This window comes from Pseudopodoces humilis, chromosome 5 (assembly GCF_049639895.1).
Source record: "Pseudopodoces humilis isolate 2021_Gansu_Grassland_sample_001 chromosome 5, ASM4963989v1, whole genome shotgun sequence".
In the NCBI taxonomy this organism is placed as follows: domain Eukaryota; kingdom Metazoa; phylum Chordata; class Aves; order Passeriformes; family Paridae; genus Pseudopodoces; species Pseudopodoces humilis.
Window position 1 is genome coordinate 8,096,493 of NC_142204.1, and position 121,896 is coordinate 8,218,388.

General features: G+C 40.1%; 2 protein-coding genes and 2 long non-coding RNA genes across 15 annotated transcripts; 2 read left to right on the forward strand and 2 right to left on the reverse strand.

Moving 5' to 3' along the window:
* Positions 1-46,926: 46,926 nt before the first annotated feature.
* Positions 46,927-76,919, reverse strand: LOC148184259 (uncharacterized). 3 transcript variants are annotated; one of them, XR_015772482.1, is made up of 3 exons: positions 76,854-76,919; positions 54,911-55,032; positions 46,927-48,409 (listed from the first exon to the last, which is right to left on the reverse strand). It is a non-coding gene; the product is annotated as an uncharacterized LOC148184259 (long non-coding RNA). The 3 variants fall into 3 exon arrangements; XR_015772480.1 differs by lacking the exon at positions 76,854-76,919 and having other exon boundaries at positions 54,911-57,569; XR_015772481.1 differs by lacking the exons at positions 46,927-48,409; positions 76,854-76,919 and adding an exon at positions 53,294-53,857 and having other exon boundaries at positions 54,911-57,569.
* LOC148184260 (uncharacterized) lies at positions 48,397-52,865 on the forward strand. 2 transcript variants are annotated; one of them, XR_015772478.1, is made up of 3 exons: positions 48,397-49,214; positions 49,416-50,251; positions 50,486-52,865. It is a non-coding gene; the product is annotated as an uncharacterized LOC148184260 (long non-coding RNA). The 2 variants fall into 2 exon arrangements; XR_015772479.1 differs by having other exon boundaries at positions 49,416-49,511.
* Positions 76,920-109,920, forward strand: PPARA (peroxisome proliferator activated receptor alpha). 9 transcript variants are annotated; one of them, XM_088054958.1, is made up of 11 exons: positions 76,920-77,041; positions 79,341-79,463; positions 82,230-82,578; positions 84,455-84,567; positions 90,745-90,876; positions 93,235-93,479; positions 95,331-95,491; positions 96,463-96,601; positions 99,036-99,238; positions 102,035-102,482; positions 102,659-109,920. In XM_088054958.1, the coding sequence occupies exons 6-11, from the start codon at positions 93,272-93,274 to the stop codon at positions 102,904-102,906; spliced, it is 1,407 nt and encodes a 468-aa protein (XP_087911084.1). In that variant the 5' UTR covers positions 76,920-77,041; positions 79,341-79,463; positions 82,230-82,578; positions 84,455-84,567; positions 90,745-90,876; positions 93,235-93,271; the 3' UTR covers positions 102,907-109,920. The 9 variants fall into 9 exon arrangements, with proteins under 9 accessions (XP_087911084.1, XP_087911087.1, XP_087911085.1 ...); XM_088054961.1 differs by lacking the exon at positions 90,745-90,876; XM_088054959.1 differs by lacking the exon at positions 84,455-84,567.
* A 2,996-nt stretch (positions 109,921-112,916) lies between these two features.
* CDPF1 (cysteine rich DPF motif domain containing 1) lies at positions 112,917-121,573 on the reverse strand. Its single transcript, XM_088055065.1, is given in 5 exon segments — positions 112,917-113,066; positions 118,955-119,010; positions 119,013-119,065; positions 119,606-119,613; positions 121,472-121,573. Coding segments are annotated over 5 exon segments (369 nt in total).
* Between the last annotated feature and the right edge of the window lie 323 nt (positions 121,574-121,896).

Here is a 121,896-nt window from a genome sequence, read left to right on the forward strand (position 1 = left end):
AATGTGTTCAGGTTGGAATGCCCAGGGACGTCCCCTGGGGGCTTGGGATGTGTTACACTGTCTGATACAACACTGTGGATCACAAACAGTTCTCTGGTGGAAGGCCCTGAAAAAAGTCTGGGAGCATTTCAGGGATCTTTGATGGTTTATGGCACCCTCTAAGACATGACCCTGCCTCTCACATCAGTGCAGTTGAGCCAGCTGTGCCTCCCTGTCAGAAGGGATGAAAACTCTGAGGCCTCCATGTGAATATCTTCCTCAGAGTCAGTAAGGTGGAGTTTTACACATGAGCTGCTTGTGTAAGGGAGGACATTGCCATGATCAAAAGCACTATTCCGCCTCACTGCATCTGCTTCTTATCAACCTCTTTCCTTATCTGTCTCAAAACCAGCTTGTTGCTAAACAAAGGTAGGTTTCTCTTGGTCACCTTCTGGTGGTGAGTGCTCACCCACTCTGCAGGCCACAGGTTTCCCCACCACACACCCAAAGCTCTCTTCTTCTCTGGCTGGGGGGCTCAGCAAAGCACCTGCTGCTTTGGCAAATGGCCCAGAAGTCATTAACCCTTAACATTTCAGTCTCTCACATGAGAGAACGTCTCTGAAGCAGTTCCTAGAAAATGTCATTAGCAAGATTAAATACTACTTCTCCCTTAAAGATTAAATCACAGTAAAGAACCCTGTGGAGAGTTTTGCTCTTCATAGCCAGACCATGAGTGTTATCACAGTCCAGGCAAGGTTTCTCCTCATCTCCCTGTGCATGGGACAAGCCTGCTTAGCCACACAGACATCCTGGGGTATGATTCTTCCATTCGCCTGTGCAGTCTCTGTGCAGTGCATTGAGGAGTAACCAGGGCTGTGCCTGTTCAGTGTCTGCAGTCACAGGAGTTCAATGAAAGCTGCATCATGAATTATACCGAGAACCTTTTGCTCTCTTTGATTTGGAGGATAGAATCAGGTGAATTTTGAATGTTTTTAATATATTTTAAGCTATGTCAGAACATACTTTTTCTGGTGTTTTGGTGAGTACTTGCCCTAGCTTGCCCCAGTACTATTTTATTAATACCACTTTATGTTATTAGAAATTCAGGAATATAAGCAGGGTTATATTTTGTTGCCATGGTGTTACAGAATCATAGAATCCTTTAGGTTGGAAAGACCTCTCATATCAAGTCCAACCAAACTCTGCCAAGGTAACCACTAAAACATGTCCCCATCTGCACACCTCTTTTAAATGGTGATTAAAGGGATGGTGATCCCACCACTACCCCAGGCAGCGTGTTCCAATGCTTGACAGTCCTTTCTATGAAGAAATTTTTCGGTTATCCAACCTAAACCTCCTCTGGCACAACTTGACACTGTTTCTTCTTGACCTGTCACTTGTTACTTGAGTGAAGAGACCAACCCCTACCTGGCTACTAGCAAGCCACATAAAAACTTCTTTAATCCTTAAAGAATAATGAGCTTCACTTTGGGCAAGGTGAAAGAACGTGAATAATGCAGCAGCTGCTGCAGATTAACAGTAAGTTTAAAAGCTGTTACTTGCTTACCAAAATGGAGGCCCGTCTCTTCTTGGAATCAGTACATTGTGAAGTTTTAGAAGCAGTAGAGCACAATTCTGATTCCATTATGAGTGTGCTTTCCTTCTGAATTAAAAGATATTTTGCCAGTGTCAGTTTTCAGGTTGGATACTTATGATACAAGACCTGAGGATGACAGAATTATTGTAATGTCTCCTGCTTAATAAGAGCAGTCATGGTTTCTTGAAGGTAAAACTACCTTCTCAGCAACTTTCTAGGAGAGGAAGATGGTGTGTTCTTACTTTTGTTACCAGGATGCTTGCAGTGATTCCAGATATAGCAAGCATTAGGGCATCCAAAATGGGATTTTACAGCTAAATGATGTAATCTCTAATGCTCTGAAAAACTCTGGTATGACCTTTGAACATCCTGAGGTGCAATTTGGGATTGTTCCCAGATAAAAAAGCGTAGTGTAACAGGTGGATGATTTTTTCCCACCAGTTAATCTCTTGCATTCAATGCAAAAGGATTTTTGCATCACCTAATTTGTTGGACATTATGGCAGCTGAGAACACAGTCCATGTTGAAAACCCCAAGGTGTAAGTTACTGTAAGTCAACTGTTGCAGAGCCCACCAGGATACTGTGTTCTCTATCTCTGACATTGCCATGCAGTGACAGAGATTTGTTATTCCAATATCAGCTCATATGGATTTTGTTTTGATTTTGATAAAAATAGTGATCATATTATTAATGTATAAAATCAAGGCCATGGTGCTAAGTGAGATGGGTACTTCAGGTTGCTGCATTGCATTCTGACAAGGTTCACTGACAAGCTGAAGATTTTTGCTTTTAATAACATTGCTGTCAGTATGAAGGTGCATGAGCCATGCTGTTCATAAATACAAGTGTGGCATTCTTTCAGAAGTTTTTTAAATGGTCACAGTGAAAATCTTGCGAATCATAAAAAGAAAACTTTCCAGTTTTTTAAAGCAATGATCATGTTTTCAACAGCATGCTATTAAAAGCAGGCTCCAGACTTACTCTTGGACATCAGCTGAACAGTGTTACCAGTTAGAAGATTTCATAGATGAGACCTTATTTTAAAATTGCCTTCACTTAAGTCCATCTTGTGTGGAATCATTTGGTACTGGCTTGTGATGAATGGGGTTTTGTCTTTAACAGCTCACTGGGAATTTCAAATACATCAGTACTGAAGTTTGACAAGTGCTTGTGTTCCTTGAGGTATGGAGAGTAAAAGTAATTCTGAACTAAATTCTGTTCTTTATTTCAGTTTCACTGATACCATGCAAATCAGAATTTGTTAACCATTGGCTGTTCCAGATAAGATGTCAAAGCTAACAAGGGAGACTTGATGTAGTATGACTCAAAACCAGAAGTATTTTGTTAAGTCCCATAACGTGCATTAAGAAGTTGAGAAAGTGATCATTTGTAGTAACAGATATTTTTTGTGCTCTTTGTACCTAAAGTGTACTTTCAAGAAACATTGATAAAAAGCACAATTGTTCACATTTTGAAAGTGTTACTTCCTTCAGAGGCCTGGAAAATTAAACCTCCATACAAGGAAGGCTTAGAACATCCTGCCACAGCCTAAACTTGTGGAAAATTCGACAGTGCCTCAGGATAACACAGTGCTCTTCCTTTCTGTGCAACTTCCTCCTTCTTTCAGAGTTACTAATTCACCTGTTTCAGTTAGAATATCTTTCTTGGTAATCCTGTATTACCTCTGCACATCAAGAGGAATATTCTCATGTTCAAACAACATAGAAGAATATTATCTGCTTGAGGAGTTTTGCACTACTTTCCAAAATATGTATTGATTGCAGCAGAATTTAAATAAAACAAGTCCCAAAACAAAATGTAACTCTTATGTATTCACTATGTAAATATAATTTACAGGGTTTTAATCTCTTTCTTGAACCCATGAAAGCTTGGTTTTTAAAGCGGTAACCATATTGCCATAATACTCTTGGTTCTTAAATGTACTGATGCTATCATTCTGCAAACATGGTTCTTTTATACCTAAAGGACTCTTTAGTGGTGATAATACAGCTAAAAATATTGCTTGACTTTATTAAAGCCTACTGACATGTTTACTTGGGTTTGAGAAATCACACATTTTCCCTTCCCACCAGTAGCAGTCAGCTCTGATGTGTATTTTTGCTTTCTTACATTAACAAACGTGTGTTACAGAGAATCTGTGCAGGTGATTAAAAAAAAAGCTTTGCTCTTTGATGTCACTGGAAAATAAATACAGGTGTGTATTAATGTGTTAATATAGAGCCTCACCTACTTAGGTGAGGCTCTATATTAACATATAAATATCATCTAAAGGTAAATTGCAAATGCATCTAAAAGGCAATTTCTGAAGAGAAAATTATCTTATATTGTCATGGGCTTCTGTCCTGCATTTTTATTAATGTACCAGATTTGAGAAACAACTGAAACAGAGGCTGTATCCTTACTGTGATACCTGGGTGTGAGACAGAGCACACCCTTTTGAAGGAGTAACTTGTAAAAATTTTATTTTTCCACTCATAGAACACTTGTATATACCTCCCCATCCCCATTTTTCTCCACAGAGTTTATCATCTTCTATTCAAGAACTGCTGTTCTGAATCCCAGCTTGGCTCAAGTAATTAGTAGATACTAATGACATTCCCTTATCATTGTGTCTTGCTGCTGACATCTGCACAAGGAACAGATGATGTCCAGTATTGTACCACTGTCAAGGCATGGAAGAGTCTTCCTTCACTTTCTGGCCTCCCTGATGTTGTTCCAGTGAAACTGTTCCAATTCTAGTTGACATTCCATGTCCTCTGGACTGGTATGCACATGCTGTTCCCTGCCTGTATGTGTTTGATCTGTTTAACTAGAGCCATAGAAGACATATTCTGCACCTCAAAATAATACTTCTTGGCACTACATCTAGAGGAACAGGCATGCACCATAATCTGGGATATGACAAGTACAGCAGAGTCCAGCTAAAAGGAGGGATTCTCAAAGTCTTGGTGTATTTCTCAGGGTGCTTGCATGAGAAAAAAACATCTGCCAAGTGGCTCCAAATGCATTTGTCTTCTGCAAATGTAGAGCCTGTGACAGAATTGGAAACATCTGTAACCACTGCCTCGAAGAGGTACAGTGCAGATCCATTTCTGTAGGGATGCTATCCCAGCAAAGTCAGTTGGACGACTCCTGATCTTGCGTCATAGTATTTTATTACCATAATTTTCTTCTGACAACCACACACGAGCATTTACATTAGAAATGCATTAAAAAAAGTCATAGCTACTTAAATAAATAACATTAGTATTTTGCAGATGAGCAGTTAAGTTATGAAAGAAGCCTCTTTTCATATATCTGCTGGCTTTGATCCTTCTCTGCATTATTTAAGGTTCCAGAGTTAATTCCTGATGTCAGATACAGAGTGTAGCTCTGTTGTAGTAAAATGTTGTGTGACCTCCTGGACCTGGGACAGGACAGGCTGCAGTTTGATAACAGTAGGTCCTGCTCTTCTCTAGGGTGGAATTCCTTGCTTGTCTTTGCAGCCTCTCTCTGTCCACTCGCTCCTGTCCTTTCCTACACCATCCCTTTGGCACTTGTTTCCTCTGGTTCCTGCCACAAAAGTCTGTGGTCACAGCAAAATATGTGCCATCTGCAATGTCTAATTTCTGTCTTGACTGGCTTTTCCAAGGCTCTCAAAACATTTTCTGCCTTCCCTCCACCTCCTCATCTGTATATCCAGGTCTGAAAACTGCCTGCTCAAAACACTTGACTGGATAGAGGTGCTACCATGTGTCACTACAGACAGGGGAGTGGTCAGCAAGTGCTCCGAGACTCTAAAAGCCAAGTGGAAATCTGCAAGCAGGAATATCCCTTTGTATTACAGTTCATCAGAAAGGGATTCCAGGAGTTAAAGAAGAATTCCTGTGAATTCAGAATTACATTCATTTTTTTTAAAAAACATGAGTTAGTGTTTACTGTAAAGTTCTTTTTTGACTACAGACTGATTAAGGAAGAAAACAAAATATTTGAGTTCTCTCTGTAAGGCAGCTACTTTCTCTGTGCCTTTTTCTTTCCTCTGTTTAATTCCCAGTACCTCAGAGTCCCTCACAGTTTCCTCCTTTAGCAGGGACTGTGACCTTAGAAATAGCTGTCTCCAAAGTAAACACAGAAAAAAACAGTTCAATTGTTTCAAATATGTGATAAGTAACCAAAACCATGTCCATGCTAAAGCTGAAATTCACAGTCAGATGTGAAGTAGAGATGCACCGGGGCTTTTGCTTCTCTGAGCCTTCGTGTGTTCATGCTGCACACTGGCATCTGTCTACAAAGACAGTGGTAAATCTTGCAGTGCCATTTGTAAGGAATTTGTCACTACCTTTAACACTCTTGCAGAATGTTTAGAGGGGACACTTTCTGTTTGGAGGGCCAAGTGTGGCACCCAGCACCTATGGAAGTGGTGATTCCAGGCTGCTTCTGTGGTGTTCTGATGGGTAGGACAGCACAGCTGCTTAGGCCAGCTGGAAGAATTTGTGATTTATTGAACAGGGAGCTTGTTTTGTCACTTTTGCTTCTAGTTGTAGGCCTCCATTCTCTGGACCAGCTGCAGGAGGAGGGAGGCAGGACTCATCTGCACTGGGGCTGTAGTGCAGTCACATCCATAAGGCTCTCTCTGCCACCTCTGCCTCTGCTGCCCTCACATCTGCCCACAGCTGGACCAGAGCTTGCAGTTCCTACAGAAGTGTTTTCCAGGAACAGAACTTACCATCAGACAGTTATTGGGGTGGTGAATGAAGTCCCAACCTGTTCCAGTAACAAGCCTGGTGTCCATGTGTTAAAGCAGCTGTGAACAGCTGTGCTCTACATTTCACTGAGGATCCCCTGGTATTCTGTAACCAGTAAGGACAGAAGGAGACGGGAGAAAGAATATTCAAGTCTGCAAATTAAATCCCTTATGACAAGAAAATATTGCAAAGGAGTATTTTCAGAGTCTGGCCAATGCCCTTGCATGGAACAGTTGGTCAGGTCTTACAAACACCATTCCCTGGGCAGAATTGTCTCCTGATCTCACTTAGGAGGGTTTAAAACTGGTACAGAGGCAAGAGCAGCAGTCCATTGAGTCTCCCACAAACAGGCACCAACTCATACTTGTGCAGACTGTCACAAAACACAGGTATTTCCTTTGCTTTTCATCTTGCAGGGGGGAGCTTTCTATCTCTAAATATACCAGCTATATCAGTGTGGTGTAGCAAATATATAGTCACTTTAATATTTTCCTCTGAATATAGATTAAAAGCCTTCATTTATTTAGAAAAAAATAAATATTACAGTGTTTTGAAGCATCAGGACTCAGAAACTTTTGATTAGCACTGACAGCTTGGTCCTTTGGTGTAGTGGAAAGAGGAACACTTGAAAAAGGAATAGGGGGAAACAGCAAAAGAACGTGTTTTGTACTTTCCCATCTAAGATGCAACAGGGTTTGGAAAGGTTTTCTTAATCTGTTATGTTAGCCTGATCCACGGGGAACTCATTTTGAAATTAAATATACCAAAGCATTTGATTTACACGGTGGGGAGAAAACCTTAAAAAATATCTTGTGTTTGATCTATTTGTCACTATGAAAATATTGACAAAAAGCAAAAGAATGGCCTTCATTTAGCTTGTTATTGTTGGCTTGTTTTAATGCTTTCTTATTAAGGGCAAACTCCCATTAAGATGTGAGATTAACTCTTTCACTGTTGCAAAGGAATAAGCGATGGAAATTTTGAACATCAAACTGTAATCTATTCTAAAGTAGGTAGTTCCTACTCAAAAATACATAGTGTGCCTGAGAGGGATGCTTTTAAAAGTAAAAAAAAAACATGTATGGAATAAGTTGTGCAGAATTTATGCTGCAAAATATCTTCAAAAAGCAGTGGTTGTGTAAAATTAGAAATACTGTGTTAATTACACAGTTTTTAAAAGATTTAAGAAAATAAATATTAGAAAATTTGTGGGGGTGGGGAAAAAAGAGCTAACTTTTGAAATGTTAACTACAGACCCAGCGCAAGAGTTCCTGGGACCTCAGCTTCGTCCTCTCACAGAAAGCTCTCCATCTGTGGAACATGCTTTCCCTGGGAGTCAGCAAGCTCTCTGGGAGCTTGTTTTGAAGGGTAAGTGCTCCGAGTGCTGAAATGGGCAAAGCAATGAAGGAAGTAGAGCTGGTGCAGCACAGCAGCTCCTGATCCAGCCAGGCTGTGCCACTGGGAGCCCAGGACTGGGTTTGGGGACAGTCACTGGCACACAAGTAAGAACTAGGTCGAGGTTTGTGCCGGAACTGCAGCCTAGAATGTACCCAGAGAGGGGCCCAGGGCGCTGCCTGGATGTGGCAGCACAAGAGATCAGGTCTAGGTCAGCTTCCTGCACTGCCACTCGTCCTACCTGTGCTCATTAGTTCGAAGGACTCTTAGGTAGCTAGAAAGTCATTAATGCTGGCAGGAGAATGATTACCTAGCTCTGGGTTAGTAATGCAATGCCTCATGTTGCAGAACAGCCAGACCTGGAGCTTAAGCTCTCTGTTGTCACTTAAGAGAGACAGATGTTACTACTGCTAGCCCAGAATTCCTAAAAACAAAATGCTAATTTAAACTACTTACTCCGTTAAATTCCCGTTGAATTAGCATTAGTAATGAAAGTAGTTGCATTGTTATCGCTGTATTATCTGAGGAGGCTTTTGGCCAGAATGTCATATGAACAGGAATGTCTGTTGGGATATTTAATTTCGTCTCCAGTGACAATGTGCGATTGTTCTCTTTCGTACATTTTCTGTTAACTCTTAGTGGTCTGAGTGATGTTTTGGTATAGGCAGAAGTCCCTCCAGGTCAGGACAAAGTGCACAGTAGTGAAGTCCCTGTCTGAAGAATGGCAGTGTGCAGGGAAAATAGAGTTAGCATTCCACTGCAGTGAAAGAAGGTGTTCACATTTTCCTTCCCACAATTTCCCATCAGGCTCTGGTTATATCTGCAGCCAATACATCTCCATGTCTCTGTAACTAAGAGAGAACTTCAGTGTTGTTACTCAACTGATCCTGCAGAGACATCCCTCCTTAGAGTCTGTTTGCTCAGATGTGCAGAGGGTCCCTCGTGAGCCTCTCTCACAGCACATTTCACGTGCTCTCAGGTGTTTTGGTGCAGAGCTCTCAGCACTTAATGCTGTATCCTTGCAATACTTACATTATGCATCATTATGCTTTTATTGGAGCCCAATCAGGAGACACAGGTTTGGATTGGTTTGCCATGGGGACACAGAATGAAGTTGGAAGTGTAGGAGGTATTGGTAATAAAGCTTATAAAAGGCAGCAAGCTTGTGCTTGGAGTTGTGTACCAGAAATACCACCTTTCCCACAAAATTCCTTTTTGGTATGCAGGATTCTGGGGGTTTTTGCCTTTGGCTTCTTTTGTGTTGCGTTACTTTGTGTCTTTGGAGTTGTGTGGTGGATTTCTTTGTCTCTGGAACCAGAAGTATTTAAAATATAGGAAGACATTGCTTTATTAAAGTAATTCTTTCAGTTGTCACTGCAATTGGTCTTACATAAATGATGAATAAAAGAATGTATGTAAAGAGATACATTAGGTCATAATGGTAAATCCAGTATTTCTTAAACTAACAAGGAAGCATTCTGGGGTTTGTTGTTGTAGTTCATTTTATCCAGGCAATTTTTTACTTTAGTATTCTCCAGGTTTGCAATCTAAAACAGCAGACCTTGTCTGTTCACAGCTGTATTAATCCCAGTTTCTCTTGTCTGTGTAACTATTAAGTTCTTCCGTTAAGATATCTATTAGTCAAAAACAGACAGAGAGCTATATAATAAAAACAACACAGATATCATACTTCGTAATTCTTCCCAAAATATTTTTCTGCTCCTCCTTTCCCAGACTTCCCTCAGTCAGATAGGCAGAAATGGCAGCATAGTGGGAATGCTACTGTGTCCCCAGGGTGATCTGCCTGACCAATTTAAACAAACAGCTACTTTTCTTACAGCTTTGCTCAGTTAAAGGGTAATTGCAGACTTCAGGAGGCAGGGGATATTATTCTATAATCAGCATATGTGATTTCCAGAATTTTCAAGTGGCTAAGGAGTAATTCACCAAAGAAGTGGAGCCCCAGAGAACAAAAGTGTGCTGACAAAATTTAGGGGTTTTTTTCCTCTTTCTTTAGGGATTTAACAGTAGAATCAAAATTCTTGACTGCTCAAAAGGTTTTCTACGGTTAAGAAAAAAGCATGTAAAAAAAATGTGCCATAAGTAACATGCTTTGTCTTTTTATTCACATTCCCTGATTTTCAGTATGATTTCTAAACCTTTTTCCCAATATTTGTGGGTTGGTTTTTAATCCTTATTCTCATCTGTCTGTAATCACCTCGCTTTACTTTTCTTTTTTTCTAATTACAGTCCTTTTCTTTTGTTTCCTTCATGCCACCTCTCTTAGGTAAGTCAGAAATGTAACAAATGTGCCTCTGCCACCGCTCCCTCCTGTCTTTATTTAAACTGAAGTGGAACTAGAGGGTGTGTAGACTTCTGCATTTCCAATGTCAGCAGGTGAAACTTCGTATATTCTTCCCAGGAGCTCATGCAAACATTTTTTTCTTAATCTTTGTCTTGCTGTGTTTAAGTTTGCAGCTGCTGGATTCCGCTTTGAGTTTCAAGTTCAAAGGCATCCAGACAGTCTGAAATATCATAGAAACCACTGAACTTCACCTGGATTTGCAAGGAAATTTTGTCAGGCCACAAGTTTCCCACACTTTCAGTGTAAAGCCTTGTGTTAATTCAGAGTTCTTTCTCCCAGCTCAGAGTTACCTTAACTCTGAAGGATCACAACCTATAGGGAACTTCTTCCTAAACTTTGACCTGCTTTCAAGTTTGTAACAAAATTCAGGATTCTTTCCACAATTTTGGGGGTTTGTAACAAAAGTGAAGGACAGCTGTAACCCAGGTTGATTTTAAATCCAAATCCTGGGTTTAGAGGTGGGTTACTGGGAAACTTGCTGTATGTCAACTATGGACTAAATTCTTCCCTTTTCTGAGAACATTCTACCCTGCTGTCCCTGGGGGCTCTCAGAGTATTTTTCTTTAACATGGTCAGGCTTTCTGCCATTTCTTCCAAGAGATAAAGTTTCAAAATATGCTTCTTCTGACTGCTTTTCCAGGTAGCTGGTTGACTCTGTTGCCTGCACTCTGGGAAGGGTCACCTATCCTTGGCTTTTGAGGGCCAGCCCTTCCTATTCAGTGCCCTCTTCCTGGTCCTTTGAATTTCAAATAGCAGCATCACACTGCAGCACAAGTGGAATAGAAGGAACAGAAATGCTTTGGTCTAAACTATTCTAGCCTTAATGTACCTGTGTAATCCTGTGTATTAAGCGTGCCTTTGTATAGGAATGTATCTCTCTTACCTGTTTTGTTGGTTTCATTTCTACAGTACAAGTCCCTCAAAATCAGAGCTGCATGAAAATTAATAATGATGATTTTTTTTTTTTTTTTTTTTTTTTGGATTATATAATTCTAGGGTATTGGGTTTTTTTACATCTGTCTGCCATTCCAAATACACCAGTAGCTCAGCTGCTTTGTTTATTCTGTGTCATTAAAAAAAGTAAGCAAAATCCTCTCAGCCATTTTTTATTTGTACCATAGTTGTTCTGTGTTAGAAAGCTGTAGGGTTTGGTTGTGGGTTTTTTTAGGTGCTTTATGTTTTCTTCTTCTCTCAGGAAAACAATGTGAAATATTGAAATCTCTAAACCAGTAATTTGGCAGTGACTATATCTTTAATGAGTAGAAAGCATGTGCTTTGCAGTTTTTCCTGAAGATTTGCATATATGTTTCTTAGGATCTATCAGGTGCTAATACTTTTACAAGGAGACTGGTGGACACACAGTTGAAGAAAAAATGTGCTTATTAATTCTTGGTGCTTTTTTGTTTTTATCAGCTCTGGTGTTATTTTGTTCAGCTTTAGCTGTCCCTGGCTTATTACACATAAGACAGTGAAATTTGAATCAAAAGTCACTTGCAAAGATGGAGGTGTAGGCTCCATTCTTCAAGTGTTCATTTGCTGGTTATTTTGGAAGTGCTTTCAGAGCTATGCAGAAGACTGTGAAGTTCCTGGGGCTGTACTGGGAAACACTGGTGTCTGGGCTTCCAAGGGAAGAATGTGGTTAAGATTACAGAGACTGAGTCAGTGTCAATGGGTGGTCCTGAGTCCATGTGGCTCCCAGAGAAGAGTCTCGGCTCAGATGTGTGGTGAGCTGTGCTCGCCGCAGTGAAATGGCTGGGAAAGGGCTGCCCTGGACTGTATTTTTGCCTGCTCAGTGGCCAAATGCTGTCAGGTGGCTCCTCAGCGCTGTCTGGCTTCAACTTTGCTATAAAATAAGATAAAGGGTTTGCTTTAAAGCTGGGCCATCATAGAGCTGCGTGCTCCTTTTGTCCCCTTGGGTCACTGCCCTTCCCTCAGTGCGTTCCCGTTGTCCTGTTCAATGAGACAGTTACAAAATGTCTGCCTCACTCCCACCGCCATTTTGTAGCCTGATTGTTGGATAATTAAGACTGTGAGAAGTAGAAAATAAACAGCATGGCATGGGGGATATTTCAAAAGGAGCACCAAATCTGCATGTTTTGTTTAGGCGTTTAATTGTTGCCGAATGACTGCGTTTAAACAAGTGACTTTACAGTGTCTGGAAGAAAACAGATTCCCAAATTTGAGGAGCTGACCTTGGGTAGATGCCATCAACTGTTCTTTTCTATTGGCACGAACGTGCTGCTGGCAGGGTCTCCCTGTAGCTGCAGTCGCTCACCCAGCTCTGAGTCAGAACCTGCTTGCACTGTACTGGGCCACCAAATTACGGCATTATTGTGGTTTAGCCCCAGGTGGCAGCTCAGCCCTGCTCCCTCCCCTGCCATGGGTCTGGGCAGAGAATCGGAAGGGTAAAAGTGAGAAAACTCATGGGATGAGGTAAATACTAAAAGGTAAAGCAAAAGTGTGTGCCTAAGCAAAGCAAAACGAGGGATTCATTCCCCACTTCCCTTGGACAGGCAGGTGCTCAGCCATCCCCGGAAAGCCGGACTCCATCTAAGTCTCTCAGGGAAAACAAACACCACCACTCCAAATGTCTCCCCCTTCCTTCTCCCCGCAACTTCGTATGCTGGAGTGACACTGTAAGGTCTGAGATGTCCCTGTGGCCAGTTGGGATCAGCTGTTCTGCATGTGTATCCTCCCAGCACCTTGTGACCCCCAGGCCCTCACTGGTGGGGTGGGAGAGGAGCAGAAAAGGCCTTGGCTCTGTGCATTCCCTGCTCAGCAGTAACTAAAACATCCCTGTGTTATCAACACTATGCCAGCACAAATCCAAAACACAGCCACTACCAGCTACTGGGAAGAAATTTAACACTACCACAGCCAAATCCAGCACAGTCATTTATTCCAAATATTATTTGCAGCCCCTTCAATAACAAAGATTTGATTAAAAAAGTACAGGATATTTAAAAATAAGAACCTTCAAAATAGCTGTAATTAAGCTTCTCTCATAGAGCAACACATAACATTGTTCAGGTTAAAAAAGGCATCGGGATAGCTTACAAATATGCTGAAAGAAAACTAAAAATGCATTACAGAAATTGAAGGGGCACTGTGGAGTTGTTCCTGTAGTCCTAATATTGGCCATGTGAGGAGAAAAGTGAGTGGCATTTGCTCTGTTGCTCTATGAAATACTCTCTATTCCACGTTTGTGTGTAACGTGGGCAAGGGGATTGGGGAAGGGCACTTTACATTCACAGGAGGGTGCAAATTCAAAGCTGTTTTAAATTCTGCCATATCTTAATGATAATAGTTAATCCCAGTATCAGAACAGTACTTCTATTTTTAAAATGCAATCAATCAATCATTTTAATACATTGCACCCTTAGTGCCAAACACCTCAGAAAACTATGTGTTCGGCTGTAAAAATAAAGCATCTGAAACCCCTTCTGTAGAGTCATTCTTCCTTTCTTTCTTAGCCATCTAAATACAGTAAAAGCTCAGTACTGCAAGAAATATCTGGAATTACATAACAAGGAGTAAATCCTCCAAATAAGACTGATTAGCAGGCAGTGATCGCTGTCATGAGCTGAGCAAGGAGAGACAGAGAAACTGCCCCGCCTGATGAAAGTTCTCTCTAAAAATACAGCATGTGCTGTTTTGTTCTTGGTGTTTGGTTTTGGGATTTCAGGTGGGTGTTGTGTACTGCCTTTTAAGAGGATTACAATATAAATTGCTCCTTTCTGTTTATTTCTCAGGAAGGTGTCCCATGTCGACCATGCTTTTTCAGAAAGCTGTTCTTGTAGAGGTGATTGAGGTTGTAGGTAATTCAAGTTCAGTTTCTGCCTCTGCTGCAGTGATTCACACAAAAACACAAGAGAGTCTTGTACATCTGTTTCTCATCTGCAAAATCAGGATTAATGCTTCCTTATCATTAGTGCTTATAAATGACTTTGAAGTTCCTCCAGTGTGCTGCAAATATACCTGTTACTGTTGATGGTGATAAAAAATACATATGGTGAAATACATAATTCAGACATGTTAACCGCATATTAAATGAGAGGATTTTTAACACAACTTGAATATAAAAGTGTCAGCACCATATTCTAGCAAATAACCAGCTACAGTGAGAGCATACCTTTACTTCCACGTGGGTTTTCTCATAAGTGAGTTTTTTCATAAGTGAGTTTTCTCATAAGTGAGTGGGTCGCTTTTTTTCTTAGACTGACCCTCAATCTTTAATTGATCAAAGGCTTTGCTTTTTTATATAGGATCAGCCAGAAACTGTTTTCAGTCATGAAGCTGGTCAGACCACTATATTGGACCAAGAAGTTATGAATTAATTTCAACCATTCTTCAACCATTGCCCCAAGATAAATAAAGGGGGAAGTTTTGAAAGAGATTTTTGGTTTCAGTTGAACAGTAGCCTCAATAAATAGGTATTTGTATAACAAAAAATAATTCAATGAAAGCAAATTCAGTTGAGGTAAAATTTGGAGCCAAAAGCACAGATGATCTGGACACAGATCATAGGTTACAGAGTTAATACATCTGGATTTCTTTTCAATTCTCTGAAGGTGTAACTAGGAGTTAATAAGGTTTACTTTCTTCTTCCAGAAGAGCTTTTTTCATATGATGCCTGAAATCTGGCTTCCTTAGGGGATTAATAAGTTTTTTTCCAATAATTCAAAATAATTGCCTTGAAAGTACAATAGTCCTTCCTAACCTTTTGCATTCACAGCAGTGATACAGTAATTTGTTATTTGCAGATGTGAGTGCATCCTTCCTAGGGACAGTTGTCCCAGCAAGCGGGATATTTGAGCCAAGACTTCTTTAAATCATTTTCCCTGATATCTTAGACAGTATCTGAAGGGATGTTTTTTGAAGTAGCAGTAAAGCGGGATTGTATTTTGTCTTTTTGTTTGTCTGGTCCACTAGGTCTCCTCCCATTACGTGTTTCATTTTGATGTTACATGATACACATGCTTTTGTAAATTAGGATGATACACATGCTTTTGTAAACCATTGCACATTTTTATGTCAGATATGTTTATAAGTATATATGGGTTTAGTTCACTATACTTATATGGCACAAATGAAAGATCCTCTTAAAGTGTTTGTTAGTGCATGTTGAATTTATCCTGCTCTTCCACGCATTTCTTGCTTGAGTGATCGCAGACAGAGTGCCACAGCAGAGAATTATCAAATATCTGATTCTATTCTGACCCTTTCCGAAAAGGAGATGTTGGATATAGGAAGGGCATGGCACAGAAAAAACTTAAGTTATATTTCAATATTTGAAGCAGCATTTGTACAAAATATATCATAGATATGTAGATAGATACAGATAAAACACAATTGGTTTAAGCTCCAAAACACATTAAGAACCTCCATGAAAAATCTCATATTTTTTCATGAAGTTCTTGAGATTAATTTTTCTAATTGAATTTTTTTATTATTTTGAAGTAAGGCCTTTCTCCTCTGCACATAAATGGCAAGTTTTTGCAAGTAGTTCACAAGCACTTCATTTGCGTAGTGTTTGGATACCCCTAGGGCAGTAGGAATACATGCTAGTGCCAGATGCATGACAGCTTTCATTCCTTTACCATAGTTAACAGCAAAGGTTCAGAAGCTGTCATACCAGCTTTTTAAACAAAATTGTTAAACTTGCAGTGCCCATGTTTCCAGAAATAAAAAGACTTGCTAACATTCAACAACAGCTGTGTTAGGTTTCTTGTGGTGCTGACTTTTCACGTGGCTATTTTGTGTCTGGTTATTGCTTCTTAAAATTATTTTACCAGAGTCATTCATTTAAAAAATCTCAGGGAGAAAACCTCAAACAAATGATAGTATTTTAAGATAGATACTTATTATTGTTTCCCTTTGATATTAGACACCTGTTTCCATGTAGAAAGAAGAGTATTTTTGCTTCTAATTTATTAGGCACAGTTGTGATAACATGAATAGATGTACTTAATATTTAGTCTGGTATCCTGCTACAGCTGTAGACCTTTAAAAATTATGTTGCACACCATACTTGTCTTCATATCTAGATTGATCATTCTGGGGGGACAGTCCTTCCTGAGAGCATGTGTTATTAGACAAGATAGAAATGAGTTATTTGTGTATTCACACCTGCCTTATTAAAGCAGCCCAATGTATTATGTTCCCATCTTACTCTAGATGTTGCAAAATACTTAAGTGTGCTTACTTCACTGGTTACCATGCAGTGTGGATAGCTGAAGTCATGACATCCTTTCAATTCTAGTGCTTGGTAGTAGGTTATGCTTGTGTTAGAAAGATCGTAGTTTTTCTTACATGAATTACCAAGTACGTGAATGCTGTAATTGTTATTCAGAGCCTAGATGATTCATTATTGATAGAAAGTGGTTTTCCTTTGTTAAAGGAATGGGCTGTTCATTTGGAATGCTCAGTGTTACAGTTGTCTTTCCAATGACAATGATTTGGGGTTTGGTTTCCTTTTCAGTAATGTGGTTTCAGAAAAAGTGGTTTCCTTCAGTAATGAAGGATCATTCTATCAAAAAAATATTGCTGATCCATAATAGGGCACTTTCCATATCCAATATCTAGATTAGAAAGTGTTCTGGGATTATCATACCCCTGTATGTTCTTGGAGGAAAAATTACTGCTCTGTAGATTTGGTATGATCCAGGATATCATCCACATTTTATTTAAGAGTGTATGGCTTTTTTTGTATGCTTCTGTAAAGGTGCTTTCTATGCACTGTTGATGCTACAAGACATAGAAATTAGAAGAATTGTATATTAGCACTTCCACAGCACAATAAAAGATTGGGGAAAATGTGTGTTTGCCAGCAAAACTGGTATCTAAAATTTATGCATGTATAATATATGGAAATACAAGAAAAATATTTAAAATACAAGGGAATAATTAAATGTAGGGGGGGAAGTTAAGCTTTTAGATTTCTTAAGTGTAATATCTTTAAATACTTGATTTGCTGTACAAATTTGGGTGGTGAGGGGTGTTTATTTGAGGTTGTTTTGGGTTTGAGGGGGGTTTTGTTTGTTTCAGGTTTTGGAGTTTTTTGTGGGGGTTGATTTTGGGTTTGGTTTGGTTTGGTGTGGTTTGGTTTGGTTTTGGTTTGGTTTGGGTGGGTGGGTGGGGGGGGGGTTTTTTCTTCTTGTACTTGCTTGCATATGTATTTTAAAGGCTCTCACTTTCTGGCCACAATAGAGCAGACAGAATTACTTGATGCTGAGAACCTTGTTAATTTTATGGCCCGTTTTCACATGGAGATCAGCTTTTATTTCCCCTCTCAGTCTTTATTCTTGATTCAGTTGTTAGTAAGGTTTACTGAGCAAAAACACTGGGTGTATTATGGGAAGAAATCTAATCAATGCAGCACCAAGGGACAGTCCTTCAGAGTCCTCCCTATGGCTGTGAGCCAGACTAGAGGTTACTATGAGGTTACTCTGTCTGACTTTAACCAAAATACCCATCTACTTCTGAAAAGGCTGTCAGCCGCCCTGAACATGTGTAACAGAAGCCTCATTAATATGATCTCCCTATATATATATATACACCTGTTGTACCAGCCCCCAGAACAGAGCCTGTGTTTCGTATTTTAAACACTTTGCATGTCTGTCTGCATTCCCTGCTGTCTGCAGTTGCTGTGCTGTGGTACTGCAGGCCAGCTCGCAGGCGGTACCTTCGGGGAATGCAGGAGGCTAAAGAAAGTGGTGGCAGATGTCAGTGGACCTTGCCAAATGCTATTTTTCAACTTAGATTGTCTGAAAGATTCACTGGCTAATCCAGACTTTGTGATACAGAAGTATCCTCATTAGTCATGGCTTTAAGTGTGCATTTTTTAACACCTGCTCCTTTTTCAGGTATTGATGCAGAGAATTGCATTGACATGTGTAGGAAATCTCTATTTGTTTTACAAGACTCTGCTTCCTAGCAAGCCCCAGCCCTCCTGTAGGCAGTGTTTGACTCTTCTTAGAGTTGAATTGTTAGAAAGTTACAGCATCTTTAGGGCTTTTACCTGTTTTGGCTCTGAGTTCTAATAAATCATTCAGCAGCAAAATGACTCTAAGATAAACTTTTCCCCTTTGATGAAATATTTGTTCAGCACATTCTACAACATAGTTTATGTCAAGAGTTATATGTCTTCCTTGTTAAAGACAAAAAAAAGAAGGATCAAAACCATTATCAGACACCACTGCTGATTCAGCAGAGGCACAGAAACTTCACATATCCAGTAAGCTGTATATTTTCTGGCCACCTCGCTTGGTTTTCCTGAAAAACACATTGGGAATTGCATGCCAATACTTCTTCTAGCCCATGCCATATTTTGTGTAAAAGACCAGTAAGCTCTTAAGGAAAGTATACTGTTCCCCCAAGCAGGTCCTGAGGAGCCTCAGGTGCTTTTACCTGCTCTTACCTGGTTTCCAGGTAACACCATCCCTGTAATTGTGTGGCTCCTGTTACACTATGAATGGATTGATACATCTGCAAGCAGGCACATCTGCTGTTGCATTCACAATTTTCATAATTGCTCTCACAACACCTTCTTGATAATGTCTGAATTTTGTTTTTGTTTGTAAAAGTTTACCATGGAAATTTCTGGTAAGGTATGAATCCTCGTACCAGGTATTGATAGCTAAGAGGAGGCTGCAGTTCTAGTGGCAATGAGCTGCAGTGAATCAGAGACTCTGAAGGAACTCCTTTAGCTCTACTTCAGTTTCGACACTTCTCTGTCTGCAGTGATGTTCTTCCTGCCCATATCATGTTGCATTTGATTGTGAATTTTAGCCTGAGAAGCATGTAGCAATTTCAGTATGCATGAATATTAAAACTTCGAGAGAAACAGTCTCCTCAGTTAAAAATCCTAAGAATGTAAGAATTCTGGACCAGAGAAGGGTCTGTCTGGCCTACTGTGTTGTTTCCAGCAGCAATTAGTAATCTGTGCTTATGGAAAACATACAAGTGCTAAGTATATGGAATAAATAGGCAGAAGTGGTTGATGAACTCAGTCACTGCAAATGGAAAATCCCCCTGGACTGTAGGTGCAACAGGTCAGAGAATTCTTAAGCAAAAGCCTGGATTTGTATGGCTGGATACACAATTACATATTGGGCATAGGGACCAGCACAGCACGAATACCAGAGAAGTCTGGGACTAAGTCCACAGATTCCAGCTATTTGCAAATAATCTATTTGTAAGGGAACTCATCTTCAGTGATAGTAAGCACACGAGTGTTCAAATGCAATTAATGACTCATTTACTCTTAATAACTTTAGTAACCTACTTCTTTCAATAATGGATTTGATTTACCTGACTTGTTTTCATTATTTCAGCATAAACCCCATTTCTTTAGTCTTTGTAGGTGTTGGACTTGATGATCCTTATGGGTCCCTTCAACTCAACATATTATGTGATTCCGTGTTTTGAGGACTTGGACTGTAGAAGTTATTTTCTGTTGTTAGTTGAAGTGGCATCACATCACAAAAATTTGCATTTTGCACAAAAGTGTTTTAGTAAACTTGCAGTCAGGCTGTAGAGCTTATGGGGACAGGAAATAACTGTAGTTATTACACTTAGGATGTCATTGGCAAATATGAAGTATTCCAGAAAAGGTTAATAGCCAACACTTTCCTAAAATGGGATCAGTGGTGTCATAGGGTTCCAGTCAGTCATGTTGTTGGGAAGGGGAGGTTAATCAATCAGAAGGATAATTTCTCCTTTCTTCCCACAAATGAAACATCTTGCATTGCTCTGCAGTGAACTGGGGCTTTTCCATTTTAGCAGACACCAAGTGTCAGTTCTACAACATTTGGTGTTCAATATGTCATGATGTGTAAGAATACAGTTTCAACAATCATAAGTTAGAACAGTAATCCTGTTGTATTGCAACCTGCCATGGTAAAGGGTAGCTTATGCTGTTTGCCTTCAAAAGTACAAACCCAGGTTAAGCTAAACCAAGTGCACTGATTTCCAGTGTCTGCCATTAATGGCTGAGATTATCATTAGCACCTTTTTTGGTGCACTGCATTATTGAGGAACCACTAGCTCTGGTGATTCTGGGCCAAAACTAGATGTAGATTTAAGCTTAACTGTCTCAGTGTGTAGATATCAAATACAAAGGAAATTCCACATTCCTTACTAGACCAGCACTGTCATTAGTTCTCTGACTCAAACTGGGTCACTTGGCTGCCTCAAAGACCACAGTTAACATGCTCCTGCTATTCACCTCCTTCTGCTTTTACTGACAGTGTTAAAATATAGTTCTTGCTAAAGAAGATCCTGTTTGTTGTTTGGGAACAATATCCCTGATATTCAATAATGTCCCCACTCAGACCCATACATAAACATATCTTTGAGTTCCACATTTCACTGAGCCCTTGAAGGCCCTGGAGTACAAGCATTGTGCATTTCAGGATGCAAGTTTAATATGATGTATCTTGTTGTGCATTCTCATGTTTCAGTAGCAATATATCTGGCAACTGTTGCCTTCTATAGCCAGTCTAAGAGAGAGGGCTTTCTTATTAACTCTCTGGAGAATAAATTTAGTAAGACCCAGTCATGAAAACACTGACATGACTAAATGAAGTCCTTAATGTCTAAACATCTGCAGGATTGTGGCCTACTGTCATAATGGAAAAGTCTGAAAACCATATCTATAAAATCTCTATGTGGCACTGTATCAACACATACTCTTTATACAGCCTTAAGGCTGTCAACTTTGAAGAGTTTCTTTATCTGTACCATTTCTATCCCATATTGTGTCTGGACTTTTTTTTTTGCTTGTAGGTTCCCATTGGCCAGATGTCTGACTGAGGCTAAAGATGATTTTCATGTACATTTTTGTACAGTATCTATATTCTGTTTCAAGGAAAAATATACACATGTATTTTTCTTTTTTATTAATAAACTGAGTGACAATTTAAAATAAATTCTTTCAGCTGTTCAGAATGGTACACAGATGTACTGGCACATTTCAGAGTGAGTTAAATAGAGAGCAAAGCATTACATCACCTACAGAGCTGAGGAAGAGGAGGTGGTCTCTGACCACTAAAGCAAAATAAAGCAGTGGCTTTGAGAAAGATAAACCGGACTGTTACTTCTTGCAGATTGTGTGGTGAACTCTGATGTCTTACTGCCTTTCAAGCCAAGGCCAGGGATCATCTCACAGTGGGTAACCCAATCCTAATTTTTAGGATGCTTAAGTCTTTATAGGACTTTGCTCTCAGACTTGGCAGTGAGGAGAATATTCACTTGCATTTAGATCTAATTTAGATGCATGTGTAGGTAATTGTTATTCCTAAGCTGCTGCTATGGAGAGAGAAAGGACAGGCTCCTAAGGGGTTGGTTCAGGGTATATATGTTAGAGATGTACTGCAGATTTCTCTCTGAAGGACCCTGACTGTATCTAGACACTCTGTACCATCCTGTAACCTTAAATGAGATAGTAAAGTGAGCTGTATGCTCTCCCTGTCTTTACCTTTCTGTTCTGAAAACAAAGGTAGTATATTTCCTCCTGTGAGGTTGAGGGGGTAACATTCAAAAGGAGTTGTGAAGCTCATGGATATTATGTTGGTCAAAGACTGAGAAATTCCAAAATGGGAGGTGTCCTTTGTTGGAGAAAAGCAGTATTCCAAGATTGACTTGGAATGGACTGTCACATATATACAGATTTTGAGTATGTTGTAATGAAAAGTAACCTTTCTTCATGAAGCAGAAGCAGAATTAGCTGGAAAAAAGTTGAAGCAGTAGGAAGTGAATAGATTTAGCTTGTGATGAGAGAGAGAACAATCACAGCATCACTTCTTTGGAATGACCCAGAGTAATTTATGTGAAGTGTGCAAGGGATGAGGCCCAGGTAATTGCACTGTGAGTTCAGACAGCACCCAAAGGGAAAGTTCCAGAGGTGGGACAGGGATGGAACCCACAACTTTGGAGTTATCAGCACTATGCCCTTGAGCCCATTTCAGTGTCAGTCTCACTTGTGAGAGGGTTAACATTCACTGAATACTTGTTCCATTACAGGTGGCCTTCCTGCACAGTTTAAGTGGATGTAATTGCTGAGAGGGCTAATGTTTACTGAATATTTGTTCCACTAAATTTGGTGTTTCTGCACAGCTTATGTGGATATAGTTGTTGACAGGGTCATCATTTTTGTTATATTTGTGCTATTAAAGTTGTTTATTGTGGTCTTTGAATGTTATCTCACCTTAATCCACACTGAGGGGATCTGTGAATCTCAGCTCCTCTCTCCTTCTCATAGTGGGGACATGACAGTGTTTTTTTTATGTTCCATGTAGTTCTATCACCATCACAATGCAAAAAGCCAGGAACTGTTATTGCACCATACTGTATGTATTTTTGTATGAGATGGTGGTTTCTGTATTTGACTATAATTACAAAGCATATGTAAAGATATTACTGACACAAATGCATTATCAAAAATGTTAGTGTCCCTGGCTACTGAGACTGAATTGCTGTATACTACATTTTAGGAGTGATTAATACCTGATGTTCATGATTGGTCAAATAATCTGACCACAATTAATCTTTCTACTAGTGATTGGTATAGTAATTTTAAAAGTCTGAAAACAAGGATGGTATTACGGGGTAAAGGTTGAAATAATTTAACTGGTAACTTTTCTTTAAGCTCACTTGGCTGTGAAATTAAAGGAGACTTTTTTTACTCAAAGCTTTCAAGGTTTGCAGCTATTGACTGGTCTCAGGAATCTTGTCCTAGTGCTTCCCTGAGGGTAAAGTCATCGCTCTGCAAAGTGCCATTCATGCCCTACTTACCCTCAATTAAGGCTTCCAAAATAAGTTTGCAGTGGGACACTGGCCTTCTTTTGAAGCACATTCCTCAGAATGTGTTTCAGAAAAGACTTTGGAAGGCTGTATTTAATACCTGTATTTCTGTTCCTCACTTTTTCCATCATAAGGATAATACTTTTTTTTCTTTCTTTCTCCTTCTTTAGAAACAGAAAGAATGACTTACTAGGGAACCGAGTTAAAAACGAAAGAAGTGAAGATTGGTCATCTCTGCAGAGGAAATTACAAGGTATGCATAGTAATCACACTGGAGATTAATTTCTTGCTGGTGCTTAGGTCTTCATGGTACATTACTTGTGGCAATAAAGTTTAAAAATAGTCCTCAGAAATCTTGAAGAAGATGTTTGGGAAAGAACTTTTTTCTTCTGTGTGATTGCTGCAGTAAGCAAAGCAAATATTTGTATGGTTATAAATATCTTGGAGATGCACCTTTTAACTCATTACTATGCTGAATTGTAGCTGTATTTCTGTAGGTAAATGGCAATCACACTCAATTAATTGTTTTTTTGGCTGAGGCCAGTAAAAACAACCCTTCTCTCAACACTAAACTGAAATCCCTTCAGATACTATCAGTGGTCATTCTTGAGACTTAAGGTGCTTGTTTCATGGACTCATTTAAATCAGTGTATGCTTGGTTCAGCAGTGTCACCATTTTCTCTTCCTCATTTATTACCATCACAAGGAGATGCACTTAATACCTGTTTTGCACTGCATTTGAAGAATCTGCCCTTATACATTTGTCACCCTGAAAATTTGTAACTTAAGGGATGGAAAATCAATGCTATTAAAAACTCTCACCTCTCAAATATTTTTAGTAAAGTGAATGCTTAATATTTACCCAGTGACTGTTCAGAGACCAGCACAAGGCTATATGCCACTTAAGTCCTGAGGTTAAATTTTACTTCAGTGATGCATAAAGTTTGTATTGACCATCTGCCTAGCATTGACTTGAACCCATTAATGAATAAGCCTCACAGTATCACTGTGAGATAGGGAATTATGATCTCCATTTAACAAGTGATAAAACTGAGCACCAAGGGGCTTATGTAACCAAGTCCTACAGGAAGCATATAATAGAACCAGTAAGGAAGCCCAGCTCACCTGACTGCTATCCTTCCTATTTGGACACCCCTGCACCTGGTATCCTTTTCACCATGTTCTGTTATCAACAGCTATACACCCTTTATGCACAGTTTCAACCATCACATTATCTAGCAAAGAAACTTAAAACACAGCTGATGTGACCTGTGAATCCTTCTTGTCCATAAAGAACAACATGAGACACAAGGCACAAAGGCAGTGCCAGATGGCCTTCGTAACTGGAGCAAGTCAGCACAACGTGACAACAGGGAGAGCTGTTGTTGCAACCTCCCTTTCTATTTTTTTGCATAATATTGAGAGGAAGACTATGCAGATCTTTCTGTAGTACAGAGAGGAGCTGCTGGTAGAGGGCAATCAGTGCTTTGCCTTTTGTAATCTTTCTCAACATCTCTTCGATTTCTTTAGTAAATGTCAGGTCACATGCTTGCATTCTAAAGCTGAAGTATAAATCATCTTCTCAAGTGACAGAAACTGTCATTTTTCCTTGCAAAGTATTTTTCTATGTCTTATGTAACTGTTACAGTTGTTGACATTCTTCTTAAAAGCCCTGTTGGTTTGACACTCAGGATTCAGTATAAAGCTATAGACTTGGATAGAGAATTCTGCCTTTGCTTGTATCTCTTTCCTTTCCCATGAGCTGAAGAAAGAAATATTACGCAACTCTGAGTCATGCTGTAGAAAGGTGTTGTATTTTTAATATCATTAGAATTTTAAAAGACGGAGAAAGATAAACATTAGCATAGGTGAAACCAAGACTTAATATGCTTCAATTATAGAAAGTGGCTATTAAATTTTGATGGGATGCTATGACTGATACTTCAAATAAAATGTTGATGTGGCAAAGTGGGGAGTGTCAATGATGAGTTGAATACTAGAGAAAGGCTGCTGATTTTTATGGAAAATATATATATATATAAAAATACATGATCCTCAACCAAAGACATTCCTGTGGAGATACCCATAGGAAAAATTCAGAGTATAGACTTCTTATGTCTGTCTTGGCTTGTTTCTACAAGAATGCAGCCCTATATAACTGTGTCTTGACATAGGTATAGGCTGGAAGTACTTGCCCACATGAGATGTTTTACTGTTCCCAGCTTAAGGATGATACTGATCCCTGCCCAGCTTAAGGGTGATACTCTAACATTATTAATCTGTTTTCTTCTGCTCTTTCATGCCTGCAGAAAAAACTATTGATGCGTCTTCCTGACAGGTCTTTCTCAGAAGAAACAGCTGCATAATGTGGAATCAGTTGTGTGAAATTCTGTTGGCAAGGCCTTTGACTTTCAACTTCTGCTGGATCCAGCTGAGTGATCAAAGAGAGCACTTTTGCAGGTATTTCTTGTCTTCACCTGTACTAATCTCACCTTAATGAGATGCAAATTATTCCAGAATAATAATTTCAAGAAACACTTGTGTTCCTTCTGAGGAAATGCTATGAGGGTGATCTGGAATGCCAGGAGTTTGGTGTTGAGTGGGCCCATTAATCCTACTGCATCCAAGTCCAGTGTTTTAGTTAAATTTTAAGCAAGCTAGAGACCTTTATGGTAAATGCAGGGTATTTTAAGACACATTTAAGACTACACTAGATACACTACACTGAAGATACACTAGATGTCTGTTTTGACATAGTTTTCATCTCTCAAAACCAGCATCTCAGTTGTTTGGTTAAGTATCCTGTAGATGTCAAAGAACATTGCTGAATCTAGAAAGCAAGGTCTGGTCTTGATCTAAGCGTCTCTGCCTTATAATGAGGTACTGTCTAATAGCCTTCATAGCAAACAGTTAATACAGACACGTGCTAAAAGGGGCACTTGTCCCTGTTAAGAGGAGTGAAAAGTGCCCTCCTCATTCCCATAACTAAAGGCCAGATTCCTCACTGAGTTTCAAGCAACCTGCCCTGGCATCTGTGGCATCTTGTGATCATGACTTTGGGGGTTACAGAATCACAGTTCCCTTCTTGTCAAAGCCAGAAGTAGGAGGTGGTCCCTGTGTCAGTCCAGGTACCCTAAATGATCTTAGCACTGAAGAGTCTCAAAGCTGGTTCATGGACATTACAAATTTGTTCTCCTCAGCACACAGAGGAAGAACACAATATTTTACAGGTGTGGAAGTGAAGCACAGCTGTGAATATTTTAAGATGTATAACCTCAACAGATAGGGGTAGATCTTTAAAAGCCTTCAGTGTGGGTCAGCTTGTAACATTTTCAGTGAGACTGACAGCTGAGTTTCCCCTTGAAAAGTCTGATTTTAGCATCTAAAGAAGCCAGAAGAACTGATCTTACTTTTCTGAGAACTTAATCCAAGTATTTGCTCAAGATTATGAAATAAATAATGTGGTCCAGTTGGTAAATTAATCCAGCTCACTCAAATTTTTGCATACCCAAAGGATCTTCCTCTCTCCTGCCTTGCTCACTCTCCTGTTCTAAAGATTTTTTTGCTGAGTACTTGGAAAGCAATGCAGCTCTTCTGTGCTAATTAAATCTTTCTTTCTCTTACTGCCAGCTGTAACAGAGGGAAAATCCCAGTAGGACTGTCAGAGAGTCCTGTTGTGCTCATTAGACCATACCGGGTCTGGAACCCTAAACTCTCCAAAGCCTTACTGGATAATCTCTTTTTAAGACCTCTGTTGGTACCAGTTATCTCAAATAGCAAACAATTGTCAAGTCTCAGGAATCTGCAACAGTAGGTCTCCCCAGTCATTAGATAAAACAACTTCAAGAGAAGGCTCTGGGGAGACCTTAGAGCCCCTTCCAGTGCCAAAGGGCCTCCAAGAGAGCTGGAGAGTGACTTTGGATAAGGGCCTGGAGTGACAGGACAATGAGGAATGGCTTCCCACTGCCAGAGAGTGGGTTTGGATTGAACATTAGGAAGAAATCCTTTCCTGTGAGGCTGGTGAGGCCCTGGCACAGGCTGCCCAGAGAAGCTGTGGCTGCCTCATCTCTGGAAGTGTCCAAGGCCAAATTGGACAGAGCTTGAAGTGACTCGGGCTAATGGAAGGTGTCCCTGCCCATGGCAGCAGCTGGAACTGGATGATCTTTGAGGTCCCTTCCAACCTTAATCATTCTGTGATTCCATGATTCAATACCCCAGGAGATCTGCAGAGAAAAGGAGGATGACTGAAATTTATGGCTGGAGCAAGAAGTCAGAGGGACTATTTCCCATTGTTTGTTTTAAGAACTTTTTAAAGGAAAAATATTTTTCACTGACAGGTTTTTTTAATGACTGAATACACTGAGAGCTCGGTACTTGCAAGGCCTAGAGGAACACATTTTGATTTTCTGCTGGAAGACTGCAATCTTTGGCTGTCTCAATATTAAGAACTTTGGAGCGTGGGCTTCCTGTTGATGTTTCTAAATTGAACTTTAATCAATCTTGAAAAAGGACTTGAATAACCTTAATTATGACCCCCAGCTAGATCTTTGATAGCAGAGTGAGCCTAGCAGTACTTATTTTCTCATGCTCAGCATTTCTTCTGATATTTTTTGCCACTTGTTAGGAATGTGTATTTTAAGAAAATCTCAGTTTGGGAAGTTTAATACCTTTTCCCACCAATTTTTCTGTGTTTAAGTGGAAGATTTTTACATCATTCACATATATTTTTCCTCATTTTGAAGTAAATGATTTTTTTTAGGAACTCCTGGATTCCAAAATCTAAAAATGGAAATTTCATTCCCTCTCCAAGTATGACACAGCATTTGTCAGATGTACCAGATGGGGAAGATGAGCCAAGAAAGCAGCATAGATAGTCAAATGATTTTATTTTTTCATGTTGATGTTTTTCTGTGAGGAGGCAAATGAGCTTTTTGACTCAATATAGTGTTTTAAGTCCTGGCTTGTCTGTTCAGAAGAACTTAGAGTTGGTTTTAATTAAACAGACTGGAAAGATTAGAGAATTCAGAGCCTTTCTAAGAGAATAACAGATACCTGAAAGGGGCTGCCTTCATTTTTGGCTAAGAAATCTGATAGGGAGCGCTAAAAAACACCCCATAGCTGAAAACAGGATTTTCTTTTAGTGCTCTTTGTGCATTGTGGTTTTATTTGCTGCAGAAAAGGTTCTGTATAGTGCTGATTCTCCAAAGCAGATGGCAAACAATGATTAACCAGTTCCTTCCAACTGCTCACTCTTCAGCAGACACCAAGTTGAACCAGTTATTCATATTGAATTAAGCTTAAAAAAATCATGTAGTTATGTGCATTAATGTTCTCATCTAAATGGAAACTTTCCCAGAATAGTGACTTGGGGCTGGATGGATATCTTCAAGCATATTTCTAGTGGCAGAGGGTATGAAAAAGTAAGTGATAGTAGAATATGATTATAGTTCTTAATGTAATTTAAAATTATTCCGTTGTAAGTGAAATAGTGATGCACAAGGGCAGGACCTCTGATCCTTGTGCAATTGCAGGCCTGTCCTACACAGCAGTAAGTGTCTTGTGTGGCTGCTGAGTCTTACTATCCTATCTAAAGCTTCTTTTAAGATTTGAGTGAAAGCACTGCTCTAAGAGTCGTATCAAGGATTTTAGATTTATGGCATTAAGAGCTAATAGGAAGCACATTCACATTCCAAAGCTGTTCTACTCATGGCACTTCAAGGGCAAGTAAGGCCTAGGATAGATGAAATTCAAAAAAACCAAAAACTATAAAACCTTTTAATATTGATAATTTGAGAAATTATCAAATACTGTGTAAATACCGTCATCAGCAAGATCATAATGTAACAGGCTGGGGGCAGCTGTGTAGGAAGCAGCTCTGCAGAGAAGGACCTGGGGGTCCTGATGCATAGGTTAACAAGCCATGTGCCAACTGCAGCTGTGACTGCATGAGCAAAACACGGCTCAGAGCAGTGATCCTCCCTCTTCACAGCACTGGAGAGACTGCCTTAGAATCACAGAATGGTTTGGTTGGGAGGCACATTAAAGCTCATCTCATTCCAACCCCCTGCCATGGGCAGGCATGCCTTCCACTATCCCAGGTTGCTCCCAGCCCCATCCAGTCTGGGCTTGGGCACTTCCAGGGGTGGGGCAGCCACAGATTATCTGGGCAACCTGTGCCAGGGCGTCACCACCCTCACAGGGAACGATTTCTTCCCAATATCCCATCTAACCCTGTCCTCTGTCAGTTTGAAGCCATTCCCCCCTGTCCTATCACTTCAGGCTGTTATAAGTTGTCTTTCCCTGTCTTTCCTGTGGGCTCCCTTCAAGTACTGGGACAATTAGGTCACCCCAAATCTTCTCTTCTCCAGGCTGAACAATCCCAATTTTCTCTGCCTTTCTCCATAGCAGAGCTGCTCCATCCCTCTGATCTGTGATGTGTCCAGTTTGGGAGCAAGAGAGACACCCAGCAGTGTGAGACCTCCCGTACTCTGCCCCAGGCAGCACCACCAGGCTCCTCAGAGCTGGGCCACATGGTGAGCACAGAGAAGCTGGGAGAGCTGGCTCTGTCCAGGCAGGGAAGGGCACCACAGAGGGGAGACCTGCAGTGCTGCCAGCAGCTGCCTGATCACAGGGTAGAGCTGATCACAGCTGGAGCCCAGCTCTTCTCGGAGCTGCACAGCAATAGAACAAGGGCTGACAGCCACAAGTTGGAACAAAGGAAATTCCAGTCAGATACAAGGAAAGTCTTTTAACCAAAGAATGGTCAAAGGCTGGAACAGGAGGTTGTGGATTCTCCATTCTTAGAGGTATCCAAGATGCAATTGGGTGTGTGCCTCAGCAACCTGATTAATTAGACCTGCTTTGAACAGGAAATTGGTCTGGATGCTGTCAGGGTCCCCTTCCAACATGGATTATTCTGTCATTCTTTGATTCTTTCACAACAAGGAATAAAAAAAATATTGCACTTGGATCACTGAAAGACCAAAAAGGAACAACTTAAGTTCCTTAAGTGTGATTAATAATACTGTACATCTGCTCATTCACCTTCTGGCGTTACAGAGTCAGGGGTTTATGTAATGAATCATATGTAACCTCAGCATTTTTCTGTATGGCTCTGCCTAAAGGGAAATCACAGTTTTACTACATGATAACAAAATTCTTATTGAATTCAAGAGACTGAATTCAGGAGACTGAATTCTGCCAGCTTAAATGCCATCACTAGAGAGTTCTTTAAAGTCAGATAATGGTTTTAATGTGGGGAGAACTTCAGAGTTCTGAGTTTTTCTGAAAGTGTATTTCACATCAGACTTCTTTAGCATACATACATTAAGTTATGCTAGTTTTGGAAATAAATGAACAAAAAAAATATATTTCTTTCAGCTTTGTACCTGTGTTCCTGGAAGCAAAAAGTATTTAACTGAGTTGCTGAAAAAAAAGAGGGAAAACTGTATGAAAGAAAAGCTTCCCTATGATCACCAAGTAAGAAAATATTTCAAAGCTTTGGAAAATGTTGGCCAGCTCTGACATTTAGACAGCTCATCTTACAGAGAAAGACTATGTAAAAAAATCTGAACTTTGTCATATGAGATTGCTTACACCCTGAAAAAGCCTGGGTTTTACAGCCAGGATAAAACATATAAACTGCAGTATAAACATACAGTGCCCTGGCTGGGGATATGTTCCTTTACTGCATTTCTCACAAGGGGGAAGGGGTTTTGACATTGCTTAGGCTGGCTTTATGCAATGGCACTTGGCAGCAGAGCATGTGGAGCCCTGGTACTGTTATGTTTAGATGATAAAAAATGTCCAGGATATGTTTAGATATGTTTCCTCTTCTTATCTAACCAGCCTTCTACTTCATAATGTATATGCTAGTGATAACAGCATTTTTAATTGTCTGGATTATGTGTGAGTAGAGATAATGATAAATTGATGCTGGGGTCCACTTGGCCCATAAAAATTTTATGCAACTCTGAGGAAAAGTTACTGTTATTAAAGAACTATTTTGGAAACCAAGGTGCCTATTTCAACAGCCCAGCCTTAATTCTTTCATGGAGTCAGTGTTTTGGATGAGTGCAGGTGTACACATAATTATGAATTTTAAATGCTTTACGAATATTTAAGAACAAAAAAACTGCCTATGCAGTAGAGGTTAATTTCTGGAAAATAATGGCTCCAGAACCATGTGGTAATTTTCTACCCTGCCCTTCCAGAAGAACAGTCTGGATCTAAGGAGTGTCTGTCACATGTTATTGCCAATTCCAGTGTTTGGCATTTGTGGTAATTTTATACTAATATTAATAAAATATTTATGTTTTTCTTCCTCATATGTTTTAGCCTTCAGAACTTGTTTTCTTGGCATTTTTTTCCCTGTAGTCATGAGGGATTTTTACATATTTGTAGAGAATCTGATACAATGTATTTGTCCAGTAGCTGGAGCATTAAAAGAAACATGCATTTATGTTTCTTGCATTAAAAAGCAAGAAACATAAATCTTGCAGTTCTGAGGACTGGTAATACTGCTTTTAGGATTTGGGAAGACTTTTTTTTAATGAAACATTAAAATGCTTGTATGTGAATCCATTACATGACATGCACCATGGTTAGCAACAGCTTTTGTGTGTCATGGCTCAGGTTCCCATACACTCCTGACAGTTTATGCATATTCATGAGATCCATGACATTTTCCTGCATCTGCTCTTATCACAGATTTTGTTTCAAAGCAGCACTTCATTGATGTAGTACACTGACATATTTTACATATAATTGCTTTTCCTCTGGTTGCATGATTATTTTGTGACACCTAGTGGATAAATTGATAGTGGTGCTGAGTTAAATTGCCTCTGTTTTTTTTATTCTTCTGATAAAAGTTCTGGCCTGGAGACTCAATTCACATCACAAACACATAGACTCTCTTGCTTTCTAACTTTCTTCTCTTTTTTTTTTCTTCCCTCTAACTTTGCTCATGGAATGACTTGCTCATAGGCAGGTGAACAAATACCCAGCACCAGTCTTGAGGAAATTCCAGGAGTCCCAAAATAATACAAGTTAGTAAATGTTTGAAAATGTTATAATGATTATTTAGTCAGGCTCCCTACCTGTGCAGTCTGGGATCTTCACAGGTAACTTTTTCTACTGTATTAGCTTTTTTGAGGTGTTCTAGCATGCAGTTCCATTAGGAACAAAATGTGCACTATATAAGGTTGTAAAAGGTTGCAAAGTAGTACTTATTACCCTATGAAGACTCTTAGAAATATCTGTTCCTTCATTTCAGAGAATGAAGTCTGATAAATAATTAAAACTTCCTATACACACAAAAATATTTTCAGAATATTTACATCAAGAGTCTAGAAATGCCTTAAATGCATGACCTACTTTCACAACCAAGATAACTTGTGAAATATATCTTAATTTACATGTCATGGATTCTGTGCCTAAAACTTACTTCTGCAACAGGAAAATATTGAAATACTGTCCAGAGTGTTTGCTACAAATGCTGTGAGATAGAAAAACAGGTGCTTTTATATGGCTCTTATCTTTTGTGTTGATAAGGGAAGGGAATCAATTATTTCACTTGCACCAAATCTGCTTGCTGTATTTCTCAGGTGATACTAGTAATGGGCATGTTTCTGACTGTAGAGAAGGTATAATCTGCTCCTCGCGTGACAGATGTTAAATTCTGAAGTCTGTCATCCCTGAGCAGGCACAAAACAATAACTTACATGATAGCCAAGATAGAATTTGTAGATTTTAAATAGGAGCTAAAAGGAACTGTAAGGCAGATGAATTTGGAGCTAAGAGGTTATGTATTTTTCATATGTGGAGAACTGGAATGGAGTTGTGCACATGACATGAAGGAATTGATTCTAAAGATCATCTACAAGATTTTAAGTTTCAGCTTCTTACTCTTCAGAGAAAATGTGTTGCATATTTTGTCTCCCAAGAGGTTTCACAATCAGAAAATGTAATACTGAACTGTGTTTTTAATGCTGACTGACAAGGCACTCTTTCCCTGTGCTTTTCCTGGTTGCTCCTTGTAACAGTTCTCTTGTGACTTCCTTTTATGTAAAATTAGGGCCTTTAGCAGCAGCATCATGAATAATGGACACAGAGAGTCAAACACACCATGGAGCTCTGGCAAAGATCTGCTCGCTCTTTACCACCACTTCAGCCCACTCAGGAATGTTTAACCAGTGAAAGCTTTAGGCTCAAGTACAAAAACTCACACTAGTGTCCATCTATGGAGAGCCCCAGTCACCTGAGAAAAGAGAAGGTTGTGTGGAGCTGAGCACAGGCAGTGCTGTGTGTCTGAGCCCCAAGCCTCAAGCCTGGAATTCATGAGGAATTCTCTTTTGCCAGCGAGTGCCGTGTTTTGCCGCTCACCCCAACGCTCCAAAAGCCTTCGCCCCCTCAGCACACAGGCACAGGTGGGCAGAATAGCCCTGGTGTGAAAATGGCAATTTTCAGTGGTTCCCCTTTGCTTTCTAAAGACTTATGTAAAGCTGGACTGGGTGAGTGTGTGTATAAATCCTCTTGGTAGCGTCATTGGAATGCTCCGGATGGAAAACAACTGGTCAGAGCAGAGGCAAAGTCATTGTGACAAAGCACAAGTGTGTGCTTCTGAAATTGTAACACAGCTTGAGACAGCATCCCATCCCAGGGTGATAATAAAGCTGTTGCAGTGCACAGGGATCTGTACTGGTAACCAAAGAAAAACAGTCACTAAAAGGAGACAGGGAACTTGATAACTGAGAGTGTCACTAGTGGCAAGGTCCTGGAGGTCCCCTTACAGAGACAGAAAAATGGCTAACAGGGTCAGGGACAGCACTTGCTCTTGCAATCTATAGCTTCACACACTCCCCAAGCCCAAAAGTAACCAGAAACAAACTACAGCTTGGGTTTGCAATGCCTGTACAAATTATTTCTCTGTGTTAATGCATGTGGACTTCAAGGCCTCTGCTGGCTTTCTGTCAGGTTGAACCAAGCCCACTGGCTCAACCCCCAAATGCAGTCCAGACTCCAGAACATTGTTCTGCAATAGAAATTCATTTTAGGCTTTTAACAATATTTTAAAATAAACATACTACACAGAACAGTGGTTTCATGCCAGCTTTCCATACAATGTTATCCACAGTTTCAAATGCTGCAGGCTCTAAAGTGGTCATCACAAATGGAACAGTTTGTAAAGAATGTATCTTGCTTGTCTGCCATCATATAAAGCTCCTTCTTCATGAGCACCCAAGTAATTTTATCTTGTTTGTGGTGATGGCAGATGTAAGGATGCATTGATGTAAATACAGATTTTTTGGCTAAATCCAGGTGACACTAGCTTATTTGGAGCTTTGACCTACTCCTGGCTCCCAGACCACTAATTCATTCACTCCTACTTGTCAGCTGCTTGATCTCACTAAGGGCTAAAATTTAAAATGAAAGCCTTATAGGAGAAAGGCCAGATGCCATTTTCTGCCAACTATAATTATTAGCATGGTTGCATTCTGCAGAATGAATTTTGGTTTCTTGTTGAGGCTTACCCTGACAGAGATTCCTTCTTGGTGCTTAATTGCATTAGGATTTGCACATATTTTAAAGAAAAACAATTTTCAAGGACCTGCATCCATTTCAGAGTGAAAATTCAATTTTCCCGAAAAGGTATTAGTGGATTGAGATTGGGAATGGTATTTTTTAAAGAAGATGTGACTCTATTCAATTTTTCTTAGCTTCTATAAGGAACTGGAAAAAATAGCACTTTCTCAGTGGTGTCACAGGTTAGGTGTGACACTGTATGAATTGCACATACTAAAAAGCCAAATCCACTTTACTTAAATTCAGATAGCTTATTAAAGATTCTCTGTGTAGGAAAGGTGTTTTCCATCCAAAAAGAATTAAAAATAACACTCAAATAATTGCTTGTGAAATGTCTGAGTATTTAGCTGGAGAGACTGGAAAACTGTGATACTGACTGTTCTCTGTATCACTAACTGTGCCTGGTTTTTATTTTCACAGGGCTTTAGCGGGAGTGGGAAAGGTGCAGTTTTGGAGAGCTGGACATCACGTATCAAGTCAAAGATGAGGGTGATCAGTTTAAGTGTCCAGTTTTGTGCTCAGAGATGTTAAGGCAAATCCAGGTGATGTCAGCCGAGTTAGGTGAGCTCAGCTCTTTCAAATATAAGGTACATTGCTCAACATCCTAAAATTAGTGAATATTTGTGGGGGTTGTCATTAACATTTAATTTTTGTGTGATCTGCATGAATGCAGTCCTCCCAGGAGCATGGAGATAACTGAGGAATGTTTAGGAAATACTGTAAGAGAGGTGTTCTATGCCCCTTTTTAGTCTTGCTGTCTTCATCTGCCAAGAGAAAATAAACCTGACACATTGTCTTTGCTCTTTTCCTAATAAAAACCAATCCCTAATTTGTCACAGTTTCATCCCCTCTTGCTGGGTTCATTTCCCAGATAATCCAGCCCTTGCACTTTTCTTTTTACACATGGTAAGATAGCAACAGTACCTGTAACATTTGTTTTTCATAAAGTATACCTCACTTACCTGATGGATTTGCCATTTCCACACAGGTTTCACCTCCCCTGGTCTCTGGATTTGCCCTGATTTCTGGGCATAAGGATCTGGTGGTCCTCATCTCTGCCATGGAGAGCTCAGGGATACAGTGGGGGCAAGCGCAGCAGCTCAGCTGGGAAGCCAGGAGATGGAAAGATTATGTCAGGAAAACAGGAGCTTGATCTTTAAAGTCCTACAAAACTAATAGCTTGTAATACACAGAACAGTTCTGTGATGTCTTTCACAGCTTATTTTTTTAAAAATATGTCTCTTTAAATGTTTATTTGCTTAAGATCACAAATGCAACAGATACAGAGCTGCCAGTGTTTAGCCCTGGTTTTATTTCTGTATTTGTGGAGGCTTTGAAATATCAAGTGTTTCTTCATTCTCATTCATCATTCTGGAATACCAGCTTTTGTGGCTTTTTAGCATTCAGAGTAGTGTATAAGAAAAATACCAAGATAAATAGATAATAGAAAAATAACTATTTTGTCAGTGCAGGTACAGCAGTTTTCCTAAGCAGAAGACATGATCCCACCTCCAAGAAAAATTAGGTGTATTTTTCATGGAGAACAATCTTTTTCCTAATGCAGTCCATTTTGAAGCATGTTTAACATTCCAGGCATTTCACAGGACAGAAGGTGTATGAAATGCTAACATAACACCTGTAGAACATGTCTGTGATGATGCAGAAGACCTTTGGTGCACACCCAGCCCCAGCTCCATGGATCTGCTGCTTGTCAGACCTCCCTACGCCCAGTCAAGGAGTTAGAGCAGCTGACATTAAGCACATTCCATTTTCTGATAACCATTGTAAAATTCTCTGAAAGGTTGTTTCTGTGGAGGAATTTCCCTGACTTTAGCATGGTTCCACACAAGAGTGAGGAAGTTCCTGTGTAGGTCTGGCTGGTAGTCACGCAGTATGGTAGTCAGGTATGGTAGATGACCTATTTAAGCTGATGTATTTAAATATTTTTACATTCTGTTGCCTTTTTTTTTCCCCCATACATGAAATGTTCAGACTTCAGAAACATACAGAAAATACTGCAGAGCTCAGAGACATTTAGCCAGAGAGTTCTGACTCATTTCACAGCTGCTCCTTTTCTCCAAATACTTGCAAACAGTTTGATGACAATGGTTTCACTGAATACGTATTTATTATAAAGAGCCATGTTGCACTGCCTATGATGTTCTATGTAATAAAGGATGAACAAAATTTATATAACTGATTTTAACAGAAATTAAAAATAGTCATTGTCCCCTAAATTCTTTTTGATGTTGAACTTCTGTGTCTCATAATTTGTGCTATATTGGAAAATCAGGGCTTCCTTTAAAGCCACTGAGGCCAAGTGAGGGTGTAGTGTTGATCTCAGTAGTGTGTGAATTGCTCCCCTTCTTAAAAGAAGTCTCCCTAATGAATCTGAGGAAAATGCTTCTCTGCAAAACTGTGCCTATGGTTTGTACAAAGCAGGACAGCACACCTGACTGCTCCAGTTCCGAGAAATGCCACGGATGAGCAAAGTTCATCCCTCTTTTGTGCTTTATCACAACGGATGGAGCCATAAATTTTGCTCCCCTACTTACAGCCTGGCCTGCTTAATGCCCAGGTGTAGATGTGGACAAGCTGCTGGACACAGCAAATGCTCTGAAGCTGAAACAGATACTTGTGCTGAAGAAGAGCCCTCCTGAACCTTAGAAAATCCTGTGCACCTCTTTTGAATGGAGGAGGCTGTGGAGGTCTGGTCCTGTGAGTTTTTGCCATTGTACCTGCCTGAAGTTCTGGCAGAATCTGTCATGTATTATTAAATTACAGGAAAGTTTCACAAATGGGGAAAGAGTTGCTGTTTGCCAATTTAGGAGCAACTGTATTTAAGTAGAGTGAGATTGCTGCACATGCTATATTTCACAGGTGTCACAACATCTGTTTGTAGAGTGTTTTTTTCTTCTTGAAGTTTGCATGCTATATGAAGGCAGTGTGTCATTTTCATTATATTTAGTTAAAAATATATTTTAAAATACTCTGTGTGGAGTTTATCATACATAAATCCAAGGAAACTGAATCCTTCCCTCCTGTGAGAAATCTCTACCTGAAGTCTCTAGGAGGGTTAGCTGCCACGATACTGCTTTGCCACAGTCCTGCCCCAGTAGAAGGGTGTGGCAGTTCTCCTGCCTAATCCAAGCCCTGCTGAATTTGATCAGGAGGCTTCCCTTGGCTGCAGTGTCCACCGTGGCATATCCTCAGCTATATCCTCCACAATGCCCTTCCTAAAAATGTCGGTGACATTTCTAATCATGAATAAATAGTCTTTAGGAGCAGAGTGGGGCAGTGCATCACTTGGGAAGCCAGAAGGCAATCATTGCATGCAGAGATTGCTGGTCTGGCCTGCATCCAGACCCCAGACCTTGCTGGGGAATGTCCCTGCCTTGGAGAGCCTTCAAGTACTCTTCTTCCCTGCTAATCACAGTGTACTCCAAGAGCACACATCTGGGGCATTTCCTTCTTCCTGGGAGCCAGGGAGACTTAACTTTTGTAAATCCTCACAAGTTTTTATGGGGAAGGTACCTTGAAATCACAAAATGCTTGTTCTGTGCTGTCCCAGTCTGTTCATTAGTAAGACTTTCAGTTGTATAACAACTCTGCTTTAAAACTGTCTGCTTTCCTGTAACATCACATAAATAGTAGACTTGGCCCCCTGTCTTTTGAAAAGTGACTGCTGAGGTACTTACTAACATCAGTTCCAAGACATTTTTCAGTGAAAGTTGGAATATGGAAATGTCATATTTTTCCTAGTATTAAACAGTTGTTAAACTAAAAACATAACTCTTTCCAGATAGCTATTTCTTGTGTCTGTCGTCTTCATAGAAGGAAAATGAACATGCATTTTTCTTTCATTAAGTATTTTAAAGTTCATCCTTGTTTGGTGATCTAGTCAATTAAAAGTTTATGGGCAGCTTGTGAGAGCAGAAGACTAATTAATTTTAGGTGTTGGATAAAGCACATTCCTTTCCATTTTTGTCTGCTAATGAGTATTACTAATACCCATAATAAGAGATCTTACAGAAAATACTGTTACACAGAGTTTATGGTACTTTACAAATAATTATCTCAATATCACTACGAATTAACAAAGTACTACTTTTGTGGGAAAATATACATTAAGGCAACATTATATCAGCACAGCCCCTAGAGAAAAGAATCTCTAATATCATTATCAGAGAAAATAAGAGCATCCTTTAGAAATGGTCAATTGAAGTTCACCATTTTTTCAACAGGGATGAACATTTTCCAGTATCCCACCTAGCATTAGCCCCAAAAGTGTAAGTCCAGATATATTAAAGACAGGCAGTGTCTATCCCTAGAGCATACTCCAGAATGTTGCTTTTCTTTTGATCTATATTTCTATCTCTTATAGTCACTGAGATCAACTTAAGTTCTTCATTCAAAATTCCTTGTCATTGGAGTTGGATGGGTCTGTGGGGTAGTTCGGGCTTTTCACTACTGTGAATGCATCCTTTTATAGTCAGACTGGTTCTTTGAACTGGACCATCCAGCATAGAGTTGCTATTCTGAAAGGTTACGTTGTTTTTATCCTTCCACTATAAAGTAGATTCTTACAAAAAGTCACACTTTGAAGTCACACAATACTGAGCTTTCCTTCAATTATATTATGTAAAGCTATTCTATTGATATAAGCACAGGGATTATTTTACAGAGAAAATACTTTCTGAGAGGTGATTGTGCAACACATCCAACCTTGCTGAAACTGCACAGAAGTTTAGCTCCACTTCACATTCTTGGCTCTTAGGAAAAGGTACTGATTGCACGTGTAAAGAACTTGTTTATTTTAAAATATTTTATCTAAAAAACAGAGGTACAGGGTAGGGGTTTTTTTCAGAGGAATATTGGGAGAGTAATTGACCATGCCAAAAAGCTGGTACTCAGAAAATTCTGAGATTTAAAATCCTTAAGTACATAGAGAAGACTATCAGGCTTTCTGCTGGAGAGCTTTCCAAAAGGGTTCTTTGTAGAGGTTGAGTGGCTTCTGGCAGCAGTTTTGGGGGGCTTTTACATTGATGAAATGTTGATGTCTCTCAAGGTATTCCTTCATTATGGTATTGAAAGAATATCACCTTTTTTGGCCTGCAAGGGCTTTGAGGTTCCAAGAGATGAAATACAGGACTAGACAGTGTTTTCCTTCTTTGCAGTGATCTCAGCATGGCCGGAGTTGCACCTGTGCTGTTTTGTCCAGCAAATAGCACCCTGTGCAGCTAACAGCAACCAATGATCTCTTTCTACATGGTCTCAGCCCACTACAGTGAAATGATCTTTGACATTGATGGCATAACATTGTCCTTTATAGATTAACACGTTGATATCCAATTTGGTCAGATATCTGCATTCTCCTTCCTTGTCTGCTTCATTTAAATGTGTTTGTTCCTTGAAGGTGAAGTACCTGATACCTCTCTGCCTGTCTCTGCAATGCTGCTAACATTCAAGTCAATCTAATAAAAAATAATTCTCTCTTCACTGGTTTAGTTTAGTTTACTTTTCTCTTTCCTGCCTCTTTTGAGTAGGTGTCCCCATGGACCATGGTGTAATGGTGGTAGTAATAGGTGAATGGGAAAGTTATTGCTGTGTGTGGTTCTCCTGGAGAAAGAAGCTGCTCTCTGTTTTTGCATGTGTTATCACCCACCTTATAACTGTTTCAGTGTGCAGTGAAATGCAATTTAGGTATGTGTGGTCTGTCTTGCTCCTCTCTTTTCAGATCCCCACATTAGTGATGCTGAAAGCCAGGGCAGATGGCTTCCATCCCCCTGCAGAGTGACCAACTGCCCTCTGGGCGAGATTTGCTGAGTGAAACAACTCTCCTTGATACGTGTGGGGCTGATGGATGCAGCATTTATTGTGTTCTTTAACTAGCAAAAGGTTAGTTTGCTGATTAAGGTAGGGTGTTCGTTTTAAAAGTTTACTTATTTATTAAAGCAGTGCTTATATTAGAATACAGACTGATATCTCAGTTATTCCCACTTCTTTAGATCTACTCTGAATGGGAAGTGTTGTTGTCTATCAAACCAGGTGGCAGGGAATAACAGCCCCCTCGAACTCAGAGGCTGATGCTGTAGTGGCAGTTCTGCTAATCCCCCTAACCAATGTCTGTGTGATACAGTGGGGTACATTAATTTGGTCTTCAATTCAGAGCTGGGTTACTGCTCAGTTAGGAGTATTGCTGAGTAAGCCATAATTCCTCACAGTCTTGACAAATTCATTGCTCAGTCTTTGGGGTTTACCTATGCAAAACTTGGGAAATTCACTTAGAGAACCTCAGTTCTTCCCCATTAGGATGGAGGAATATCTGGAAGCATGTTAAACAAGCCCTCTAAGCATCCATTCTAAGTCATAGTGATGCCTTTCCCAAAGTGACAAACTGGTTTGATATGGTACAGTCATGTAGGAGATGGAAGTACACAAGTACAGTTATTAAAAATGAATGCTGTATCCTGTTTCCCTTGTGTATCTTGTCACTGACATGACTTCACAAGTTGCAAAGCTATTAAACATTTCAAACAAGGAACTGGAGCTCATTAAGCAGAATGTTGACTGGTATATAGCAAACTGTTTCAAATTCGAGACTGTTAACATTTGTCTCCAGAGTTTTTTGTCTTCTAGATTGTCACCAAGCAATTCAGCTGTCTGGGAATACAGCCTGTGCTTTCTGTGATCAGAGTGTGACTGTCCTTTGGGGTGAGGTAGTAGGTTGTATAGTTTTAGGGCTATGCCCTGCCTGTCAGATAACTATACAATCTACTGTCTTTCCTGAAGTGGCTGTGATGTCAGCGCTGGATGTCTCCAAAAGACTACACAAATATTTTTCAACTGTATCTGGGCTCTGTCTACGTGTTTGGTTCTTGTACACAAATGTCCTTAGAGTGTTTAGATTCCTGTATTTCTCATTCAGGCTCCAAAGCCATTTCCTTCTGGCATTTTTGGAGAGCAGGTGGGGTGTGAGTGCCAGGACACAGAGGTACAACCCAGTCCGCAGTGGATTTGCTCACACATAGCTGTCTGGGACTGCCATGGGAGTGGCCACTTGGAAAGAGCTGATCCATTTCTCCCTTGTTTTCTGCCATTTGTATTCATATTGAACATAAAAATGGTACTTTTGATTCAGCAGCTGTTTAAATCCACTTGGTGTAGGCTGTTTGAGAAACTACGAAGGGATGAGCTGGACAAAACCCTAAGAGGATATCTTTCAGTCAGTCTTGTCCTGCCCTGGAACTGGTAAATTCTTGAACCCTAAGTAAGAGGTCTCTTCAGTCAGTTTTGGACACTGATTTAACTATTTTTTATTAAATATTGCTAGTTTGGGAGGGACAGTCTTTGCCACTGCAGTTGTCCTGTCTCTGGAATCCCTCCACAACTTCCGTCTGACTCCCAGGTAGAGCTGTGGGGAAGGGCTGAGAGGTCACACATGGCCTTTCTAAGGCTAAGAAATGTGTGGGCTGAGAGTGATAAGGTAATTTACTTACAAATAGTGAAACATTTCCTTCAGAAGATGCACGTGATGCTATAACAGGATGAGGTAGTAGGTTGTGTGGTTTCAGGGTAGTGATTTTGCCCCAATCAGGAGATAACTATACAACCTACTGCCTTCCCTGATAGGCAGCATAACAACATCAGTGTCTTAATTCACAGAGAAACAAGATCTAAAATACAGTCCTGAGATATACTTCTGAGACTAGCAAAGTAAGTCTAGGTACCTATTGTTCCTATGCTGTCCCTAATAGCTCTAAATTTAGATTTTCAGTATAGAGTTTTGATAACTGCCTGCAAAATAATTACCCTTTTTTAAGTCTTCATCATGAAAAATTGAATTAAAGAAGTTTTATTTATTTCAAAGTTTGCCTGCTCTCAATCTGTTTCATTTCTGGTTCATCTGAGTGGGATGAAGTTACTGGGGGAAATGATTTCCAAAATGTTGCGAACTTGCATTCAGGAAGTTTGTATTTCCTTGACATCTAAGTTTGAGTGCAACAAATTTTACTCACAATGCCCTGGTTTAGTTCAGCCTTATCTCTCCCTCAGGAACCTTGAAGTGTTTTACAAATAGTACTAGGTTACGTCATACAACATTCTTCAGCAGGTAAGGTTTACATTGCAAAGGAAAAGCTGTAATAATGAAAATCAAGAACGAGAATTTAAAAATCAAAACCAGACATCTATTTAGTCCCTCAGTTTCTCATAACAAGCTAATTTAATGACATTTAGTGCCCCTGAAAGAATTCTCTGCTATCTAAAAAGCACAAATTGCATCTGAAAAACTATGGACAAAAAATGTTTGGTCATTAAAGTTATTTTGAGAATATGAACTTTAGAGTCTTACACGAAAAATCTGTGGAAGAGAGGGAATATAACAACAAGGTGCTGAGTTTGGTTGTAGAAACAGAAATCATTCTCCCATGTGCAAAACACACCCTGAAATAGGAGTCCTGTAAACCTTAAGGTTACCTTGAGTCCAGAGGTATCAGACTGGTTTTGTATAGCCATTAGTATATATTTTGATTATACAGCAGCCTGTTACCATAAACTGGAGTCAAAATTGAAGGTAGTTGTAATCCTGTGTTTCTGTCTGCCATGCTACAAAGGCAAGCCCACCTTCCCTGAGAACGTTTGCCCTCATCTCTTTAGCTGGGAGAGCTGTGACATGCATGGTGACAGCAAATGGAGTAACTCTTGTATTCAGCAGCAAAAGCGGGTATTTTATTGCCTCTCTGGTCCAAAAATACCACACATTATCTGGAGTCAGGTGGTATTTGAGGTCATTCAACACCTCGAAACAAGGCCTTTTGTTCATACCTTTACCAAAGGTTTGGAAGGGTTTTTGACTTGGGTTCATAGAGATAAACACTGTTGGTGCAGGAGGAAAAGTTAGTACATGTCTGAAACACCCACAGAAGAACAGGCAACACTGTGACTGGTTTTAATCTCCATTCCTCTGTCTGTGTATCTCTTGATGCAGCACTGCGGGTCCTGAGCTCTTTCTTGCAGCCTCAGGACTGCAGTGTGAGCATGAGACAAGCTGGGGCAGTGATTGCATTGCATGTAGCCTAAAGCATCCTGCTGCTCTCCAGGGTGCAGAACAGGCTGGACAGCACAGTCTTGCATTCCATAAATACAGAGAGAATGTTCTCTCTGGGACAATGGGGTTAACAAAGAGAGAACACTGTCCACATTCTACAGCAGCCTGTTAGATCTCAACTCTGAAGTAGTTTTCAAATCTTCTGGCTCTGCCTGGGTCAGCATTTTGCTCTTGGTAATGAGCTGTGAGTTTTCAGATTCTAGTTGTTCTGGCAATCCCATTAAAATAAAGAGCCAAAAATATCCACAGTGTTCTCCTCTCTAGGATCAACTGTAAATGCAAAACCATGTGCCTGTACTTGGCAGTGTGTGAGCCTGCAGATAATCAGGCTTGTCCTTAGCAGTGGCTGTCATTACAGCTAATGACACTCCACCAGAAACTTGAAGGCACAGCACGGGGGCACCGAGTATTTCCCAGAACTGCATACTGAAAATGTTTGTATCCAAATGTAAGCAGCAGCTTGGCCTGCTAGAACCACAAGGGAAGAACAGCTGAGGTTTTTTAAAACTCCAGTCAGCACTGCCACTTCTTGAGGTGTTATGCTGTTTGTTGCACACATCTGGTGTGAGGAAAGAGCTTAATCATGAGTACACATCACATGAGAAATGTTTATCATGGCATGCATTTTATGTAGCATGTGTCCGCTTAATCTCTCTTCAATTTAGTGTGCAAGTATTAATTGATGAGCATTGATGAGCAGAAGCTTAATACATCTTGCTGGAACAAAGCCTGTGCATTTGCTTATAACAGGCCAGGTAAAAATTGGGTGTGGAATTTTCTGTGAGGCCAGGATTTCAGTCATTCGCTTCCCTTCCGTGCCCTGGAGAAAGTGTGTGGTGTTTTGAGAGAAGGGACAGAGAAGACATTAAGCAGCTCTCTGACATTGAAGCCACCATTGAACTTTGGATCTCCACTGTGTGGATGTGTGAAGTGTTCTGCCTCTTCTACCTTTTCAAGGCTCTTACAGTTTTGTTGGGTTTTTAAACATGAGCAAACCTCCTTATTCTCCGAAACCAGTTACCCAATGTAAAAATTTTTACTTCATTTGGCAAAACACTAAAGCAAAGGTAGACATTTACAGACAACCCCAATAACTACCCTAATGACATCTGCTGCCAGCCCCACCTGTGAACATCCAGCCTTGCCCATGTGTGAGTGCCCTGGAGTGCAGCTGCTGGGGGAGTCCTCCTCCATGGCTGCAGGAGAGGCAAAACCATAGAACACAGGAGTGGTTCCTGGGCACTCTGATGAAAGGGTGAATTGCAAAGGGGTATTTATACTGGGGGAGGATCCAAAAGCCCAGTAAGACTGTAACTGGTGTGCCAGTCCATGTTGGTACTGGTGTGACATGGCACACCCTGTCTTCCTAAACAGAAGGGGCAGTTGTGGGTGCAGGGAGAGAGCTGGTGCTTGTTGGGAGATTCAGAAAGCCTGCCCTTGGGCTCAGAAAGGTTTCCACATGGGACCTGGTACCAGCATTGTGCTCTTACTGAGAGGTAAACAGTAGATTCACAGAATCACAGAATATCCTGAGTTGGGAGGGACCCACAAGGATCATTGAGTCCAACTCCTGGCCCTGCACAGACACCCCAGCAATCCCACCCTGTGCATCCCTGAGAGCACTGTCCAAACACTCCTAGAGCTCTGGCAGCCTCATGGCCATGTCCATTCCTGGGAGCCTGTTCAGTGCCCAACACCCTCTGGGGGAAGAACCTTTCCCTGATGTCCAGTCTGACCCTCCCCTGACACAGCTCCAGCCTGTCCCTGGTCCCAGAGAAGCAGAGATTGGAGTTGCCCTTCAGGAGGAAGCTGCAGACTGCAATGAGGTCCCCCCAGTCCCATTTTCTCCATCTGAACTGACCAAGTCACTGACAAAGTGACTCAGCCACTCTTCATATGGCCTCTCCAGATCCTTCACCATTCTCATGTCCCTACTTTAAGATCTTTAGGGCTTTCATATTGTGGTGGCCAAAACTGCCCAGCCCTAAGAACAGCACGCTAATCTTGAATGACAGGAATACTAACAAAACATTTTAAAGCTATATTGGCATTTCTCTGATCCATGTGACTCATGGATGGATGGTTATCCATGAAGGAATACAGGTATTAGCTTCCATTACAAAAACTGGGAGATGAGAGCCTGGGAAGATGTCTGTTAGGATCTGGGATTCAGTAATGTGCATGCTCAGATTTTGCCAAAAAATCAGCACCAGCACTGCTTAACAAAGCAAGACAAAGGTATCAAAAAACCTAGGCCAAAATATCCACTTGGTTTTCAAAGAAATCTGTGTTCCTAAGTCACATGGACACTTACAATTGTTCTACAATAAAAAGTAATGAGCACCAGTCACACTAAGAATTTGATGGTATAAAGACTTGTTTGGATGTGGGACACTGTTCATGCCTAGTCTCCAACACAAATCGAAACCCAACAAGGAACCAGGTTAAAAGACAGTTGTAGATGAGTTCCCTGATGTGTCTTATGTTCACCTTCCAGAGGTTCTTGTTCTGGGTCTTCCTTGTCCAGCTTGCTTATACAAATGTAAACAATAATATTTCCATCCTCAAGGAGCCCAAGTGAGATTTTATAAAGCAAAGTGTGCTAAGAAGGTTTCTCAGTCAGTGGAAAGGGAGCAGCTGTTTACACATAAATATCTAGTGTTAATTAACATTTGGAAGAGAGTGAGAAACGATGCACTTTGAAATAACACAAATAAAAACTACCACTCTTAGATGGTTCTTAAAGTAAACATCTAAACTGACAATTAAATTGTTCCTGATACGGTAAATAGGCATTTCCCTATTGTGAAAAAAGATAGTTTTACCCTTCCTTTACACAGTAAGACAAGTCCTTTGAATATCTCGCTTTTGGTGACAAAAACGACTCACTTGTGATGAAATTATTAAAACACACTTCACAGCGCTCTGGGATCTGGGAGGTTTCAGTCCAGTCTCGGACTTTACAGTCCTTCCTGAGCAGATTATTCCCATGTGGAAGCATACATTCTTCTCTCTAGCTTCAGGCTGGATTTGGTACTGTGTTTCTCACATCTGGTAAAAAACTACCCTGCAAGCTTGACAAATGATAATGTAGCAGTGACTATTTGAAAATCAGATGGGGAATCCCGTAGGTCCTAGTTTTATTTAGGCTTGGCTTGCTGGCTCATTCCAGTGACCTCTGCTGAGATTTGGCATAGGATACTCATGGTTGCAACATACTTCTTTCCTCCTTTTTATTCAACCAATTTCTCCGAAGTTTCAACATGGCCACAACTTTGGTTGTATTTTCTTTTTCTCTCCTCTTTTTTGCTTTTTACCATGGGTAGAATAAAATGATTGATGGCCCAGAATTCAATGATTTATCTTTTATTCCTGCATCTTAGGAAAACTTAAGAATCTGAGTTTGGAAGTTCAAATGGACAAATATGTTTTCATTTCATTCCCCTTTGCAATTCATCTTTTCCAAAATTTACTATGTTTTAACTGTAGCACAAAGTCACCTTATAAAAATTTACATCCATCATGTTATACTAGCTGGCAGAAAAAAGAAAAATCTATTCACAATTTTTTTTCAAAACTTGAGCAGAATTATTATTAGGAAAGTCTTCCTCAGAAAACTTCCACACTTGAAAGTTTTTTCCCACTAGAGCAAAGAAAAAGATGTTACTGTCTAGAATATGATAGCATATCCCTAGCTCCAGCTCCTCCCAAATTTCCAGTGGAGGAGCTACATCTCCGTTGGTTTGGGTGAGTGTGTGGGTACACACCCCAAACCAGCCATCACTCACATACAGCTGTGAAAGGCCCACGATATTGGTGGAGCCTTCCCTGACCCAGAGCCACATCGGCAGCTGGGACACAGGAGTGGCTTGGCCACAGGTGAGCCCAGCCAGATGTGGTGTTTGGTTTCCCCAGGTGATGCCAGGTGGAGGCAAACCTGGACACGCATGACATGAGCAAGGGCCAGGCCTTGCTCCCACCTGCAGTGCATGGCACACCCCACAGAGCATTCCCACCAAGGATAGTAGGTGTGCTTCTCCTCAAAGTGTATTTAAAGTAGTTTGATCACTGTTCAAGTCTGGAGACATCAGAACCCTTTATTTTTGAGGCAGGTGTGCTCACCTCAGCTGGAGGGCAGATGAGCTCCAGTGGCAGGGGCCAGGCTGTGGCTGCCTTCCCAGCCTTCCCTCCACTTCTCCCGTCTAAGGCCTCTCCAAACTGATTTACGGCTCCCTCCGAGTGCCTGGGATGGATTTAGAGCGCCTTGTATTACACGGTGCCTTCGCTGTTATTCTTGCTGCACAGCACAGATTTATGATGTCTTTTAAACCAGGCAGCACATAAAGAAATATGATCTTAACAAAATATAGAAGGGACCAAAGGAGGTCAAAGTGTGGGAGCTGAACACTACATGGTGATCCAGGATTTCCTTTTATTTACTGCTCACACCTTTTCAGTCTCAAATGGATTTGGGCTGTCTCAGGCAGCCCTACCCCATGTAATCCTCTGGGGCCAGAGACTTTGCCATCAGCGGATGTCTTTCATTACAATTTAGCACATGTAGGAAATCCCAAAATGCCACTGGTGAATTACATGAATTTTAGACACAGGGTGCCAGGAAGACACACAGCATCAGGGTAGGCAGGAACCCCACATTCATCCAGGCAGGCTTTCTGTCTATTGACATCTCCTGCTGTGGCAGCAGCTGAGGGTTTTCCAGGTCAGTGGTGTCCTGCAGAGCTCCTCTGTTTTCAGTGCTGGAGGAGAATCATTTGTGAGAGTCCTTCATGGAGGCATGGAGCAAAAGCTGTGCTCAGTTCCATGGCTAGGACTGTGGGACAAGGAAAGTAATACTGTAAGCCATTCTACTTTATAGCTTTATTTACAGATACTCATCAATTATTCCTAAACTGTGGCACATAAGAAAAATAGAGGCCTTGCACTTAGCCTGCAGATGGATAATGTGAGATCTGCAGCAGGTGCAAGGTGTCTTGAGCACAAGGGCAGAGCTGCAGGGAGTCACCTGCAGGACCATGGTCTGCCTTAAACACTGCCTCAAACTGCAAAGTGAAGCAGCTGGCAAGGGGGAGGGAAGCTGTAATTACAGCCAACAACTGACTCCTCAGCCAATGATTACAACTGAGAGCCTGCTCTTGAGCCAGAAGCAAAGAACGTAAGTCTTTTCCCTCTTGGGTGAGGGCTGTAATCCCCTACAGCTATAGTATCATTCTCTACATTAATAAAATAAGGTCCGGTGTGCTCCCTTTCATTAAGATTTATTATCATTATTTCTCCATCTGAGGGAAGGAATTTATCTCTCTTCTTGCCTAGGGCTGTAGCGAGGTTCCCATGGTGTGGGGGTTTTGTTGGGTTTATTCGGAGGGGATGCTTGTGGTTCACCTGCTGTTCTAAGCTTCCAGAGCAACATCCTCTCCAGTTCTCCAGCTGCTTGCTGCTCACATTGTAAGCCCTTTCTAGAGCAAACTGGTCCTCAGCTGTTCTTTGGGAACTTCACAGACCACAAGTCCACATCTGAAGCACCTGGTTTTTTAGAAGCCTGGACTCTTGTGAGATGTAAGGCAGACATCAGCACTGACAGTCACCACAAAACTGCCTCCTCTCAACCAATTTCACAGGTGAAAACATTTATAAAATATTTAAATATTAAAATTTAAATTTAAAGTATTTTAAATGAAAACCTTTATAAAATAAGCAGCACCCTTTTAGTTTTCAACACAGGATATGGTTATGGTTAAAACAAACTAGTTGCTGGAAATAATTTGCAGGAGATTTGGTGCTTTGTCAGCCACCCATTGCTGTTGTCATTTCTTTGCCAGGTGCAGTTCCTCAGAGCCTGGGCTTTGCCTGAGAAGTTCTCAGCTATGTGTGTTCTCCTGATTCCAGGTCTCCTCCAAAGTGGCATCCCACAAAGGGTGAGTGATGTCACTTTGCCAAAAGGGGAGATGTGGTCCCACTGATCTTGGGATCCCCGTGTTCCCCAGCTCTCTATATTTGAACTGATTATTGAATTTCTCATGCTTATATCATCACAGTATGTGCTGTTTATCATGACGTCAAAACCAATACCCCTTGGAAACACTAACACTACTGCACATGGTTAAGTGCAATATCTAAATCAGTCAGTTCTTGTGTGTTTTCAATAAGCTGTATCATTGATAATTTGACATATGGCAAGACCTGGTACAATATGAACATGCTGCCTCCTTTTTTCCTCACTGTAGTTTTGATGACTCCCCTCACCAATCCCTTGAGCTGGGGGGGCCAAAAGTGGGCATTAAATTACAGGTTTATCCTAACAAGTCCTGAGTAGCTGCGGCCTGACAAATATGTTCATGCAGATATTTGAATAAAAGGATTTAAAAAATCTAAAATTCAGCTTCAATATACAGAATGAATATATTTTTGCCTATGTTTTTGCCAAGTGGTTATCCTCAGCTTATTCTTTCATTATTGATGATGCAGAAAAGGTGAGGAGAAACAACTGGATCCTGTCTTGTGCATTAAGAGACCTTGGGAAGAGCACGTTCAAACCGAACAGAATGTTTTTCCCCAGGCTGTTACAATAAATCAGTGGAGATGGTTTCTGTGGAAGGCACTGCACTGCCCTTGGCACCTCAACAAGCCATGAGAGGTGGATATGGATGAGCACAGTGTATGAAGCATTCCTGTTTCAGCTAATGGGGGATCCTGGGAAGGGCACAGCCTAATTTTTGGAAGGAATTTTTCGGTTGTGTTTAAAAGCTGTTCAATGGCTTTTTTTTTTTTTTTTTTTTAACTTTTTTAAATGTCATGAGCACTGGCTTGAAGGAGTTTTGGTATGAAGCTGTCACACTGCTACACTTGCTGTCCTTTAGCTGATTTTGTCTTTGGTGTTTTTTCTTCACAGGGGTGACTTGGATTGAGAAGTGAAGTGGGGAATAATCTCAGTCTGTCTGTCTGTGTCTCTGTGTGTGTGTCCATCCCACTTTGGCCAGGGACGAGCTTCCAGCTGAAAGCAGCCTGAGTTGACAGCAGACTTTGCTATGGGTAATCACATGGTTTGCTAATTAGTAATTTTTGCATTTTTTTTTCCTACCAAGTGTGTCACCAAGGTTTCCTCTTCCTTGGTGACACATTTGGCTCATGCAAGAGCCATGAAAAGGTTCCTCAGATGCTACTTCTCCTGTCAGGAGCCTCCTACCTCTGCACTCGATCTGTGTAGCCAATTATAACCATTCCAGTCGGCCACAAAACCCGTATTTTATGATAGAGTGAAAATATGAAGTCACAGCCTAAACTATGTTGCACTTCTTGCTGGGCCATGTAATGTGTATTTAAATGAAGAAAGGTGAAAACTGCACCAGCATAGAAATTTGTCTGTAGAACATGGATTATCTTGTGTGCTTCTCTACCAAGGCTTCAGCAAACTTAAGGGCACTGTGGTGGTTTCACACTGATTGATATTTGGGGAAAGAAGTAAGAAACACCCATGGAAGTGATTTCTTTGAGGGAAGCTGCTGGGAGCTTCCTCTGTGCCTAGGACGGGCCAATGGCTGGCTGGTTCTGAGAACTGACAACATTTTGAACCATTTAAAAATTAGGTCCACTTCTGTGAATTCCACATTTTAAAAACCACAAACCCGGGTGCGTCCTGGGGGAGGCCGGGCCGGACTCCAGCGGCTCCCGGGTGGGGATGAAGGCTGTGGGGCCCTGGCCCCAGGCTGGGCCGGGCCACGGCTGCTGACATTTCACCGACACCAAACCCCTGCTCCAGGCCACGGCTGCTGACATCTCACCGACACCAAACCCCTGCCCCCGGCCCGCACAGACTGCTCCAGGCCCCGCCAGAACTACCCGCCCCTCCAGCGGCTGCCGGGCCGAGGGAGGCACCAGCGCGGGCTGAAATCCAACACCGTGACTGCTGCGGCCACTGGGCGAGATGCTAACCCTTTCACTACACAGATGAGACCTGCAGGCCTTGTTCCTCTCTCCAGGGAGAGAAAAGGAGTGACGACACGTAGGAAGACAACATGAAGACACCAAGGTCAGTTAAGAAGGAGTCAAGCCTCAGGTGGAAGAAGGATGGGGAGATGCTGAATGGGGCTGAAATATTCTTTTGGTAGGGCCATGGAGATGGACAGTGATATACTAAAAGATCTCCTTTAATTCGTGAGAGAGTATGGGGAGATGAAATATTCAAACTGTAGATGTGAGCAGAGGCATCCATTGATGAAGCCAAGCAGATGTTGGAGTAGCTGTGGTCCCATGAGAAGCTTGAACAGAGAGGGAGATGAGGGTGATGAAGACCCTTTGCCCCCAGGGAGAGAAGAAGACCTCTGTTCCCAGAGATGATCACAGAGACAGGTGAAGAGAACCTTTGCCTTTGAGCAGCTCATCCTTAAAATAATACCCCATGAGTTCATGGCCCATGGACACATCTCTAGGAGGGCTGTGAAAATGGGAGGAATGTCACGATGCAGAACTTTTTGCCCAGGCAGCGGCTATTCATGGAAATGAAAAGCCATGAGAGAACTGTTTCTTGTGGAGAAGTCTCCAAGGTGTGACAAGAGAAAACTCCCCTCCCTACAAGAAGTGATGAAAGACTATTGTATAGTTGGTACTGCTGTAACATCCCAGGTTTTGTCTCTTCATGGTCAATTGGGAAAAGAAAGAGTTGGGTAGGGGTAGGAAAGATGGTCTGGAAGTTTTATTCTGATGCTTACTATTCTTGTAGTCCTGTTAATAAAGTTTCTTTATCCCTTTTAAGTTTTAAGCCTGTTTTGCCCTTCTCCTAATCCATATCTCACAGCAAGAATTGAGTAAGCGCCCTGGTGATTTTAGCCAGCGCTAAAACCCACCACAGGCACAGAAATGAACTTTTGTGCCTAGCAGCGCCAGGAGATGTTGTAAAAACAGTCAGAGAGAGAATGACTGAGGGGACTGAGCATTTTAAACTTGCTCTGGCTTTATGCCTCACGCTTTCAGGAGAACATAGCCTCTTCTTTCCTATGCATCCAAAGACAGACCATAGTGATAAAGGAATAACAGAAATTTCTGATCAGCTCTAAGCTTTGAAAATGCTCCTTCTTCTATTGGTGACACATCTAGGTCCAAAAAACTCCTAACCATTCTTGTAGTTTTCTACTTCATAGCTACAAGCAGAAATCAATACTGAAGGTCTGTAAACAGTGCTCTGGCTGTGTAGTGTCCTTCATCTCAGCTGTGGGCTGTAGAAAACCTCAATTCCCTGGCTGCAATAAATGCTTCAGGCTTCAGGGCCAAGCAAAAAGTTTAACTAAAAACAGATAGATAGATAGATAGATAGATAGATAGATAGATAGATAGATATCTGCTGATGCAATCTCTCACTCTGAAATTTCACTCTGAAATATGGAGACCTCTTCTGGGGGATGATTTAGATTTCAGTCTCACTGTCAGTGTCCAGTGAGTGCCTTGCACATTCTATGTAAAGATTTTCTGAAAACCAAAGGCATTGGTCTCCCATTGCTTTGCATGCCTGATGTTACCAGCTCATGAGTTGTTTGCCTCATCTGAGAGACTCAGCAACGCTTTCTGTGCTCTGAGTAGCCAGGCATCACTGGAATTTTAGGAGGGACTATGTTTGGCAGTTCATGGCTATGGCAGTGATGGTGCAGTGGATGATATTTTGGCTTTCAGGAGGCTTGGTGACTTTGAGGAAATGTCTTGCTGATGCTTTAGCACTAGAGAAGATCTGCTCTTCTAGAAACATTTAATGAAATGCAGCTTTTTGTTGATTTGTGATTTAAGTCTCTCCTAACACTGCTATCTGCTGCTACCTGAACTTGCCTCTTCTTCCTTAAATAAGATTATCCAGGGCATTGTCAAGCAAAATCTTTAATATTTCCACCTCTTCTCTGGAAAGCCTATTGCTCAATTATTTTCTGGTTGAAGAATTTTTTTTTCCTATATCCAGAAGGAATTTCCCCTAAACTGTCTTGTGCTCACAGGACCTCCTGTCCTGGCACCAGGAATCCTTTGGAAAAGAGAGTCTCCATCTCCTCTAGAACCATCTTCTTTAGGTGTTGAGACACTGACTAGACCCATCCTGGGCCTGAACAAACCCACTTCCTTTAGTCTTTCTTCGTGTCATGTTCTCCAATGGGCTCTCTCCAGTTCTTTGGTGTCTTCCAATGTCTTTCATTTTCTTGAGCTGGGGGACAAAGATGGGCACTAAATTCCAGGTTCATCCTGACAAGTCCTGAGTAGCTGTGGCCTGATCAATATGTTCATGCAGATACTGGAATAAAAGGATAAAAAAATCTAAAATTCAGCTTCAATATACAGAATTAATTTCTTTCCGTATCAAAGCAAGTTCAGAAACAGAGATTAACTCTCTCCTATTTATGCAAAGGATGAGACCTCAAAAAAAAAAAAAAAGAGAGTAAAGTAGTGAGAAATGAGTTCAAATTGTAGAAGAAATCTCAATATTCAAAGCATAGTAAAATTCTGTAAAAGACAAAATTTAATGGACATTCTGAAGAGAAAATTATACCTCTCCTTACATTCCTTCTGATTGAATGATCAGTGTACTCTGATTGAATGAGTCAGTGTACTAAAGTATTTATTAATTTATCTATTTTAAGTTTGCATTACCTAATGTACAGGAGTTCCTCGAGGCAGAGTGAGGCCTGGATATTCACTAATGAGCTGGTGTTTGTAATTAATGCCCTGAATGTTGAACTGTGTCCAGCCTCATCCTAAAGCAAATTTTTAATGGGCTAAAGGTTCTGACAGCCAAGCTAAGAATGAAATCCTTATGATGCTACTTGTCCATTCTCTCCTAAAGGAGAAGGGAATCCTGAAGATATAAAATTAGAAGCAGGAGGAAGGGAGGACACAGGGAATTATTCAACAGGTGATAGAAATTCAACTGAGATTGCATATGTGCAACATGATCAGGTTGGAAAAATAATTAGTTGAGCTGGGAGCAAAATGTACCTCTAGCAGAAGCAGTTGGCTTAGTCAGGAGATAGAAATCTGATGCTGGAGAGAGTCTGAAGCTGAGCCTGATCAATCTGATTTGAGTTTTTCAAAATACAAATTCTTCCTGCTTAGCGGGACATCTTCTAGTGAACAGTGTATACATTGGCTTAAAATAACTCGACTTGGTCTTCAGAGTGAGTTTGTCTCAAGCAGTATCTGAAATCTTGAGAGTGTGAGATTCTGCAAACCAAGCAGAAGGATCTCCTGCAATTCAATATTCAGCAGCTGTCAAAGCTTTTCAGTTCCTCGTGTGAAAGAGGCAGTTACAGAAAATGGGAGAAGAGGTTTCAGGAACACAGTTACTTACTTGACAATGTAAACATCCACAGGAGATGGAGGTACAGGGGAACTGGCAGGGAGGGCTTCGGAGTGACATGAGGAAGCTGCTCAGAAGATCATGTTTCAGCACTGCCAGGACTGTCAGTATGTCTGTTAAAGATGGCAAGAAGGAAAAATTAAATACTAGACTAATATAACACATCAGGCTGAAATAAATTAGATCTGAAGGGAAGCTGGAGAATGATCAGGCTGGGGCATCCATGACCACAGCAGGAATGAGTGGATGGATGTGGAAGTGTTATATCTACAGATGAATCCCAAATACAAAACAAGCGCTTCTGCTTCCAGACATTGGGAATCTGGGGTAGAGCTTCAGTCAGACTTGTCTGGGAATCTGGGAGATGCACGTGAAGCTCCCTGGAAATAGGTAGAGACTGAGGCATCTAAAATATGAAAAAATTCTGTTTAAGTCCCTAAAGAAGCAGTATAAATTGTAAAGAACAGCATTGAAAATTTAGCTGTGACTTACAAACCCCTGGTATGATTCTGACTTAACATCTTCCTTCCTCCCTTCTTACTTATTTAACAAGTTTTCCATGCACCATACTGCCTTTATACAAAGTTTCAATTCTTTTGCAGCAAGAGTTACTGGCTTAATATAAAGCTACTCTTTGAAAGAAGTTACTTTCCCTTTCAGCACTTCTAAATATTTCTGTTTTGACTTCGTGCTCCTTTCCCCCCAAAATCTGAGTTACAAAACTACTTCCTTCAGTCCCCAGTGGAGGCTTATTTGTATTGGCTTTGATGTGAGCAGTTTAGCTGCTTGGCTTAATTTTAACCTTTCAGGGGAAGGGTTTATTCCAAATTAATTACACAGCATGAAATCTTGAAAGGCACAGTGAGATTCTCATGGAAAAAATGCATAACAGGTCTGGTAGGGGAAAAATGTTACAGAACTGATGTTCTCCTTGTCTAAAAAAGGAAAATACAGGTGATATCTTTGTCAGTCTCCCCACTGGAAGTAATAGGCAAGATTTTAAAAGCTGATAAACTGGTGCAGCTGAAGAAACTGAACTCTGACAGTCACACAAAAATCAAAAAGACCAAAATAGTCTTAAATAAGAGCCAGATTCTTTCTAAAAATATTAACATTAACATCAGGTGGCTTCCCAAAAAGTAATTACAGGTGATACAGACTTCAGGAGATAAAACCTCTGGGGCAGCTACAGTGTCTGGACAAATTAAGAAGCCCAGCTGTAATGTTCAGAAATATGAGATGGATAGGTAAATCCACTGGTTTGGCTGGCCAGTGATCAGAAATGTTCTAAGCAGCAAGGAAGTACAAAAGAACTCAACTGCTTTGGCTCATACCGACAGAGAGAAACTGCAGCAGCAAGAAACTTGCAAAAGGAAATTAAAAGCTGTCAGGATTCCTTAATGTGGAAACACAGATCCATCCAGTATTTCAAATTTTCTTTTACTTTGGATACAGATGTCAATGTTTATAGACTCCAAAATTACTGCCATGAGAAAGAATGGAAGGCCATTACTATAAAACTATAAATTTTCTGGGGTCACAGCATCAGTTGGGACTGAAGAATGATCTTGCTTTTCTTGCTTTGGGAACAATAAACTACAGTACACCTCAAATATAAGGAGTTGCAGTGGAGATAGGAAAGATGGAAGCAACTGCTTTACATCAGAATTGCTAAAAAGGCAAATATTAGCTGTAGAGGAAAATGTCTTATTTCAGCATATAAGCAAAAGCCTCCCTTAAAGTTATAATCCCTGCCTTGCTACCAGCCAGATGTTCTCCATAAAGGAAAATTCACCAACTCTTCGAGTATTACAGGTATATGAAAAGCCACTAATTTTATACCAGCTAATTAATTCAAAATTATCCCACAAAGTCACTAATTTAACTCATCAATGCCCTAAGATGGCTGGGATGAGTAGGAGTACGAGATAAAACCCAGAAAGGATGGAAACATTGAGCTCCTGTGCTTGCAAAACCCAGCCCCAACCCACCAGGTGGTGGCAGGAGAAGCTTCTGGGGTTGTTCACCACATACAGTGATTTTACTCTCCCTTTTACAGTGCAGACCAACAGATGATGATGTTTTAGGTTTCACTGGAGGCAATTATGGAGAGAAATCACATTGGGCCTGAATATAACAATGAAAAACAGCACAATATCTCCATGGGTCACAAGAATACATGGAAGAAAGTACAGTTTATTGAAGTGCAATAACATGTCAGCTTTTTCTGGGAAGAATGCAAAGATATGTAAAATGCAAACAATAAGAGCAGTATAATTAACTTGCTTAATAGACAACATAAAGCCACAGAAGACAAGCAACCCAGAAAGGCTGATTTAGTGCAAGGAGGGAAACTTGACAGCCTGTGCAGGAAGAAGGGGTCTCTCAAATTGTGGTGGGGTTTTTTGTGAACAGCTGTACAAGGAGGAGGTTTTCAGAAGTGGCTGAATCAAAACATTTGGAAATTTGTCTGTGAGGGGATGCCTCTTTGGCCTGAGTGCACAAGGGAAAACCCGTGATGTGGGCACCTGTTAGGGTTGGTAAAAACTTGACTGAAGATGGTGGAGAGTAAAGTATTACCCACATTGCCCCCGATAAGTTTTATGTAAATGTTGCCAGAAAGTTCTATCGTTTCTTTGTTATCATTGGGTAAGAGTTGGTGCATTATTTTATATATTCCTAATCCCCAGTTTTTATTTATCCCTTCCCCTCGGACTCCACCCCTACCTCAGTTTACATAAATTACTGTAACCCCCTGGCCCTTGCACTTTGTGTGCATTCCTATATGCTATAGGAATTATATATTCCTATATTATGTGTTATGTGTTTGTTATTTTGCTTATTAAAGATCTTTTCTTTCTGGGTCACACAATTGTGCCAATCCCTCTTTATTTTCACCACCCTCTGCCCTGAAGTCAGGGGACCAAAAGGTTTGTTGCAGCCACCCTCACTGCAACAGGCACCTGGCTCAAGGGCTGCCTCCCCTGATTCCACATAGTGTTTTGAGATTTGAGTGGGATGTCATCATTGCCGTGTCTTTCAGTGGCACACGTGTGCTCTACACACCCTGCGGGGTTTGGGGCTGCTGGTGACAGGAAACTCGAACACCTCTGGACTCACACCGCCTCTTTGTACACCCCAAAAAAACCCCAAATACTCCTGCAGCTGCAAAGATTGCTCAGTGTAACCTTGCCAGGAATGCACAAGGCACATCCTCATAGACTTAAACTCGCACTCCAACCAGTATAAATATTTGTTAATCTAGGGTCCTGCCAGAGCTGTGTAACAGCTTTACCTGTGATTCTTATGAGGCAGCGCTGCAGTTGCATCTGCAGTAACATCTGAACCCCTCGTTTTCCTGGAACATCTGTTTTCAGCTGGAGAGGAGGGCAGGAGAAGAACACTTACTGACATAACTGTGCAGCTAAAACATACTTCTGGTTCTGAATGTCAGAGAAATGACAGTCCTCTGCCAGACCATGGCCTCTGGACCATGGGAAATGAGCTTTATCACATGCAGCAATCAGCTACAAATTAACAGAGGAAAGAATACTTTTTGTCCTGTGAACCACATTAGCCACAGAACTATGCCATTATTTCTTTCTTCAACTGCTTTTCTGGTTCAGCTCCAGTTCAGCTCTGCCTCAGCAGAATCTCAGCCAGGCTGAATATGAATTTCAGCTGAACCAGAATCTCTGCTGGTTCAATGTTCCTTTCTTGTTGTGATACACAAATTAACTAAGAACCAGAATGTAATTAAGATTCATGAGGACAAGGATTGCTTTTTTATAATAATAATATAATCGTAATTGTATGGTTATATACCTAATGATTAATAATACAACTAATAGTTGTATCTGTTCCAGCTTCTAAGTATTCCTGTCTATAGCAGCCAAGAATGGGGGATGAGCCGAACATGTATTCTATGTCAGCAAGTTACAACATCAGAAAGAAAGTAAACAACCCCTGCAAGCACCTCCTACAAATCTAGGAAATGGATATTACCCATACCAGAGTCCTGTGTAGAGAGAAATGAGTAGACATGATCAAAGTTGGGTGTTTTAAAGCCAAAATGCTACAATCTGACTAAAACTCTGTGACTCAAATCTTCCTCTACCAAGGACAGGATTCATTTTGAAAATCTAACATGAGCTGAACCAAATTCAATTTACAAAAAGTGAATTTAGTTTTTCAGCCACCGTCCTGTCATACCAATAAAACTAGGAACGAATTACCAATTACTAAAACACATAATGAAGTATCTTTTGAACAGTAAGAGGTCAGCTTATGTTTTCCCAAGGATCATTATACAACTTTACAGCACCAGACTATATATGATTTGAACACTGTATTTCTAAATGAAATCATTTTGGAGTTCTCACATTTTATGTGGCAGGTTTTTCTGCAAGAGAAAGTAAACTGTAATGCTGATTTCCTCTGAGCGTTCTCAGTTTTCCATATACACACACCTGTACATATATACACAGTGTAGTGTTAGTTCTTGGTACGTTAATGAAATGCCTAAGTCGTTAATGAAGTGCCTAAGCCTATTTTAGTGAATTTGGCCACCAAGTCTACAATGGAGAATCTCTTCCCTGTAACTTTTCTTGGCATTTAACACTACCTGCAAGGTTAGTGAATAAATTCTGACAAAATCCTATGGTGCAAAGGTAGGTATTGTTACTACTGCTATTAATGTACAAGACAAAAGGAATTTGCTTCGGTCAACTTGCACTACAGGAATTACAGCACAGAGACTTGGGCCCTCATTCTCCCCCTCTCCCCCATCCTTTGGACCTTGAAAGCTTTCTGAATGTGGTGATTTAGCAAAGGTTGTGATTCTGTATTGTCGTCTGACTTCTGGGTCACCTGTGCCTGGACACAGCCGGCATGTGGCTGGATGAGAACCAGGCAGCCAACAGTGCAACACTGTTCCTGGTGTAAATCCTCAGGGAGAGCATCACTGCTCCTTGGGGAAGATGGCAGAGTATTTTGGACTTGGGTAAATTACAGCCATGAACTTTGCATGTGCCAACTAAAACAGCACAAAAATATAAAATTCCCCCCCATGCCCAGCAGTGGTAAGGCTTTCACCAGAGTGAGCACAGCCATCCGACTATAAATAGCAACTTCCCTAAAATTAGATGGAACTGGCAGGCTCTGGGCCATGAATGGGAGCACTGTTAATATGCTCATCAGGTACTGGAAGGGCTCCAAATCTAACAAGGCCTGCTACAGCACAAACGTTCTGTGCCTGGAAAAATGAGCAGGAACGGCTGAATGAATGGGGCCAGGGATGTTTTCCTAACTGGATAATAATGTCACAGACTGCATGATGATGCTGGTTACATTTAAAGGAGTACTGCAAGTAGGGATATCTCTCAATATTTCTTACTGCTTTGCTTATGCTAACAGAAAATGCTGTTAAACCTAATGAATAAAGAAAGGTGGGAAACCATTTAGGGGGAAATTAATACCAAGATACTCAGTAAAGTTAAGCCAAGCTAGGTAACAGTGTAAATTTTAGTAATTGCTTTTGGCTGTTTTAATTCAGAAATGGCTAGAGCTTCTCTGCACTCCTTCATGGTGATTTTCTGAATAGTTAATAAAAATATGAGTCAATGGTACACCAGGTACTTGGTGCTAATTGGCTGTTCCCCTGTTATGGAAAACATCAAAAGTGCTGTTTGGCTTTATGCAGTTCAAAACAGACCCCATAGCATAGAAAGTGCCATTGTGGTCCTAAAATGGGAGAGAAACTTCAACAGCACATATGATGCATGCTGACCTTTTCTCTAGCGTAGCACCATTGAAATCCAATCACTTCTGCACCTGCTGTCAATCAGCCCACACTTCCATATATAGCCTTTTTTTCTCCCTAAAAAAATTAAGTTACCTCATACAAAGGCACCTGGAAGGCACATTGCATTTCCACAAGGGAAGTCAGAGCACAGCAGCTGATGAATTGTGAATTTACACTGAGCTTATTGTACAGTGTCTCTCCCATGCTGATAAACCATTAGTTCACTTCAGTTTAATTCATTTTCAGTGTGAATTAAGTTAAGGCAATTATGGCCAGCTGACTCCTAAATGAGTGTCCATAGAGAAATTATATATGCTCAAGTTATATTCACTTTAAATTCACATAATTTTTTGTTAATTCACATTGGCATCTTGTGCAGGACAAGCCATTGGGTATCTTGGGCTTGTGCCAGAGCACCTTGAAGGTAAGGAAGGAGATTTTGAACTAGTCTCGACAGAAAGCAGAACATCAGATTCTCAGAGGCTACTAGATGAAAAATATAGCAAAATATTTTATTATTAAATAGAAAACACATAAATGACTCAAACATAATAAGATTTTTGGATATAACTATGATAATTTGATGTTTTTTATGAGAAACATTAAAATTAAAAAACATAGTACTGTTTCTATGCCCTTCCCAAGTCAGCACTTGTGGGCCATAAGGAAACTCCCTATTTACCCCACCATGCCCCAGTTAATGTGATCATTTAAATGAGCTAAAGTATTTGCCCAGCTTTTTTTTTTTTCTGAAATCATCTCTTCATATGGCTGTATCAACTTGTTTATAATGTACAGAATTCTTTGAGTCATACGTAGCTTCATTTTCACTTTGGCTTCAGGAAATAAGCGTGAGTTACTCTAACTCCAGCTGGAAAATAATGACACCGTTGCTCCAGTCCTTCTGCAGCTTGGCCACTGTCACAGTAACAGACTATATTGGTGGTCTGAAGGCCTCACACAGCTGTAATGAAAAGTAGGTTTAACCACAGCTTCCAGACAATGGTTTTTTTTGCTTAGTAGAAATTTTGTGTAAACCAGCACTTTGAAATTTAATCCTACAGGGGTTAAAAACAAGACTGTTTTTCTTCCATGAGGGGATTTAATATTTGGGTTAACCACTTGATTAGCAAGGCTGTGACCTTTGTTTATGGAAGAGCTGCTGTATTTTTAGCCCAGTGGGAAGGAAGGCTTTGATGTCCAGAGTGATGATAGTGAAGTATGTATTTTCACTGGGGAAATGTTGTTTCAGTGAGGAGCAAGAATGAAGTCTAATGAGGACTCAAATGGGCTTCTCGAATAATTGCGTGTGCATGGGGAGGAAACAACCAAAGTGACAAACTTACCAAAAGCTTTCTAGGAAGATATAAAATCTGTTAGGACATTGCTGTAATTCTTTTGGAAGAATGTACACACACTTTTTAAACATAGTAATAAGCATGAAGAAAAGTTTCAGAAAGATAAATACCCTGGATTCTGAACTGAGATTTCAGTAGAAAAGATAAACAAAAACTGACAAAGCAACTATTGGAAGTTCAAGCTCCACCGTTCCAATTTACTCCATAACCCCTTTTCTCCTCACATTTCCAGCTCCCTCCCTTCCCACCGAGCACGGACAGCTGCCGCTAGAGGTCAGGTGTTTATCGCTCTCCTTACTGCCATCGATCACCTCTCGTTCTGCTCGGTTTGAAAGAAAGCTGCCTGAAGACAAAATTAGAAATCAGAGCAAGGATGAACTGCGAATTTACACCACGTTTATGTGTTCTTCACAAATCAGAACATTTAAAATCTAGTTACGATTTCGTGTGAAAAATCTGCAATACAAAGATGGGATTTCCCAACAGGCAAAGAAAGCATTCATTGATTCAGGTGCTGCCCCAAAACCAAGAGAGAAGCTATTCATCAGTAATGGTGAAAAAATAATGGTTGGGTACAGTACATGTAGGCTTGGAATGGTATAGGGCAGGTTTTGCTGTAATTTTTACCAGTAATGATTGTTCTCCTCACACAATTAGTGTTTTCCTGACCAGTTTTTTTGGTCTCTGTGAGTGCCAGCTGGACAGGCAGCACGAGCACAGGGGAAAATCAGCTACTTTGCCCCAAAATGAGGAATGCTGGAAGATTTTCAGTCTAGACTGGAAACAAAGGACATGGAGCTAAAGGAAATGGGGGAGACAACATGGCCAGCTGAAGTTCCCACCACACAAAATGCTTGGGAAATCAGGTTTTGCTTGTTTCCTGGCACACACGCAATGTGTGTATGGGTAGGAATAGTTCTATTAATATTTCCAACTTGTTCTCAAGCTCTTTAGTAACTACACAGGCAATATTGCTGCCTTGTGTAAAAATACAAATGGAAAATTTTATTTTACAAAAAGATTCACTGGTTGGGTCTTTCCCAGTGAATGCAATGAATCGTCATGCAAACTAACATAAGTAGAGCAATCCTTCCAGGTCCAAATGTAGGCCCATAAATACTTATGTGTTTTATGGAGGGTCATGATGATTTTCTGAGCAAGAGCCTAGGAAAAAACAAGAATTTAATTGCTTAAAATGAGATGTTATGTAAATTAACTAAGCCAGCACAGGGCAGTGACATCAGAGAACTCCACTTAAGCTATTGCCTCCCAACTCCACATCTCCATAGAGAGATGCATTAAATGAGTTTATGGGGAAGGATCCACAGGCCAAAGGCATGTTAGCAAGGGTATTTAGCAAGCAGCAGCTACAGTCTCCTGAAAACACAGGTCCAGAAACTCCAGCTCATTCATGGTGCTTCTGAAAGGCCCAAACCCAGCTCAGCACAAGGAAGGAAACTTCCCCTTTATCCTTCTCTTCCACAAAGGTGTTCCCATTACATTCCCCTGTTCCACAGATCCGAGCAAGAGCAGGTATTTTGTTTTCTGTTGAAGAGATAAAAAACCATCTGCTATCCTTCCTTTGTTAAATAAAACAGTTGGGCTCAGTCTTCTGTCAGAAACCATTCAGTAGCAAAGAAAGAGCTCTAGGCTATGTGGATGCAGCCCTGATCAGCCCCAAGCATCACTGCCATTCCAGCACTTTAAACTCCTGGTTTTGTAAGCTTTTCACTTGAGAGAGACGTCTCCAAGAAAAACCTGGAGATCATCCAACTTCACTTTAAAATGTATTTCATCTGACATGCAGGATGTCTTGTGTAAACCACACTGAGATGATCTTCAAAGCTTGTTCTTTTCTTCACTGCTTCTTTCAGAGTGCAGCTAATTCTCTTACAGAGATTTCTGTGATGGCAACAACTATCATTAAATATGTCCCAGAGCACAGTCTTTTATTCATTGGCATCACTATGTTTTCAAAATATTTTCCATGTGTGTTTGAAATAACTAATTTGAGTTTGTTATTTAATCTGTACCTCCATGACAAATTGCAAGGGACCCTCAGTGCAAAGTCTTAGAACTGTGACAGGGTGAGAGGTGGTATAAAATTTCATCACTGAAAGACTCAAAGCACATCAATTCCAAACTTTTGGAGAGATTTAACTTTATCAACAACTGGACAAACAAAATAATCTAAGAGTAAAGAGCTTGAAGTACCAGTTATACACATTAGGAATATGGAAGGTACATTTATTTAGGTTTAGGAGGGTGGGCTTGGGGTTTTTTTTGGTAGTAGAAGTAAGTCTTTTTATCTTTGTTCAAAGGGTAAGTGGCTACTGTTCTAAGCAGCAATATGGAAAAGGGCGTGAGTTGTTTTGTCTCAGGTGTTTTCTGTTCTCTCCACCTTTTTTTTACACAGTGCAAATCACTGGTACAGAAGTCCTCAGTTACTCAATGTCCATTTACTCCATGAAAATATTTTTGTTATGATAGAAACATTATTTTAGAGGATGGCACAATGGTTATTTTAAACCAGCTGCTGGTAATATGAAACTACTCCTAGAGTACTTTACAATGCTACTCTATGGTTTGCTAAAACTGGATTTAGGGTTTGTTCAGTGGCTTTGATGACTCCATTGCTCAGATCCTGCTATGCCTTGTGCTTTGTCTTCTCAGAAGAGGGACTACAGCTTTTCTTTTCAACCAGAAAAATCTAAACAGCAACTATTTAATTTTTAGGCTTAAATAGTTTCCAGGGGAGGATTCTTTGTTATTTGTAGAGACAAAGTTTTATAAGGATTAAAAAAAAATTAGTTTATGGGAAATCACTTATTTGTATTCTTGTAATGCCATAAGACAAGTGGAAAGAGAAATACTTTTAAATGAGAGAGGAATGGTTCTATCAAGCAAATGTGAAAATAAATTCAATAAGTAGGCATTCATCCTCATTTTGCAGAGAAGTCATGTATATACCTTGAGTGTTAAAAGGTCAATCTAAAAGATCACCTGTTATATCAAACTTCCGCTAATCTGAGGGCAAAATATGTGCACTCATGGTTGAAGCTGTCTTCTGCAGGGCTGAATTCTTACCAAATCTGATAACTACAGGGCCTGCACATTTCTGGGTGGAGCCCTGCAAGGTTTCTGTGCCTGCAAACAAATAGAAAGAGTAACTTTGTTAACACGAAGTGACTGCCCTCTGTAAAGCTAAACCACTGCAGGTGGTCATGAGTTCTTTCTTTTCTGAAAAACAGCGCTTTTAAATCCATTTAATGCTGGAAGAGTTAGCGTGCAGCAAGGTATTCTCTGCTGCTGCCTTAATCTGTCTGTATGTTTGGGCCCAGGTGTTTGGAGGCACATCAGTCAAAGGTGAATATATACAAGGAATACATGCATCCATCTACCCCCACAAAGGCACAATGTGACTGGTTTATGTGGTGTGCAGGAGAACTGACCACCTATCAGCTGCAGTCTTGCTGTTTTGACCACTTAAATTTTTGTAGTGCTACAAGAGGAAAGCAAGAATGCAATTTTTGCTATTTGTTACATTTTTTATAAAATAGCTTTCTGCCTGTGTCTCTCTTTACACCAGTGAATCTGGCAAGGCACAAATAACCACATTAATCTCTCACAGCAGCCCCCAAAATAGGTAAAACCTGCTCACAAGGTATCGGTAGACAGGGTACAGGGTACTGATAGAGACAAAAGGGTGGAAATGTCAATAGCCATCCTGCCTCCCGGCTCCACTCAAGAGTTCTTCACTGTCAAAAGAGTATAATTTGAAGGTGTCCATTTCTTTCCTCCTCAATGTCTCTGCACCTGCATCTGGTACATCTCAGCAGCCCATTATTTTACTTTTTTTAATACCAGCTTCCCACTCCTGAGCCTCAATCTGAACAGCACCCATAAAAATTGACAAAGGTGCCAAGTCCAGTGTGGCATTTGCAGAACAGAGATGCCACATCAGGCTTTCATTGTGACCTTTATTTCATGTGCATCCTCAGGCTCTCCCTGGGAATTTGCTGCTGCTGTAGCACAGGTCTCTCTGGGAGGAGCTGCCCCTTATTTTGTTGCAGAGCACTCTGCTCTCCATGAGGAACGAAAAATAACCGTGGTGGGTTCCAGTATGCACGGCATGAAGGATGTGGCTGCCAAGGACAAAGGCTTGATCCTCGTGTTCCACAAAAAGAATGGTTCAGTATACTTAGCACATTGCTCCAAGTCATTAATACAGGGAATAAAGGTGGGTTTTTTTTCCTGAGCCACATGAATGTTTTTTAAAAGTACAATTTTATTCTCTTGGAGCAGCAAAGCCTTAGAATTGAATAACCTAATTTCTACTAGTCCTATCATAACTTGTGTGAGGAATGGAAAAACAATATAAAATAGCAGCCTACTGTATCAGACATATTTGTTCAATAATCTTTTTGATATCCAGCAGCTTATCAGAAACCTCGTATCAGGTACAGACTGCACTGGGTACAACCTGCTGTTCTGGCTGAAGCAGTGTCCAGATCAGCTATCCAAATTCAGAAATCTTTCACATGTTGCAGGAAGTGTTAGGTATTTTAATATATTTTTATTTTCAACCTTTTCTTTTAATGTAGGGTTTATCCCTTCGCTCCAAAGTAACTCTACCTAGAGGCTATTTTGTGAAGAGCCTTTCTGGATTCAGGCCCACTGGAAACTATTTATCACTGTTTACAGGAGAGAAAAGCAGGGGCACCAGATTAGCAACCAAATCTAAAACTGACTTCAAAGTACATTCTCCGATAGCACAATACACATCTGTCAAATTTATGGACATAAGTGGATATCTGAGAAAAACATGAAATCATCATTAATCCAAAGACAGCCTGACTTTCATGAACCATGGGTACAAATAAAATGTGCATTCCATCCAGAAGAAAATGCTGAAGCCAGGTCTCACAGGTAGCTCAAATCTGACCAGATTAATCTAACATCTATTAGTAGTATTTCTAAATCAAAGCATCATTAGTGTAATATACAAACCAGATGTAAAGTTTTTATTTCTGGAGTGAAAAACCAACATAAGAGCTAGAGACAGTAAAAATAACAAAAAATGGTTGGTTGTTCCTCTTGGGCCCTCCAAGGAGTTACAGAGTTTAGGGAGAAAAAAAAAAATCAGCATTGCATTTTATTTTTAATCAGATATTCACTGGGCGTGGACTAAGAACATTTTGATACCAGTATTCCACTCTGATTTTTTTAATTTCTAGTTCACCTTTATTAATGTAATAAATCATATTTTTCTGCATCTAGTTCATGGGATTGATACTGGGGTAATGACTGACTTTAGTCTTTTTTGCTCTCTAAGAGCAAATGAAAGTTGCTAAAATGTCTTAGTATCTTTAGCTATATATGGGCAAACAGCACTTTACAAAACTGAAAGAAATGGTAAAATTTAGCCCCAAAGAACTGAATAATCAGGTAAACAGGAGCAAGAATTTAGTATAATTACGTTAAAGGTAGTCAGTGAAGAGTTGGCTAATTGGAAAAACAAAGTTTGCAAAAGAAATAGGGCTTGAAGGACTGATACAAAGAGAACAAGCAAGGATGGTGTGTGCTTGTGAAGAGGGACATTGACCCAATCAAGAGGTTTGAAGATTTTGGGGAAAAAAGAGGAACAAAACTAATACTGGTGCAATAGGAAACCAAACAACCCACCAGGGATTTCAACCACCCTTTGATCTGTTTTTCAGTATCTGAAGAAAGTAGATATGGCCTTTACCACCTTCTTCCAAGGTGTGGTTTAACAAACAAGTGAACTGATGTAACACCTTCCAGCTGCAAGGGGGAAGGTCTTTCTTCCTTCTGCCCACTCCCAGTGTCCTCTTCTCACCCTTGTGTCTGCTCTGGTGTTTCATGGCTCCCAGCTGAGGCAACACGAGTCCCTAACATACAGACTAGCCAGTCTTTTGGGTGGGCTGAAAAATGCCAAGAAGGTAAAATACGAGAGAAGGTAAATGGTGGAGCCTGTGCCTGAAAGAAGGGGTAGGAGGAGGGAATGTGGTTTTCCATTTTCAGCAGTGCTACACTGATATTACCCCAAAGATTCCTCTTCTGCCAGAACACCATGAAGTGCAGTTGTGTGACACCTCTGACACCCGGCTGTGAGGATTTCTTCCTGACTCATTTTCCAGTCTGAACACTAGCCTATGGCATAGCCCTTGATAAGAAAAAAAAAGGACACTTTTTCACTTTGTGTTGTAATTAGTTTTACTGGGTCAAAAAAAAAAAAAAAAAAAAAAAAAGAGGCTTGGGTTTGTATTTACTTAAAGCTAGTGCTGGAGCACAGTCATAGGTAATAGCTAATCTAACTGTAAAATCTGAGTGGAGAGACAGTTCTTGTAATTGCACTGCCGAGTAATTAGGTGATGTCAGCACACTCACACCCTCTGTTCGTCTAACCTCACTTACCCTGTGATAACATAACAGTGCCTTGTCTTCCCCATTTGCAGTGCCATGGGTACCTCACTCTGTGTGGGGCATCTGAGGCTTTCTGTGCGTGTCTGCGTGCTGTGACAAACCTGGTGCCATGTGGGACAGTGACAGGGCACTTTACCTTCTGCACAGCTCCAAAAGGCAAACTCCCAGAATGTAAACATGAATGAGATGTACAGGGCAGATATACTGACAAGATCTTTTTTCTTTCCAGATAAAATAGAAATAAATTTGAGGTATCCTGAGATACCAGGAATATTTGAAAATCCCAGCCTGGACATCAAACAAACATTTGTAATGCTGAACCCCATGATAAACAGCAAATATTTTGTATTCTCTAAGAAATATTTGCAGTGTTGCACACAGATGAATTAGGTAATCAGAGCAACTGCTGTCAGGTAGCAACTCAAGATGGGTGCAAAACTCTATTACATATGTCTAATTAACCACTCTTTTATGATGCTTCTCGTTCTTGGAGGATCCTGGAATGGCATCAGTGATCTCATGATCTGCCTGCCCATCACAGTGATCTGTCTGTGCTGTTGTCAGCATTTCCCACTGGCTTTGGAATTTTTGGGGTCTCCAACTAAGCCAGACAACCAGTCTGTGTGCACCCTGAGAGCAGAGAGCTGGCAGAAGACCAGCTTTGGTGTATTAGCTGCTCTACATTCAAACCTTTTGGATTTTGTCTGCCAGTTTCTAGAGCCAAATGTATCTCAAGACACAAACAGGAGGTAAAAAGGGAGAAAGGAAGAGAACTATATTAAGATATGCAAAAGATAGTAACAATTTTATTTTTTTTTAATGGGGGAAGACCTGTGAAATAATTCAGCTAAAAACTAAATGTTTGATAACACTAATACATAGAAAAGCAGACTTCAAAGGCTACTCCTTAGAGCAGTTCTTGTTCTTGCCTCTTTTAAACCACATATCCAGATTTTTCATCTGGCTCTTGATGCATTTGGAGTGAATAAAATTATACAAGAAAAGACAGTGTTTTCACTTTTTTTGTTTTTTAACAGGAAAGACATAAACTCAGGGATTATTATGAGAAAAAAAACTTGAAAATATGCAGAATATTGCAAGTATATAGCTTAGAAAACATGCTGGATTTTCATCTTGTTCTGAACACAATTTATACTTCTTGCAGGTTCAGCATCAAATTGTTAACACAAGGTCATGAGGTTTTCAGAAGCAAATGGAGCATTTCAGGGTCGGTTTCACTAAAGAGAGATGGGTCTTGCTGCACAAGGATTTGTCATGTGCAATTTTGTTTACTTGTGACTGTTTGCTAACCTCCAGCTTCAATGAGTCATGGTATTTTTACTACCATGCTGTCCATTCCATAGGCTTTAACACACTCCTCCACTTAATTATTAACAAAGTCCAAAGGTATCCACCCCTCTCCCACACAGATCTTCCAGCTAAACACAGCTTTGAAACCTCTTCTTATTTAAAATTGTTCTTTACGGTTTGGATAAATACAGTGTTAGCAGTTGATGCTTTCGTGTTGCTGCAATGACGTCCTTCCCCACTAAGGCTCCTGCTGCTGATTACATTCCTTATGTCCAAACAACTCGGACTTGCCCCCACTCCAACAGATATCCTCTGGCTTTGCTCCTCACGATCCAGCTGAAAATCACCTCCTTTCCCAGGATTCCCTATTGCCACTGAAAAAAGCCCTTCCCTCTATTTCCTTATCCCTCAGGCTCCCTGCCACAGTCACCTTTTCCATGTCCTTGGTCAGGCTGAACCAGGGCTTGATTCCAGGCTGATTTCCAGGGTAGTGCAGATGGCAGGAATTCAGCCAGTGTTCCTCCCAGATGTGAGGCACATGCCATGAATTAGATCATGAATTATTTTCATTTTCTGCTATTTTCTATTATTTATCAGTGGAACAGGTTCTCTGATCTGGTTCAGAGCACAGCCCTGCAAAGAGTTGGAATTGGGAAGATTGAGGAGTGGTGCAGCATGGCATGAAGACAAATAAGGTGGTACTGGATGTTGGGATGTTTCTGAGGCCACAGGATCAGAAAACTGTGGCCTTTGGGCTGCTGGCCTGGGATAAGCCCAAATTTCTAGTCAATAACAAGCTTGTTAATCTGTTTTATAACAATGTGTTTTCAAGTCTCATCTGACCTCCCTCTTCTATGTTTTTTAACATCTGGTTTACAAATTATTTTGTTAAACACTTTAAACAATTTTAGAAGTACAGTCTTGCTTAAAAAAAAAAACAACAAACCCTATCTAGGACTTAGTTATGAGCAGCTCCTATTCACACAGCAAAGCTGTGAAGCTGTGAAGCAAATCAGTGTGAAGAACAGTGAGAAGTACTTGAACAAGAACTGCACAGTCAACTTTTAAAGGAAAAACTGGTACCTACAAAGCATCAACCCCATTATATGGCCTTTGTTTTGTCTGACTTGTAGATGTGCAATGATTGAGCAGAGAGCCCTGAAATGAGCTGTGTTGTTCATCCCAAGGCATCTTGGTGTATCACTTGTGAGTGCTGGAAAAGGCTGGGTGTGTATCACAGCAGGTGTTAGTCACGGCCTGGAAACAGGGTAGGAAAACAATTTAGGCTGAATGGTTGCTCAGCTAATTGCTTTGACTAAGTCTCACATTTACACACCCAAAGCACCCAAACTCAACATTTTTACTTGACAGCATGATAGAAATACTTGTCCTTCCTCTGGGGGAGATAAGTACAAGCAGTACAAAGGAAATAAACTGCTTGCATTAAAGATCCTGGAGAACTGCAAACTTGTGATTAGATGAACTCTGGAAAATACACTGGTGTAGACACACAGCACCACTACCACCTGGCAAATAGCCTGCTGTGTGCCACATGCTGCCAACTTCAGAAACAGCAGCAACCTGTACTTTCCCTTTAACAGCCTCAGCTAAAATCAAACAAACCCAAATAGGCTTAAGCTTTGAGCTCCCCTCCAGGAGCCACCGGACTTTGCACCAAAACAAGCCCACAGGCGTGACTGGCACTGCATCTCCTCAGTTGCTCTGGAAGTCAGTACAATGTGTGTACAACCACTGCATCCCCTTGGCTGCTCTGGCTGCAGTACAACCTGTACAACCACTGTACAACCTGTACATCTCCTTGCTAAAGAGGTGTGCTTCTACACCACTGGTGCATGAGGTGTACAGGGTATGGAGGCGAACAGAAGCTGCAACTTCAGTTTTAATTTCTGCACTTGGACCAAATTATTTACGAAGCAAAATTATTTAGGGCAAGCTGATATTTTCACAGCAATTCCTTCTTGAAATCTGCATAAAGCATGAATGAAGACCTAGAAACTTCTGTAACTTACATTAAGGCTACAACTAAAGCTAGACAAGGATAGACAAGCATTGATGCTGGGAGAATTGACCAGTGACAGCATATGCTGATAGAGGCATGCAAGGGAATAAATGCACACTGCAGAGGTGCATAGGAGGACACATTTTAAAGAAATCTTAAAGTAGAAATTGCTAATAATTGTGTTAAGAAACACCAAATATTCGACATTGCTTCTTTTTTGTGCCGTGTCATGCTCATGTACAGGCTGTGCAGGGAAGAGGCAGGTTTCCTACAGGATTGGTAAAGGACAGTAGAGAGTGCACCAGAAGTTACAGGAAAGCTGGGAATTGGAAGCAGACGTCAAAGGGAGTAGAGTTGACGTAAATAGAAAAGAGACTTGAGAGGGGACAGTGAAAGCTTTAGCTGGAGAGAGGGGAGAATGAGGGCCAAAAGATATGTTGCAATAGTCACTTGTGAGTAAGATTTGAATCACAGTTATGGGGGGGGCCAACAGGGACAGATTTTAAGTGTATCACCCATGAAGAGAATCTCAGTGACACAGATAAAACACCAACTGGGAAACTGAGATTGGAGAAAAAGTGGGAAAAAAAGGCTTCACTGAGCCAACAAAACAAAAATAAACAGGAAACATTCAAAGAGTGTTCAGTTCAAAGGACTGGAAATACAGGGGTCAATAAATTAAAATGCATTAAGCAATTAAATTAAGAGTACATTTATTTCCAATGATAATAGGGAAAAAATCTGCCAAAAAAAGTGGAAATTTGTTCCCTCAGTCAGATTATGGCAAGTACCACATTCATCAAAGAAAGGAAGGAGCAATCCACTCCAGTAAGAGAATAACGAAAGTTCTCCCCAGATCAAGATACCAAGCAGTGATTTGTTTTCTAAAAATGTAAACATTTATTATATTAAGTTTAAATGATTTTTAGCAGTTCTCGGAGACCAAAAACGAAACCCATAAAGAAACTTGCTAAATCCTGCTGCATCTGGTAATGCAGTGTCCAGCACAAAAATAAATGTATAGAAAAGGGATCTTACACTGAGGAAAGAAATTATTTAGACGAGAAGGTAGGGAAAATTTGGGAAAGAATAGCCACAGCTGAATTTTAAGAGTAGTTGCGTATTCCCATAAGGTGTTTTCAAGTCAGTAATTTTCCCTCTGCTTCCTCGCCATTCTGCAGAATGCTCCAGCATGGCCTCCCCCTCAGAATAAAGACTTGGGACATCTTGTTTTACTGTATGAAAGGTGTTTTCTCACTGCTAATAGTTTTCTTTAAAGAACTTTTTTATTTAAATGAAGAAATGAATAACACTGGCTGTAATAATGATGAGGGGGTAAACACTAAAAAAAATTAATTCACTAGTTCTCAACCTGGCTGGCAATCATGTAGTGAAAACCCATAGCAACAATGACAGCACCAGCATAAAGAGTAATGAGAGGAATTCTAAACATTTTGGCTTAAGAATGTTAATAAGTTTAAAGCACCAGGATTTTCCATACAACTCTTCTGCAGTCTTTTTGACACAGGAAGAGATGTATGGACACCTGCAATGTTTGATCTTGATGCTCTGACAAGTAATGAATTGTTTCAGTAAGTGAAGAATAATGAGCAAAGTAACTTTCAAACATGAAAAGAAATTATCTGGATGACCAAGGCCCTACCTTATATAGATGGGATGGCATGGTAAACATCTCTAACAGAAATTAAATGTAACAGCTTCATTGCTTATTTTGTTGGAAAATATAATGTCATCTAAGATTTTTTTTAAAAAATTAAGTGTCTAAATAGTTTTTTGGAACAGTAGGCTTGTGTAAACCTGTAAGTTGCATCCTGCTCCCATCCAAAACCTGTCATAGTAAAATGAGGTAGATGAGTCTCATGTGACTTAAATAAATGTTTTCATTTATCACCTTTAGCCTTAGAGCTTTGCTCTAATCCAGGAGAGAGACATGCATCTAAAAACAACCAGCCCTCAAATCCAGCCCGACCTAAAACCAACAGCAAAGCAAAGCAGCACAGATATTTCTGTACCCAGGCTGCTATGCCAAGAGAGAGTTTCATAAGGAAAACTCAGGGCAGATACTGGTCTCCTCTGCTTCACCAGTTTTCTTGGCTGTTTGGGTTTTCTTAAGGGGTTTGATCTAACTGAGAGAGAATTGTTCTTTTAATACTAATTTGCATACTGTGTATATTAAATAAATCAGATTTAATCCTCTCCTGTTCATTATCACATGGGACTTTTGGCTTTGGCGTATTTTGACCAGGCTCAAAGGTGCAGGATCCAGCATGCACATAGTTATACAAAAAAAGATTTAAATTACACTCTGACAGTTTTCTAGACTTCTGATAGTGACCTCTGCTCATAAAACTTGTTGCTTTGTGATTGTCCAGCCTCTTCTATTCTTTAAATAAGAATGATTCATAGATTAATTTATTTTCCAGTAGTACATGTACATTAGTTCTGTAATGCTTCAGTAGGCACTCAAAGAGAAACAGAACCCTATGTATGCTATTTCAGCTGATAAAGTCCTGGCTACGATATCAGGTCTCTGCAGTTCCCACTTCAAATAAATACTCAAATGAGAAGGCTCTATAGCTCTATCGACTTTGTAGGGGGAGTATTTCACGATGATCCAGCAAAAACAAGGCCTATTGTCTGTTAAAATCTCTATCATCAAATCAGCAAGAGAAACCACAGCAAATATTTGAGCGCAGGGTCAGCCCACTTCCTGCATTCTACCCATAGCTGGAGGAGGTGGTGAAGGTGCTGCCAATTTTTCCTGGTATGGTCTGTCCTCTCATACTTCTGAATGAGTCTGTGCTGGCTTGGAGCTACTCATCTGCTCACATAGAATTGTTATAAGAGACTCCATATCTGGCCTTTAAATAAATGAAAAGGCATTTCTCTTTTGCAAATGAAAATGTTTTGTAATAGAAATGCTGTGCGTGGCTGTGCAGGCCTCTGACAAAGCCAGCTGGCTACTGGAAAGATGGAAAATCAACAATTGCACAAATCTGGCTGCTTCTTCCACAACTGTTGAGCTGTTAGGCAATTGTAATAAGGTTATTACATATTAATAGAATATAGCACTAATTGAAAGTTATTCCAGCTAAAAACATTGTAAATTATCTAATTTCTGATTTCTAAAAGCTTGCACTTTTAAAAAACCAATGGACTTTTATGATATTTAGTATGTGATTAAGATTTGAATTGTGATACAAATTTACACAATACAGTCAGTAATCTACACTTTAAAAGCTCTTCTAGTACAAAAGGAATTACTACGGTCTCCTGTGCAAATATTGTAAGTGTGGAACAGATTCTCCTTTACCACTTTCTGCAATATCAGTCATTTTCATGGACAAAATGTTTCCAAGTTCTTCAGAAGAATCACTTCCAGAACAGGGATAAAGAGAGCTCTTCTCCATGCCTGGAGTAAGACAGCCCTCCTTTCTGCAAACGGAGGTTGCTCTATGTTCGGTGTGGGCCGAGGAGCCCACAGCTCATAAACAGGAAACAACCCACAACTGATTTTGAATTCCAATAAATATTTTATGATTTTACTGCCTTTGGGACAACACTTGTGCATGAGTCAGGACAAGATGAGGTGTGGATAGAAAGCTGAGTCAGCCTGGCATGCATCTCACTAGCAACAGTGGTGAATCCCTCAAAACGTGCATATTCCACAGGCAAAAGCCTGCATCCATTCCAACATCTTACTCTAGAAAATTGTACTGCAGCACTTCCACCATGTCACCTCACCTATGAGAAAATATGTAGGTGTTTAAACTGGGAATTAACCTGCTAAATCTACTGATTCTTGCAGCATTGGGTATTGGCCCAGCTTGAGACAGACCTTGGAGTAGGTCTAGTGGTTGAAAAGTCGAAGTGCGACCAGAACCAATTTGAAACAGTGTGAAAAGGCTTAAAATAAATATAAGGCTTTTAGTTAGCTTCTGTTTTCCATGGTCAATATCGCCTTTTGCTGGCTGCTCCTGAGCCATGCTTTTGGGGGCTTGCTGTTTCTGCACTGAGTGCTCTGGTGTCCAGGGCCATGTGCTAAACCCAAATTAATGAGAAATATATGGAATTAAGTGTGGTGCTCACTGCAGTATGTACTAAATCCCCCAGAACGGAGCCTTTCTAGTCCTCATTTAACTTCCCATTGAAAACATCTTAAGTGAGTCTTATCATCCCGGTACTGTGACATTGACTACTCAGCTGACTAATTAAGTGAGGTTCCTGATTAAATTTTGTTTTAGTTTGTTTGATTGGTTGGGTTTTTTCTTCCCCACATGGAATGCAAACGTTAAGGCAAACACGCACAGCCACGGCCCTCAGGCAGGCGGCGCTCACCGTGCCCGCGGCAGCCGGGCCGCCCCCCTGACCGAACGTCCCGGGATCTCAGGCTGGACCCCCTCAGCCTCGTGTCCCGGTGAAAATGCGGGGCACGCAGGGACCCGGGGCCGGGGGGTTGTGACGGGTCTGAGGGGAGCGAGAGATGTGAGGGCAGTGAGGGGATCTGAATGCAGTGGAGGGATGTGAGGGCAATGTAGGCAGTGAGGGGTGAGAAGGCAATGAAGGGAGTGAGGGCAGTGAGGAGTGCGAGGGCTGTGAAGGCAGCGAGGGGAGCGGGGCTGGCCCGGCCCGCCAATGGCGCGCGGCCGCGGCGGGAGGTGTGTGCCGACCTCACTTCCGGAATCTGTCACCGGCCGCTCCCGCCCCGCTCCCGCTCCTTCTCCTTCTCCGCCGGCACCGGGGACGCGGCTCGGCTCGGTCCGGCCCGGCCCTGCGCAGGCCGCGGCAGCGATGCACGGTACTGCCTTAGGGGCGCCCCCCGTCCCCGTGGTGCCCGTGTCCCGGCCGGGGCGCCGGCAGGAGGCGGGAGCGCCCGCCCGGGGTTGGGTGACGCCCCCGCCTCGCTAACGCGACGGCGGCTTTGCTAATGACCTGTCCTTTCTTCTCCTCCCCTCCCTTGCTATTCGCTATTACTTATCTCTCCGGCCCCGCGGTGTGAAGCCCTCGGCGGAGTGGCGGCGGACAGCAGGAGGAGGTAGCCGGCCCGGGAGATGCTGTAGCGGCTCCCGCTGCTCGCTCGGCGCGGCGCCCGCCCCCGGCTGCGGGAACGGGGCCGAGAGGCTGCGGGACGGGCAGAGCCGGCCCGGCTCGGGCGGGCGCAGGTAAAGCCCGGTAAACCGCGGGGAGCGGGATTTCAGGGGCTGGAGGTGGGAACAGAGGAGGGGGTGATGCCCCCTGTCGCACGAGTGGCTGGTTGGCAACTGTCACGTCTTCTAAATGGAACATCTGGATTGCCCTTAACCTGGGATGAACTCGGGCACTAGGCAGAAAGTATGTGTTTGGAGGTTCCCTCTGTTGGCTTGGCTCAGTCAGGCGGGTTGTGCTGTCCCCGGTCGGCTGGGCAGAGGAGGGTCCTCAGTCCTGGGAGCGAGGAACAGGTCATTGGGAACGCCTCCGGGGCTTGCTTTTGTGATTTGCCGAGTTCTTGGTTGTCCCTATGGGGCTGGAGACTTGCTTTTCAAAAAGTATTCCAGAAGTAACAATGGAAAGGAGTGCGAAAAGGTGTTGCCTTGTATCCATATTAAGATTGGCCCAGTCTCACTCAATGACATGGGGAGCTGTTCCTAAACTCTCTGATGGAAGTAGTATGAGCACAGGATTCGTCACACAGGATTATCTGGAATGATAATGTTTGGCACTTTTGGCATTGGGTGTCTTAGTAGTACTGCACTAATAAAGGTATTGCATAAGTTTTGTTGTGAAGGAAAATAGTGGTCAAACTCCTTGTATTACAGAACATACTCAGACTTTCTCATTGGCGTCTGGCACTGCTCACCTTTTTAAGATTTGTTTTGCAGGCAGCAAAACAGATCAGCTGTAAGAAGTGTTTCCTTTGTAAATCCTGAATCACTGACTTAGCATTGAGGCTGCCACCTGGTCTCGTGCTGGAACTGAGGCAGTTTTGGTTCATGTGATGTGGTCACACGTCTGCTAAACCTAAACCAGTATCATAACCTTTGTTGGCTGGCATGAGCTACCGAGCAGCCTTCGGCTCATAGGAGCTTTGAGTGGCAACTTTGGGAATTTCAAGTAATACAATATAGTGTATTGGAAGGATGAGAGTGTGCAGACCTTGTCAGAGGTTTGTGGGACTCCACAGACAATATGCTTGCTCTTTTTTCCCATGTTTGGAAGGAACTCTTAGCATGGTCCAAAAAAACATTCTTATCAAGCTGTTGGTGCCTTATATTGACTGTCATCCTCTACAGTCAGGTGCATGGGGAGTTTTGGCTACATATTGGAAGCACTTTGTGGGTTTGTCACTTGCTTTGCAGTAGTCCTTTAGTATACTCATTTTCTGTTAATACTGTAGTCTTCATAAAGGGTATCATGAATTTTAAACCATGAAGAGAGGGTTACACTTCAGTTGTGATCTTGTGTTGTTATGCCTTTAATATTTTATGTGTGGAGTGTTATAAAAATATAAGGGACAACAATGTCCTACAGGAGAGTAGGATATATGGCCTAAGATACTAATCTTATTCTAAAAAATGGATTGTAATGCTCACTGTTGTCCCAAAATGGGCAAGGAAACATAACTTTTCTTCCTATTTTTTTCAGAAGCAGCTTGTACTTCAAAATTGCAAACAGCTCTATTCTTGTATTTTCTATAGCTTTCCTAATGAGATTTGGGTTCTGAGTTCTGCTTCTATTGCACATGTCATATTTTTGCAAGGGGGAAAAAAAGAGAACACCATACTTGTCTTGGAAAAGAAGTGAAATTGAATTAATATTTATTAAATGTGCAAGCATATTTTCTTACATCATTTTGGAATTTAAACATTTTTAATCCACTTTTTCAAAATCTCTATGAAACTTTAATTTGGTATTTTTTTAGCTATGTGTGCTTTTTTTTTATATAGGCCTTAAAAAGTATATAACAACAAAATCTCTGTCTTTGGAATGTAAATCCTCAAAATAAAGGTCCGTTGCAAAGACATCTCATGGGGCTGTGTGTGTACCTTGGAAACCACAACTAATCTAAATGTGTCCACAGAAAGACTTGGAAATTTGTGAGAATGCTTTTTAGGAGTAAAAGTATTTTACTCTTTAATAGATAATTAAAATAACACAGGGCTGTCACTATAGTATTCTCAGTTCAGTTGTTTTGAAGTCTTTCAGTATGAAGGAAAAAAAAATCTGAATTATATTGGGATATATCAGTTTTATTCCCTAGTTAGCTAGATGTCAGTGTGGTCCTGCTGTAAAACTAGGGACATATTAAAAAAACTCAGTTGTTTAAAAAATAATTTTAGCCCAAGTGAAATGAAAGCTTTTTTCTTTTTTTCTGGAAGAAGCATAAAGAAATATTTTTCTTAAGTAATATTACATCACAGCTATGTAAAATCAGTATAATAAGCCCTGAGAAATTTTTTTAACTCTTTATCTTTATTTTTTAAGAATGTCAGCAGCTTTTTATTGATGAAAAACTGCTTGTTATCACCAATCTGCACATGAAATGGAAGGGGAAGAGATTCTGAAAAACAACTTCTGTTTCAGCCTTACAAGATGCTGCATGAAGAGGTGAGTACATACTTAGACTGGCATAGAATCTCTGTAAAGAGTGATTAATGTATAGTCAAATGACTAAAGGAAAGAAATCTGAGCATGTAATGCCAATAAATATTTGATAAACAGAAAACAGTAGCACAATCAGGAGAACAAAGTAAAACTTCCTTATGTTCTGTTATCTACTGCTGTCTTAGCTGCTAGTCAGTAGAATTCTGAATTCTTAAGCATTTCAGCATTTCAAAGCTCATCCTTAGCTCAGCATTTCAAAGGACCATGTCTTTTAAATTAAATATTGAATGACTTTATATGAAGTAGAAGGCTGAATTTTTCACTGAAGTAAAAAGTTTGATAAGGTTAGGCTCTTAATCATCACTATCTTCAAAATAAAACTGAAATTTCTCAGAGTGTGATATTTTACATGTTTTAAAGATACCCAAGTGATATGAGGAGACTCTTGTGTGACCAGATTGCATGTGGCGTTGAGATGTTGCCAAATCTGACTCCACTTCCTCATACCACTTCTCATAGTTTCTGCTTATGAAACAATATTTATTTATAAGTGCATTGCATGTGTCTTTAAATATCTAAGAAGTGTAATTTCTGTGTCCAGTGAAGGACTTCTCATGCATAGATTAATATAAATTATAAACCACAACTCATTGGCACTCCAATCCTGACTGACGCTTGAGTTGTTACACGACTGGTTTTTGTGGGTGTTTTCTAAGTCTTAAAATGTGTATGGTGTTAAATTTTTTTATACTTTGCAAACTACCAAAGAGGCGTAGTTTGTTCTGTGGTGCTGTATTCATCTAAATTTATTGTTTTAAGTTCAAGTTGTCTCATGCCTGTGGAAACCCTAAGAGTAGGAGAGATTGGCAAGCATTTCGCAAATTACCTATCCCTTTCTAAAAATGCTGATACACTATCATGGTTTTAAAAATATTTATAAGCTGAGAAATTATTCACTAAATCCTTCCAAATAGTAAAAGAAACTTGTTCCAAAATGTGTCTGCCTTGAGGAACTCAGCAGTGAGCTGAAGTTGTACTGAGGTTGTACAGCTCTTTGGCATTTTTTTCTGGGGAGATGCAATACATGTGAAAGCGAGTTAGTCCAACGTTTTCCTATTTCATATTTTTGTATCTCATTAGTTTGTTTTCATTTTGTTGAGAAGAATGTAGAAAGAAACCAGAGCTGCTATTTGGTGTGCTGGTTGAGCAAATCCTTACTCATTTGTGAGTGTATAACATCCTGGAGCTGAGAGGACTTACCATTGTTTTAGAGTTTGATGTATTTTAAATGGAAAAATAATACCACTATAGCTTAATATTATTTGCATTTAACAACAACAAGAAAAAACATAAAAATGGATCATTTGAAACTATTCTACATTAAGGTTTGGAGGAAAGTCTTACCGTTTTGTTGTGTATATCCATGCATCCAGCACTGTTATGCTGAGTAAGCTCTATTACCTGAATATAGGTTTGTATTGCCATTCTTTGTTTTGTTTTGTTACACAAATAAGTGCTACATGCCTATTTTGTCTTAAAAATTATTTGTGGGAAATGACTGATATTACAAACCACTGAACATGAGTGTTCATAAGGTGCCAACTCATGTCTTATTTGCAAAACCTTGTTTGAAACTGAGAACTTGAATTACTGATGATGTTTGCTAATCTGCTGTTAGTGCAACTGCTTCAGGAGGAATGGTACAAAGTACCTGACACTGGAGTCATGGGGCAGGCTCCCATTAAACAATAACAAACTCTCTGGCATCTTTATTCAATATGTATGGAAAATGTTCCCTGGAGTAGTAAGGCTCAAGAATATGTGGAACCAATTGAATCTGCAGGGGAGGAGGAGGGAGAAGGTGGGTGTTGTGTCAGGAGAAAGCTTTGGAAACTCTTGTTTATTAGTGCCTGGTGGCATTTCTGTCCAACAGGGTGGAGGAATCCTCCAGTGCAGCTGTCAATTAATTCATACACTCTGATGCTAAAATACAATTAATAGCAGCCCACAGGACATAGTGAGTATTGTTGTCTTGTTGGCAGTTTTCAGTGGAAGATTACAAAATAGCTATATATGTGTATATATATATATATATCAAACAAATGAAGTTTATATATTCTTGCCCACCTCAGGATAAAGGACATGCTGTGTGCAGTAAAGCAGGCCAGTGTGATCAAATCAGGTAGCAGCTTTAGTATCTATGTAAGTAGGAGATAAGCTTTGGTACCTAGGTAAGTAAGAGACAAGCAGCACAGGGTTTCTGCCTCTGAACAAAGCAGCAGCTGTGCCTGTCATTCTGTGCTGGAGATGTACAGATGTAACTGTGCATAAACAGGCCAATATTTTCAAACAGCTGTCAAATTTTCAAGCTAAATGTATGTTCTGGGCACCTGATTTTCAGCATACTGGCTGCCATCCTTCTAACCAAATTCAGAAGGAGTTGCATTTTCTCAAGATTATAAATCCTGTAATAAATCCCAGGGAAATGGAATAATGATTATCTTCTAAGAACACAGAATTGTTTCGTTTGCAGCTATCATTCATTTTATTTCTTTTACATCACAAGGGGGTGGGGGGTATATGTGTTATGAATGAACATACATAAATGCGAAAAAGAGTGGGATGTCCTCTATCAGTGGTTCCTGACAGCCCTGCAAGTGCGGGCTACAGCAAGAAGTGTGGCTATACGGTATGGCTGGATCTGATCTAGGCTCCTTCTTTCCTTCTCCCATCTATACGCTTCCGTCCGTCCTGTTTGCTGCCCCTCAGTGAGTCTGTTCAGCTCTATGGCTGTCTGTGGTTTTCCTGTGTTTTCCTTCCACCGATTCAGCGAGCGGAATTGTTTCACCGAGGCTGTGTCTGCGCTGGAGAATAAAACTGTCCGGGGACTGTTCCCGGGAGCTGGCTCGGAGTGTCGGGATCGCAGGGAAGTAGAGCAGCGTGCAGTGCCCTGGGCTGGGCGCTCTCCAGGGAGCCTGCCAGGCTGCTGCGGGCCAGAGCGGTGTCGGGGAGGCTCCGGAGCAGCTCTGGCCCCGGCTCGTTCACCGTGCCAGAGGTGGCCAGCGGGATCCGGAGCGCCAGAGCCAGCGCAGGCACGGGGGAACAGCGTGGCTGGAAGGTGCGGGGCCGGCAGTGCCAGGGAGCTACTGAAGGGATATCCTTTTGATGCGAGGGAGCTATTATGTTACTTAAGCTGACTTGTGTAGGTACTCTTCAGGTAACTTTATTTTGCAACCAGTAACTCAGCTGTCGTCAGAAGAGGGACTGTGTGCTGTGTACTGCTCTTTCAAAGTCCGATTCAAGCCAGCTGAAATGCCTTACAAAGTGAAGTAAAACAGGAATATGAAAGTACATACATGGCTTTTTTAAGAGGTTTTCTTTTCCTGGCTGTTTCACTGGACTCATGTTCTTCCTCCACCTTTCTGCAGTTCAGTTGCTTCCTTGGTTAAAAGGAGTGGGGTGGCAGAGGTACAGCAGTGCTGGTATTGCTGTTAAACTGAACACCAGATACCTTTCATGTCATAGAGGATGAGCAGGGAAAACATGGCAGGAAAATAGTTGGTTATAGTTTGCCACTTTCTGATTATGCAGGAGTGTGAGGCTTGTGATCTCTATTCTGTAGTGAGTGACCTGATTTAGAGCTGTCAAGTCATGTGTCCCAAATATATCCTCTATCTGACACGTCAGGAGCATGCAAGTACAAGTACTTGATGTCCATTTGCCAAAAAATGTAGATTAATTGCATTCATGCCTGTTGCCAAGGCTCCTGTCAGTAACGCTAATTCAGTGTAAACTTTGTTTTGTGTGACAACATTTATCACTGAGAAAAACTTAAAGGTAGGAATGTTTGAATTGCCAGAATAAAACTGAAGGCCTTTTTCTTAAAAAAATCAAAACCAACAAAAAAAACAGCAACAAAAAGTGAAAGAATTTTGTTTTACATTCCACTCTGAGTTGTGGCATGACATTAAATTGAAGTTAGTTTATTTTTAGCAGGTTTCATTTGTTTGTTTGCTTAAGTGTAATAGCTGAGCAACAAGAGCCTGTAAAAATATTCTAATGAATATTACTTCTTATGAATGAGTAAAATTGTAGCACAATAAAGAAAATAAGTAAACTACACAACTTCAGATGCTAGTTACAGAAGACATTGAATTATTTTGTGCTGGTAGAAGAGTATAAAAGGTGGCCCATTGGAATTACTCAGTTTCCAAAAAGACACTTGCAAGCAGAAGGGGTCTAAGTCTATAATATTTTATCTGAGGGTCATTATTTTTCAAAGGATATAAATCCTTCTGTTAAGCTGAATTGAATTTATCAAATAAGTCATGTTATTATGTCTGGACAAGGGAATGAAGTTTATCAGTGAAATAAAACCACTGAAAATACACAGTGGTGGTGTTCTTTGCTAAGAAGGCAAATTCAGGCTTCTTGAATCTCTTCCAGAAACAGATATAAATTCCACTGTAGCTTTTCAAACAGTGAATAATCATGGTCTGTTATGTTTGGTGGTGAATCATGCGAGGAGTTGCAGATGGTGAGGCTGGTGCAGCTGTGCAGATGCTGGAGGAGCTGAGATAGGAGACTGGAGGACCAAGAGGGTGAAGGAGATGATTTGGGGATGGCTTGATATGGCTGATAGAAGAGAGGGATAAGACAGCTAAGAGAATATTGAAAAGGACTGTAACCTGAGATTTGGGATAAGGAGTGTGCTGGTGACTGAAAGGAGGTATTCTTGAGTAAGGTACATATTTTTTGTTATTATTGATCTTGGAAGCAAAGATTGAAGTATCAGATACTGAAGCGACTGGACTTCTGTCCTGAACCAAAACAATAAGGAGCCTGAACTAGAAGTTTAAACTATAAATGAAAAGAGAAAACTAAGAGACTTCATGTCTCTTTTAAAGGAATACTGGTCTTAAGTAGGAGTGCTTTTGTAGGAAAAGGTACAGATGCAAAGTTGTGAGCTTTTTTATTTATATTTTTCTGAGCAGGACGTTTAATGAGATCAGGGTGGCAAAATTTGGGAGTTTGTCAGATGAAGAAGTTGTATCTGTCTAAGTCGACTAAAAGTGGGGGATTGCAAGGTCTAATCATTAAATGGCAGGTAAGACTTAAATGAAACTTTTCACAGTCTTAAATCAATATGCTAAACACACCTTTCAAATTTTTGCATTAAGTAATTTTAATTTATCCTTTTCTTTTTTTCCTCTCCTTTTAGATTGAAGGTCTTGTTCCAAAACAATAGCTCTTTATTCAGAAAGAATGTTGCCATTAAGATGGCTGCAAGAATTAGGGGGTAATGCAGGCAAATATCCAGATCAGTCTTGGAAGAGAGTTTTGCCCCAAAACTGAGCAATTTTCAGGATTGTTTTCTCACCTCTTCTGGTCTAGTTACCTGTCAGATATATGCAGTTTGCTCTGCTGTCCTATGCCCCCAGCCCAGTAATTATGAACCTGCAAATCTTCTCAAATTAGAGCAGTAATGGCTGCAAACACATTAAAATTCCGTCATTTTCATGGAAGAAGAAAGGAAAACACATTATTGACCCTTCTGAGGAAGTGATGCAATATGAATTCAGCAATTGTCTGTGTTTGGCCTGTCAGTTTCCAGCCAGCACAGGAGGACAAGTAAGCTCAGGCTGAAGCAGCCACAGTGTGTTTGTTGTGCTTTGGGGGTGCCATGTGGGCAGGGGGCAATAGTAAACACCTGTGTGAATAGTACTTCTCAAATCTGGGTACTGCCTCAGTGCTCCCAAGCTTTTATTGTGCTATTTAAACTCACAAAATCATACACAGCTGCAAAAGTTTCATTGCCAGTCAATAAACTCAAAATTTATTGGCACATGTCAAATACGTGGCCTTGAGTGAGGTTGTATTCAGTTGAAGTATTTATGTCATAGGAACAATCCTTTGCTCTTTTCTTAAAGAATAAGCAAGGCTGAAATAATACAGGAAGGTTAAATATGCTCAAAAAACAAAAGATTATGTAATTATTTCTTATCCTTTAATGACAAATTTCAGCTAAAGAGAAATATTTTTATTTATAACACAGATCCTAAGCAAGGATTCTAATTTCTAAGGAGTGTACTGCTATATGTTATGTTATAATATATATGTGATATATACTGCTGTATGTTATGTTGTAATATATATGTGATATATATATGTATATAATGATAACGTACTAAAGAATATGTTATTATCAGTAATATATACCACTTGCTATCACACATAAAGGTCTGCAGATAACAAAAGGGATTTCTATATCCTGTTTTGTAAGAACACATTTTAAGTTGTCTATACTTACACATGAACCCTAAAGATTGTTGAAATACCATCAGTTTCAGAAAGTGCAGTGTTTGACTTTAAGTTAGTGGCAATTGGCTTTTTCTTTTTATAAATATAGTATGTCTAAATTTTCACATTTGTAAGGAAAAAATACTAGACAGTTATGCTTGTAAAAGTTATGTTTTCCTTGACAAAGCAGTCAGGAATGTTATGTTTTTGTGGGTTTATTTGGTTTTGCTTTTTTTTTATCTAGCATGTGAGCAAGTAAATCTGAGTGAGAGGTTTATGTAGCAGCACCATCAATATGCCAAAAATTTTGCTTTGCACTGCATCTGTGTGCAGATGTGTATTAGATTATAATTTTAATTGACAATTTCAGTTGCACAGATGTCTTTAATTTGTTACCTTATGATGTTTATTTTTACCATATGTAGTGAAAATGTACTCTGCAGGAGACTTAGCAAAGGACTTACATTTTATTTACTTCAGGAACTGATTATATTTGAGACAATAATTTAGCCACCACTCTAAAATGCAATTTCTGTTTGCCTGTTACCCTCAGATATCTGTATCCTTCAACAAATGAGGTCTCCCTAGAATATCAGGGTATAGTTAGAAAATTGTCAAGCAGGCGCTTTTCATAATCTGAGATGCAGTAATCACATGTATAAGGAAACAATTGCAGCATTCCAATTTAGTCTTAAGGGTCTGGTTCCAGGGAGCAGCATGTTGGGGCAAATGCGTGGGCTGTTTGTCAATGCTGTACATGTTGTAATCAACTTTGACTTCACCACTCAAACTAACTTTTATGTATTAATTTTAGAAAAAAAAAACACCTCACAATGGCTTAGGACATCTAATCTATGCCTGCAGTTCATAAGATGCAGTTTTTGTGGGATTTTTGGTTTGTTCCTTTTTCTTAATTCTCTTTAATTCTGACCATACCATGCAACCAGATTTAGCCTCAATCTGAGCTCTGATCTCTGAAATTAAAGTGTCCCTAACTGTTAATCAGTTCAAAATCTTGGCTTATATAATTAGCTCATCAGATGTTTGTACAGTATTGCAAAACTTAGAAAAACCTGGCAACTTCCAAGTAAATAGGCAAGGAGTTTTTGGGACACACCAAATAAATGGGTAAGGATTTTTTTACATGAGGAAAGTAAAATAACTTTAAGTTCCTCAGTGGGATAATAAAGCAAATACTCATATGACACATTTGTGTGAAGTGACCTTGGCTCTTGGATCAAATAGCAAATACATGTATGTCATGTTTTTCTGAATATGACCTCTCCTTGGTTCAAATATCAATCATAAATCAAACCCTAGCTTTTGATGTACATGCAGCGGGAGCAGCCTCTTAAATGATGCACCAGATCTCAGTTTCTCAGCAGTTGTGGTCTCCACGTCAGTGTTCAGCATACACACCTCCAGCATGTGTGTCAGTATGTTCTGTCAGCTTCATGGCCTGCCAGGTCTTGTCACAGAGGCTTTAGAATCTGTAGAACTTTGAAGCACAAACTATTGTGATTAACGCATGTAATCTTTTGAATCCTCAAGCATGGAATAATTTGACTGGAGTATGGCAGTGACTTGAAGCGATACTGACATTGAAATGGATTGGATGAAGAGCAAAACCTGGGGATTCATTTGGGAGAAGAAAGGAAAAAGGGGGAATTTGTTGCAAGTGCAAAGTTGTAAATGTAACACTGGAGTGGGGTTTTCATTAGAAATGCTCTTGTGAGCTGTGAGCAGTATTGCTAGAACTGTAGTGAACCTGAAAGGCAGCTTATGGCAGAGAACACAGTCTATAACATAGTGGTTACTAAGATGTTGCCATGGCTTAGTTTCTTGCAGAAAATAAATTCTTATTTTCCTTTTGAATCTCTTGTTAATAAAATCTATTTTCTTCAGTGGTTATGCCTCAAAAATACTGGATATTTTGAACTCCAGTATGAATATTTGCTTTAAGTGAATTAACAACTAATAACCTTCCCTCGTGCTGCTATATAGGCTGATTTTTTAAAAGCCATGTTAACAGTGGTATCTTGATTCTATAGATTAAGATGGTAGTCAGTTTGATTATAAAAATGGAAACAAGACACCATTACAAATTGAGAGGTTTTTAGGCCTTCTATGTATCTGAACTAAAAAAGTTGAAGAAAAGCAAAAGACTTTTTTAACACAAAGGTTTTCTCTTGAGTCTTTGGCAGTGCTTGCTTGGGTTTGGTACCATCTAAATTTCAGACAGGATTATAATGTAGTTAAAAAAAATACAGAAAGCTAGGAACTCAAAATATGCAAAGCAACCAACAAAAAAAAGTCCCCAAAGCCCCACAGACAAACAAAAACCCTGAAGCAACAAAGACGCCTCCAAAAACACTTCTTGAAGAAAATACTAAAGTGAAGGAAAACATTATATGTTTTTCAATAAGCCTAAGTATAGTATTACATAGTTTGTTAATTTATATTACTGTTGACTTATACTGAAGTCCTGAGTAGACATCTCTTTAAAAAATTCACAGACAAGACACAGATTTAAAAGAGATTTGAAAGCTTTACTTTGACTTACAGCTATTTCTAACTTTAGTTTCAGTTCAGCATTCACTAGACAGAAAAGTCAAGTCTTCTTATTCCCAGTTACAGAAACCTCCAAAGCACTTACTTTTTGGATATGAAAACTCACATATAGAGGAGAAAAAAACAAACCCAACAACCGTGAAATCTCAGTCATGGCATTCTACGCAGACTTGAACCTATTAGAGCTTGAAGGCAGTTCACACAACACCTCAATCTCCACTCTTTACCATATGGGATTTTCCTTTTATCAGGAGGGCCTTGATGCAAATTTGAGTAATGCCATGTTTGATACATCCATTCCTGTGAAGAAAGCAAGCATGATTGCAGATAGGTGTAAACTTGAGGTGATAGACCTGTAAGTCTTGTCTTCGGAGCCTGGAGGCAAAGGTTGCAAAACCTTCCTGTCCCGTTGCTGATGAAACCAAATCTGGCTCGTGTTTTCAAAGGGATTGCAGGGGCTCCTTTAAACACAGGCTTCAGATCTTACTGTGCCGATACCCAGGAGCTGTGGTCTTTTGTTACGTCTGAAGCTGAGCTGTCTGATACAGGCTGACTAGTCTAATGGAGTGGATGAAATATGGTGAAATCTATTTTCTGGTCTAATATGAAGTCAGTGTAAATATAAATTGTTCTGAATGGAGTTCCAAGTTACCAGCATCTTGAGGGGCCTGTTGAATTTAAAAGTCTCCATCAGAAAGCCACTTGATGCTAGCGTGTTGTTTTATTCTTTACAAGCAGCTGAAATTTTTCTTTGAGCTAGATTCTACTCTCAGCTTGAGTTTCCAGCATTGGAACTTTAATTTCATTTTTGTTATTTATTGGAGCACGTTGCATCAACTCAATGTAAATGCCTGTATCTTCCATTTACTGGATTTTAGTGGCAGTTTTACTGCTAGAAGGTGAGTGTCTGTGGGATATGCACATAGCAGCCTGCATGACAGTTCCATGGCCCTGCCAAAAGATGGTAATTCCCCTTAATCTAATAGAGGTGCTGTCTGATCGGTAAAGCAGTTTTCACCTCTCACAGGAGACCAAAGAGGCATTGGCTTCTTCAGGCAGAGCAAGTGCCTGGTTTGCAGACCCAGCCTCTCCACACAGGCACTGGATTCTGCAGAGGAAATTCAGGCTGCACATGCAATTATATTTTGGCTATGCAGCGCTGTTCCCAGCTGCTGCTCTCTCCATTGAGCCGGCACTAGTATTTGTAAGGCTTTGCAGTGAACTGGATCAGGGAAGTGGTTGGATTGAAAAGTATGTTTTTAGTGTGTAATCATGGCCTCAAAGATCAGTCACAGATCTGGAAATTCCACTGAGCTCCACTCAACCCAAACATGTTAAGTGAGTTGTTTGACGTTAGGTGAGATTAATTACCTCTGTTATTTCTGTCTGCTGAAAATTAATTTCCTCTTTGTAGTTTTTTCTCCAGTAGCAACTGCATCTGTTGTGTGAAAGTGAGAGGGTATGATATTTGAAATAAATAGTTTCATTATCTCCTGAATAGTTTTGTTGCTGCCCTGTTATTGTTACTTCTTACACAGTAATCTTGGCAAAACAAACAGTTTTTCAAACTATTTAGTGTACAATAAATGTGTTACATAAGTGAAAGAAAGCATTGGAGGAAATTGTGGATATATAATCTTGAGGTTCTAGAAAGCAGCTGAATAGTTTAAAGCAGGAAGGTCACATTTAAAAGGAGGGTTGAGTGGTCCTGTTCAGAGACACTGATCTGTGATATACACTAGCCAATGTAATTTAAAATTCAGTGGGACAGAAGATCTTGGGACCAAAGAAACAGAGTTTCCTAGCTCAGTAAGTTCTCCTTGCATTTGGCTGAGTAATATAAAACAAAAAAATCATTCCTGTGTTGTTTTTATCATTTTGTCTGGGCTTAACTTCAGGAGGGAACCAAACCCCACCTGCTCACTCCCCTGCCATGGGGCTGGGGAGAGAACTCAAATAAAGGTTGCATAGAATTTTCCCTTACGTGACTTTTAAGATCCTGATTTTACAACTTTGCTGTCAATTTTCAAAATTAGGGTACGTGAATTTTGATTTCTCTTAAAGGCAAGGATACCTGTAAGTTGCATATGATAGCTTGGAGTACAGCTGAATAAAGGGAAGAAAGATTAAGTTTTTCTGGGTGGATTTTTTTGGAGAGGGGATGTGTAACTGGCAGTCTTGATGAAGGGGTGGCTTGGGAAAATTTTTTATCATGTGCATAGAAAATGTTCTCTTATGTTATTAATACTTCTAAAATGAAAAATAGTACAAGTATGTAAGGTTGCAAACTATGAAAACTGAATTAATTGTCACATGCTAGAGGAGAAAATATGCATCCTTTCCCAGGTGGAAGTCTGGATGTCACACTTTAGATAACAAATCTTATTTTCTGTTCTTCTTTGTGTTGAATCAGGATATTGGAAGATTCTGCTGCTTACATTTTCAAGGCTCTTCTTATCCAGTGAAGTTTTCTAAAAATATCTATTGCAATCACGAGTTTTACATGAGCTGTTTTCAGCCCCAGCATTCCCAAAATGACCTAGAGGTAATGATTGTTTCAACTTTAACCCTGGTATTTGCAAGCAAGCCCTTTACACGATCAATTTGTTTATGCAGTAAGATCAGACTTTGTTACCGCTTCCCAGAGACCTTTGCATCTCAGAGACCTCTTTCCTTACAGGGATTATCCCTGGTGTGGCAAGTATCAAATGTGGAAGGGCTAGAGGTTTAGTATCCCTCTATCCCTTTCCAAAAACGAAGCAAGTAACTGATTGCTGCATGTTGAGGTATTTTTCTTTAATGATCTGACTGATTTCTTTGGGACCGATTTCAAGTTTATAGGTAAGTTGCTCAGTAGGTATTCACAGTGAGGTGGTGGGAAAGGACTTCTTGTGAAAATAGACATATTTCAGAGATAACAGGATGTGAGAGAGTAAAACCTGTTTAACTTTAAAACCATAATTCCATGAAACGGTGTCCTTATTTTTCTATGTTCTATTCTCTTGTTATGTGTGTTGGTACTTGGGGGTAGGAAAGGGGCGATGGGAGACTAAAGTATTGTATGGGAAACTTAGAAAATCCTCTGCAGATATCTTTGGGGCACAGAACTTTTGTAAATACTTAGAAGACACAGATCTTAGGGTGGAATCATCATGCTGCATCTACTACATCTACTGTTGTAACATGTACAAGGCTTTTTGTAAAGCAAAATTCTCTCTGTGAATATTAAATGAACTTCATACTCATTATGCTTTTTATTTTCAAAGCTTTTTCCCATTCAAGCAAGGATCAATGCATATTATGTGAAACCTGCCAATGAAAGCATATGCATATGTAAACATGCACAGAACACCGGGAAGCCAGAAGGCAGTTTACTGCATAAATACTAGACATATTACTTATTTCTGTGCTTATAGAAAAATTGTCAGTATTGTGAATATTAGTACATTTTGACAATGTTCAGAAATTGTTGTGTTGTCGCCATGCTTGCTTAAGTGCCAGTTAATCATTGACAAGAGCTCTAATGATTAAGCAGCTGTAATTTACTTGTAGTGTTTGAAAGTACAAAAGGGTATGTAATTTGAAAATTAAAACAAGAAGCACTCCATTTATGTTTCACTAGCTATTAGGTTGTTTTTACAGAAATTTAGCTAAAAAGGCTGATAAATTTTACATACTGATTGTAAGTGTGGAAAAGTATGGTGTGGTTTGGGTGATACCAGGCAGCCTTTGCATGTTCAGAGGTCAGCTCTCAAGTCTTTGCTTTCCTGACAGATAATACCTATTTTGGTCAAAGGCAGACCTCAGTGTTCTCTTGATCTTTTAAAAATACATGTGCTGGATGAAGTAGTGGTACTTGGAGAGATGTATGTGATTCAGCAGGGAACATTGGGTACAAGAAGCCCAGCACCTACTGGAACCACCCCAGCTATCCTGGGGCTGAATGTCTGCAGAGGAATGCAGTGTTTCTGTGCTGTGAACAACTGGTTTAGCCCAGGAGAACTTCATGGAGAGCACACTGGAGGAGCGGTGCCAATTATATGCTCTGCCATCCCTCTCTTCCTTTTGCTGATGGCTCCTTAGAGAGATAAATTTGGTATTCTCCTTTGGGTTGCTGCAGGTTTCTCTATACTTTTCCCCCATCACAAAATAGATGCATCACACAGATAGGAATTTAACTTTATTTTCACAGATTACATACAAGTGATTTCTCATTTCTGAGTCTGAGTATGTTGTGGTTGTGTCAGGGATGTGGGTAGATAACTAAAAGCAAACAGCACAGTTAGTTCCAAGTGTTACTGGGCTTATCCATGCTGTGTGTCCAGCTCTCACCCTGCCACAGTCAGTACAGGAACATCTCTGTTGTCTGTAACTGCTGTTGGAAATCATGGATAAATTCCTATATTTAGTCTCCTACATATTCCTGCTTGACATACTATGTGACAGAAATTATTTTCCTTTTTTTAGTTAAAACTATCCTGTTTCAAATAAATTGCCAAATAGATCTGTACTAATGCTCTTTGTAGAATGAGATGGCAAGTTTGTAACAGTGACAACATCTCCTTTATTTTTCCTGCTGAAGAAGAGTGAGTAGAATATTGATATTTATTACAAGTTTTGATGGGAAGTGCGTAATGCCTTGTGTAGAAACACTTTTTTTAGCAGTGAAGAGGAAACAACAATCTACAGACTGATCTAGTCATAACTTTCATTCATCTTGAAGTCTTACAGGGAGTTTTCCCCACCCTGTGCTTTTGATGATTCATGTTGCATAAAGCTTCCAGAGCAATAGAATGTTGTATAATATTTCACCTTTGGATTAGAAATCCTGTATTCAGTGTGCTAGAACTGGTTCAAATACTTTTTAAATATCTGATTTTTTTTTTAATTATTCTTTTACCAGTAAAAAGAAGTTTAAGTGACTGCTCTACTTGATCAAAATGGTGGACACTGAAAACCAGCTCTATCCCCTTACTCCCTTGGAGGAGGAGGATATAGACAGCCCTTTATCTGGAGAGTTCCTACAAGATATGGAGAACATTCAAGACCTGTCCCAGTCTCTAGGAGATGATAGTTCTGGAGCTTTAAGTTTAACAGAATTCCAGTCACTGGGAAATGGTCCAGGATCTGATGGATCAGTTATAACAGGTAAGAGAGTTTGGTTTAACATAAAACTTTCTTTTATAATAGAATGGTAGAATTTAATAACTAATGCAATAATTGTTGTTTATGATGAAGTGACACTAGAAATATAACATAACATAACCTGTTTATGGCATGGTCTTAAAATACTTAAGGCTAAAGTTAATATATTAAACAAATGTCACTGAAGACTGGCTGTAACATAAAGTTAAATAGTCTTTAGTCAGAGGCTTTGCTTGGGAGATCAGAATGGGAATCACTGCAGTGGTGTGGGACTCTGTGGTGATCTCAGTAAGGTTGTCCTGTTGAATCTGGGTATTTGCAAGTCTTTTAGCAGGAGAGCATTTTGAAGTAGTTTACTATTAACCTTTTGGTTGGTTTGCTTTGTTATACTTTGTTTTGGGGGATTCTTACTTTAGATCAATTCCCAGCCTGTGATCCCTATTTCACCTTATAGTAATAGAACTGATCAGCTGAAATGAACAGTGTGGGTTTGAAGGGAATGGGGAGACTATCAACCGAAGGAATGTTTCTAGAACTATGACTTTGGTGTCTTTTGGCTGCAGATCTTCTCATTAGAGAGATGCCTTGTACAGGAAAAGTTATGATGTGCTTTATGTATATGTGTATTTGTCCATAATGTGGTCCTTCAGAGGCAGGAGGCTTTACAATTATTTGAGTGTAGGTGCGTACAAGGCCTACAAATAATTTAGATCAGTGTCTACTGTCACCTTCTCATGGAGTATTCAGTGCTCATTGCAAAACATACTGGTATTGTGGTTAGAGAACATGCAAAATATAAACTTCCAAGGCTCAAGTTCTGTAAGGCAAGTAAATTGAAATCACACTTTAAAAAAATCCTGGGGTTTAGGCTGTTCTAGATGACTCTGACGCCTGTGGGCTTGGCAGCGCTGGCAATGGAGACTCTGTGTTCTGTGCCAAGGTTTTTTCCAACATAATACTTGCTGACCTATATTCATGAGTGTTTCTTAATCTGTCTGTTAAAATACCACACCCATTAATTTGCTGAAGTCCTGTGGTGCAAGTTGCAAGATGGAAGATAAAAGAAATTCTGGCCTCAGAAAATATTTTCCTCAAACAAGGTGGAAATATTAATTTAAATAATTAAGGTTGGAATGTGTTAGTTTTGTAATTTGTTCATCTACTGGTGGCATGTCTGGCGAGTTTCTTTCACTGTACAATTCAGAAATGCTTTGCGCATTATAAGAAAAACACCAAGTATCTGAGCCAGGCTATTTTAGAAGCAGGCATTTGTTTTCCCTTCCTTTTAACATCTGTTCAGCCTTTCTGCTGATGTGCAGGACTCGTCCGTCTGCTTTTCAGGCCTCAGTTTAGATTGTCATTCAAAATTATGAGTAGCTTTTCAAAGGTCAGGGGTCCTTACATGTCTCTGAAGTGTATCTGTGTGAGGTAGGAATGTGTCTCTTGAGGTACTGCAACAAGAGATGCCCTGCTCATCCCTGCAGCACAAGAGATGGAAGATGTAAAGCCAAGATGAGCTGTTCACAACCTTTCTGCAAAGAACATTGGTGTTGTGTGTATTTGTAGGGTCCATTATCCCCCATCTAGTTCTTGTTGCCAGTCACTTCAGTAAGGCCTTTTCCTTCTTGACATCCTGCGTCCCCTCAAAATTAGCAAGGTACAGTCTGTGTTTTGTGTGTGTTTGCACTGGGAATATGATTTTTTAAAGACTTATGGTTGAATTGTTAGTTCACTTAATCCTATTAACACAAGATTATTTTTTTAGAATAAGCTGATTTCTTGTGTGGTTTTTAGTATAGTAATTGTATCAGTCTTGATAGTACAGTATTTATGAAGTGTTCCTTTTTTTTTTAGACACCCTTTCACCAGCATCCAGTCCTTCATCCATTAATTTTGCCTCAGCTCCAGGTAGCATAGATGAATCACCCAGTGGAGCATTAAACATTGAATGTAGAATTTGTGGGGATAAAGCCTCAGGCTACCATTATGGAGTACATGCTTGTGAAGGTTGTAAGGTACAGTCATAATTTTCTTCTTAAGAACTTAAATCATGTTGTTTTGTTTATAGGGTAAAATGAAGGTAAACATTTCATACATAAATGTTTAATTACTGTAGCTCTAGCCATTACAATTATTTAAATAATAAACCTATGTGTGGTCTTTTTTCTGAAGTAAGTCATCCAGATACCATAACTCAATACCAGACCTTCATCAAGCAGGAGCAATTCACAAAGATAATTTTAATGCTGCTTTTCTGCATGTAGTTAGTGAAATACTAAAACAAAACATTAAACTGTGACAAAAAAAAAAATCAAAGCCTTCTTGCTCCACTAGTGTTTTATTTGTGTTGGGAGTATGGCTGGAAGGAGTATACCACATTCCTGTTATAATAGCACCAAATCCTGAATTCTCCCCACTACTACATGCTGCCTGAATCCCTTAGTATTGTACCTCTTGTGGTTTCGGGGCCAGGGCATGTCTATGGCACAAATTACTCTTATCATTAATGTATAATTCTTGGGATGATATGACCCATGAACTATAAGATTCCTTTCTTTTTCCTATAATGTTTTAGATTTCCATCTTTTTTCTATATTAGAAGGTAATAGGAGAGAAGTAATGGTCTTTGTGTACAGCTTTCTTTCATGCATCATGTCAGTATGATCATTTGAATGTAAATCTTATGTAATAACGCAGAATATCTGTTAGAGATGGGGAACCAGTTTCTAGCCAGGTGTGTCCCACAGCCTACATGACATGTTGCTCATATGGCACAAAATGTTGAGATGGTTCTGGATTTGCTGTCCCTGTGGTTGGGCAGTGTGTGACCAACCTTGCATTGCAGACTAGAGACGTCCTGGAAAGAGCAGTTGAAGTAGAGGTTGTTCTACAATAAATGGTAAAAAAAAAAAAAATTACCTGTATGATTGAAGCTTAGTAGTCAACATTCATTAACATTACATTGTTTTTTTCAAACTTTTTATAGGGCTTTTTTAGAAGAACAATTCGTTTAAAACTCATCTATGATAAATGTGATCGCAACTGCAAAATTCAGAAAAAAAATCGTAATAAGTGCCAATATTGTCGTTTTCAAAAGTGCCTTTCAGTTGGAATGTCACATAATGGTAGGTAAGAGTGCACTTAATTTGTTTGTTCCTAAGCAGAGTCTGGTGCTGGAGGCAGGCACTTGGATAGCATTTTTACTCACACACATGAATTGAACCTCAGATTTTTTACAGGATAGATCACCACGGGGGATGCCAGTTTCCCTGATGGGTTCATGTGGTTGATACTGAGCTGCCAAATGTGCTGTTATGAGCTTTACACAGTTATGCTGTGTGTCAGTTTGTCCATATGAATGTTCATTTATTTGCTTTCTTCACCCCAGAACTTTTGCACCAGTACTCCCATTGAAACAAATTTCAATACTGGAAGCATTCTGATTGAGGGTTTTGTTGAAGAGTAGGAGGAGAACAACTGCTTTCATTGTGAGGGGGAGTGATGTAGGATAGAAATTTGTAGGAAAGCAGCCTTAATCATTTTTCAGGTTACAGTGCAACAGCTCATGGGCAGATGGTTCAGAAAGTGGGGAGGGAGGGCAAAGGTCTATGCTGACTGTGCAACAGGAATCTAGTAAGTTGTTTGTTAAACAGAATGGCAAAAATTCAGAGCATTTAGATATCCAGTTTAAAAGTTATGTTGTTGTTTGTGCTAGTGATTTAAGATAAGAGTGGCAAGCTTGTGGCATACAGACCATTTTCAGCCCACGAGGCAGTTCTCTGTGCAGGACGTAGCTTGCTGAGCAACACGGGTGAAGAGGGAGAGGCCAAGCCATGAGAAAGCACATCTCACTTGGCCAGATGACAGTATTTTCCAGAAGCCAGATTTGCTTTCCCTGCTTGGCCCTGTCCAGGCTGAATTTGGGGGCAGGTGCAATGTGAAAGTAGGTAAAAATTCTGGGCTAGGTAAAAAGCTGTGTGTTAGGAGACAAATTTCCTAAGGAAACTAAGTAGTGGGGATAGGTAGGGTGGGAACATGGTTGGGGAAGCTGCTTTTGACATTGTAGTCTAGAGTCCCAGGAGGAGGCATTGTGAGAGTTGACTTTCTGGTTCTGCAGAAGCCCGGTTCTCTTGCAGTGAGCCTTGACTGAGATTGAGGTCCACTGGGAGAGGGTTGGTAGTCTCTGCAAAACTGGGGATAACCATCCTCAAAAAATGTGCTGGACAACAAAGTGACATCTCAGGTTGGGAGAACTGAGCAGGGAGCCGTGCGAACTTGGCAGGAACTGACATCCATGTGAAGCTGTTTCATCCTACTAAATACACTGTGGCCACCAGTGCTCCAGTTGAAGGGAATAGCCACAGTTTTATTGCAGCAAACATGTGGGAGGCAACAGGGAAAAGGGTTGACTGCTACCTTCTTCTCAGGAAAAGTGCTACAATTAAATATATACCCATGATCTTAAAACTGTACGTTTTAGTTTAGAGCAGGTATTCTTCCACTTTTTCAACAGGTTGGTGTGACCACTCACCCTTAAGGGGAGGGAAGCACCTAAGCCACATTCTGAACCCATTGAAGTCCACAGCTGTATTTCAGGTCATGCCTAGAGTCACCTCCTTATGTCATGAGAAGACTCCCTGGGCATGTTGAAGGGCTGATGGTGTTCATGCCTTGGATTACTCAGTGTAGGCAGTGAGGTCCTGTCATCACTGGTTGGATGCTAAAATGGTGTACAAGCAACTCACTGCATGAGCCATCTCAAACCCTTGCACATCTCCCAAGGGTAAAATGGGGCTGGCTTAGCTTAAAACTGAAACTGAAGAAGGATGTGGATGTGCCCATGAATGGCAAGACCACTTGCCCAAAAACCAGGAGACCTCCATACCCAGAGGTGTTTCAGACTTGCATCTCCTGTCTCTCGGAAGAATATCCTAATGACTAGATTGGGTATTCAGACTGTTCTCATCTCCAGGCTTGAAGGGCTGGTCTGTTGGGAAAGCAGTATGGAGTGTTGGGGGTAGAGGAGATTTTGTTGCCTATAGCCTTTGAGCTACCTGTAAATACAGGTCTTTGGGCTAGGGTTCCCACTGGCAGTACAGATGTGTTGAATAAAGAACTGTATGCCCCTGCAGGTTCTGAGCCAGCAGTGGGATTCAGGCCTGACTCTGTTGCAGCTCTCCAGCTCGTGTGTGTGCTTTCTGCCAAGCCCCTGTCCATGAGTTTACTCAGTGTTTTAGGAGTTCCCAAGGTGGACTTTGAGTTTCACTCTGGGAGCTGTAGAACTCAATAAGGAGAAAATAAAATACAAATATATTTAGGTAATGTAGAAGGGAAAAGGAATGTGTTCTAGCTCACTGCAGATAACATTTTGTGTTCCGAAACACCTGATTTCCTTTAGTTTAGTGTATTAGTCACTCACTGTGTTGGGAAGGAGGCAATTTCTTCAGCCCTGTCTCAGTTTTTGTAGACAGAGAAATCTTACTGCTCTAACCAGCAACTGTAAAAGGCTTAAGTTCTTGTATAATTTGTGTTTGTTTTACAATTATGTCTTCCCATCAGCAATACGTTTTGGACGAATGCCAAGGTCTGAGAAGGCCAAACTCAAAGCAGAAATTCTAACAGGTGAAAATTACGTAGAAGATTCAGAAATGGCAGATCTTAAATCACTTGCCAAAAGAATTCATGATGCCTACCTGAAAAACTTCAATATGAACAAGGTTAAAGCCAGAATCATCCTTGCAGGGAAAACCAATAACAATCCAGTAAGTACTTTTTCTGTTACTTTAAAATAAAACTGACAGGTACATAAAGTGATGGTAATAATTTGGGAGACTCTTTAGCAAATCTGTTAGAAAACAAATATCATGGTAATACAGATGTGAAATATTCAAAGGGAGTATCTGTAGTAAATATAGTTGCTTTTAACCACCATCAGAATAGTAAGAAGCTTTAGGAAAATCAGATGATTACCTTGTAAGCGGAAAATCATAACCCTAACTTACTCTTCTTAATCAAAAATTAAGTGATATCTGAATGTGAATGCCTCTTGATATAGGGAGAACAGTTCAAAATTATTTTCCTATTATGACAGTGACAAAAAATATGTTTTTCCGTCACAAATGCCAGGATAAATACTATTAGCTTGTAGGGTATACAGGTGCTCTGCATGACTTTTGTTTTAATTGGAATAATATTTATAGCAGGAGGGAAAAGAAAACTTGAGTTTGTAATTTTTTGTTTCCTCAACCAGCCTTCCTGGTCTTTTCTGTATGGTTCCTTTGAAAGGCAAAAGCAAGCAAGGTTGTGAAGACACATGCTGTAGAAGTTACTTTTCTTTCAGGGGAATTTAGCCAAGGTCTACTTAATTTTATCAACTGCTTTTTATTTTTTTATGGGAGACTATAATCAATGTAATGACATGCTTGTTTCGCTTTATGCATATTTATTTAAGCTCTGCTGTGATTTTTGTTACTTTTATGTAGAAGATGAGTATCTTATTTTATCAGCAACTTCAGTTTCAGTAAAACTTTGCTGGGAAAAGACTTTACATATGCCATAGTGAAAACTATGTGAGTGTGGGGATGAGTGTTATGAAAATTGTTGGCAAGCTGTCTTCTGCACTGTGGAATTTGGCATATAATAGTCTAGTCTAGCCAAGACTACAGCTTTCTACATTAGAGGAGAAACATATGAATTATCCCAGTCTTTTTCATTGCACTAAAAAGGTGTGTAAAATGAGGCACAGACTCAAACATTTTAGGGGTACAGGCTGACATGAGCCTACAGTAAATACCACCTTTAGCTCCTCACTGAGTGAGCTTCTGCAGAAAATTTTTGCTTGTTACCCTCTTTCAGAACCATAAGCCACAGCATGTATCACATGTGCAGGGATGGATCCTAGAGCATTTAATCACACTTCTTGTATTTGAATGTGTGTGGCCACAGCCACGGGGCTGACCAGCCAACAGTGACCAGCACACGTGTGCCCGGATGAATTTGTACATAAAAATTAATGGAGAATCAGCCCTAGGGTGTTACAAACAGGCTGCTTCCAATTTTTTCCATATGCAGGGAAGAGCAAAGGGGTTTTAGGCTATTTCATCACCTTCTAAGGAAACAAACATTTTTCATTTTCTTTCAAATTTTCAGCAGAAAAACAGATTTTAAAAAAAGGGTTTTTGCTTGTAATTTGCAACCCACGTGTGCATTAACAGCTGATTTCATTGAATCCTAATTTTTGGCACAACTACAATTCATTTCAGAATGAATGAGCATTTTTCATGATGATGTGGTGTAATTTTTTAATTTAGCTCAGCCATGCCTCTTTACTGCACACTGAAATTATGTTAATTTTTTTTTTTTAATGAACTGTTTAAGATGGTGTACATTATTAAAGGTTTAGAGATATGTGTTCTGTTTCTTGCTTTGTCACTTTCCACTCATATCCACCTTCCCATGGAAAGTTCTGCTTTGTGTAACTGTGCTGAATTGAGATGGAATGTGCGGTAGCCATAAACATTTAAAAATGGACAACCATAGGAACCTGACCTGTTGGACAGTTTTCTGAATGAAACAAGTGAATCCTATGAGCTCCTGACAGAACACCATGTGTTCCCCATGCTATTTAATCTGAAATGAGCAAAACAGCCCAGGGAAGGTGGTTGGTGTGTATGGAACTAAATTTCTGTTCAAGGTCAGTAACTGTGACTTTGCTAGGCTGGGAAGCACTGGGGTTTGTTGTTTTTCTTTAGTGGATTGGACTTTGTTTTGGTTGTTGCTCTGCAGATACGTATAAAAATATTTTTGAGCTCTGATTGTTTGTAAGAAGGTCTGAATGCTGCTATTGCTATGATGTTTTAAGAGAGTGGCTCATCTGTTTGTAAAGCATGTACCTTTCCAAACAAAGGGGATTATGGAAAAAAGCAAATTTCGTGTTTGCCATTCTAGTGGGATTCTCTGTTTAGAGATGACTCAGCACCAACTGCAGCTAGAAAGTTGGGACAGCTGGGACATTGTCTATGAAAATCTGATACTAAAACACAAGAGTAGTGCAGGGTTCACATTCCTATGCAAATATGCTGTCCTAGGTATTGAAATGACTGTTTGTGTTCCCCCTAGGGTACTTCAGGAAAGCATCATGATGCGCATCAATTGTAGTTAGTTTAGGAATCGATAGGAGTGTAGGCAGAATAACCTGGACTTCTGGAGAAGGTAATACAAGTCTTTTGTGAACCCTCTAGGACTGGCTTTCAGATGGATATGTGCATACTAAGCGCAGGAGTGCTGGAGCTTCGCTGTAACTATTAGATAAAAGTAAATTAAAGATATGCCATACGTCTTTACATTTGACTATTTGCGTTGCTGTTTGCAGAGCAGACTTGTTAGGTATTGCAGTTTGTCATACACTGTCTTGATGAGAAGTATAAAAGAACTCAGGGTTTACTGATAGTTGAGGACTGATTAGCATGGAAGTTAAAGTTTATCAAAATTCTTATTCTTTAGGAAGAAAACAATAACCATTATTTAGTGACTGAACTATTGGGTTTTTTTCTCTGTAGCCATTTGTCATACATGATATGGATACCTTATGTATGGCAGAGAAGACCCTGGTAGCAAAACTGGTAGCCAATGGGATTCAGAACAAGGAAGCAGAAGTTCGAATCTTCCACTGCTGCCAGTGTACATCTGTGGAGACTGTCACAGAACTCACGGAATTTGCCAAATCCATCCCTGGCTTCTCCAACCTGGACTTGAACGATCAGGTGACACTACTGAAGTACGGGGTGTATGAAGCCATATTTGCCATGTTGGCCTCTGTGATGAACAAAGACGGGATGCTGGTGGCCTACGGGAATGGATTTATAACTCGGGAGTTCCTGAAAAGCCTGAGAAAGCCATTCTGTGATATAATGGAGCCAAAATTTGATTTTGCAATGAAATTCAATGCACTGGATTTGGATGATAGCGATATATCCCTTTTTGTTGCTGCCATTATTTGCTGTGGAGGTAAGCATTACATATTTGTTCTCTAAGGTAGTAAATTTTAATATTTCCTTCTCATTAATTAAAAATTTTAATGGAAAAGCTTCTATCCTCTGGAAGATTCAATTCTGCCACTAACTACACTTTGAGGAATCATTATAAAATTATGACATGTATTCTTTTGCTTGTTTTGAGAACAGATCGTCCTGGTCTTGTAAATGTAGGACACATTGAAAAAATGCAGGAGAGCATTGTGCATGTACTGAAACTTCACTTGCAAAACAACCATCCCGATGACATCTTCCTCTTCCCAAAACTTCTCCAAAAAATGGCTGACCTCCGACAGCTGGTCACAGAGCATGCTCAGCTTGTTCAGATAATCAAGAAGACTGAATCTGATGCACATTTACACCCTTTACTACAGGAAATCTACAGGGATATGTATTAAGGACTTCTAGTATTTTTTCCACAATATTTAAAGACAGAGAAATACAGATGGGAGCAAAACTACTCATACAGTTACATGCTGTTCACTCAGCCCAAAGCAGGAAAAATCAAAAAACTGGGGAACTGAGTGCTACATTTTGGTTTGGGATCTTTGTCCTCTTTTGAAAAAGTGCTGCAGAAAAATACTGCTCAGAGTGCTCAATGAAGTGTCTTACAATGGTTCTTTTATTTGGAAATTTGAAAAGATTGGTAAGGAATACATATTTGTATAATAAATCAGAATGTTAAGTAACAGAAACAAACAAAATTGAATTTCCTCTTGGCTTAGTCATTTTAGTATTAATATAACAAACTCAGCACCTTCCTTCCAGGTATCTGCACAATCAGAAAGAAAATGCACTTTTGCCTAGTGGTAATTACTGAGAACCAGGTAACACTTTTTCTTAAAGTATTCAGTCTAGGTGTAGCAAATGGCTGGATATTACTGTCCATACACTTCTAAAAATTTGGAAAGATTTTTGATCCATTGCTGCTTTAACTCCATGAAATGATGTACAGCTTCATCTAGTGTTATGTTGGCATATTTAGGGTTAGCATGTTTAAAAGACAGTTCTCTTATGAAATTAAAATCCAAAGAGTTATTTAAAATACAGCAGAGATGCTCCAACAGGTGTGTCTTGAAGAGTAAACATGATAAACTGATGAGACCTTTTTGTTTCAAAAGTCTTTCAAGGAAATGTGAAAACATACCCTGTATTTTTGTAGAACTTATAATAGCTCAGGATGCAGTTTTGACATAAAAATACTATTTTGAATTAGCAAGAGTTTTGGAGAGACTGAAAAATCTGATCCTACCCCAGGAAAAAAAAAAAACAAACTAATTTTAACTTTCCAGCAGTGATAGCTGATTCCAAAGGAATGATTGGATAGGAAAGGCACCGGCTTCCTTTAAGTGTCTTGGCAGTATAGTTGTTTGGACCTGTTTACTTTTCTGATGAATACACTGCTTCATTTTTTACCCACTTGGATATTTTTCTATTCCTTCTTCAGCCTCATTGATAGAAGTATTTGGTACTTGTTTTCACCAGATTTTGTCCTTGTGAATAAGGTGACAGAAATACCATGAACAGTGTTTGTAGGTGTCAGACTGTGTCATAGTATGAAAGGCAGCACAGATGAGAGTAAGTTTATCGTGTTCCTAGGAGTAAACTGATTTTTGCAATAGCACTTGCTGTACTCCTGGTGCAAAATAAGCCAAAAGGTAATGGCTTCCTGACTTCACCATTTCATGGGCTCTTTCCTCAGAGAGCTGCCCAGAAGTCCCAGCTGCATGCAAGGCACTCTGCTGTTTCTCTTTCGTTTCTTTGATACAGTAACTTCACATTATTACCTCCTAATTTTACTTTCTGTTTCACAAAAACGAGGTCTCAGGAGCAACTCCAGTATTTTTACAATAGTTAAGCTTTCAGTGGCACAGGAGGAGACTTTGTACTTGTTTTATTTTTTGTAGCACATTTGAAGACACCAGTGTCTTCACTGCAAGGATTGAGTGATGAAGTGAGAACATCACACTGTCATTCCTATTTTAGTGGCAATGCTTGTTTCTGTCCAGGCCCACAGACACAGCTGGACACTGGAAAAATTAAAGGTTTAAAGACAGCTTGGGGTTTATCTGGACAATGATTGTGGCAGAAGTTATAGATAAATATAGATATATTTAGTGTAAAATATTGAAGCACAGGCCCCAAATTTGGTGAGCATCTAGGGCAGGATAGAAACAATAACTGCAAGTGCACAAAACTTCCTCCCCTTCCCTGTTGTCAGCAGGAAGAACAGGCCTCAAACACTGAAAGAGGAATGTTGGTCTTGCCAGGAACCCTCAGATGAGAATGGGCTGCCTTTTGTGTCCGAGAGCAGTACACAGTGTGCCCTCAGAAACAAAGAGAGGATTTTAGGAATGCTTCTGCTTTATTCTCCCAGCCAACCCTGTTTCACTGAGGAGCTGTGGGGTTTAGGCCATGGAAATAATTGATCTGCAACATTGCTGATGCAAAAAGTTGTCAAAATATCAGCCATTCTGGGAAGGTGTTCTGAAACTGTAGGAGCCAACTGCTAGTTTATCTTCTGAAAAACATGGATAACTTGAATTATTCTCCCCCAAAAGCACAGATTTTTGCAGAGGGCAAATTTCAAAGTTGTATTCCATAGTCTAGGTGTACTGTAGGTTCTCAGGAAAATCAGACCCAGTGTGCCTAACTATTTTTCCAGCTCTTGTTCTCAAAAGTGGCTAAAACACTTTAGTAATACTTAAAAACGTGGAAAATTAATAATAAATACTTAAATTCTTAGCTAAGTTATAAAGAATTACAAATAGAGTAACTCAGTGAAAGACATAACATTTAGTTGTTTTAGCAGCTATTTGTAACAAGGTTCTGTTACTAGCATGAGAAAAGTGCATAATTTTTTTTTGTTATTTGAAAACCAGCAAGAAATTTTTGACTACGTCCTTGGACATTAAAAGTTTGATTTCTGATTTAAATTAAATTGCAGACCCTTAATGAGAAAAAAAAAATTAAAAAACCCAAAGAACACATCTCTGAATTACCGAAATATGAACAAGATGTTAACACAGCCTAAAATTCTGGATGGATTCCACTGCCCACACTGCTGCCCCTTGCACATTCCCACAGTTACTTCAAAGAGTGGCACAGGGCAGACTATTCCCTTCCCAGAGAAGTAATGGCAAAAGAATTTCTCATTTCTACATTACGCTTTAAAGGAATTACATTTGCTCCTTCAGGAGGTGACTCCAGGAGGTTTTGGCCAAGGAGATTTTAAGGTTACTCAGTTTATGTCCTTTTTTTTTTTAATTTGGAATCCAAATTAGTCTCATACCTATTTCTGATTTATTACTTCATTATTTCCCCTATGTGCAGATAAACTAATACTTTAAAGTACTCCATCTATGGAGGGAAGTAAAGTGATCATATTTTAGGATTAAAATGATATTAAAGATTTACTGGCTCATCAGGTACAGTCTGGATCTGATTCTTACCAACATAATTCATTTTACTATCATAGCATGTAAGAACTCTGGTTAGCAACCAGGTCCCACAAACAGCTTAAGGCAACAGATAGGAGATGGATAGAGAAATATCCTGAGAAACAATGGTATGACTTAAGTTTTCAGAAAACCTACAGATTACTCATTTTTGATCATTGTTTGAGGGGAAAATATTTATTTATTTGGTGCCCTAGGTACTTTTTGTCAAAGGGGAAGGGGGGAAGAAAAGGAAGGTTTTGTGCCAAGTATTAGGGAAATCTGTTCATTCTTCTCTCCTTAAATATTTCCTTTAAAGCTGCTGTTTAAAAAAAGTTAATTACTTTGTACCTTTCAACATTTCTGATCCCACTTTTGCTTTAAACACAAACTGACACCTGAAAGTTTCCACTTACAGAAGCTGCATCTTTCGTCACATTTAAAGAAACCATGTTTTGCATTAATTGCCATTTCCATGTGCCTTTGTGCTTTGGTTCCAGCAGCTGCAGCAGTGCTGCCAGAGAGCAGTTTGCATTATTCCTGCCCCACGCAGATCTCGGAAATACCAGCAGTTGCACTAAGCTCATTCTCATGAGAGAGAGTTGGCACAAGGCTGTACATCAAAGAGCTTATAATAAGCATCTAAACATTTGTTTGTTTATTCAAACTGCTGAAACTTGGGTAGATTTATTCATCACAAGAGCTGGGTCACATACGATTGAGTTTGAATTTCCTCCTTATTTCTAATAGAAAGCCTGGACAAACTTAGGCCCCATCTGAGGCAGAATAACTTGGGGATATCGTGCTGTGGCTGCAGAGGAACAGTTTCAGTCTCTCCTGAAAAGCTCCCTGTGACTTAGCTGAAAATCTGCAACTGCATTTGACAAATGCATTTGCAGCTGTTATGGTACTGTTTAACCATAAGGTCTTACAAATAATGGTCCCTCTCAGAAACCTCTCATCCTTTAGGAGGTGTTGGAATGTAAGGTGGAGCGTGGTTTCTGTGCTTGCTTATGTCCCAAGTGCTTTCCTGATAATCAGTTGCATATAATTTTTGTATTTAGGTTTAATCAGCTTTATTATCCTTCTTTTACTTGGAGATTTAAACTATATGTGGGTTTGATCTAAGATTATTGATATTGTTATGTGTTGTGGGATTTTTTTAATTTCAGGTAATACCATTTCTTCATGTTTCAATTGATAAAATACAAGAATATAATTGCAAGGTATAAACTTTTAAGTTTATATAACTAAATTAATTACAGAGGTGCTTAAAGAAAAATGTGTAAATTATTTAATTTAAATATTTGTTACATACTTCATCTTGTGAACCCTTTGTACAGTGAGGAAGTATTTACTTTCATGGGCTAAGGATGAAGGGGCTGATGTCAAAGACAAATAGCTATTTATTCCTGTCTGGTCTTTATTGCTGTATCATTTGTGAAGAACTATCACAAATTCTTCAAAGTTATCCATGCTTGATGTTGATGATTATAACAAAACTTCAAAATATATTTTCACATAGAACACAGACTTCCTTTTATTTAATTTTAATAAAAGCAAGTCTTGTTGAAGAATAGCTGCAATCCCAAAATCAAGTTTTTAACTCAAGTTCACCAATAGGAAAAATGGTGTGCACAACTGAGTTCATCTTTCTTTTGCAGCATGGTAGCTCCTTTTCTTTTGAAAAGAGCTAAAAAGACGCTGCATTTGGTTAGTGCACCAGTTTCTGAGGAACTGACTTGTGGCTCACTGGGAATAACAATGTGTACTCTGGATTATTCCCTGCCACCTGCCCTGAGGGCAACCTGCTGCTTTTATAGATGTATTTCAACAATGATTTGGCAGCGCAAAACAAAATGTTGAAATTGCATTATTGGCTTCTGTACAGGAGGGTTCCTGTGGGATTTTAAATAGAATTCAGAGTCTGCTTAGAGGGATTCTGTGTCTGGTGCATGCAGGTGTGACAGTCTGTGCCTACAGCATCCTGCTAAGGAAATCTGATATAGGGACAAAGGTATCTACCTTTTATTCTGCTGTGTGAATCACCAAACACAGTAGCTATCACAAGCACAATCTATTACAAATGTTCTAGCTATCATTTGTAGTTACTGCTTTTCATTTGTAACATGTAACATTTTATTTCCTCAAATTGCTGCAACTTGGCATTTTCACTTCATCAGTGTCACCACACAGGTATGTTGCCTCCTAAGGTGTTTGTGTCATGTTTGCAAAAGCTCTGCTGGACTTCCCTGTGCTAACCTGAAGCGACTTCCTTTACATTGTCACTTCACATGACACAAACCATCTGTGTAACTGAGCCCATCCTAAGGAAGGCTGTTTCCTCCTTTTTTCTATTGTGCTCGCAGGTTTTTAAAATCTTTTTCTGCTTCTGAAGCTGGAGTGGTTTTTATCTTGAGCTCCTTTATTGCATCAGTCAATCTTGTCAGATTCCATTGCTGTGGATGTTTTGAAACAGAATTCCTGTTGCAAGGACCTCAATTTCAGATGAGCTGCCTCTGCCAGGGGATAGGCAACATGCACAAGAGACTGATCTGATTACAGGCTGGACCTTAAATAAGGACTGCAAGATCAAGCATAAGGTACTTAAAATAGTTTCACTACTTGAAGTACTAGTAGTATTTTGGTGCCACTACTTGCAGTACTAGTAGTATTTTGGTGTATTTTCTCAGGTTGGATATGCAGGTAATCCCTGTCATGGTAAAGACACCAGCCTTATGCTCAATGCCAGGAGTTTCATGGCATTCTTTCCACTTGAAAGAAAAAAGATTGGCAGGATCTTCTCTTGGGGAAGTCCTGAGCCACTGAAATCCCAGCAGCACATCAGTCCTGGGTTGTACTGCAGGTGTGTAGGAGTGCAGTGTCACCAGGCAGCCTGTGTGGGATGTGCTGCAGAGCTGGGAGCAGGTCACCACCCCACAAACAGCCATGCCTGCTCACCCCAGCCCATCCAGGGGCTCACATGGCTCATCCCCACACACACAGCAGCTCTCTCCATGCAGTCACAGTACCTTGGGCCTTTGGCAGAGGAGGAATGTGCATGGTTTAGTTACATCTTAGTAATAACGAGTCTAACCAACATTTCAGTGCAATTGATGTGATCCAGACCCTCCTCTGAGTGGCTGGACGAAGTCTGGTTTAGCAGCTTCTCGGGGGAGCTGCCTCCTGTGCAGCTCCTGCTGTTTCACAGCTCTTACAAACAGTTGCTCAGAATTTTCTCTAGGAATGCAGCACCACAGCTTAAGTGACCTGGGATGTTGAAGCCCTCCCTTATGTCTTAAATGGTCTGTTATCTGATAGGACACAAAAAAAGCACAGTGGTGTTAATGTTGCCAAACCCTAATCAATAGAGCTAATAAGTGTTTCATTAAATCAAGATATCAATATTAAAGAGAAAACAAAACAGCTTATTGTTTCCAGGCATCTGTTTTTAAGAGGTTTTGGGTACATTTTACTACAGTAAATAGAGAATGTAGAACGAGCAGACATTTCTTTCAAGGAGTAGTCAAACCTAATTCTCATGGAATGCTTGTTTCCCAGTAAAAACCACTAATTCAAGCCAAGTTCCCAAGTGTTTTTCTGTTAGAACAATGCAAATGACACTTTCAAGGACAAATGGATGCCCTGGTCTTGCAGGGATTTTTAGGAAAGACAACATATCTTGCACTTGTGAATGTTTTAAGTCGCACATAGCTACATACAACGATGCATTCTCAAGCGTTACCAGCCTACTGATCTAGGATGAAAAAACTTGAACTAAATATTTTTTTTTCTTTTTTACATTCTGATTTTCTTCTGCCTTCTTTAAAAATAAAAGGTTGAATTCACAGTGTTTGTATAAAGACTGGTAGGAAGCTATGTGCTTTAATCCTTTCAGACTGAATGTAAACCAACTTAATTTGAAACAGTTTTGCCTTAATGGTTTTAAAAAAATAAAGTATTTTTAAAAGTGAATTTACTGATTTGTGCTGATCTTTTATCTCCAGGAAAGGAACTCACTGCAATGTGACATTCAAAAGGCAGCATATTTGAAGCACCTTAAAGTACTGATGCTTCCCTGAGTATTGTTAGACACCTTTTGAAGCAGGAGTGGGTGTGTAACATACTCAGAAACATTTCATGTGGATTTATCTATATATATATATATTACCTAAGTTTGGTGCTGACCCACCATCCAGCTGTGATCTTTCATATTCTCATGGGTTGTATGGCTGGTTTGAAACATCCATGGAATTCAACAAGTAAAAAGTAAACTTCTGTGTGAAGTGCAGCACTGACTAATTCAATGAGGATATCTTCAATTAAACCAGTCAGGGAAATACGTCACAGGTAGCTGTTTTCCTTTCCAGAATCTGGGGATATTTTAAGCTGGTAAGAGAGTGCTGAAGTGAAAACTACAGAGGAAAAAGACTCAGGTTTCTTCATCAGCTGTGCTCAGGAGCATGGAAGACCTGATGTTGAAAGTCCTTAGAGACCCCAGTGAAAACAACCTGTAAAGGCTGTGCATCCATGAAGAGCAGGAAAGGTTGGGCATGGTATCATTCAGGCTGTCAAATCACATACATATTAAAATATGATGATACTCAGACCATAATGCTCATGTTCAGTGGGAATACAAGAATGTGGAATATATGAGTTCTAACAGCTGGGCACAGATAATAATCCATTGTCATTCCAGGAAGTACCAAGTGGCATGTAGGGCTATCTCCTTTCCCTAAAGCATAGACCAGAGATGCCAGAACACGTCTGCTGTCTCTCTGTGGTACCTGCTGACTTTACTGCACCTACCAGGTCTTCACAACCAGGTAACTCTGAAGCAGAGGCATCCCTGACTTGGTTCTTCCTGCTCTACAATAAATAACTGAGCTGTATTGAGCCATTAAATATTCTGTAGTTCTGTTCTGAGGTTCTGGTCCCTTTTAATACTGAGTTTTTTCTCCCTCCATTTCAACATAACAAGTACCTAAAGGCAAGGCAATTTCTGAGGGCTTTAAATGACTCTTCAGTCACATTGTAAAGGCAAAGATAATGGTTATGAATAAATGAGATAACTGCATTTGTCTTAAAAGGGCACAGAGGAAGCTGAACAGAGGGAAAACATCAGAGAGATGAGATTCCATTCTCACACGGGAACTGCACTACGCAGGCTTTTAAAACCTGCTTTTAAGAGTACAATCTGTCAGGAGCAATGGGAAATCCAAGAAATAAAATATTTCAAGGTATGTTTGCTGGTATAAACATATCCTGTGATCTTACATAACCATGTTGCTTTGGCAGCTTGATTATAAGACTGTATTTCCAAGGTGGAAAAGTGCTCTCTTCAGTTGTTGGTGTAGCACAGGACATGCCTCTGGTGTTTATACAGAACAGACACACCACAGCTTTTAAACAGTGTTCCTAACATGTAACTGAAATATAATACCACCCATCTTATATAGGTTTAGTATCGCTTTCCCTGAAAATGTAGTCTTTTGTAACTACAAAAAAAGAATCTGAAATGTTGCCTCCTAACAGGGATCTTTTCTTCCACAATTAGAAACACACAAACATTTTATTTATTAAAGCACTTAAGACTTGAAAACGTTACTAACAGGTCCATTTTTGCTCCTCCAGTCACTGCAAGAAATTCCAGTCCTGAACAGAGGGCACCAGCATGCTAAATTCAGAAAAAAGAAAGATTTTAGCATACTTAAATGTCCTAAACATCTCTTTGAAATCATGTTGATTTCTTTTAAGGGACACATGTTCATTCTACTGAAATGATCAATTTTTGATGTTGTCCTATTACAAATTATATGGATGGCAGAGTTGGAAAAAGGAGATGTTAACCAAGGCACTGAAGGTTCTGAAGCAATGACTAACAATAATTTGAGTAAAAAAAGATGATTTTGTGGTTAGGGAGTGTTCTAGATGTATCCTTAAGGCATGTGATTCTGGTTTTACATAAAAGCCACCTAAATCTTAAGACAGTCAAAACAGATAACTGAAGAAGTAACTTCATCAGATAACTGATTTTTGAGCTAAACAAACTGCTGTTTTCATAAGAATGTTTTGCCTTTTTTGCCTGAAACTGTGTTTCTGACATCCCTTTTACAGCTACAGTTTATTTGTCCGGTTCAGGAAAAAATTGAGTGTATTAATGGAACTCTTCTATTTCCACATTAACTGCTTTGAAAGTGCAAGGGAAGTCATCTTTATTGTAAAGCATGAGCCAAATGTATTTGGAGTCCTCTCCAGTTGCTGTGCTGAAATGGACTGGAAGGTTAAGTGAAAAGTGACTGCAAGTGAAAGGGACTTGTAAATACTTTTATTGATTAAAGAAGCACCAACGTTCAGAGTCTCAAGTCTCAATGCTGTGATAGCATTAAAATTGTTAAATTAAAATTATTAAATTAAAAATTATTATTAAAATTATATAAAAATTTAGGTATTATATTTATGACATTTTCTCACAGCACTTTTATTTTAGACTTAAAAAAAAAAAAGCCTTAAATTCCCTGACTAATGTAATCTTACCAGGACAGCACTGCCAGATTAACAATTGGTGTACACTGACTTTTTGGGTATATACTGAATTAAGATAGATAAATCTGTTTCAGAATTTCATAACACTGTAGGAGTGTCAAGAACAACACAAAGCACAAAAATAGCAAATGTGAAAATCTGGACATGGTTCCTATGCTCTGCGCAGTCTGGTTTCTTACTGAAAGCATTTCACATTGTGACAGAAGGGTCATCTGCCTTCCTTTCTGGCTCCTCAGCACCTCAGAGCTGCTCCCTGGTGTGGCTGGCGCTGCACGGGGATATCTGAACCCAAGCCAAGGGCAAGGAAATGTGCTGCTCTCTCTAGTAGTGAGCTGATGAAGGTCACTTCTTTAAAAGGAGCAACCTGATAGTCTCCAGGCAGAGAGAGGGGAAACCCCAGCCAAAGAAATGTCTCTCTTGGTCCTTCAAGATTTATGCTTTGTATCCATTTTTTTTTTGCAGGATTTCTGCTGGGGCTTCCTTTTATCCATGTCTTGTATTTCCAAAGGAAAGGGCTTTAGGTTTTCCTTCACGCAGGGGAGACAGAAATTTTTGGAGTAGAACAGACTACAGTCCTGGCAAGAAAATAACATTACTAGCAGGATACACAAAATGGAAATGCTTACGTTCCGTTCTCATTAAACTACATTTATATTTAGAATTTTTCTAAAATTAATTATTCTTTGTCTAGGCTGAAATATTCCAGCAATTTAACTTTTTCTTACTCAATAATTCTAACATCTGGTTAGAGCCAACTGGGTGAAAAATAAAACCCCCAAATCAACAAATTGACCTTCACCAGCTCCCTGCTCCAGGGAATAGCAGCACCCCTCCTTCAGCTGCCTTCTCCTTCCAGCACCATGCATGGGTTTCCTGGCTCACTGAATTCCAAATAGGATTTCATGGGTAAGCTGCAGCTGGCATTGCTGATGGATTGTACTTGGAGAGTGAATAAAGGTGTAAGAGATTCCATGGGTTTTACTGAAACAGCAAAGTTTTCCTTTAAGTCTTTGCTGATGAAGGTTTCTACCACCTGGGAGGATCTTCCAAATTCCTGCAATGACGTGTGAGACTTGGAGCCTCAGCACAGTCTCCCTCACCAGTCTCCACAGAAATGGACTAAAGGCCAACACAAGTACCAAGTACTGGGGGCTCTCAAGACAGACAATCTTGTCTGTAACTCCCAAAAAAACTATTCTTACTTCCATTAATCCATGCACTTGTATTGTCCTAGGAACTAAAAAATATCACAGTTATATCAATATCACAGAGGTGTCCAATAACCAGAGTAGTTAAATGAACTCCATTCATCTGAGACAATTCAAATGATATTTCATCTCTTACCCTTAATAAATGTATTCACTGGTTAAAACCTAAAACCACACCTGGTACTAAAGCTTGAGCTAATGGCTCTCCTCTGAACTCATGATAGCAAAGTATAAAAGCTGTTGTGCCTAAAGAAGATATTTTTGCTATCCCTGTTCTGTTCACTGCTCATACAGCCCCAATATTTCTTTTTTTTCCCCAGGAGCTGTAACCAGATGCTAGTAATTGAATAGAAAGAAGCAAAACTGGTGGAATATATTTTAATATATTTGCAATGTAGAGTTTGAACAACTGGAAGATAAACTAATTAATGTATTATTCCTTTGCTCTGCGACGAGACTTGACATCCCTGGTTCTCTTGATGTGCTGATCACCAAATTCTAAATAGGATTTCATGGGTAAGCTGGAACTGGTGTTACTGATGGATTATTCTTGGGTATTTAAGAATAAATAAAGACATCAGTTTAGATAGAACTGGACATCTTCTGGGGAGAAATGGATTCCCTGGGTCTTACCTAAATAGCAAAGTTTTCCCCTTGCCATGGTCATTTGCAGCTGGCCTTTCTCTGGGAGCTAGGCTTGCGTATTCCTGTGTTCCTCTCCTTGGTTTTGTTTCTTATGTCACTATCTGGGCTTTAGCAGCAGATTCAGCTGAAAATTATACCCAAATCACAATCAGCCTGCTTCTATGTGACTTGGAAGCTTGAGGAACAACTTCTCTTCATCTATTGTCCTTTTCTGTGTTGACTGCCAGGCCTCTTCATGGTCAGGAATGTGTGAGGCACTAGCCTCTGAAAAGCCCTGTAAGTGGATTTCAGTTGCACAACCTCCAGAGCCTATTGTTTTTTGTCTCTTGGTATCCTTAATACATTAAGCTGCCAGTTTAAAAGGGGAGATTAGAGTTTTAGGCTATCATTGTTTGCATTTCCAAATGGCACACAGCCCCCCAGCTCCAAGGCTCAGGGCTCCCAGTGGTGGCCACTGGGCCATGGCAAAGGAGGGGAGGGGCTGTTCCTGCAGGTGGGATCCCTGATGTCAAGACAGCCCCTCACAGATAACACAGGTGCTCAGCTTCCATTCTTTTGGCTGAAATGCGTTGCTACCTACTGCAGATTTTAGCCAACAGGAACTGGCAAAATCATGACTTATGAACAACCCTGAGCATGTATCTGTAGTCCCACTCTCTCAGTCCTGGGATTTTCGGCCTAACTATTCTTTCAATGCCCTATGAATTAAACTTATTATTAGAGTTGAGCCCTTTTTTAAAACCCTTATCCTGGTAGAGTTCTGTGTTTAATCAGATAATTCTTTCATCTGTTTTCTCCCTTCCATGACCCAGACAGGAAGGGGCCATTTCAATTTCAAATTTCATAGTCCAATTCAGGCAAAACAGTACTGCCAAAGCATGCTGCCATCATTTATTTCTGTTCTGAATGAATCATGTCTGAAAGTAATATACATATACATATACATATACATATACATATACATATACATATACATATACATATACATATACATATACATATACATATACATATACATATAGTATCTTTACCACAATATGTAAAGGAAAGGAAAGGCTCTGCCCATCCATATCCAGAACTGACCCTGCATGACTGGAAGCTGAGTGGGAAGCAGCTGCAGTATTACATTTATCACTTAACACTTACAAACATGTCCAAGGTCAGTGCTCCATGACCTTCTGCCAAGGTGAGCAATAAGGGATGAAACTTGCTCCATTTCCTCCTTTCTTCTCCAAAAGTCACCTTTTCTCCATGTCTTTAGAAAGTGTTGCAATAAAACAGAAGTAACTATTTTAAATTACCAGTATGGTCAGATAATATCATTTCCTCTCCCCTTTTCTGAAAGGTTAATAGGAGGAAGGGCACTCAGCCTGGCCAAGGACTTTTAAAAGCATGTCTATTATCTTACTTTTTGTGTGGTTTTGACATGTTTTAAGACATTACAGATAATCATTGGAATTATTCCCAGTTGGATCAGAATTAATGGCACTTACCAAGGCACTCTGATAAAAGACTTGAGCAGCGTGATACAGACTACAAAATGATTGAAGTAAATTAACTGAGTGAAACTTCAGAGGATATTTGGAGATGTTTAAGTTTATGAGCACTATACAGAACAGCTGCCAAGTTTATTGGCACAGCAACTGAAAGGAAATACACTTCAGCTACCATGGGTTTTCTCATGAAAAGCCTAAAATCTGATCTGTCTCTCAAGTCTCCTTAGGTACAAAAGCTATCTAAAATTCCTTTGCCAAATCCAAGGTCAGAAAAGTCTTAATTTTGCCACACATTAGCCTAATACTATTCTGAATTACCACAATATTAAAAGAAGCCTGTCACTAAAACCTTTCCAATTGGTCCAGCTTCTTTGCCAAGAGGCCCAAGAAAATATGATTTTCTTCAGCTTCAATTCCTATGTTTTGACATTTAACTCAGCTCAGGGGTGAATTGATATACTTGGGTCAAGCACAAGCAGGAACCACAACCACTAAGGAGATATTGTCCTAACTTTGTCTCTCTCTATTGCCTTGGATAAGTTTTTACTTCTCTGGACTTATAATTTTCCCTACATAAAGAGGAATACTATGTGTTTATTTACTTTGTGGTGTGGGTGTTTGAAGCACTAATTATCATTTTTGTAGATCTCTTTCAATGTTACCTAAGCAGTATTGCTAAATTCATTTTGAAACCATAGTCATATGTGTGATTCACTATCTGGCCTGGCCAGTTAGGTAAGAAATTTATTCTCAATTATTTACAATCAATGTTTTACTTTGAGTGTTACCATCAGGGAATCTTGAAAATTCAGATAACCAGCAGTAAATGATTGACAAATTTCCACAATAGGCAAAATAAGCAGGGCTTTCAAAAAGGTTAGAAGCTTCCATTAGCTTACAGCAAGTATTCATTCATTCATTCTTCCATTTATTGCCAAGACCTAGGTTAACTGGAAAAAACCATATATTTTCAAAGAAAGTCCCACCTTCATTCAGAAAAGCACAATGCAAAGACCCTGAGAGGCTGAAATGCTCTATCTCTGATTGCTCAAACTGCCACACTGGGAAATACCTGCTGAATCCTTCCTAAATTCAAGACACTTCACTTGGGAATGAAAATAGTTAATTGTGCTGAAGTTTGTCCTAAATGTGTCTGTGTTGCCAATCCTCTGCTGTTAAAAAGGAAGGATAAACATGGCATGTCAGGGCAGGAATCAAGCCCCTAAGCCCAAACTTTTTGAATAGCTGCACCTGGCTCCTCATTGGGCTGTGTGTGAGAGGGAGTCAGCCCCTGCCACAGCAGGGACAGCAGGGAAGATCTTGCCCATATCATGTGAGCTTTGCCTCCACACAATTGCCCTGAGCAACCTGGCTCTGGAAACTTGAGCCCAGCCGCCACAGCCACAACCAGAGGGTGCTGGCACTTCACCAAGTCAGAGCCTACAACTCCGTCTTGAAGCTTCAGAATAGGAAAAAAATAAAACCCCAAACCCTCTGAGCTGAAATCACTTTTGGTGATTTTCAGTCATTTAAAAGTCAGAAAAGACTTCAGAGATAGGATGTTGAGAAATTCTCCCAGTGCAGGTAGCCGGGTGTGCGAGCTCCCCATGCCAGCTACACATTGTGTCATGGATGGTAGGAAGGAACTGGAGCCTCCAGCCACAAGCCAGGAATGGGCACAGATCCTTTTCCTAACAAAGGACTCAGGGCCCTGCATCACAGTCTGGGAGAGGACTGGTCACCCTGAGACTCTGCAGGAGCCAGTGAACAGCAGGAAGACCCCAAACCAGAAATTCTCCACGGGAATAGGCACACAGACTGTAGGGGTATAAAAGCCCAGGGGTTTCTTTGTTTGGGCTCGTCCTGGAGGAAGCAGCCTGAGCTGTTCCTGCTGCTGCACCATTCAATTATTAAATCTTTTTTTCCTGAATTGGATACCTAACAAACCTGAGTAAGAACTTTCTTTAATGAGGAAATAAACACAATCAGGAGAAAGGCATTACTGCACGCTCCTCTTAGCCCATCCTTGCTGCTGACCGCCCACAGTTCAGAACAGCAACTAAACTGGGCCAAATGTGCCAATATCCTTCTGGCTGTGTCTGCCCAACTCCCAGAATTTGAGATTAACAGCAAACAAAGGGGCCAGTTCTGCACTGAGAAGAAGGAATTAAGACAAATAATTTAATATCGCTTTTCTTGACTGCACTCAGATTTCACAGTTTAAGATTGCCTTTCAGCTGCTACTTCAGTTCATTTTTCTTCAGAGAGCAGCATGGCATGGTACAAATCTCCTTCCTGCTCACTTTAAACATTAACTTTTGCAAATAGGATGACAGCCCTGTGCTGTGAATGCAAACCTAACAATCCATAGACATTTATATTCCCTTTACAGAAAAAAACCCAATCTACTATTGTATGGGATCCATACTGCCCTTACAGTGTCATCTATATTGCCCTTGCATTCCCTGGTGCTAAGAAAGTAGAAAAGAGCACTCCTTGTGCTTGAGAGGCTGGACTGATCTCACCTGTAAACAGAAAACCCACAGATGCTGATTATTTTAATTTAATACTGAAAGCTTCATCTGGCAGAATCCACAAGAACATACAATTATGTGTAGACATGATTTTCTGAACCTGAGAGAGTTTTAGGCTCTCAGGGGCTGAGCTGTTTCCCAAGGGAGTCTTTTGGGAAACTTTTTCTCTCTCAAGGACTGTTGTGTAAATAAGATTTCGGTTCTCAAAATAAGGACACAGATGTTCTGAGAGTGTTTTTCACTTGTCCCACCAATGGGATAAGGGAGGTGTTGTTCCTTGTACCAATCAGGTTAACCTGTATCAGGACACCTTACAAAAAGGGCTGAAAACCCCAAAATAAAGGCTTTTTGCCTCATGAAATAAAACCTCAGCTGTGTGGGATAAGAACCCTTGCTTCATACTTTGTGTCCACTAGCAACAACTATGTACAATAACATACATATAGTAGTAGGACTAGGGGGAATGGCTTGCCTTAAAACCTGATTATTTGGGATTTTGCTGTTTGATCTTTCTCTGACAGGTCACCAGGACTGGAACAAAAAGAAATTATTGAAGCAGCTTGTTTTGCTTGTTACTTACTGTACCAACACACACTGCTCTGCTACACAAACTGCAATGAGACCCAACGATGAGGACTTGTCCTTGTCAGGGGTGAGAGGATCCTTCATGACATAGGCCTCTCACAAAAGCCTGCAAAATAATAATTTCAGGCTTTTAAGTGTATACCTCACAGCAGGAGATGGTTGAGAGGGGAAAATTGTGGAGGCTGAAAAGTTATCAGCCCTTTGTACTTGATTTGCTCATCCTGCTGTTGTACCTGAGGCAATGCAGCACCTCTGCAGCTCCTTTTCTCTTCAAAACCTTTAACTCTGCAGCTGCCTTCAGTCCTGTACTGCACTTTCTATCTCTCTTCCAACAGTAGAGCAATTGGTGAGCCTCTTAATGTCATCTTACTAAGGTTTTTTCAATGTTCTACCTTAAAGTAATTATCTTCTATTTTTTATGGCAGGCACCCCTTAGCATGGCCAACTTCAGTACCTTGTCAAGTCACCATTTCAATTGCACAGATTTTAATCAGAAGTCCTCTTCCAAAGCTGCATGCAAGTATAAAATATAGAGGTTTTTCTGCTCTTGGTTATGTGACTGCTGTAAAGCTGAGGTCTCCAACTCCTGAAAGTAGGAGCTGCTAGCAGAGAGCCTTGCAGTTACCTCCAGTGTACTTTGTGTCACAGACTGTACTGCTTGCTCCAGGGGGTTGAGGGAGTGCATTTATTAATAATTTGACAACCTGCTTAGGAAAAACTAAAGCTTTATTTTTTTTCTGTGAGCTCCAAGCAAGATAATACAGAAGCCTGTTGAGTTTCTGTCTGCACAGGGAACCCAGCAAGGGCACCTGGATTTCTCTTGGGCTTAAGTCAAACTTGGATTATGGTAATAATATGGATAAAAGGTATTCTGTCAACTCATACTGCCTTCTCCTTGCTTCTGTACACACACAAGTGTGTACAGGAGTGTGTCCAGCACTGTGTTCCTCTCTTCTTTTTCTGTCCACTCAAACAGAAAATTATATGGCCAGAGCCTTCCACTGTTAGGAAAGATCAGGCATCTTACCATGGCAGATCACCCTGTCAACAAGTTCCTGGGGTACAGGGACTGTGTTTGCAAAGCTCCCCTTGCAGGATTCCCAGCCCTCATAAGTGCAGAGCCATTGGACAAGGCCTCCTGTCCAGCACATTTACTGCAGCACTACATTTGGGACAGGTGAACAAGCCAAGAAAGATGGGGTGTGAAGCTGTTTCTTAAAAGCATCTATAGAAGTGTGATGTTTCAGCATTATTCTTTTCCTTTTGGCACCTGGGCAATCCAAATAAAGCTGGGATATTAACACTGAGCTTGGATAACCTAAATTAAGATTCACATCATTCAGGCTCTTCAGGAATGGACCTGATCAAAGGTGAGCCATTGCTCTGCTGAGTGGAAGAGGGAAAATTAGCAGCACTGTGGGGTTTGGAATGATGGAAAGACAGCTGCCTGAGGACAACAGCCCCAGCAGGTGGTAATCAACAGCTGTTTCCATTCTTTAAGAAACTGAGCGGTCTTATTAGGGTGAAATGCTGAATACATTCAGCAATACATACACCAGATCCAGAGAGTTCCTGACCATGTCTGCTTGATGGATTTGTTGACCATGATGGCCCCCGCCAAGCTACTCATGCATTTAAAGCAAAATGCTTTATTTTATGGGGAGTTTAATGTCTGCAAACAAAGCTGTAACTGCATAATTTCTGGGCAAACTATCCCAACTTAGCAGAGAGAGAAAAGGCTTTGGTCTCTGAAAATATAAATACATAGTGAACATCCATACACCCTGATGTCATACAGTCTGACAAGGGATTGTCCAATCCACACAAAAAAGCACTGCTATTCAAAACTCCACATCATGCCAAATAGCTCTTAAGTGTTTTTGCTATATATATTTGTGGTGGTTCTAAAGCATTAGCTTTAAAAGGTTATAAAGTGTTATTCACAGAGTTGATCTCACTTTTTTAATAGTGAAAAAACTGTCAATTCTCAGAACTGGCCAGCTATTGGCCAGGTCTCAAGCAGAAAAACAACTCCCAGCAGCCTCCAGCAGCCTCTCTCAGAAACCTAACTTCCATGGGTGTTCCTCACTTTTTCTAAAATGCCAATTCATCACAATATTTCATTCATGCTGTGTGTATGTATTGCTCACCTGAGAGAGGCTACAGTGAGGGAAGGGCTATTCCCAGAAATACCAGGCTGGAAGCCAGCAGTATTCTAGCAAAAAAATATTGGTATAGTAGAGTTGTCAGTGGAGCTAGAAAATAGGTTAAATACAAATTTTTGCATGTTATTGAAGCAGGGCACAAAAATTGATTGTTGTCTTTCCTACCAATACTGCCAGTTTTTAACATTCTTTCCCCTTGGTAAAAAGGAGATCACTTTAAGTACCAAGCTTCATGTTCAGGGTCAGTACAGCACATTATTGGGCTCATGCAATGAACACTACAAAGAATTCTAATGCTCATAGCAGAAATGAAGTCTGTGATCTCAGAGGGAACTTACACAATTGACTGAGTTTGGTGGTATCCACCCACAGTATGTGTACGGGGCTGGTAAATCACACAGCTCACATTTGAGCTCTCCTGATGTCTGAACTTCTTTGTGAGCACCCATTTTTAAGCTACCTGCAAGAAACACATTTCTTTTCAAACACATCTCATTTTTCAAACATCTCATTTCAAACACAAAAAAATCTTTTATCTTCAAAACACAATGCTGGAAACATATCTGCAAGAAGATTAAAGTCACCTGAGACATCTGGCTTTGCAAATTAAAACCCAGCAGAAAACTGACAATTGCAAACCTTGATTAGTAAATATTTTCTCCCAAATCAAATCGGTTTCCCATGTCCCAGTTAAATTTTCAAATTCCTTAGGCAGGTATATAAACTGCAGACTGGGATCCTGACTATAAAGTTCACCTATTAATTTGGAACA

Coding starts and splice junctions, on each gene's coding strand:
- PPARA (XM_088054958.1), top strand. CDS start 93,272: ATGGTGGACACTGAAAACCAGCTCTATCCCCTTACTCCCTTGGAGGAG. Junction 95,492..96,462: donor ATGCTTGTGAAGGTTGTAAG/GTACAGTCATAA, acceptor AACTTTTTATAG/GGCTTTTTTAGAAGAACAAT. Junction 99,239..102,034: donor GGAAAACCAATAACAATCCA/GTAAGTACTTTT, acceptor TTTTCTCTGTAG/CCATTTGTCATACATGATAT.